The following is a 121896-nucleotide window of genomic DNA, read 5'->3' as shown; positions in this document are numbered from 1 at the left end:
TCCCAAAATCTACTGCTTTAAATAAAAGCAACTGGTGGTTTTTAGATGGCACTGACTCAGAGGGATGAACACTAATGTAGGCCAAGTCATTCAGTTTTATTTGGGGGGGGAAATAATGTGTCATTTCCGCCTCACTTTCACAATTATGCACTGCTTTGTGTTGGTTTGTGACATAAAATCCCTCTTTACGTCATAGAACTTTGAGGTTTGAAATGTAGAATTTTTTTAAAAAGACTTCAGGGTTGTGAAGTTTCACAAGACTCCGTAAATGTTATATGGTGTGACTAACATGTAACAGAAAAAAGTGTGATTGGAATATTTTTTTAATTCCAGGATTAATTATTTGACTTCAGTTCTTCAAATGGTGATTACTCAGCTGTTGCTCCACTAAAAAGTTGGCGTTAATGATGATGAGCTGGAGCATCCCCTGCCTCCTTCTACATGTATGACCCATTTACACCAAATTCAAGTGTGATGTATACTGCACCATGTGTGTTGATAACGGAGCTAACGCAGCCCAGCAAATTTACATATTGGGAGCTGAGTTATCAGCAGGCTCTATACCAAGATCAAAATATGATACCTGGTGTAATTGGGTCATCATTGTAACCCTCACATTCCTGATATTTATCTCTTACTTTTCAACATCTTGTGTTATTAGTTGAGATTTCCAGAAATTACTCACTTTAGCTACTGATAATTTGGCTTCTTTCATTATTTAGTACATAATAGATTCTCTTCCCAAGCATAGTAATCTATTGTTTTGGTTAATAAAGTTACCTTACTTTCACTACAAAAGTCTTAAGACCAATATTAATTGGTCTTAAGACCAATTAATTAAGATTAATTGGTGGTTTTACCTTCAGAAAACCACAAAACAAATTGTTTACTTGAGTAAGTGTCGCAGTACTAGAAGTCAGAGCCCTGCTGTATTTATTGAAAAATTTGTAAAACATGTAACCTTCAAACTTAGCAAAACATGCATTACATCTTTCAGTTTAAAAGTTCCCCTTCTTTATGTAGTCTCTCAGAACTTTATTGAAAATTTTTTGAACTGTTAAACATTTTTGCATTACAATACAACCGCAAACATTTTAGATATTTGCATATTTCACCACGAGTTTGTGGCAGAATATTGCAACATATTACATTGTTGTGAATTAGTTAAATATTATTTATGGATTTAAAAACAATGTTTTGCAGTTGTATTTATCCTGATGATTTATGCTTGTAAACACACATTTGGCTGAAATTGTAGCTGTAGCTGTTTCTGTCAGCTTTGTACATCTGGCAATGGAAAATCATTCACATAATTATTTTTTCACAAAATGTCTTAAGGACAATAAGCTTGATATGTAAAACAGCAATTTTCCTATCATAGGAAAAACAAATATCAGCTGTATTTAGATTTAGGCTACTCTTAACACATTGTTTAGTTTTCTTTTTCAGGTTGAAGGAGAAACTCTGCTCCAGTCCTCACTCTTTTGAAGTCTTTGACAGGTTTCTATTCTGAATTTTATTGGCCATCTACTGCAAATTGTTGCTCTAAAATGTACCTCAACAGTCACACTTCTACCCATTACAGCAATCAAATAAAAAAAATATATCTTAAAATTAACAGTTTAGTAAAGTATGTGATTCCTCAAGATGCTTTACAGAAACATTTGTTGAATATACAGTATTTTAAAACTTACCTACCCATCTGGCACACCTACTACAGTCTTTTGCATAAGTCCATTTAATTTATTTCTGTTTGTATGTCAGCCAAACACAAGATCAATAATCATGGGGTAACTTTCACTCATCAAAAGAAAGCAACAAAAAGTTTTATTACATTATAATCAGTTTGCCTGAGATTGCAATGTCTCTGAGGCAAAATAATAATCAAATGTATAGGACTTGCTTCTAATTACAGTATAAATGTACACAAGTCAACTCTCTCATATATTACATATTTACAAAGGTATATCCAAGAGTGCATCCACAGAATATATTATCTGACAGCACTAGCTGTCAGATAACAACTTTGCAGCAACAAAACATTGACTAAAAGCGTCAAGGAGGAGAGCAACAGAATTGCTGCATTTGTAAAAGCAAAGAAATTCTCTAAAGGAAATATACAAATGTGTCATATCTCGATTTACATTAACTAAGCAAAACGTTCCTCTCCCCCAACCCCAATTCAGTATCTGAATTTGGTATCAGTATTAGGATCTGTTCAGGAAACCCAGCTAAGTATGCATGCTTACTCAAGTAAAAGATCCCTGGGTAAAATTGTGTAAAAAATATCCAGCGTTATGATGACTGCCATCAGCTGCAAAGAAGCTGCAGTTCACTAGAGTTGTAGTTTAAAGCAGGAGCTGCTATCTCTGTCCCTCCAATGGCATCCTGTCCTCTGATCTTTAGGTTGACAAACTTTATCTTCCAGTTTTTTTCATCCAGGGGTGAGTGAATGAGGCCAAATATCTGCTCGAAGATGCCAAGGCAGGACTGGCCTCTGTGGATAGTCCCAGCCACACCCACCAGAACCAGCCCATGGGGCGAGGCCAGTGCCCTGAGGCCATGAGGGTCCAGGTTGGGACTGAAGACAAGGTGCTCTCTACTGGTTAGGGCCGAGAGACGAAGGCTGACCAGTTCAGCCCCTTGGAACTCCTCCATCTGCTCAGTCGTAGCTCTGAAAAACACACAATAATCAATTTCCTTTAAAACTGATATCTTTGTTTTCACCCCATTGATTTAATATTCCTACCTAGAAAGAAGTCGTAGTTTCACATCTGGCCAGAAATGCTGCGGCCCCCAGTCTTGAGGCTGTTGGCCCAGTGACGGATTCTGACTGTTCAAGAGCTGAAAGAACCACTGGCAGAACTGCTGTCCCAGAATCAGTGGATCAAAGCCAACCTTGGTTTTTATGTCATTGGAATCAGATGCTGTGGGCTGTTGCTGCTTGGCTTCATCCACCTTTAATGAGTAACAGATTTTAGTCATGCACCACACTTTATGCAGCAATACATATTTCAACTGTCAACTCTTTCTGTAAAAGAGACATTTAAAATAAAATAACAATAATGATCGATAATAAAATTTGTGACTAAAGAGATTTCTATAGAGACAAAACAGGAATCAAAGTGTCTAATTATAAAATTGTAATTAATATACAATAAAAATGATTAGAATTATATTATTTCGAAGGTCACAATTGCTATAGTATTTAGCAAGAGATCAATGTTCAAAATATAATGTATACACACTTCACACACTTTTCTTCTCATCACAGTTGTACTTTCAGCAGACATGTTACATTGTGGGAAATAAGTTTTCACACCCCTTGAACTTTTCCACACCGACATGTTACAGAACAAATACTTTAGTGTAGTTCAGTTAGATTTTTTAGTACATAGGGTCCAGCTAAAAGTAATTTAAATCCTTAATGGTTTGCTTGAGAACATCTTTTGGAGCACTCTTCAACACACTGTTTAAAAATATAAAGAATATGGTAGACATGAAACATAATGCGAACATCCAACTAAAATGACAGAGCAAGAAAGGAGAGCATGAATCAGAAAAGGAACCAAGAGACCCAGATTACATCTGGAGGAGCTGCTAAGATCCACAGCTCAGGTGGAAGAATCTGTAGACATAACTGTCAGTTCTGCAAACCACAACCTTTATTGATGAATAGCAAGAAGAAAGTCATTAGTAAAAGCAAGACGTTCAATATCTGTTTCAAGGGAAATGGCAACATTTGAGGGAAAGTGCATTGGTCAAATAGATGTGTCATGGTAAGACAACAGCCATGAATACACAACCAGTGCTAGAGCAGAATGTCTATATAAAATCTTAGTGTTGCAGTCAAAGTGGCTATGATATTTTTCTAGAAAACACTCCATTTAATCTGACTTTGTAAAAAAAAAAAAACAAGGCATAAATTTTAATCTTTAGATGTGTAGTTGTAAAAACGTTTCAGTAGGTATTAATACTTCTACAAGAAACAATAGTAAATGAGTCTCAGAAAATGTTAGAATTTTTATTGCTGAATGGAATATATATTTTCCATTCAGCTATGAAGTAGAATTTGCAGAAGTAGAGTTCTGCAAAAATAATTGTTAATAGATAGTAGGGTATAGATGTTTTACTAAAGTGAGTGATGATAGAGGGAAATGTTTTTTACAGGGATTGAACCACTTAATAGAGTCATTTAAAATATTTCAAACAATATTTTAGTTTGACTGTTGACTTTCATTTCAGAATACGTCTCCCTTTTACATAAACTCAAATACATACAGTTTCACGATCTAGTTTCAGATATGAAGCTGTTGTTTCAGCGACTCTCATACTGAGTGCCTGTATGCGATTCTTGGCATATAATTGAATGTGTTATTTTTGTGGTATTTAGACAAACATTTACAGTCAAAAATGTATAACATTTTCCAATTTTTTTTTAATTCACAAGAGCATTTTTTTTGTTACTAATGCTTAAATTACCTAAAGTATGTATGTTGCATAACATACACACATATATATGTATTTAATGCCATATTAGTTTTGATACACACACCAAAGAAAGTTTTAAAAATGAACCCATTAAATGTAAATTTCATGTGCAATTTTGTCATGTTTTGTGTATATGTTTTTCACTGATATAATTTATGTTGTTCATTTTAATTGTGCTTTATTTTACAACTGTTAAGTACACTGTCAATTGTTCTCTCATTGCTCTGAAATGTGTTTTTTTTTTTACTGTATTTTATTTAATGTGCAGAAGCTCTTGGACTGATGTTAACCACCAATTTGAATTTTTCTCTTGTTAGGTATGTTTACATTTTTTGATACAAAGTGTGATGGTCTTTGAATATTAAATTAAAAGAAAGAGGTTAAAACTAAAGTGAGTGAAGAAAGAGGAAGATGTGTTTTACATGTAGCAGATAAACATTTTTTCTTTACTAAACATATAGATGTTAAAGACTAGTTATGTAGATTATTGTGAATTTGTGTGAAATACCACACCACTATACAATCACACTCAATTCATCTCCTTTTTCTTTCATTTCAATTTGTAACTGGAGCACAAGCGGATGGACTGATGTTAACTTCCAATTTCACGTTACCTTTTGTTAAAATAAATACTATAAGCTAAAGTATGTCTGGGGTAAAATCAACGTACTGGATCTGAAATGAATAAAGTAGAGCTTCATAAACAATTAGAACACTTTCCAAATTGAGGATTTTGTATGTAAATTAATTAAAAACTCAAATTGCAACTTATTTGAATCATTTATTAAGTGCAAAACTAGCGCAATGTTTTAAATCAGCCATTAAACTACGAGTGTATAACCATGGAAACAGAATAGCACAACCCTACCCTTACTGACGACCACAGCTCCAGGGTCCTCTGTACCAGCTGGTGTTTGTCGCTGGTTGGCGTCATTATCACCCCTTCTTTGACGAGGTATTTAAATATGAGGTCACGGTGAACCTTTCTCCTTCTGAGAAGCTCCTCTGCACTTTTGGAGAAACTCAGAATTGTTTCCATAGCCTCTGTATGAAAAATTAAAAATGTGCAAGCAAACAGCAAACAAACATGTATGTTTTTTTTTCTGGTGTTTTCGCATGTCAAAATATATTCTGGTGTTTTGTGTAAAGGTACATAATGATTATCCACGTTTATGACATTTTTAAGACTTAGTTAAGACTTTGAAGAGCTTTGGTAATAATCTCGGAAGTGTAGTCCTTTTGGACGAAGGTCTTACCCGTCACGTTTTCCACGACAATCATCTTATTTGTAACCGTGTCACTAAGTGACCTTAAGTCAACATCTGTCATCGAGCTAAATATCTTTTTAAAACCAACACGCTCCGTTTCTGAAAGCCCAGACATCATCACAAAACAAAATTTCGGGCTTTTCGCCCTTATCTGCACTGCTTGGAAATGTGTCCGTATAGAAACATTTACTTATGCATCACTGTTCCTCCCATAACATATATTTTTATAGTAGTAAAAATAATAAAAAACTAGGATAACTATAGTTAAATTATCCTATGTTTAGGTGAAATTATTATTTCAAATTTTGCTTCACGTGTTCATATGATTCCCTTTTGTGAATACATGAGTGCTGTATCCTGTTTTTGGAAAGACTGTTGGAGGAATCCGAGTTCACGTAAATGCGTCATGAAGGATAATTTGCGTTCCTTGTTGGTTGTCGAACTTTTATCATTTCCCATTTTATTATTACGTTCTTTTCAAATTTAACATATGTAATGTTTAAGACAAGAAACATGGAATCCAGTATTAGTTCTAATTAATTTATTTGACCGCAAAGTAAATTATATCATATTGATGTCGTGCACTGCAAATGATGGTCAAACTTAAAAGAAAGAGTAGAAGAGTTCCAAGTTTACAATGAGCCCCTGAAGGTATCATCAGAAGACAGGCGAAATGAGGAAGGACGAATCCGGAGCATCCGGTCCGAACTCGTTCCATATTGTGAGTGTCACTTTTTTTTTTTTTGTTTTTTAAGAATATCGGATAGTAAGCATCTTACAAGATCTTGGTGACATTGTGGATATCTTTTTTTATTTAATTATTATTATGATTATTATTTTTGTTAATATTATTTATTCATACTAGTAGTTGCAGCAGTATAATTAATATTATTATTAAGTTTTAGTAGTGATTGTACTGTCATAGTAGTGATAGTTTTTTTTACCATCATTATTAAACATGATTGTTGCAAATCGGCTCCAATGACCTTGCAAGCGGTAGCTATAAAGTCTATAGCTATCACTTGTGTCATCAAGCATTCTTTCATAGGCAATCCACTCTACATTTGAATGCAGTTGAATCATATGGTGTGTGTTGTATTGCTGTTCTCTATTTTATTTTATTTTTTAATAAAGATATTATCTTTTTCTTCCAAATATGACGCTTTTGTTTCAACGACTTATTTCAGAAAAAAAAATAAGCAAAAACATCTAATTTTTCCATGATTATATTGGTTATTTGTGAGAACATGCCATTCACAATATGGCGGACACGCCGACGTACTGTTTTCACTTGGCAACGAAACCAAAGCGGCGTCTGCTTGGGAACTAGCAAGCATAAACCTGCGGAAAGGGCGATGCGCCGTCAGGGCAGGAAGAAAGTGTCTTAGTTTGAGCCACAAATACTTATTATTTAGCATGGTTTAGCTAACGTTATTTAATACGGATTAATTGTGCAATTTTATGCCATACTTCTGTTTTGACCATAGCAAGGAAACCAAGAAAGGTAACGTACTTATATCGTTTACTGATAAGTCATACGCTTGTTATTCAATAATTTAACTCAGTAATAATAACATATTTATGTACAACAAGGATTGAAAGCTAACATTTTCATTTTATATCTGCTGATGTTGCAGGTAATATACTAACATTGTCGCAATGTAAACAGCAATTAGGGAATTTAATTTAAAGGCGCGTTTTATTTGAATATAAAATATATTTTCATGTGTGATATATTTTTTAGATACACTGTTTATTTTATTTAAAGCTCCTTCATTAGAGGGTTAGTGGTCATGTTGTTGCATAAAAACTTACACTCCAAAAAAAAAAAAAAAGAAAGAAAGAAAGAAAACGTTTTGACAACATGCGTTTGGTGGTTCAGTGCTGCACATCGGACCCCATTTACACAGTCGAATCATTATAAAGAGTCTGCGTTAAACACTTGTTAGTTTAAGTAAAGAGGAACTAATTCACCCAATCATAACTTTGTGACATGTCTTCCACACAAAAATGTCAAAAATAGGGAGCAAAAACCCTGTCAAAGATCTGTAAGAAAGCCTTCTTTGCGAATGAGTCTGTCCTGTTTTGTTCTCCATTAAATTGGTAAATTATTTACCGGCTTGCCTGTGTCTCACAGAGGATATTGCACATTTGCACACGTTGAGCAATTACCTTTGACACATTGGTCTGGTAAAAACCGGCCCCTGTATTACAGAACTAAACACAATGAAGGGAGGCGATATATCTATACCCACAATAAAAAAGTGGTGGCAGCATCATGCTGGTGTCTTTCCTTGAACAAATGCAGTAAGCTGGTGGGAGTTGAGCTATTTTGCAAAGAAATAAAGTTGCATCCTGCAGACATACTACAAAACCCTCACTGCTGTCATAGCAGGAAAAGATGGTTTTACAAAGTATTGATTTGGGAGTTGAATTTATGTGCTCCAAAAACTTGCTGAGAATCTATATTTCAATTTCCGTCCAGATCAGAATGCTGCTTTTTGTGGTCTATTTCACACACCTGCAAAACAAATTAAATACAATGCTTTTAAGTTTTTGCTTGAAAAGTGACAAACACTGACAAAAATATCTTGTAGCGTGCTTTAGCCAGGCACTGTATATAACATGCAGAGAACAAAGCTTCAAGGAGATTATATGGGATTAAGGATTATGAATCCACCTTTCTAAACCAGAGATTGCAATTTATTTAGGACCAGATTAGTAGACAATGTGTGACTACGACACCCTTAATAACTAAGGGATGAATACCTTTTGTGTTGTCCTGTCTTATTCAGTGTTGTTCAACTATAAAATATAAGTAAGATAAAAATACCTTTCCACTGATTTGATAAATTGTAAATCTTATTTGTGTTGCAGATGGAGGGTTTTAAGAGCAGTGCTCTTGGCCGGGTAACGGTATACTCTATCCAGGGATGTCCGCATTGTGTACAGGCTAAAGCTACCCTCAGGTCTTTGGGAGTACCAGTATGTGAAGTGGATGTTGGCCTTCATTCAGAGCTAAGAGTGAAACTGAAGGAGCTTACAGGACACAGCACCGTACCTCAAATCTTCTTTAATGGCATCCATGTTGGTGGTAACGACGATCTCCAAAAACTGGTAAGTAGAACAGGCATCTAATTGTGTGATCCCAAGAATTGCCAATTTAATGAAGGAAGAACATGCAAAAGTCAAACTTGGCTCACTTGATGTGTTTTACAATCATAGGCAACTGAGGAGCTTCAAAGACTGGTGACTCTGGTTAAAGAAGAGCCTCTTTCAGCAAATGCTCCACCGTTACCAGAAAATAATCCATTTGAGGCTCCAGATGATGAGATTGATGGACGTAAGCAATTTACCATCAATTCATTTGGTGTTTTTGGGATTATTGTTTAACCAAAACAGCATTCTGTTGCAATTATGGGTATTTCCCTTAATGCTTGGTGTGTTGAAATATTGATACATAATGCTTTCATATTTTTAAGAAGTATAAGGAATATGTTAAGCACCAAAATCTGTGTCAGGTTTGTAAAAGAAAATGGATAAAGAAAATGGATAACTTTCAGGAGACAGATTTTGCTGAATCACTTCTATTTGAGAACGAGTCTAAATCAGTAAGTATTATGAAATAGCGCGAGCTGATGGGAAGGACATGTTGGTATTTTTACGTAACAGCAGCAGTGTTTGTGTGAGGGATTTTTTGTCAGGCCAGACTTGGCTCTGCTTGTTAGTGGTGACACAGAATATTTGATTCTATAAATGAGGCCTGCAGCACCTGACTGCTGATGGGGAGCCTTTTAAATCTTTGAATTAGGTTATCCAACAGTGTAAATAATCTTTTCATCATGGCACCACCAGCAAAGTTACTCAGATACATGAAGCTTCCTTTGGGATTAAAGTTTGCATTCCTAATTAGTATGAAACTGTGTTTTATGAAATTTCTTTTTTTAATTTTTCTTTGTCATCTAAGTTTTTTTTAAACCAAAAGTAAAATAAATTCAACAAATTCTGATGATGTGTTTTCCACCTGACACTAAGCTGAGATTGTTCATAGGAAACAGGCTTGCACAGAAGCCTTTATTTCTTGCAATATATAGCTTCAGAGATCTATTTCTGTGTGTTTGTAAGTGGCTTTGGGATGTTGCTATTCACAGAACTCAGAGGTGAGAGAGATGAGTTTGCAGAGTTGGTAGAGGACCTGAAGCATTCTGGTGTGATTGGCACTCAGAGGAGGGGACTGACCTTATACAAAAACAGCTTCTCAGGCATTCAGCTGTTTGACTGGCTGCAATCAAAAAAGGGCATGGGTAAGTTGGGCTATAGAGATTTCTGACATGCAACATGAAAACGATGGACTCCAAGTCAAAACACTTGTTTAAATTAAACTGTCAGATCTTTACCGTGGACATGTTTGTGTTAGACAGAAGTGAAGCCTGTAATACAGGCCGGACACTGCTGCAGAAGAAGTTCATGGTCAGTGTGAGAGGCAGTGGAGAGGAGGATGGGTGTTTTGGAGAAGGAAAAGAAACCATGGACACACTGTACAGGCTGCTGGAAGATGACCTTCATTCACCTTTGAATGGAGGACAGACAGCCGCCTATACTCCGAAACAGGGTAGGTCAGGAGAGGACCTGCTTCCTGGCATACACACTTTGCTTTCTGAATTGGTGCAGATTCAGATTACTAACTCTCAACTTTCTCTGAAGCTTGTCCTTTGCTGCTGGCTTTGGTGCGTGATCCTTTTGGCTTCACTTAGGTTTGTGTGCTATGCATCGAATGTTTGGGATGGTGAAAGTTAAAGCAGGGGTTACTGACACTTCTAATTTTGACTTGCCGGAGAAATTAGTCAATTAGTCAGCTGTGAAATGTTTTTCATGAAGCACCTCAAAATATGTGGAGCTGTGGAACACATTCATATTCTATCACTCTATTAATACCCAGCTGTAAGAAGGTTTAACAAAATTAATATATTTTGACAAAATGTAGAAAAAAGTTTTTTTTTGAGACATTTATGAGACAGTAATAACATTATTATAAGTATGATACACTTATCAGGTTTTTCACTTTATATTTTGACTGATTCAGTTATTTTATGCTAAAGTCTTATGATTTAGAATCATAAATCAGCTGCAGGATGTCAGCTGCAGGTACTACCTCCTGCAATACCTGCAGGAGGTAGTAGTTTGAAGTCTAACAAAAAATAAGGAGGATTATCCACATTTCAAACCTCTGTCTCATGTATTTGCTCTGCTTCCTAAATGAGTGAAAAATAATATGTCTTCATTAATCCTCTTTTTTTAATAAATCAGAATTTTGTTGGCGTTTTGATTTCGGTGCTGCTTCGTATTTATTCATGTATTTGACTGTTGCATGTTTAACCAATGAGTGTCTTATAGTGTTCTGTGCAGAAAGGTTTATATTCATGGTGTGGGTCGACTTACTTTCTAATAATCTAATTTGTGCCACAAAGCCTTGCATGACACCAATTGCAAGTTTTTGTTAAACATGAAGTTTAGCTTCTATACAGTAAACTTTTTTGTTGTGCTGTAGTTTAAGTAAAATAAAAAAAAGGTTTTTGCAGTGCAGATTTCTGGATGTTCCCATCAAAACACTTGCTAACTTGATACCTGGTCTACAGTACATTTTAACAATCTTGTTCTTTCTACCTTCTAGCTGCTGAGCTTTCATTGCTTTTACGAGAGTTGATTCTGAAGTTGTTCTCGGAGCATCTCTCTGCTGATGGCAAGGTAATGTTCTCAGTGCTCCAAGGCTTACTGGTTGTAATATATATGCATCTGAGCTTTTGGCTGTTTTCTGAGTTCTGTATATGGACCCGTATCATGCACTGTTACAGCAATGAAAGCACAGATGATAATACTGTTGTATATGTTTCATTTTTTTACATTGTCTGTTCATATTTTTAGGCAAAACATTGCATTTGTCCATTTTGTTGCTCTTGCTTCGACAGTCTGTGGATTATAAAGGGATGTCTGTGGACCCAGCATTTGAACGTTACTGTGAGCTGGTCATTCAGCTCCAGAGGGTGGAGTTGCTCTCACTGAGCCGTGAGGAGAAGCTGGCCTTCTTCATCAACATCTATAACGCCTTAGTCATCCATGGATACCTGCGCCTGGGGGCCCCTACCAACATGTGGCAGAGATACAAAGTAGGATTACAAAGAAGATGTGCCTCAAAACCTCTACGCCGATAAAGATTTTCTTTTTATGCAATATTTATTCACGCTGGGCTTTGCTAGTTCCTTCCCAATACACACAATGCACTGTTTGTTTTGAAGCATCAGCCTCTGAGAGTTTTCTACTCTACATTATATGTAATCTGTACATTTTACATTTTTTTCTTAGATTCATAAATATTGTATTTGGCTATTTTCACCTGGTATCACATTTTCTTATATGTGATGCAAGTGTAAATTAATTAGGTTCTGTTTATTTTTTGTAGTTTTTCAACTATGTTAGCTACCTTATTGGAGGTGAAGTCTTCACTTTACAAGACATTGAAAATGGCGTCCTTCGAGGGAACAGAAAGGGAATTGCACAGCTCCGAAAGCCCTTCTCCAAAACGGATCCTCGACTGCAGGTCTCCACACTCACTCACTATCGAAAGCCAGTTTAATATCTTACTCTTGCTCATCAGTGTAACTAACCAGATAGAACTCCTTTTGTCATCCACTAGGTGGCGCTTCCAGATGCTGAGCCCCTGATTCACTTTGCTTTGAACTGTGGTGCAAAGGGCTGTCCCCCGATTAAAACCTACACACCTCAGGTACGTAGATGTCAGCTCTTGCTGGTGTCCTACAGTGTTCAGTGGTCTGTTTTCATTCTGCGGGTTGATCCTGGCAGTAAAAGGAAACATTTCTGATTCAAACACAGGATATAGACAGCCAGCTCCTCACCGCGGCTGAAGCCTTTCTGGAGAACGATGATGCCTGTATGGTTGATTCTGGCAAAAACGAAGTGCGTCTTAGTCAGATATTTAAGTGGTATAAGACTGACTTTGGAGGCACAGATGAAAAGGTACATTTAAATACTTTATAGACAATTTTTTTTCACATTTGAAACTGAATAACTGAAGGTTATTCAGTTTAACCTTCTCTTACAGCTGCTGAAGTGGGTGCTAGATCATATGGGTGACTCTCCAAAGAAGACTAGCCTTCAGGATGTCCTTTCTGCTGGGAAAACTAAAGTCAGCTTCCTCCCTTATGACTGGAGCTCCAACAGCGCCCACTGAGCATCCCCACTCTGTGGTTTTATGGCTTCTCATTTTGTCTACTCAGCTATGTGTGCTTGAATCCACCGGGATGGAAGTTTGCACCCAAATAAGATGCTATCGAGACTTCCGGTTGGGATGCGAGAGGAGTAGACGCTCGCTTGGACTGCTGCTGCATTTGTACTTTACATACTTCCTTGTAACCCCATCTCCTTTGAAAAGACTGCAGTATTTTATTTTTATTGATTTATTTTTTGTAGTTATTATTTACCGTAAATTTACTTTATCATGTCCAAGGCCAAAGGAAAATCGTCTGAACGAGAAAAAGACGCGCCTCCGACTACTGCTAGCATAACAATGGCGGACATTAGCTCGCTCCTTAGTAGTCATAAAGAGGCTCTGTCCGCGGAGTTCAAGTTGTCTTTTGAGTCTCTGAACTGCAAACTGGACAGCATCAACTCTACTATGACGGATCACGGTCAGCGTATTTGCTCTTTGGAGGATAATGCAACCGCTTCTGATGCGCGCTTGGGGCAGGTGGAGAAGGTGTGTGCTCATCTTCAAAAGGAAAATGAAATGCTGAGAGCGAGGTTGGTGGATCTGGAGGGGCGCAGCAGGCGCCAGAATATTCGCATTGTCGGTTTACCAGAGGATATAGAAGGTCCCCGGCCATCCTCGTTTTTTTCTCAGCTTTTGCCTGAAGTCTTCGGTAAAGACACGCTCCCTTCCCCTCCTGAGATAGATCGAGCGCACCGCACCCTCGCCCCCAAGCCCGCCCCGGGATCCCGTCCTCGCCCTGTCATCCTGCGCTTCCACAGATTCCAAGAGAAAGATCTGATTATCCGCGAAGCCCGCAAGAGAGGTGCACTGTTTTATCAGGGGCATAAGATCCGCTTCTATGATGACTACAGTCCAGAGGTCGTGAAGCAGCGCGGTGAATACAATAGTGTCATGACTGAACTGTACAAGCGGGGATACAAGCCGGCGTTGCTATTCCCTGCGAAATTGCGCATCACTCTCCCGAACGGAGATAAGAAGTGGCTCCCGTCGGCCGCGGATGCGGCTAAATTCGTCCAGGATTTGGGTCAGGTTTAAGGAGGAAAAAAGAAAAAATAAACCCGCCTGGCCTTGGAAATTTAACATTGGTTTCTGGTTTCTTTTTTTTTTTTCTTTTTCAATTGCGTGTTAGTATTTTCTTAATTCAGTGAGGCTTGTTGGGCCTATTGGTTAGTGAACAATTCTTTACTTACGTTACACAGCTTGATCATTTGAAGCTATAAGGAGGTCTAAGGGGTTCAAGTCTACTCTGTTTTTCCATAATGCAGTGGCTAGGAGCTGGGATTTAGGAAAACGGAAGTATTAAAATATGCTGATAGGTTTATCAGAGTTCTGGTGCCTGCATTTTGCAGCACCCCCTTTTTTTCTCTCTCTTCTTTTTTTTTCTTTTCTCTTTTCTGTTTTTTTTCTTTTTCTTTTTTTTTTTCCTCTTCTTGTATGTGTTTTGCGGCCCCCTTATTACATGTATTGGTGCTACTTATTACAGTTCATTGTTCACTGTCATTTTCATATATGTCACACCTAGGGTTTTATGTCAAGTACTAACTCCTCATCGACACCAGGGGATTCTTTAAGATTTGTCAGTTGGAATGTGAAAGGGTTGAACTCTCCTATGAAGCGTAAACAAGTATTTAATCACCTAAAACATTTAAACACAAAAATTGCTTTCTTACAGGAAACACACTTAAAACTTTCAGACCAGTTCAGGTTTCGCTGTGGTTGGGTTGGCCAGATGCATCATTCATCATTCAATAGTAAGGCACGTGGAGTTGCTATCTTAATACATAAATCTGTTCCCCTCGCTGTGACCAAAATCATATCAGACCCTAATGGCCGTTATGTTATTGTCCTGGGAAGAATTAGTAGTAGCAATTTGGCATTAGTAAACTTATATGGTCCGAACTGGGACGATGAGAACTTTTTCAAAAAAATTTTCTTCTCACTTCCTGACCTAAATAATAGTCAGCTCATTCTTGGGGGTGACTTTAACTGCTGCCTTGATCCTTTACATGACCGTTCCTCAAGCAAGTTATATTCAGTCTCTAAGTCTTCCAAAGTCCTACATACATTTATGCAGCAATATGCAGTCTCAGACGTTTGGCGTTATTTTAACCCGAACACCAGAAAATTTTCCTTCTTCTCCCCAGTGCATTCTACTTTCTCTAGAATTGACTTCTTTCTTCTTGATAACAAATTGCTCTCCTCAGTTAGGTCATGTTGCTATAATCCCATCGTAATCTCAGACCATTCTCCTGTCATCTTGGATCTCTCTCTCCCGGGCAGACCTACTTCACGGCGTCCGTGGCGCTTTAATTCAGTCTTACTCAATGACCCTGTTTTTGTCAAAACTATGAATGACTGTTTAGATCTGTTTGTCTCCTCTAATGTTACTCCAGATGTATCTGCTGCAACAGTTTGGGAGACATGTAAGGCATATTTACGGGGGGAGATAATAGCTTACTCAGCATATTTTAGAAAAACAACCACACAAAAAAGTCTTTCCCTATCTGACCTTCAAACAAAATGTGCAGAGTAAAAAGCTTGTTGATAAAAAAGGCTGAATTTGACTCTCTAGCCTCTGACGCAGCTGCAGCACTATTATTAAAAACCCGTTATGGTTATTATGAGTTTGGTGACAAGCCCAGCAAAATTCTTGCTCATCAGATCCGGCAGAGAGCTTCAAACCAACACATCGCTGAAATAAACATCTCCAATGGGACTTCTATTGATCCACAAATTGTCAACAATCAGTTTAGAGACTTCTATTCTGCTTTATACACTTCAGAGTGTTCACCTGATCAAGCTCATTATGAAAGTTTCTTTGATAGTTTTACTATCCCTACAATTGATACAGAAACAGCCTCTGATTTAGACAAGCCCTTTACACTCACTGAGGTCAAGAGTGCTGTATTATCAATGCAGAGTGGAAAATGCCCTGGACCTGATGGCTTTCCATCAGAATTTTATAAGGTCTTTTCAGACAAATTGTCTCCCCTTCTGCTTAACATGCTTAAAGAAGCATATGAATCTGGTGTTCTCCCTCTCACAATGCGACAAGCTACTATCTCGCTTATCCTAAAGAAAGATAAAGATCCACGAGTCTGTAACAACTACCGGCCAATTTCACTGCTCTGTACAGATGTCAAGATTCTGGCAAAAATGTTGGCAAAACGCCTGGAAGTAATCATGCCCAAAATCATAAACTCTGACCAGACAGGGTTCATTAAAAACAGGCACTCCTTTCACAATATTAGGCGGTTGCTAAATATAATATTTTCACCTACATCAGCCGAGACCCCAGAAGTGGTTATCTCAATGGATGCTAAAAAGGCTTTTGACAGAGTAGAATGGTCCTATTTGTTCTACACCTTACGACGTTTTGGGTTTGGCTGTTCCTTTATTTCTTGGATCAAGCTGTTATACACTTCACCATTAGCCAGTGTTCGCACAAACAATGACCACTCAGAATATTTTCACCTAGGTCGTGGAACCCGCCAGGGCTGCCCACTCTCCCCTCTTTTGTTTGCAATTGCTATAGAGCCTTTAGCTGCAGCCCTGAGATCCAGTCCCATGTGCGGCATCACAAGAGGTGGTCTAGATCATAAAGTCTCTTTATATGCAGATGACCTCTTACTCTTTCTCTCAGACCCAGAGACTTCCATGCCTCTGGTATTAGACCTACTTGAAAAATTTGGACAAATATCTGGATATAAACTGAACTTTAATAAAAGTGAATTATTTCCAATTAATGATGCGGCTACAGCCTACCCACTAACTAGTTTACCATTCAAGATCTCTCTGCAAGCATTTAAGTACTTGGGAATCCACGTAACTAAGAATTATTCACAACTTTTTAAAGTCAATTCAAGTCCTTTACTTGACCAGCTGAACCAGGACTTGCAGCGCTGGTCCATGCTGCCACTTTCTTTAGCAGGCAGGATCAGCTGTATCAAGATGAATGTTTTGCCAAAATTCTTGTACCTTTTTCAGTGTTTGCCAGTATTTATCCCAAAAAAATTCTTCAGGACACTCGATACTTCAGTTTTTCACTTCATATGGAACAAAAAACCTCCTAGAATACGAAAGAGTATCCTGCAGAAAAGTAAGGAAACGGGAGGATTTTCCACACCAAATTTCTTATGCTATTATTGGTCTGTTAATATTCGTACTATGTTATTCTGGTGCAATGCGAGCTGTGAGACCCCCAAATGGTTACCAATAGAGGAGGCCTCATGTAGCTCTGGTTCCTTGTACTCCCTTCTATGCCTCCCTCCTGTAATGTTGCCACTTACACTAACAATATAATTGTTAAGAACTGCCTCAGGATATGGGCTCAGATTATGCAACATTTTGGGATCCAGAGAATATCTCTTTTATCACCGCTAAATTCTAATCCTCTATTTCCACCTTCACTCATTGATAAAACCTTTTCAGTGTGGAAAAGCCATGGGCTTTTTTCTGTGAAAGACCTATATGTAGATGGTACTTTTGCTTCATTTGCTCAATTATCTTCAAATTTTAACCGTCCTGCTGCCCACTTTTTTAGATTTCTACAAGTTAGACACTTTATTAGTCATCGTTTCCCAGGTTTTCCAATAATTCCTGCTCCCAATATGGTTGATCAACTGCTAGAAATTAGTCCCACTCCAAAGGGTACAATATCAAAACTATACAACCTCTTAATGTCCAATCTGACTCCTGGGATTGGCCATCTCCAGGCTACTTGGTCTGATGAGCTTAACATAGAGATTGATAATGAAATGTGGCAATCTATTCTAGAACGCATTCACACCTCATCAATTTGTGCCAGACACAGAATTGTTCAGTGTAAAGTCGTTCATAGAGTACACTGGTCCAAAAGCAAACTGGCTCGAATCTTTCCGGACGTGGATTCAAGCTGTGTGAAGTGTGGTTTGGGCCCAGCGACTCTCAGTCATATGTTTTGGACCTGTTCTTCCTTATCTCAATTTTGGAAATCTGTTTTTGACTCACTTTCTGTAATTACCTGTGCTCTCCACTCACTGCTTTATTCGGGGTCCTCCCCAAAAACCAGGTACTGTCACCCCATCATGCTGATCTCGTGGCCTTCCTTACACTACTGGCTAGACGTATCATACTGATGCATTGGAAGAATCCTCTCCCACCCACACATTCTCATTGGTTTAAAGATGCACTCTCGTTCATGAAACTGGAAAAAATTAGGCATACTCTCAAAGGCTCTGTAATCACATTTTCAAGAAGCTGGTCACCATTTTTGGACCATATTATGTCTTTGTCACTTGATGTGACCCCATGAGTGACGCTCCCCCTTACTTTCAAGTTGTATTGACATATACCCTTTAACTAAGTCTTATAACAATTTTAGTAGCACAGACTACATTAAGCCATTTAGGTGTCCCGTTTTAGTTGTTTTCTGTCTAATTTATAGTTTATTTACTTTCTGTTACCTCTGTTTGTTTATTTTTTTAGTCATCTACTTTCTATTCAAGTACTTATGGAAATGATTGGTGGGTTCTGTCTATGTGCTTTGTTTTATTCTTGGTTCTTGTCTCGTCATGTATTAGTTTATGCTTACTCTCCAAAGTACTGTCTCAAGTGTGACCTGAATGTCTATGCATGTTGCACATTGTTATGTGAAAAATCTAATAAAAAAAAAAAAAAAAAAAAAAAAAAGATGCTATCACTTTTGCTGTAAGGACACATTTGCACTGTACATCTGATGCATACTTACATAGTAAGTTCTTACTTGAGGGTTTCATCAATAGTTCCCACCCTTGATTATAGATGTCATATAATTTTATGCAGCATGTTAGAATGTGTGGGCTAACTAAAAATTCCTTTTGTATTCCAGCAGGTTCATTATTAGCTTAAATAGGAGAGTACACATTTTATTTTACTAACTTACTTGAAGAACAAGTATTATCTGTCTGCATCAACAAATCAGGAGTAAAATATTACAACTATGATGAATCCAGTTTAATACCTTCCACATTCATCATGTGGTTCATTTAATTCAAATTGACAAGCCATATCCAACAATGGTCTTTATATTTGCAGAAGTTATGTTTTAAATGTAGCAGATTTAAATTTATCACACCTTGCTCTGCATTTTAATGCTTCAGATATCTCAAGAATAAAAGAAGTAAATACTTTAAAATACATTATAGATTTTAATGTTGTATACTGTATCAAATGAAGAATACCTTGATATTTTCAGGCTTGCTTTAAACAACTTGATTTCCAAACTATGTCAGACGCTGCTGTCAGTTTTTTAATCGGTTGACTGGCTAAAGATTTGCAGCAAAATGTTGTTTTTTATACTTGTTTCCAGAAGTAACAGTTCGTTCAATCATTTATCAAAAGTTAGAATTTCAAAATTCAATGTTTGGAAAACCAAGTTGAAACTAGAAAATGGCTGCCACCATACATCGTAGCAGCAATCTCCTTTCATTGTGAATACTTGGAATTGATGTTATTAACTTGTGGTGCTGATTAAGATTGAACAAATCCCTCTTCTTCAGTTGACTCTCCGGCTTGCAGCCAGAGCACACTCAGCTCTAGTGTAACATTATTCTCAGATCCGACTTAAGCAGCGAGTTAAACACAACATAAGTTAAGTTTTCTTATCCTCATACATGCCTTGATGACCTTCTCCTTGATCCAGGTCTTCCGTTGAAAATTGTAAAATAGCTACTTTTTTTTTTTTAAATAAAGTGAGTAAAAAAAAAGAAGGAATGCACTCTGACACTTTGCATGCGGATTGCTAACTTTCTATGCGGTTGAGACATGTTTACTATTTTTCCACAGATGATTAAGTGTTGTCCTACACGATGACATTTAGCTATTTTTTCTGTAAATTGTTTTCTGAAACGAAGGCAAAGTCAGTATAACCTCACCAAGAAATGTTCATTAATTAATGAGATGTGTTTGCCCTTCGATTTAATGTGAACATTTTAGATTTATTTTCAGTGATTTAACGTAGATATTTATTCTACAAACTGCAATCCCAGCATTTAATGTAATTTTTACATACCGTATAATTATTATTATTCTTTTTTCCTCTTTTGGTTATTTATTTAATTTTTTTTACTTTGTTATAATTCTTTTGCAATTGGATGCATATACAGTTGTGTTCAAAATAATAGCATCTTCAAGAAGGTCAAGTTTAAAATTCTGAGAATATTTGTATTCATTTCACATAAATGCATTGATGATACTCCACATTGTATTAAAAGACAAAACATAACCAAAAACACAAATGTAGCAATCATCAGAAAAGACAAAATTATATTTTTAGGTCTTAGGTCTGATTATGTTTACAAACTGTAATATTTTCTGAATTAATTAAAAGCCCAGTTGTTTGCATTCTTTTATTGATTAAACTTTACAATCTTTTCATTTAATGATTCACTTAAAATGAATCAGCAGGATGCTTGTCAGGACTGCAGAATCTGTTTATTTTTATTACTCCACTTCGGCAACTGGTAAATAATTTGCCATGGAGTAAACTACTTTCTTAAAAAACAGTGATCAATTTGGTTGGTGATGTTGGGCTATTTATTTTGAACACAACTCTACATATGTTGTTAAGTTTTCTGATATCATTTATTCCTTCATTTTATTTCCTTAGGTTAGATCAAAGTTCAAACTGTATCTGGGCTCTTTATTTTCAGTGCAAAGAATGCTGCTTGTGTTGAAGATTTTAAACCGGCTTGGTTTATCTGCAATACAGAGAATAATAGATTTTTTTTTTTTTTTTTAATAACAGTAAGCACAGCCAAAGAAAATGGTTATTTTTGCATGTTATAAATCTGGAATGCCTGTATTGCATGTGATAAGGGAAACCGCTCTAACCTTGAATGTTAGCCTACAGCAGAACTGCATGTCTCTGCTTTGTTCAATGCCTGTCAACTCACCCTAAAGGGTCTGAAACTGAATTGTGCTGATCTGATATCGGATAAGCATTGAACCAGTCATTACCCATCAGCATGAGTCATTATCATGCTGATGGATAAATAATGTTTGAGAATTCAGTTCAATAAATTAAACTGGGCAGGAAGCCTTGAAGTACAAAGAGGGTCTCTGGCTTGTTCTGTGATCAGGTGACTGAGGTTACAGGCTACTTAACAAAGCAGAAGAAAATTTTTGCGAAGAAAATAAGACAATGCGTGTTTTTCCTTGTATTGATGTTGTTTTGTATATCTTTAAATTACCTCATTTACTAGAACAATGTGATGCAAAAAATCTTTTTAATAGATGATCCCAATGTAAAAAATATTCTTTCTTTGATACCCTTTTTCGAGGGATTAACAGACAAGCAATATGTTAAACAGTAAATATGCAATGCTGAATTAAAAATATATTTGTTATCTGACTTTTTCATTTGATATAATTGACTCAGAGGTAAATGTTGCAATAATCAAAGAAAACAAACATGTTTTGTGATTTGATATTTGTACATCCAATGGTTGGTTAAAGGTAAGTTTCTCAGATCTTCTGCTGATGCACCACTATTTTTTTCTTGCTCTCTTGAAATTTCACATTTTCTAGGCTTTTAAATTTTAACCTCGATTCTTTTGTCATTTGAACGAGATTCCAGAGAATGTGTGCATGTTCTCCAGCTGGTATTTAGGATACATTATTGACACGATGCACCTCCTGCATAATGTGCAGCTGCACACTGCCAGTCAGACTCCTGGAGAAAGGCTTCCCCATGCTGGTTTTGCTAGTTGTGGAGTGAAAAGGAGTGCCATACTTCACCCACTTTAACGTAATGTTTTTTTTTAAACAACTATCAGCACGATGCCCGTCAAGCAGCTAATAGCCTCTAACAAAATTAGTCCGCCAGCTATCTAATATTAGCTTATAGCACAATAAAAAGTATATTATGTATTTTTTTATTCTTTTGGAAATAGTATATTTTTTACTGAAGGTCATACAAATCTCATACTAGCGTGAGCATCACTCACTTTATTGAAGTGAATCAAAGAAAGCACAATTACTGTTTGCATAGACTAACCATTCAGAATATTTCACAATTTGTTTATTTAAAGAAATTGAACCACGTCTTAAGAAAAATATATGGATCAATATTACATTTACAAAACAGCTATTAACATTTTTACATATAAATAAGATTTGAATGCAGTCCTATTGAATCACACCATAAAAAGTCTTTAAGCTCAAAGTGAAATTTAAGCTCAAAGTCCACAAGTTAGAATCTGAGCCTTGACTTTGAAATAACATCAATTTCTACACTGATTCTGTCTTGGCACAAAGACAACTGGTTTTATTAATAAAAAAAAAAAAAACTTCAATTTTTTCCTATTATCAGTAAACTACTCAACAAAAGTTAGGACCTTCATGTACAATCATGGAAACACATTGTAGGTCTTTAACATTTGCTGTATTTGGCAACAGTTTGAAGGATTTATCCATGGTCTACCCGCCTATCCATGCAGCATGGCGGGGGCGGTTGGTGCCCATCTCCTGTCGTACTCAGGCAAGAGGCGGGACAGTTCACCAGTCCATCACAGGGCGACAGTAACACACAAGACAAACAAACATGCATGCACACACTCATACCTAAGGACAGTTTTAGAAAAAAACAAGACAAAAAAAAACATACATGTTTTTTGAGATTGGTAGGGAGGAAGCTGGAGTTCTGGAGAAAACCCACACTGAGGGAAAACATGCAAGCTGTGTGCAGAAAAAACCCTCTCTGGGATTCAAACCTGGGTCCTATTAAATATAAAAGTTCAAAACTATTACATTTTAAACTATAATAGCTAAAAATGTCAGATCAAGACATCGATGAGTTTCCAGTTTAAAATGGTAATGTTAAGAATGGGGCACAAATTTATGGAAGACATTTTCTTATCTACATAGTGCCATTGAGTTAAAAGATTATCAAACTCATAGGTCAACTTTCCAATAAATCTGAATATTAATGAAAATGATTCTTGCTGATTTATGCTACACTGACAGAGAAATTAATACAAACAGAGCTCTCTCTGACCAAATATTGACTGCATGTACAGCACTTTAAAATCCACCTACATTCTCAGTAGGTGGCTATCATAATATTAGAAATCTTTTTATTTCATAGTTGTAATATTCAAATTCTCTGAGACACTTGTGTTTTGATTAGCTGGAAGCCATAAGTGAGAAGATTAACAGAAATGCTTGAAATACATCATTGCATTTTCTGTAATGAATCTATATGAGCACCTAAATTAAGCTATTTAAATTTGTATTTCCATAATATTTGAAATTAGTGAGCTGTACCCATCATTTTGAGCAACTCCAAAGATGTGGACATTACCTTTGAAAAACTCCCCAATGACACTTGAAATGATTTGCTTTTTTTCTAAATTAATGTAGACTTTACAGTTATTATGCAAGTAATTATTTTGACAGTTTCACTTTTATATACTTTTTCCAACTCCAAACTGAATCAACTTTAATTCTTATTGAATGTAAGTATGTCAGGTGATTCGTATGTCTGTAATTAAGGAGGGTGTCTGCATTTTACTCAGGTGTAAAAATGTTCAATGCTGAGACATAGCCGAGGTAAGAAAGTCTAGAAGTCGACGGCAACACACTACGTCAATATGTCGTTAAGTAATGTCAGAAGACAGCGTTTATTTATTCATTTTTATGGAATGACAAGAGTGGGAGCTCCACTTCAACTGACTGCAGCATGGTGGAGGTGGAGTGCTGAGATGATTAAAGATGAGCTTGTTACATCATTTTAGATTGAGAACTTAATCAAAATAAACTCTTAAAATAATTAGAAGTTTCTTCAAGAAAAGGTACAAATAAGAGCAGCCAGCAAATTTTAAGAAAACAACTTTTTTTATCCAGGGTGATGCTCCACTGCTAAGTGGCTAAACGACAAACATCTTAAAGACAAAAATAATAATATGGCTTCCTTCCTCACCTAAACTAAACACTTACAATCTCATTATTGACAATTAAAAATAGATTTCTGTTCATTTAATAAAATGAACAGAAAATATTTTAATTTAGATATTTTTAGAGACTAACAATTGTCCATTACTTTTGCCCTTTTAGTCTCTGAAGTACTCAGGTTTTTAATTGCTCAAGATTCATATTAAGACTCAAAATTATAACTTGCATAATAATTGTAACTGGTATAAATTAATTTAAATAAAATTTAAATCACTTTGTTGCTTAATTAAACATAATAAAAGTACAGTAGCTGTGTCCGTTACATTATTGCTCGATTTAGAATTAACTACACATTTTGTTGCTGATTTCCTGCTGTAAATATCAAAATGAGAAATGAAAACAATAATTCACAGCTCGTCATCAACCACAAACAATATGTTTATGAATGGAGTTAAAGAGGTTTTGTGCCATAATGTTCTGATCAGTGAACCAATGAGGCTAACTTTCATCATCTGAATCAAAACCAAAAAGAGATGAGCATGTGTTGCGACTTTCATGCGTTTGTAATTCCTCCAAAGTGCTGAAGGAGGACAGACATTTTCCGCAGCGATGTCGGACCTTCTGGTCTGGGACGACCACATTCTCCTTTGCCTTTTCTGCAGCCAGTTCTCTCATCTTCTTCTTGTTGACGTATTTTTTTACGGTCTCCTGTTCAGCGGAACTCCTCTTCCGCATTGAAAGCACCGATTCGTCCAAGTAGGTGGAGGGTGGCGGACGGACAAAGGGTGTTTTTACAAATTGGGCATAGGCAGGATCTTCGGGTTTAAAGGTCTTGTGCTCCGTGATGTGCGGTTCTGCTATGTTCTTCTGGATTCCCTCAGCCAAAGTGGAAATATCTTGGTACTCTCTGATATTTATGACATCCCAGTCGATCAGTTTTTTTTCAGGTTTCTTTTTAGGGGTTTTCGCGGCACCCGTTGCAGCCTTGGATTTCTCTGGGTTAAGTTTTGTCACTTCCTCAAATCCATTGATTGTGGGTCTAACTTCCATGATTTCAGGGCTAAGTGCTGCTGTTGTTGGACAAATCCATGTAGCCAAATCCTGGCTGTTGTCTAGACTAGTTGTTTCCCAATCTTCAGCTTTGATTTTATCAGAAGGACTCATTTGGCTTTGGGACTTTTTATTCTGAAGCCAAATTTCTTCAATTTTTACCCTTTGCTTCCATGGAGCTTCTTTGCTCTCCTTGTCTTTCAGGTTGGCTCCAAGGTCAAGCTCTTTCCTCTGTGGCACTGGGATGTAGTGTCTCCATTCGTGGTCAGAAAGACCCTGAAAACATGAGAAGAGCTTCTCACAGTCTGGGTATGAACACTGAGGTCTGAAGGGCTGGTGGGTGTTGATGTGGTCCTTTATCTCTGGCTGTGTTGCAAAGCGCTGTTTACACTCTATGTGGTAGCAGAAGAACGGCAGAGGATCATCATGGAGCTTCATGTGGTGCTTATACTGATCCAGGAACTGCATATGCCTGTCAGAGGAAACAAATGTTTAAAAAAACAGAACATTTTCAGTCCTTAAACATAACAATCAGATCTGGAAATACTTCATATTTGACGCCTAAAGATCTGAAAGTGAAGAATAAAGATTGTGCGCAATGGAGTTGACATCAAATAAATAACATTTTTCATGAACACAACAGTGTGAAAAACAGCTTTTATAGTTCATATGTCATCCTCTTTGTAGAATTTATTAATCGTTTCCACATGAATTTTAATATTAAAGATAAAAATGCTTTTCTTTATTAAGAAAAAAAAGCTATCCAAATCAATCTGGTAATATGGCTGCATGATGCGTTCATCCAAAAAATTAAAAAAAATGGGGTCATAGTAATTATTTTTTTTGTTTTTTTAATTTGCATGATAACAAATTTAGATCTTTTGTTTTCATCAAAATAGAATTTTTTTTAAATTTTGGTTCTTACCTGAGACAGAAACAGCACTTGTGTTTGGACCAAATGTAAGTCTTCTCCAGAACCTTCTCTTCACCAAGATGACATTTGATGGCATGCCTCGTCAGCGAATTGTTCAGTTTCAAGAAAACTCGATCGCAGACATCTGACGGGCACAAGGGATATGTGTAATCCACACTGCACCCATTCTTCCCCACTGGAGCCTCCCTGCCCTCTTCCCCTACTTCCTCCTTTATCGAAGCCACATTCTTTATCATCACCAGACCATCTGTAATGACAACTTGCTCATCTGTGAATTCAATCGGGTTAATCTCTGCATTTGGGTTTTTGTTTCTTTTATGAAACAAAGCCGTCTTTCTAAGCAGGACGCGGACATTTCTGATGATCCGTTCTTCCCTGTTCAGGATCAACACCTGCTTTTTGGATTTGGATTTAGGTTTCTGTTCAGAAGTTTCGTTTTCGGCAACAGGCATCTCAATTTCTTTATCGGGCGGGTGCTCTTTTTCCATGATTCCATTAGTAGGCGGATTTTCCTGCATTTGCTCCACATTTGGTTTATGATTTGACATTTCATGAATGTGTTCGAGAATATGCTTTCTGGCCAAGGGGAGAAGCTTGAAGCGTTTTCCACAGAGAATGCATTTTAGTTTCCTACTCTTTAAATGTGAGAATGCGTGCCTCATCACATTCAAACCCTTGAATGTTTTATGGCAGATCTTGCAGGCATAACTTAAGTGACCATACTGTTGAGTCCGCAGCAATTTCTCCCTCCATGTTTTTATGGGTTTGATCTGGACAAAGACACAAAAAAGCAAAACGTAGAAGTCAATTATAATCTTATACAAAACAATATGAGAAGCTGCTACGACATCAAAACATTTTTATCTGATTTTCCTCAATTTTCTCCCAACAGTACATAAAACAAACTATATAATACACTCCAATGGACAAATTGATACAATTGCTGTTTTCTATATCAGTCTGCTTCTCCACCAATGGATACCACCTGTTCATACTCACTCATTGAAATTTAATTCTTATATTTCATACCTCAAAACAAACCACTAAGATTCCAGGTATTTAAACAATTGGACATCATGTTTTCTACATAGAGAAAATTTTATTAATTAACTTAATTTTATATTAATTTCTAAAAATGTTTCATTATATCCTATGTTCGCTCATAAAATATGACAAATTATGCCCTCTGACCAAATCTGAACAATTCAGAGCGACCACCACATCATAAAACAACGTTACCTGATGGTAGACAATACGTAGAAAAAAAAAAAAATACTTCATCAGCACTCAAAGTGGGTATCCAGACTTAATGTAGCAGAAAGCTTGATTTTGCCCTTACGGGTGGTCGAGTACCTCATGCAGTAAACTCTTTCCAGCGGGAGTCAGATGCGCTTCCTCCTCGCTCAGATTGTAAATGAGTCTCACAAGCAAAAAGCTTGAATTGGCTACAGCCAGAGCAGAAATTAAAGAACCATCTTTTCAGAAAATAAACTGTTTCACTAAAACTTAGATTAGAAATGTAGGTTTCTAAGCTATTAAGACCAAAGGCTTGAAAACTAAATTTGAATATTTATGAAAATAATGTGATTTTATAATCAAATGACTATGTCAAACTCATGGGAAAAATATGAAATGAAAAAAGATAGATTTAAAAAATATATAAAAATCAACAAATCAATGGTAAGCTAGTCAAAATTAATTGCTGTTTAAACAAAAACTAATCTTATCCTGGCCGATGTTGATTTCTGATTTTCTCATCTGGCCTGTAGATAGAATACATTGAAAAGAAAAAGTACTACTAGATCATCCCTATAAACACAAAGCATCTGATGCCAACCATCTAATTTTTATTACATTCAAAGTGAAAGCTGTTAATCGATGAATTACAGTGAAAAATTAGATCTCATCAGAATCGAGCTTGGCTGTCACTATTCAGAGCTGATGAAGGGCAAAATGGGGCCAAGTGACTTTTTGAATCTCTATTACAAAGTTATTATTTTGATTTCCAAAACTGGCAGCAATGTGAAGTTATGCAATTACAGTAACAATACCCTATTATTAGGATGAGTAAATAAAAAAAACTGACCTCAGTTTCTGGTTCTTCTATTTCCACATCTGACTCCTGCTTTGTGTTGCCATTAACCTCATCAGATGGCTTCAATTCTGGAGGTTTTGGTTCTTCACTTTCAGTATCTCTAGAAAGAAGGGAGTAATTGTGCAGCAACTCAACCGGATTATCCAATAACTCAAAGACAGGACCATCGAGCTCGGGGTCAGCTTCGACAGCAACAGCAGCAGCTTGGGGCTCACTCGGTAGATCTTCACAAAGTTTCGATTCCAAAGATGTCTGAGGTTGTTCATTGAGACTGGAACCAATAACCACACTTGAGTCTTTGTTGTTTTCCTTGTTAAGTTCATTCAGATGCTGAACTACCTCTTCTGTGTGTTCAGCAAAGCTTGAAGGGATATCATCCAAATCAGGTATAACTTCCTGTTTGTCTTCTGTTTCCACCTCAATACCACATGATTCCTCTGTGAGGTGAAGTTCATTATCGGGGAAAGATAACTCCAGCTTCGGTAAAGGCTTTCTTCCTCGCTTTTTGCCACCAACTCTGATGACTGTAAACGTCTGGACTTGCTCCGTCTTTGGAAGACCCTGCATCCATCTCTTCTTCCGACCCCTTCTTTTAAAAATCTGGTTCTTAACACTTCGGGACAAGTATTCTCTGTTGTGGTTTGAAGGGAGAATCACAGGGGCAGAATTCCCCACTTTTATTTGGGTGCATCTCAGAGAGTACATGGGTTTACTACTCAAAGAAGTGGGTTTGAGATTGTATTTAAATTCTGGATCATCAACAAAGTCAACCTCATCGTCTGACAAAGGTTGCTTCAGTCTCTTCCATTTCCTCCTCCTTTGATGAATATGACCTCGTGGAACACACTTTGTTTCTGATTTAACCACAACCGGAATTTCAGGAAGGTCTTCGCTCTCAGTGGGACCTGGCGTGCTGAGGCATGACTCAAGACATAGGGTGCACGACTCATTCACACAGTTATTCGGTAAGAGATATTCACTAGATTCCTTTTCCTCTTCCGCCTTCATCTCGTCCAGAACAGCGTCTTTCATGACCGTATCGCTCATCAACTCTAAGCAGTGAGTCCTGAGAGTGAGCAGGTTCCAAAACTCAGGGTCAAAGCACAGGCGCTCTTTCAGCATCTGGAAAGGAAAAGATGTTGTTAAAATGTCTTAATTAGAAATATTTTGTAATTTGTTCTTTTAATTAATTTCTATAATTTAAAAAAAAAATATTCCAATCTTACAGTTCTTCTCAGTTTTCAAATTATGAATTTATGAACTGGGGAGAAAAAATCTTGATGGCAGAAAGAGCATAAATGAGTCAAACCATTTGTGGCACCTTGCAATAAGACAAACATCGACGCAGAGGGACTTTCACCAATTGTTCTTTGCAGAAATAATTTCAAATCAGTCACATTTCAAGGGTTTTTGAAAACAAACCTGATACTTCAAACTTTAAGAATATTTTTGAACCTTTGAGCGGTAGATGTGACGTCTAGCTTCGGATCACTGTTCTGCAACGTAAGTCAAGTGTCCTTGAGCTAACGCCGAGTCTGAATCGAGCAATGAAATGGGAATGGCATCACATCTGAGTTGACACACTCACATGTTATTGCTAGAAGTCAGAAAATAGTAGGATTTTACATTTGTTCTAGAGCAAACTATTGTTAGTAATACAACTTAATAATATATATTCTCTCCATTTTATGCATTCAAACCACAAACATCAGCATAACCATAAAGTTTATAATAAACAGGAAACATGAAGTGCGCTCAAATTTCCTACTGGACAGCTACATTGACCACAGATTCACAACATCCAGTGGACCAACACAACATGGCACCACAAACCATCAATGCCTGCAACGTGGATTATGTGCCTATCCACTCTTCCTCCAAATGAAATGTAAGCTTAAATTTTGACCAAGAAGAACCACTATGCAAAAGTCCAGTTCTTTCTCTCCTTGACCCAGATAGGATGAGGAACCTGGCTCCTAACTCCAGCCTCAGTGAAGCGCGTTTGAAGCTCCCCAAAATTCTTCAAAATATTTTCTTTACATTCCTTTTAAGGATGCATCTATTGATGCACCTTTTCCTAACACATTTTTTTAGTTGATAAGCTGATTAGAGGGTGATTATAGTTTTACATTGAACTTTTTCACAAGATTAAAACGTTCTAGAACAAAATTTTATTTTTGTCATTTTTAAACAATAATTATCAAAATTACAAGAAACAAAGGCCTAATATATTTCAGACTGTGTGTAATGAACTAATTTATGAAGTGAGTAAAAAAAAATACTTTACTTTCTGAAAATGTAATTTCTTTAGATGCATGTCTTGTCATTAATATTTTAGAAACCTACCTGCAGAATATGGAAGCGAACATTGGTTCGGAGAGGGTTGTTGTGAGGATGTTGCTCCTGATCTGGATGCCTGTAAAGAAGACACACAGTCCGGTACGCCTCCAGGCTTCGCTCCTGGCAAAAGACCAGCAGGGAACACGCGCGACAGATCTCCAGGTCATGAGGCAGCAGGAACGCGATGGTCTTGCAGACAAGTGAGCGGGTTACAGTGTCACTCTGCATATCACAGAGCTGCAAAGCCCTTGAACAGAGCTCAACAGCAACCTCAACTCCCTCACCGCCGAGCTTTAGAAATGAGAAGAAACACCGGTGGCAAAAAGATGAGCCAAAAGTTGAATAAGAAAATCAAATGAGTCAGGTCAAGATGGAACAGTGTAAAAACTTTGTGTGGAAATGTCATAAGAATTAAAAAGACATTTCATTAAAAAATTTAATGTTCCTTATGGATCTAAGCTGATGATGAATTGACATTTTTACCTCAGTAAGCAGCTTGATGAAGGGGAAGATGGCTCTGACGTTGGTCGCAGATGAAGCAAGTTCTGAACACTCAGACAGGAAGCCTTGTCGGGAGGGATGGGCCCTCAGATGCAATCTACTCCAGATAAAGACGAGGTCCCTGCAGGAAGGCGAACATGGTCAACTGCATCTCCTTCTGGTATGCAGGTATGAGGCTAATTTACAGATTAGCCTCATCAGACAGCTTATAGCACTTTGAGATTTCATACTCAAATCATGGCAGTCAAAGAGAACATTCTAAAATGTGTAAGCCCAGTTCCTACCAATAGACTAGAGCAAGTTCAACAACATACTGGCACTAAATATTTTAGAAGGATCGTGGTTTGTCTATTAATGTGTTACAAATGAACAACTACAGTAAAACCTCACAGTTATATATATGTAAAAAAAAAAAAAAAACAAGATCTGCTAATTAAAAAGTAATCCTACATGCAAGTATTAATACTTCTTTCTGCTGGTGTCAGATTGAAGAAAGGACATGCTAATTTGACAGAACATCAAAGTAGCAACAACTGTAGAAGATCAGAAGCTTCTACAAATTCTGACATCTGAAGATGTGTGAATATTAAAAAGATTTTAAATACATTTATCAACAGAGTTTATTGCTAATTTTCAAGGGACAAAATGTCTTGTTGATGCTCTACATTACATGTCTAAAAATGTCACACTTACCAGATGTAATACATGTCCCCTTTGTGCAACTGCCGAATGAGGAAAGCTTTACACAGCGACAACAAAAGCTCGTCTTTTTCCACGCTCTCAGTGTTGCAGATTATCTCGACTGCATCACGGCCGTCTATTTCTGCCATCTGAGGAACAACAAAAGCATCACATTCATAACTGTACAGTCATAGCCGATAACACAAAAATGTGTCATTCGTATTGTAATGCACAGAAACAAACTTCTCTGCTGAAGAAACTGCTTAAATATACTGAAAATATTTTGAGCAATATTTTAAAGCAAATAAAATAAAAAAACAAGTGTCTTTGCCATTATTCAACTGCTTCAAAGTGCAACAACAACCTTACCTCTTTCTGAAGGTTTTCATACAGAGAGGCCTTGTAGAGGCATGTCAGGTAGGCCTGATGAAAGTAAAGATGCTTTCCAGTCTCCTGGTTTTCCAGACAGCTTTTAGAAAGAGCCATGGCTTCCTGCATCCGTTCACAGGCCTGCAGATATCGAACGCGCAGCTCCAAAAAGATAGGCAATTCTGTACTGAAGTAGTCATCAACTGCACAGACAGTGAGCACATCAGTTAGATGGACTGTTTCTGTAATGCTCCAAGCTAATAAACTTTAACCAAAATGACACCTGATCTTGCTAAAATTTAACTAGAGGTCAATAATTTTATAGATCCAACTTTTTTAGTAAAAAATACAGTCCATTAGATAACATTCAGGTCAACATACGTCTTTAATATAGTCAAAATTAATATACTTCGAATAGTACAAAATACCTCTTGATATCAAAAGAAACTGCAGAATCATGATTGCTGTTAATGAGCGAGTTGAGCAGGACATATCAATCCCAGTATAATAATAATAAAATACAGCATTTTATTATGCTGCACTTCAAAGCCAAAGAGTCTGAAAATATGAAGTTCATTGACTTTAAAGCTGGCTGGAGCAAATGCTTCATCTTGGGCATAAAAAGTTTTAGATGGGGATATCACTAATTAAAGCAGTATCTTTCCTCATTAAATGCCCCACTAATTTATGTAAACTGAGAAAATCTATCAAGGTCAGTCAGTTTTAACAACAGTTTAATTAGAGTCATTTTTTAAAATATTATTTCACTTTCTAATGCAGTGCACATATACCTTCACTCTGTGGCACTTCTTCCTCTTTCAGAATTCTCTGCAACACTGAATTCTCCCATGGACCTCCACCTTTGATAACCTGCTTCACATGATGAAGATAGATGTTCCTGTGCCTCAAAAGTTTCAAGTGGCATTCCTACAACAACAAAAAAATCACTACAAGTCAGAGCACTACTCAATTTCATTTAAAAAGTTTGATCAGCTTTTGGGAAGTTCACATCTGATAAGTTTTTCATAGTTTAAGTTGGTTGAGTCGTTTTATGCTTGAAAAGAAGTGGCTGAAGCTGGATGCTCTGGCTATTTACAGTGTGCAATACTCAGAGCAATTGATCAAATAAAGTAATCAGAAGTTGTTTTCATACCTGAAAACAATCTAGGATGTTTTTCAAAGGCTCCTCCACAAATTCCTCCCTGCTAAAGAACAGCATCAGTTCAAAGAAGCTCCTGCAAGAGAAAAGGACTGACATAAGGCCAACAATGCAAATAACAACCCACCTCAGTTTGGTTCAGTTTGCACATTTATTTCTTATGCAGTAAAATTCCCCTCACAGTACAGTCTTTTATCTAGCTTTTTATATATTTTAACTTGCTGTGAATCTGTAGGCCTCAACTTGTCACTTAAACCAGAACCTTTCAATTATGTCCATGGATTTCTTGTAGTGACAGTATCGAAAACAGATTCCAAAGGTACTCACAAGGCCAGACTGCTGAGGACATAATGGACGTGCTGACAGTCATCAGGAAAGGCAGATGTGGCTTTGGTAAAATTGCAGAGAGCAGTCCGCAGCACCTTGAGTTGAGGCAGAGGGACATGCCACTGGGCTGTGTACTCCTCCACCAACTGTGCAGGAAGAATGAAGGTAATTAATCCCCGCCAAAAACACAGAAATGCCCAATAAGTTAACTTCAGCTACCACCTCTTTGGCATTCTTTCCTAGGTCTAACATTTCTCCATGAATATCTTGTAAACATTGACACACAGTGCAGGATTATGTTTGTGCATAAGCATGCAAAACACATAAGATGTACCGTAGGCACATGGTGTACCACCGATCAAAATATCATCTAATAAAATACAATGATGTGAAGTACAGTTAAGTGTGTAACTTCAAAGCCGTTTCTTTTTTCCAAACATGAGGCGTGTCTCTATTGTAACACTGTACTAAATCACAAAGAACATCACATTTTTATCGATAGTGACTGAAGGAAAGCTGGCGCTTTCGGCTTGGGTAAAGATACTGAATATCTCGTTCCCGGTGATATTTGAAATATAAAGCTTTTATTTTTAATCTTCTTGACTGTATTAGCCATGACAGGTAATGTCATCTCATAACGTTCTCCACGCAGTGTACACACAAACCTTGTTTCGCCTCACTATCCTGTTAGCTTAGCTTAACTGAAAAGCTACACAGTTAAGCATTTTCAAATGTCAAATAATTAACACTGTTTTATACAGTTTCAAAGGCACAGCTCTGTTTGTATCTTTAGAGACGGGCTATTCGCGTGAGTTCCTGATTACCTATGGCGATACAACTGCATAAATAAAGCTAGTCTGGAGGCTATCGAGAGCTACAAAAGCTAGGAGTGTTAGCACAAAACAAACTCTAATTTTGTCGAAACTGTTTTTTCCAACACACCTCACAAAACTCAGAGCAGTAGTCCTTGCTGTTTAGAGACGATTCGTCCCTGCAGTGTCTAAGACACAGTGAATCCAGAGCTAATTCAAGCCCGTCAGTTTCCAAATCACTTTCGTTGTCCGCCATACTGTATGCTTTATCCAGCGCATAGACAAGGTTGCCAGGTTCATCCCGCATAATCCACCGCATGAGCTTACCTCCTTGCAGAGGCACTACGAATCTGGCAACCGACTTTATGTTGTGAAAGTGCTGATTAAACAATTAAGTGATAAAATATTTTGAACATTTGTTAGAACTGTTCATTACATCCTGAGAAACAGCATAAATTATAAATGAATAAACTAAAATGTTGATAACACTCATTCATACTACATTTTTCAAAACTGAGGTTTGACTGGTTTTGTGATCTACAGGTGAACGTTCATACTTTCCACATGAATCAAATAGGAGTCGGGCCAAAGGTTGCAGCAGTGGTACTGAAGATGGCAGCACCCAAGGAGGATGCAGATATGAGGGAGGACAAAAAGTACCAAAAAAGAGAGAGGAAGTACCTTTCTTTTTCTTCACAAAAAGATCCCCTGGGATGACATGTAAAACTTCACTTAGGTTGCAGATGTAAATTAAAGCAGAAAGAGGTAATCTGTAATGTTCTTTTATATTAAAATACAAATGTTTCTGAACAAATGAGGCAGGTTTTGTCCTTAATTGTTTACTTAACTGTGCACTTCAATACAGGTTGTTGTATGTAAAGATCTGAAAAAAAGTCTTCATCACCACAATGGGATGTATTGCTACAGAAGATGTAAAAGCTAAAATTCAAAAGTAATAATAAAACTTTGAAACATTTTTAAAATATATAAAAAAAAAAATCAATAAAATAAATAGGGCCATTATTGATTCAATTACTATGGTTGCAGGTTGGTTTATTTATCTTTTAAAAAACACACCTAAAAAATATAAGCAAATTGTATATATGTAGTATATAAATATATATAAAGTTTGTATATTATGTAACAACTTGTAAAATTTAGATTCTTGTGGAGACGCAGGTAAATCAAAGGAAGTACCTTGTTACTTTTTCCTGGTTATTGATTTGAAATAAAGCAATTCCAAATAGGCAAAAGTTTTTGTAGGTCAAAATTACAGAATGGAATCAACAAAAAAATCATCAAACATTGGTCTAATGTAGTTGCTGTAATGTGTAGGTGGGAGAAAAAAAAGAATTGACTTATTTTCCTTGGAAATGTCCCTAAAGTTCAGGGGACCATGTTCAGCATGACTATTCAAAAACAGAAAGGAAACAACATTTCAACTGCCTTTATTTATTTTGATGAAGGAAGATAAATGAACCATATCACATAAATGTATTCATACATCTTTCTTTAGCAGCAAAGTTGCAAAGTCTAAATTCTCTCTCTTAGCCACAAGAGGGCACCTTTGCACAATAATTTGAAACATGTCAAATCACAATCTGTCAGTAGACTGAATACAGTTCACCGGTGAAAAATCATTATTATTCCTATACAGCTCTCTCCATCCAAACATTGATACATTTATATTATCTCTTAACAACATATTTCCTGTTGTGCAATCTATGTTTTTGTCTTTTTTTTTTGTAATTCAGACATGGACACTGCGAAAGAAATTAATGGTCACACTGGAAAAGATGTAAGCAACCATATTCCACACCTATTCTTATCTTATTTCAGTAGCATACAGTACACCCTCATACTTGACTCATCCACAATCATTCCTAACATATCACGTACTGTCTTCAAGATGGTAAAAAATAGGAGTCCTATGCCAAGTATTTGAGTGGGAGTAATATAATGAGGAATTTTACACCAGTAACTCTTGAGGCTTGATTAACCCTGTGCTGGCTACAGCGTGAAAGTTAAGCAGACTGGGTTGTTTACCGTCTTCAGGAAAACAAATTAAATAAATACAATTAAAAATATCTGGGAAAATAGAATATGAAACATTGTTACAGCCTAAAGAAAAGGCAGTTTCTTACATAAATGGCAAGCTTACATCATAAAGTTTCTAAACAAGTATCTGATAATTACACACAGATTTTATATATCTGATGTTTGACTCAAAGGCTCCTTAAAGGAAAGGTATGGAAATCGGACTCATCCGGGGAATGCTTTCTGTTTGACACTCCTAACAAGATGTTATGTCAGTTTTCTAGTTTTACTCACATTGACAGGTGAGGTATAAAACAGTTTTAGCTGTTTGGGCAGAGTTCAGATAAACATTTACTTTAAATATTTGAAAAATATTATAAAAGGAGCAAATAAGTAGCATAGAAAATAATTTTGTAATGAACAGATATTACCTTGAGCCAAGGTTGCCTGGTTTCCAACAAGTAGCGATCCACTATTGTCTACTGTCCCTGTAGACTTAGATTTTATTTAAGCATACTTTTTATTCTTCACATGAAGTCAATTTACAGCCAAAAGGTCTGCAAAGCTCATAGATATATTTGTTCTTACTTTTCTTTCTGCATTGTTTAAGTTTTTCTTCCCTAAAATTGACATTGCATGATATAGAGTTTTGGTGAAAGCAGTTTTTACTTGAGTTTAAGGACATAGTGATGATCTCATTCTTGTAATCTACATTTCTTTGTCTGAAGACTGAAATCATTTCTTTTGGCACAGTGATATCATATTCAGCCTTCATCTTTGCACTCAAAGATCAAGACTCTATATAAATAACGTAACCTCACTATGTCATATTTAGACTGATATTTATGCTTGAGTTTACAGTTCACAGATGGTGTGATTTCAGATATAACACTGATGATATTAGGTACATGCATTAATAATTCACTGAAATATGCTACCACACCTGCTGCATTGTTGCCTTGCAGCAAGAGGGTTCTGGGATACAGTCCCATTGTGGCCTTTTGGAATGGAGTTTGTGTTCTCCCTGTGCTTGCGTTCTTTCCTCCCACAGTCCGGACTCATCTTTCTACATTGCCATCAGTCATGAATATGGGAATTCAGGGTTTGTTGTCCTTTTTTGTCTTTGTTCTGCTTTGTGATGAATTTGCCACCAGTCCAGGCTACGCACGGTTACTTGCACATTGATTGCAGGAGCTGTGAACCACCCCTCCTTCATGATCTATTAAGCTGGTATTTAAAAAAAGTGAGAGGGCACTGATGCTTGCATTTAAAAAAGTACCCATTGCCATGAAAACAACTGACCAAGTCATAAAATCAATGAGTCATGGTTCTCTTACTAGAGCTGTTGATAAGGTGCAAATCTTTAACCCCTGTCTTAAGAATGGACATTTTGCTGGCATGACTCAAAGTATAAGATGCCCTTAATGAACAACAGTACCTATTGACTGTACTACATCTTGCATCAATCATCTACTCAATCTAAAACATGTGCCATCATACCAGTTTAATATGTAGCCGTAGATGTGTCAATGCTAACAATAAAAAAGAGAATATAGTGTAAATATCGTCAATGTGTTTAGAATGGTTAATCATAAATAGCTGTGTGAAAAAGGGTTTTGCTGTAAGCTTTCTTATTTTGAAAAAAGATTTGTGTGGATAAAGTTTCAGAGGGAGAGATACACGGAAAACTTTAGTTTCATTTCAGATAAGTAAGATTTGGCAAACCTGATTTAAGTTGTGTGACTTAAGGATGATAATAATAGAAGTGGCATACTGCAATATTTATGCAGAAAAAGATAAGGGGTTGTTTTCAACCACAATTCAACTTATTCACAAAAATTATTTTTTATACTTATTACAGCTCGGTTCATTATTTAAAAAAAAAAAGCAAACCAAAAGAAACACAACAATTAAATGCCTCTGTGTAATGAAAACAGCTGGTACCCCTGTGGATTGACAGTCTTGCAGCCCTTATGGAGCAGATGTGCTGAAATCCACATTCGCTCTCCCTGGTATGACTCAAAAATAGTCTGACAGTTCGTTCTGATCAATTTATCTGATGCTGCTTTCAGGTGTTTTAAGATGCCAGATCTCAAAGGTCTTATCGCCTTTAAATTCTTAGAGCACTCTTCTAAACTTTCTTCAACTGTAAGTCACTGATAAGGAGCTCCAAATTTGACCTGAAAATTAGGAAACATGAAATTTAGTTTTCAGATAGAGAGAGAGAGAAATTGAAGCAAAGATTGTTATCCATTTATCCATTTATTGATAAATTAGTGTGACAAGGGTTAATTTGCTCATGTATAAGGACCGTATTTATCATAAATAGCTTCGTTGGGGCATCCATAGTACTGAAAGCAGATAATTACCCTTTAAATACTTTATGAACATTTCTGAATGTTAACGTTTTCTGTTTTAAAACTCAAGATGTTAAGATGCAGCATAGTGAAGTTTATAAAACCAATAGAATATTTCCATAATTTTAAGACATTTGAAATGATTAAGGTCAGAACAACATGTTCAAATTTGTTCAAAGGTTTTACAAAACAAATATAACACAAAAAGATATTCCTGTTTATGATGAGAGTGAAAGTAAGAAAAAAAGTTTTCTTTAATACCATGACCATATAAAACAATGACTTGGTAGGTTGTGGTATTTTACACATGACACATTTTAGGCAGCAGTGTCCAGCTGACCAAAGTGAATTTATTAGATGGATCAGACATGATGGTCAGCTATTTATAGACCTTCAAATAGGGCTAATCTCTAATGCTCAGAACCCAGACCTCAGAAATGTCAGCACTTGCCTTATATATCAAATCCAACATGTCAGCATCCTTTCACACACACCAATTAACATTAGGGAAATATTGGGCTGCTCTATAAATAGCAGAGGCTGGACTTCAGTGTTGAACTTTAAACCAATACCCATCAGTGAGATGGGGTGCCACTTGGTTTGTTGAAGTTGTTAACATCAAGTCTTTTTTTTTCTTGTTTATGTCCTTTTTGTTGTTGTAAGGTTTTACAACAGGAAAACCTTTAGTGTTCCATTAGTATTCTCTGACTGAAGCCACTACTTTTGTTCTCTTTTTGTTACATATGTTTGTTGAATGGTGTGTGAGTTTGATCATGCATGACTAAGCATCAGAGGTAATGACTGCATCTAATAAGTTTTTGGAAAGCTTTCTTAAAGTCCTCATTAAAGATAGTGTAGATGAGGGGGTTGATCAGAGAGTTAAGGTAGCCCAACCACGTAAGAAAATCTGCCATTTCAACAGAAGTGTTGCATGAACCACATGTGTTGACGATCACCTCCTTGACAAAAAATGGCAGCCAACAGATAACAAAGGCCCCTATTATCAACCCCAGTGTGGATGCTGCCTTTCGTTCCCGTGAACCTGAAATTCGGGGCGCTTGGTAAATTTGGCTTCGACGCGACTCGCTCCTCGAGTCATGCCTGCGTGACTTGCTTTGAAAAACTTTTTTGGAGGCTCGCACCCGTTCACGTGGCGTTTCCTCAGTAGAAGGCTCAGAGAAGGACTTTTCTGGTGGGCTTACAGGCTCTGGACTCTGAGGAGCACCATCGCCATCGCCATCGCTGTCTCCAGCAGGATAGGATGAAGGAATCATGCTCCCATTGGTCATGCATGAGTGGCGGCTAGCCCTGCTAGCTTCTCTGCGCATGTAAAGTGTCTGAGCAGCTTTGTAGATTTTGTAGTAGAGGATTAGAATGAGTATCAGAGGAATATAAAATGCTCCAAGTGTGGAATAAAGAGTAAAAGCCATGTGGTGGTGGATGATGATGCATTGATCCTTATGCTCTTCGTCATCGCTGTAGTGTCGCCAGAGTAGCGGAGGAAGTGAAATGAGAATGGACAATAGCCACACTACTGCCACCATGGCACCAGCCCGGGCTCCTGTGCGCTTGCGAGAATACTCCACAGCATCTGTAATGGCCCTATAGCGGTCAATGGCAATTGTCGCAAGATGAAGAATTGAGCAGGTACAACACGCAATGTCTATGCTCAACCAAATGGTGCACACCACCTCACCCATGATCCATTTTTCATTCTGGATGTAGATTATGCTGAAGGGCATGACTAGCACAGCCACCAACAGGTCAGTCACAGCTAACGAGCAGATGAGGTAGTTGGCTGGGTGATGTAGCTTGCGGGTAACAGCAATAGCTGTGATCACCAGACAGTTAAAGAATGTAGTTAGTACGGCAACAATAGAAAGGGTTATTGTCAGTAGGATTTTACTGGGCGGGAGTGTTGCAGTCTCAAAGGAGTCATAACTGCTGCTGTTTGTAGCAAAGGCTCCTTCGGTCCAATTAAAGAAATCCATCCTGTAAAATTAAATGGAAAAAAGAGTCCAACATTAGGCATATAATGAGGAATGGTAAAAAAAAAAACGCCAAGGTACAACATTGAAATGTTTGTGACTTGTGCAATCACACCAAAATCTGGTAAGGAAATTAAAATGTCAAGGTAAAGTTCTTCAAACTTCACCTCTCTTTTTCAACATTCAAGGGCGGTTATTTGGGCTTTGACATTACATACAAAATAAATATCAAAATGTCTGAAAAGAATCCTTTCATTCAAGAACATGCCATTAAACTCAAAATACAGATTCTGCCCAAGGCCATGAAGCAACTCAAGCTATGAAAAAGCTTATCTTGCTCACAAAAGTTTGCCCTTGAAGCAGTTGAAGTAATCCAGTCCTACCTGTCTATCCTTTGATGTTTTGCTGATTTTGGTCGCTTCAGTGTGCAGCAGACCATCTGCTGAGATCTGTGCTGCCTGCCAAACCTGCCATCACCCCACCAATATTGTTCAGTGCCTAGGAGAAAGTAAGAATGAGAGGAAAAATGTGAGAAAATAGTCTGAATTATGCCAATTATAATTTACATTTGCTTTTTGGTTACATATAGCTTAGGTATACACACACATACACACAAAAAGCAAGTGAAGATATAAATATCAAAGATAAATTGATACACTTTACAAACTTTTATTTCCTTCTAATTGAATTCTCCAAAACAAAATCCAGCCCAACCAACTGCTTTCAGAAATCAGTTAATTTTCAAAATGTGTGTAATATTGTGTAATTTATTTTCAGTATAAATATAGAAGTGCTGTAAAGGCCTCAGAGATTTCATAGAGATTATTAATCTACAAAACAACAGTTAACACACCAGACTGATCTGAGGAAGAGTTATGAAGAACTCAAAAGCATGGCAAAGGTACAAAATAATATATTTTTTTCACAGAACACCATTTGATCCGTCATCAAAAAATGGAAATAATATGACAACACTCCAAACCTAACAAAGGCATTGCATTCACCTAAACTGACTATGCAAGGAGAGCATTAATCAGACATGCAGCAAAGAGGCGCAGGGCAACAATGATATCCTGATCGTGTGGGAGAATCTGTTAACAAGACAATATTTAGTTATGCACTCCTCAGAACTAACTTTTATTTTTTTTTAAAGTGAAAAAAAATATATTTTAAAGAAAAAACCAAGAGAGCTCTTTTGCAGTTTAACATAAGCCATTCAGGAAGAGCAGAGTCTGGTACAATAAGAAAGGCCTGAGACTATTTGCATATGCTATGTGTTGGTGGAACAGTGATATACCCCAAAAGATGTGCAGCTGTATCAGTGGTGAAATATGGTTATAAAATATTGACCATGACTCAAGGGCTAAGTACAAATACAATACATGTTATTTTTATAGCTTTTTTTTTCTTCAAATACAATCCCCGTAAAATATATTGAGATTTGCGCCTGACTAATACAACTAATATTTTGCAATGTCACTAATGTACCTCTTCTTCTTGTTATTGTGGTAAAGTGGTTTGTTCTTCAAGCAGATGTTTTGGTATAATCCCCCAGATGGATAAATTCTGCCGTTGCTATACCTAATTTCTAATGAGCATCAGGAGACTAAACCTAAAAATGTCACCATCTGCAGCTGTGTATGTCAAGCACAGCTAGTGGTTGTACAATAATGGATTCAGTCACTATCATTTAATCAGAGTGCTAAGAAATGAATGTCATTGCAGCTTCTTCACATCTTCTTCTCTGCATTGTTTAATATCCTGAAGACATGAGTGGAAACTGTTGCTGTAGAAACCTAAGTAGTACAGTAATTTTAATAAATGTGATGATCTTGCAGATGCAGCCAAAAGTCTGAGTCAAGGTCTCCCACAAGACTGTCCAATATTAAGGTGATGGGTTAAGATTTGGGTGGGTGGAGGAGAGGGGCAACTTTGGATTTCATTTTACTTAAGCCTAATATATGCACTTTAATTATTAGCTGCAAAACACTCATTACAGACAGAAGACAGGAAAATAGTTTTTGGACAAAAGTCAGATTCTAAACAAATAGCCACCATGAAGAGAGCTGGTTGTTTTTTCCCCAACCCAATGATTATAGAATTTAAAGACAATAAATTGTCTTACTTTGCATTACATGCAATTCAACATTCTCTGCTCTGGAAACAGCTTGACAGAAAACCCAACAGTATGCAGATTACTTTGTGCAGAAAGATAAATGATAATTACTGCTGCGCTGATGCATTGTCAGCAGTGCACAAATGTGTTTCCGACTAAAATAAAGGGAAGAGCTGAGAGGGTCTTTAAGCAAGTTATATGGTGTGTGTAACTGCATTGACTGATATATGCAATACTGTCAAATGTTGTATAAACTATAAAAACATTCTTTCTGAAATGTTCTAAAGTGCAGCTTTTCTCCTCAAGGCCGTCTGAAGATAAGCTCTCCTGAACCAGCATAAATCCAGTCAGTTCTGCTTTATTCCCTCCAAAAAGCGCCTGAACACGGATTCAACAAATTTGAAAAGCGGAGTTATGGCCATATTGTTTTTAGAATTATCCAGTGAGTTGTTTGTGTGAATGTATGTGTGTTGCTACGTTTTCCACAGCCCATTCATTACAACATCTGCCCATTGTGAATGAGTAGATTCACAATCTGGGGGTAACCAGATTTCCCAAATCATTTCTAATTATCTACATTCTCTAATAACAGAAGATATACTCAAAAACAACAGTACTGTACAAAAACTACTCAGCATTCCAGAACAAGACTCATTCAGCATTTAATAAAAGCAGAGACATTTTAAAATGCATTCTTTGAATTTAAAAAAAAAATCTACCCTAAGTCGATAATCTTCAGTTACACATTAATATGAAATCACAAACCAAAGGCAGTATAGTCCAAACAGTTGCAGCAATATTACAACTGACATCTATAATTAATTCAGCATTTGTCAAACTGATTCACTCAATATTTAGGGTAAAGCTAAAAATTTAATCTTAATTTGTGAAGATTTCTAATTAAGGTTAATGCAACTATAATTACATCTGAATTTAATATTTAATTTTAGGTCTGAACTAGTTTTAGGGGCAAGATTTTTTTCAAAAGATTAAAAGCTTTTATGAATCTCAAACTGCACTTTGAAGAATCTAGTTCAGGTGTAAATTGTCTGAATACAATTTAAACAAAACATCAAACATCTGGACACAAATCGATAGTAGCTGAATGATTTTAATCATACAGCACATTGCTACTGGGAGGTGGGCTTTCAGAGTGGTCAGCAAGCATCTGGCTACCAGAACAAAAAGGTTTCCTGAAGAATTTGGCATTGTAAGATGAAAAGTGTCGCTGCCTTCTTCTGTCTAAACAGGCAATACATGAAATACAGTATACACGCAAATATAAGCCATCAGAGAAATATTGTCAAACGGGGATTATTGTCAAACGAAATACCCAGCTTCTGACACTTTGCTACTTTGCCCCCTCTATCCATTTTTGCTCTTACAAGAACAGGGATGTCGCATCTGCCATGTTGAGTAGAAGCTTTGAAACACAGCTTGGCCCAGGCAAGCTGTTGAGCTGCCAAGTCCTGTTGTTTAAGAGCAGAGCTGTGAAATAGCTGAAGACTGTGACTGACAGCTCAGGAGCTTTGCAAAGTAAATGACATGTGAAAATAGCAAATCTCATTTATTTACTAGTCTGTGTTTTTGTTTATATATTTCATCCACTGTCATATTTCTTTTTATTTATATTTATGACAAAGTCTGCTGTTAAGAAAATGAGCTGCATAGAGTATTTTCTAAGATGCTAAAATGCTGCTTTATCTTCCGTAATGAGTGGAAGTAAATATACTTTCTGGGTGATGTACCCTTATTATTCACACATTTCAGAGAATCTTTTGTTTGTTTGTTTTATTTAGTGGCTGTGATTATTGTTTTATTTGATTTACACAGAAGTAAATAATCCAGTGCACATATTCACTTTGAAAAGCTACTATCAGAAAGCTGCTATCGCTTTCTGTCCAGAGTTGTATATAGACAATCAAACAGCCAAATGCTGTGTGCTAATGCTTTAGCAGTGGTTTTCCAACAGTGTTATTTAGTCTTATGATTTGCAGCTGTTCTGTACAAATAAAGATCGACCCACCCACGATGCCGGAAAACTGGGGAAACTGAAACGACAAATTATTTAACTATTAAATATCTGACAACTTGTGTTTAAACCGCTGATATACATTAAAGAACTTGGTGTTTCTGATGTGCCCCTTTTTACAGCGGAGCCCATGTCACAAAAAGTTTCTAGATACAACTCCAGAAGTGAAGACTGTCAAAATTTTATTTTCTAAAATGTTTGTTCAGCTTTGTCCTTTTCAATTTCACAACATTTATTGTGGTCATGAAATGGTCTGTGCTGCTTGATGTTTTTATGACATGTAAAATGTATATTTTCACATTTTCAAAAAATGTTTTTGTTCAAAAATGTAATCTATAAATCAGTATGTCTTCATGTAATCCACTTTTACCTCTATTTTCACTTCTTAATAAAGTGAATATTTGCTTTAAGCAACAAAGTATTAAAATCAAAAGTTGTCTACATTTAGGCTGACATTAAAAAGCTGAAGCTAGATAGCCTTGCACTCTATACATTTTGGGGAAATTCATCACAGCTGTACATTTGGTGATTGTCGGACTGCCTGTTTTATTAATCACAAAGTCAGACGGAGTGACCCCTGCAGTCAACAGCAGCTGTTGTCTGGCATAAAAACCAAAAACTAAGAGTAAGTCATTAGTTGCTGGGAAGTAGAAAGCCAAGCTTCTGAAAAAATAATTCATCAAAATGGGAAAATCATACAGGGGGCTTTGGCTACAATTTATTCAACTATTAACTTCCAGCCACTGCAGAAATGAAGTGCATCAACCAAGTAGGGCTGCTGCATACCAGGTGAAAGTTGAACCTGAACTCACCAGAAGCATAACAGGATATATTTATATAGTTTTTAATTGACCCTTATCTTAAAACATTTAATTAGCTTCTATTAACTGATGATAAAAACTATTATAGTTGTACAAACAGACATGCTGAAATGCTAAAAAGTGACATTGTTTTGTAGTAAATTGATTTATGTTGGTTGACAGAAGCTTGAATAAAACTAAAACAAAAACCAAAAAAAAAAACCCCACAAAAAATAAAGAAAAGTAATGCATCAACTGCCACTACTTTAAACACTCTAAAATATTTAATCAGCAAGTTTTCTATTTGTTTTTTTTTTCTTCCATGTCTTCTCTTTCATATTTCATTGGTGAGTAATTGTGGAAGTAACACCAAACATATAAATCTGGAAATTGTTAGAAGCTTCAATTCTAGGAGGAAATAGTTAATTTACCACAATTAACTCATTTCTGGTTGTTTTATCAGCTTTTAGAAAAAGATGTAGTGAAAAATTATCAAGCCATGTTATCTGTCCTTTACCCTGTAATAAAAATATATTTTTAACATAGGCACAGTCTACAGCTCATTCTTTTATCTTTTTATTTACTCAAGTAAAAACAGTTGTAGCCATGATGAAATTCATAAAAAATAAAATCTGGACAAGCCATGAAATATTGTTTTGTTTTTTCTTACTGGTAAATTTAAACAAGTTTTCATATTTTTTAAAGAGCAATATGAGCATGAAGTTTCCTTCATGCACATGTATTAAAAAAGTACAACTTGTGTTGTCTCTTTCTCACAGAAGAGACATAAAATTTCCTGTCAGGACTCAGGCAGCTCTTTTGATCTTGTCATGGTTTAAATTGTTTCTTCAGCTGGACAAGCCACCTTCAAAATGTAGTCTAGATGTTTGAATCTCCCGCGTCCAATCATCTGATGTGATTTATTTTTCTATTTGTACTGAAGACAAGCAATGAATGCAACGTTCATTTTTCCTCACCACCAAAACATTTTTAAAATGTTATTTCACAGAATACTTCAGGAATATATTGTTTGTCAGTTTTTATGGTTTTTAATATTTGAATTTTTTAGCATAGTTACATTTAATATTAAATATTTGTGTCCAAATATGTTGGAAATTTGTCCAATTTTTTTCCCCGTGTATCTACGAGATACTGGGTGATAAGTTGCACTGTATGCGTGACTCAGAGTAATAATCTGCGTAGTGCTGACAGGGTGATGCCATTTGTATTTTGCAGAGAGAGGCAAATGAAATGTTATGTCAACTTAACAGAAGTCTCTGTTCTCACTCACTGGCCTGTGTCCTTATTTTAAGCTCTACTGTTTCACTTTATCAATCTACGTTGTCTTTGTGACTGCCTGCACACTGCACCTGCTTCATACTGACAAAAGCACTAGCTGAAAAAAATATTTTAGGGAATTGGTTGAAGTATATTTTGATGGTTGTTACATTGATTACATCAAACAGTTCTTCTACAGAGTGATTGCTGTTATTAAAAGAAAGCAATGAAATAATTACTTGTTTAAATGTTTGTCTTTGCACAACCCTCCCCAAATGTACATGAGAGATAGTGAATCAGATTTATATTGCTAGATACATTAATGTGTGTGGTTTAGAGCCTTAAATGCTTGAAATGTGTTTCACTGGACAATGAACCCAGTAATATGTCAAATATATATTTCTTATTATAGCATTTATTAGTATGCAGCCATCGTACAGCTGATTTATTCAAGTCTCCACACTCAATGCCTCAGACATGAAAGATTTTTTATAGTCAAAGCACCCTGGAACTTAAGAACATTACTTCCCTTTATTGGTGAGCACTTTTCCACCCCCAAGAGTGATTTTGTGCAGGGCTGAAAAAAGTGCATCTGATACACCATTTTTTTTTTATCTGTTTATGTATCTAATTTTCCCAGAATGTCTCATCTGTTAAAGAAAGTTGGAGTAAAATCAAAATAAATCAGTATATAAAGCAAAAAAGGGAAAAATAACTCTGCAAAATGGCCTGAGGTGAAGAAATATTTACTCCCTGTAATGTTACTTTAGGATGTGGAAGTGGATCTGTTATGTGACCCCCCACAAAAAAAAAAAAAAAAAAATAGGAACAAGTGGTCAGAGGAGCAATAGAGAAAAACAAAAGATAAAACCCATCATTTATTTTGTTTTGCATAATATACTAGTTGAAGTCATGAAGAATCCACTCGACTCTTTAAAAAGTAGTTTAGGAAGTTTTAAAACGGCAAACTTTGTGTTTGAATTCAGCCCGTTTACAGAGTAACCTGTATGGCAGCACAAATAACTTTTGCTGTGTGGGTAAATACTACAAGAGACGGAAAGTGAATTCTTTTCACATAGCTGCAAAACACATAGCTGGATTCTTAAGTAGCAGAATAAGAGCAACATAACATGCACATCTTGAAGCAAACTGGTGTACAACCTTACTTTGGTGATAACATCCACAAGAAAGATAACAAAAAATTATCAATTTGTACCAGTCCAGAGGGGTCACACAGTTAAGACTTTGGATTTATTTGTGGGTCATCACCGTGAGAGCTCTCATTCACAAATAGAGGAAATAGCTGTAAACATCCCAAGGACTGAGGAGCCTACCAAATTACTCTAAAAGTACATTAACAAGTCATCCAGGAGGTATCTGAAGAACTACATACGTCACTTCTTTCAGTTAATGATTCAACAAGAAGGCCAAAATTGCTTCCATGGCAACAGAAGGAATATTCAAATAAATAAATAAACAAACAAACAAACAAACAAACAAACAAACAAACAAATAAATAAATAAATAAATAAATAAATAAATAAATAAATAAATAAATAAAAAATATATATATGGTGAAGGGACATGATGAAAGTGTATCTATGTGTATTTTGACTACCAGTCTAAATACATATTTAAATCTATATTTAGACTACCTGTCTAAATACACATAGATTGTGTATTTAGACATCTAGTCTAAATACACAGCTATTTAGACTAGCTGTGTATGCAGATAGATTCAAATGATTCAGTGTTTGTAAATTATGGATATGAGAGGCTGGCAATATACTGGTGTCAAAGTTTAAGTATTTTGCAATGACCTCTTTGATAGGCTTAGCATTTGTAAAATAAATAAATAAAATAAAGCTCAATTTAAGATAAATATAAAATTTTTAAGATAAGCACTTGACAGCCTTCAGAAATGTGCTTTCTTCACAAGACTTGCATTCTTCAGATGAAATGACAAGATGAAAGGTCTCATCTTTATCAAAATTTATTAATACAACATTGAGCAACACAAACAGATCTGTGGAAATACAAAGACAAATTAAACAAACAAATAAATAAACTTTTAATATTGATCCTATTTAAACCTGAGACAGGGTGTGAGGGCATTTAGGTTATTTAGTATTTCAAATTACATTTAAATCGAAAGATGAAATTAGTTAAGAAGACCATAATGGGTGAGGATTTTGTCACTATTACTGCACAAAGGAATGTAGGAACACTGAATAAGTCAACATTTTATAAACTGTATGCAAAAAAACAATAAAAAACCTCCCACAAAATAACAAAAATATGTACAAAGGCAGACAAAATTATCCAAAAATTCAGGACTTTACATGTACTGTTGGAAATACCTCATTCAGTGTACATACAAATATAACATGCACGTTTGGAGAGTTATCCTAGGGGCCAAATGCTAATGCTCATCAAATATGACACTGTGCCAGAAACACTTTTCACTGCTGGAAACTGATTAATATCTAGAAGAAAGCAAGACTTAAGTTCAACAACTTAAAAAATGTAACATTGTAAAAACTAAAATGTCAAAAACTAAGTATTCTACAGCATTGCATCAGAGGTCAAACACAGTCAAAAATAACTTTTTTAAAATCATTATTCTTCCTCCCTGAAAAGGTGAATTTCTGGCTTACTATCAAATGGGTGAGTGAGTCTCAAGCTTTAACTGTGCTGAATCTCCCAATTTCAGAAGGATATCAAAGTAAAGCCTCCAGACAAATGAATGACTTTTTTTTTTTTAAACAAATTAACATACTTTCTTTTTCCTTCATGGTGCACATTTTTACTTAGGAGATTAGGAAATATAGGAGTGTCAGCAATGGTTACATTCTACTTCTATAACTGAACTTCACTCACCGTAACAACACTGTTAGTCATAAGTTAAAATTTATATCATAAAAAGGACTGAATTGAGTGATTATAAATAAATTTGTAAAAAAAGAAATCTAAGGTGAAGGATAAAATTAGCTACATAGATTGTGTATTTAGTAGTGCTGATCAAATCAACACAATATAATTTATTTACTTTGATTTTGTATAAGTGCATATTAATAAGTAAAATAAATAAATTTAAAAAATATCACAATTTAACCAGTTCAGCCAGTTTATAATATATTTTGATTACGCACAGACAGATATTTTCAGGTGTTTGTTTTTTTTTCAGTTTGCTGGTTATGGCACACAGCTGAATAGAATCCAAAACAGAAATGTTACGTTACATACATCTCGCAGTAATGGAGAAGAGTTATGACTTGACAGCTCTCTTTTCACAGTAGACAGTCTCTGACACCGTCCACAAGAAAGATGGCCTGCAAAAGTTTATTGCTAAAGAAGCCGGATGTTCAGAGAATGCTGTATCCAAGTATATTTATGGAAACATGAGTGGCAGAAATAAGTGGCAGAGAAAGATGCACAAATAACTGGGATAACCAGAGTCTTGAATGTAAAGCATTCTGAAAAGTATGACGGAGATTGACAGGATGTCGACTGCAGCTGGAGTCAGTATTTCAAGAGTCAGAAGAAACAAACTACGTGATGAAGGGGGTATAATGTATTGTACAAATCCAGCAAATATATGTTAGATGCAGTAGTCATAAAAATGTTGTATATGTCTATATAACCTGAAACAAATGAGACCTTGAATTTGGCCTTTTTCTTCTTAAGAGTCTCATATGCTTTCAGCATGTCACCACAACAATGCTCCATCATGCCGTCCATTCATGTCATTCACAACTGTTCTTTGGAAAGTTGTAGGTTGGCAGATAAGTGCCACATTGTACAATTTTTATTTTATTTTTTTTTTTTTTTAATATAACTTTGTAATTTTGTGATTTTGTTATGGAAAGCACCTTGAACTGCCTTGCTGCTGAAATGTTCTATACAAGCCTTAAAGCGCCTCCAAATGGCTGCTATGGGAGATTCCAAAATTTTGTAAACGTGAACGAAATCAACACTCAAGGTTTGTTTTTGATGAGAAAATGACGTTAGCAAATTAGAAATTATAAAACATCTACCTGGTAGTTCTGTGAGTCTGCTGAGCTTGTCATGTCTTATGAATGACTTCTCAGTTCAACACTTATTTAGAAAAATAATAATGCAGACATAACAGACACAAACTGTTATGATCTGAGAAAGCAGCTCCATCAAATGAAGCATTTCTTCTCCTCCTCCTATATTTTATACATGGTTTTAGCTTTATATTTGTGAGAATACTAATGCAGCATAGCAAACCTAGGGTCAACTATACGCTCACTTAATGCTAATGTGTTTTGCAAAACTCAAAATATTTAAATGTCTAACTTGTCAGGGTGTGGCAATACTTTTACGTTACATTTATTGGAAATGGTCTCTTCAGGCCACAGCAATATCCAAATGGATAGGCTATTTTCTAAAGTGGATAGGAGGATCTTCTGTCCCAATGGAGATTGGACGACATATAAGGCATTGATTGATTGCTGCAGTTTTTTCTGTAACACTTAGTATTATCAAAGCAGCACACGTAAATTCAAATGATTTAAATAAAAAGAAATTGAACACAAGAAGGGCAGCCCCTTTATTCAGCTTTCTATCGGAGCTCAACAATTCTTTGCAGTGATCATGTTTATGTTTATTTATACAATATTTAGAGCACAGAAAGTTATTCTGATGTAATACAATCTGACAATAAATAATGTCTACATGCAGTACTAAGTCATGAGGAAAAATCAATGATGTTCTCATCAAAAATGTTTGGGGCAAAATGATTAGATTAGCCTGGCCAGACATACACCGGAAAGGCTGGCTTAATACTTGCTTCCTGGAAATATATTCAATCAAACTTTGTATGGTTAAAAAAGTAATTTTTTAAAAATATCTAACTTCTTTTGTTGGTAAACAATTTTCTGAAATGTTGCAATATGAAGGGGCTTATTAGAGCACAGGGTTGTTCACAGCCAAATTGTATCTGATGATGATTTTTTAAAATTATTTTTAAACCTAGATCAAACTCAAATTGACTCTTCAAATTCCTTACAATTTTTATTGGACCAAATAAATTAGGCTCACTTTACTCGAGCAAATTCTACCAGTGACCGTTTTCACATGCACATCAGGTTTTTTTTTTTTATTGAAAACAATATTTAACATAATTGAAGTTAAATATTTAATTATGTTAAATATTAAAGATTTAAACTCATTTGCAGTTTGAATCAGTAGTCAGTTGCTCCCACAATATGTCCACCAGTCATGCTTATGCATATACAAGTACTTTTTTCTCTATCATAATGTGAATCACTACTCAGTTTTCTTCTTTATCCCAAAAGTCAGTTTCCTTTTTGAGTGCAAATGTCCAGTTTTGTATAAGATCAGTGACATGAGCCACCTACTTTCATAGAATGAGAGCATCTCTAAACTGAAGGCAAAAGTTTAACACTATGCAAAACTTTAATAGAAATATAGAGTTGATAGACTCAAACTTAATTGTCAATAAATTAAACAGAGGGTGATATTTTTGCTTATTTTAGTGTTTGCTTATTTTATTGATTAGCCCATGGCTTCAGGGTAATAAAAACCCTAAACTCAGTTTCTCATAAAATTATGTCAGACAAATATAAAAATAGTGTAACTTTGGACTTGAGAGCCCAATTAGTCAACAATACAAGATGTCCTCAAATCATCACTTAATGTGGAAACTTCTGATTGGTCCTCAAACAATATGGATTTTACGGTTCACTGCTCGTCCTCTAGAAACTGAAACCTTGATTTCCAAAGGAAATGTGACATTTACTTTGAGTACTCAATAAATGCTCTGATTTCTCTTTAGCCCAAGTAGCATACTTTTCACATCGTTGACTCAACAGTCACTGATACACCAATACATTTTTGCATGGTAATTTTTGAGGCATTTACTCTTCCCTCGTGAATTTCCCCCCAAACTTTAGAATGGGTTTTGTTTCACGTTCCTCTCAAGTCTGTGGTTTTTCCTGTTGTTTGCACACCTTTCCCCCTATTATTTTCCTTCCATTCAATTTTCCATTTATGTACTTGCATAATGCACTGTGTGATAGTGTTTTCAGCAATGACCTTTTGTGGTTCACTCTCAATTTGGAGAGTGTCAACGACTGTTGGCTGTATAGCAATCTTCCCTGTAGGCCTTAACATGATTGAAGTACTGGAATATGTAACTATAAGATTTAAAGGGCGACCTTTGCACAAATACCACAATTACACTCTTAAAATATGCCTTCAGGTTGCTTTAGTCCAAGAAGTTGGCTAATATAAACATCTGAGTGTTTATGAGCCTCTCTTCAATTCTAACACCTGAGGGAGAAAATTTTCACCCAGTCTTTTTCTAACATGACTTATAAACATATCACTAATATGCTTATTGTTATTTTTGCAGTTCGTTAAGCAGTGTTTTCTCACTGTCGGAACCGCATAACTTAAATGTACACAATATACTAATTCTGATGCAACGTTATTATGCCTACATCCACAACCCTCCCACACACACAAAGGCAAAAGCTTTGAAAAGCAGCTGGAATAGGTCAGGGTGATTTCTCAAAGGATTAAATTATTTTTCTATTTTAAATATAAAATGGTGAGCCATATCATTTTGACTTCTCACAAGTAAAAAATATGATTATGTTAATTTAGTAAAATCTTACTGGGATCTTGCAGGGAGGATAGAAGGCAATGCATTTGGTGTTAAATCACACATTTTATGTGTTCACAGCAAGTAAAAGAGTATTTCACCAGCTGCTGTCATGATGACATCCCCGCCCATCTTCCACAAAAAAACAAACAATGCATGATTTTATTTCTCATTTTTAAACATTCATAGTTTGTTGAGCAGACTTGTCCTTTGTAAACTATGAAGAACAGAGAATTTACTGACATTCTCCGCTAAAACGAACACTTAATGGAATTACTGGGAGAGAAAATCAATACACCTTTTAACTGGAAGTGGTTTTGACCTAAACCTAAAAATAAAAATAAAAAAACATTGGGAAATTTGTATTCAGGCCTTGTGCCTTTCTAACTGAACATGGATAATCATTTTATAGTATGTAGGACTTACAGTACCTGAAATTCATGACTGGACTAAATGTCTTTCCATTTCTTTCCATTCTGAAATGCACTGATTAGATTAGATAAGATTTTTCTCCTCCTGTCAAAATTTAAGCACGCAGGTTTTTGTATTTGCAGACAAAAGAACAGTTTACTCAGCAACCAATTCAAGTGTGATAAAACTAAAAAGAAAAACAACTATATTTTATATTGTCTTTAAAACCCAAGATGAATATTTAAGTAGGATAATGCAAAAAGTCTGTGTTTACTAGTCAAAGCTATACAGGATAAAGAACTACAGCTGTCAAACTACAGGCTGATTAGTAAGTTGTTTTCAACAGAAAAATAAAACATTTGACTCAAAATTAATATTGTGCTAATTCCACAAGTAGCCCATGCCGAGTGATAGAGTGGTTGAAGGGTTGCGTCATCTCAGATCACCACCAATGCAGACACTAATACTAATTAATTGCTTCTTTGAAACCATACAGTATTTCAAATTCAAGGATGTGCATATGCATGCAGATTTCTTGAACTCCTATTTTGCTGCTATAAAAATTTTCTTATTTATATATATATATATATATATATATATATATATATATATATATATATATATATATATATATATATATATATATATATATACATACACAAAGAATTTGTAAAGTATTTAGGTCCAGCAACAACTTCTCTCCATGACTTATGTCTGCAAAAGCAGGCATTGTAATGTAAAAATAGAAACTTGGCTAATCCTGCTATTTTGCAAACAGTGTTGACAGTTGATTAAAATATTACATGATAAATTTGTCTAGGCTGCTAACAAGAGCAGTTCTGTATTCACATGGCATCATTCCTTTGCCATTTGTAAAACTCTGATGTATTTCTCAAAAATAGATCAACAGCAGAGCCAAACTGAGAACACACAGTAGTCCACACAGTAAGTCCATGGAGGCCAAAAGCAACTAAAAATTTCACATAAATGTTAGAATAAAATTATTACATTTTACTGCACCTTTTGAATGACAGGCAAACAGATTTAATTGGTTTGAATCTATGTTGTAATGATGGCATAGGGAAGAAAAGGGAGAAAACAATCTCTAAAAAATTAGATGCAAGGTAGTGAACATCATTTAATTCATTTAATAGAATTCAGAATTGTACATCTCTGAAACTGAACCTACAAAAAAATACATCTCATAAGAAAGATGTTATTGCCAAAAATATAATTTACATAAAGGCTCAAGTTTAAATTCCTGCTTTGCTTTAAATGTTTACTGAGACTCGTAAGTTCCACGCCAGGAATGCCTGTTTTTCACATCTCGGAATATTTCCATTCATCAAGTTTGTTATTTTCAATCAGTATGAGAAAAATGTAACAACTTTATTTCAATTAACTGCTGGACATTGGCTAGGAATGTCCAGCAGTATAGTTATATCATATATAACTATATATGATATAGTTATATATGATATAACTATATCATTCTCTATATAAATAGTGAAAGTCAGTCACATTCTCAGGGATCTTATTAAAGGAGCTTTAAACAGCTGGAATAGTATGATGTAAAACAGTTTAAACTGTTACTTTGTGTACATTTAAAGTGTAACTAAACAGTAAATTACCCATTTTAAGCTAAACTGCAATGCAAAGTTAATAATCTTAGACAGCCAAAAAAATATGTCGACTGTATAAGCAGACATAGGATAGCCGTGTAGGCATACACAGTCACTGCTTTACTCTGTTCTCCACTCTCAAAACATGAAGTGGTACATATGACTTTATGACCATTAAATAACAAAGCACTGGACATTCCATCTACACTCATTGTAATGGGCATTAAAAGCTGCAGGTGCTACTAGAGGGGCTTTAAGCTTATGTTCCATTAGGAATCAATTTCACAAAAGATGCCATGGGGGAAGACCATCTCTCAAGGCTTTGGTCAAGGTCCACTTTACAGTATTATATGATTTATGACCTCTTCAAACCTCAGCACCTAAAGGTTATTCACAGAAAGAAGTTCACCTCTTTACCGAGACAGTTATTGTGTACTCTTCTGAATTGATTTCTGCTACTCATGCAAGCTGACAAATTACACGCACCTCCAACCTGCCTCTTCTTCTTCTGCTGGTGTAATTCCCTCGTCAGCACACAGACACAGAAACTCAATGAATGGCTGATGTGGTTGTGCTGCTGTTTTTAGTCTGGTGTTAAAGAGCCTTCAAAGGTCTTCAAATCCCAATGATAAAACAAGAACAACTGTCTAGCACGTGCTTTCATTTGGCAGCTAGCCTTAATTTGAATTTTCATCTCCCATGGAATGGTGACAATTAATTAAATGCTAATTCCTCAAAGTTCTAGACTTTTTTTCATTAAAAAAAAAAAAAATCTCAAAATATATATTTTCAGTGTCTGCCATCAGGAGATAAATATGGTGCAATTATAGCATAATTGTAAATGTGAGTTTTCAGAAAAGGACATTTAAAACTAAGCAAGTTGGACCAATGACAATATACTCACTAAAACAATAAAATAAGATAAATAGCTGAAAGTAAAGCAATCTAAAAATAACTTTAAAAATTAAAGGAAAAATTCTTATTTAAAACAGAACAAACATGACTACAGGGTAGTTCTATAAAAAGGAAACAGCCACTGGAAATGTCAGCTGTGTATTAATGTTTGGTTTATGGGACATCTGTTTAGTAGACCCGAGTGCTGTTGTTGTAGCACAGTAATGTAAAAGTTCCTAATAAGCAAGGACAACCCATGTGGCATTGTAAACATTCAACAAGATAATTAAATTAATCTAGTAATGAACATGGAGGCCAGAACTGGTGTTACACGTTCATGGTCTCCTGCTCATTAGTCAGGGTAGTGGCGTTTCACTGCATCAAAAGAAATAAACTGAGATATTCCTGACATCAGATCAGGATGCCTCCAGGGCATCTAGCTTTGGAGGTCTTCCATGCATATCTCATTGGAGAGACCCCACAGGGTAAGCCTAGAAATCACTGAATGGACTGTAACTCCCTTGGATTGGGAACCATTAGACGCTCTCTGAACATAAATTTTAATATTAGAAGCTGAAAGGTTTAGAACCACAGGGACAAATGACTTGATAGGGTCATCACAGGATACATCATAATGAATAAGGTGAACGCAGTCCTGAAATCAGAAAACACACATTTATGCAAAGTTTAGTTTTGCCGGAGTACAACCTTTCACTACAGAATAAACAAAAAAACGTGATGAATGTGTGTAATAAAAGATTTTTCTTTTATATTTAAAAAATATTGAATAGCGTCTCTCCTACACCCTCACTTTGACTCATCTGGTGTATTTTCTTTGCCAGCTTTCTTTCAATGATTCATCTCTTAAAGTCAGTAAAATATTCTACAACAATTTGACCAATTAATTTTTTGCCATCTAAAATTCTTAACTTTTAGTTCTTTTTTTTAAGCATTTAAATCTAAGTTACAAATTCAGATTTTGTAGTAAAGATGTTTTCATCATGTCTTTTATAATTTATATGGATGAATTACTCAAGCTGAGAGCTATTGTGGATGTTTGACATGTGTTTCTTTCTGTTTTGTTGTAATGCTTTTAGTTTCTGTCTCACAAGACATTTACTGTACAAAAGAGACATGAATCATTCCTCATTACAACCAAAGTATATTTTGCCTCACTTCCATAATACTTTGAAGTCCTTCAATAAGCTTTTCATCTTGGTTTGGAATTTGTAGCCTAATATTTCACCTCAATTTGTGATAATTACATTATTTCAATATAATAGCTTTAGACAAAGTGACCAGTGAAAAGAAGGAATAAAGAAACAAATAAACAAAGAAAAGAAGAAAGTAAAAAAAGAAAGAACAAGTAGTAACAAAGTAAAGAAAGCCTACACAGTACCTAAAAGTGTTTCATGCTTCACTTTGCCAATCAATTTTATGACTCAGCTAATAGCTCATTGGAAGCTCCATGTTTGTGCAGAATGTGATGAATCTGATGCTTCTTAATCTTTAAAATATTTTTGTAGACAACCAATTAATTTTATGCACTACAAAGGTTACAAAGCCATGAAATGCAAATATTTACTTTTAAGTAAGTTGTCTGTTATGTGGTTACGCAGCACAGGTTCAGTCTTTGTGTTGAGTTCTCTTTTATGCCTGCATTAGTAACAGGTCAGAGTTAAGCTGCTTAACAAATATTATGACTTTAAAAAAAAAAGTTGGGTAAGAGCTATTAAAGCGAGAAAGAAATCTTTTCATTCTCAAAGGAAGAAAGTTTTTCAGGAGGTAGTTATTGCTCATTAACCACATGCAACTCTATAAACAAGTCTTAGTCTTATGATGGAAGTTAAAAACCCTTCTATGTGAGGAAGAGTGGGTAAGAGTACAAATCCCATCCTCTCCTGCTTATCAGAGTTCAGGTCCCAAAGGTAACAGTTCCAGGCCAAAAACCAAGACATGCAGCGTCAATCTCCAACACCTTCAGAGAAATCCCAAGGCATTGAGAGATTCAGGGATTTATAGTTGTTCCAGTAATTTCTAGAGCTGCCCTGTGGTCTCCTTCCAGTGGGATGTGCATGGAAGATTTCCAAACATAGGTGCCCAGGAGGGATCCTGATGTGATGCCAGAAACACCTCTTATTTTTATGGATGTGGAGGAATTAAAAATGTTTTCTACTCCAAGGGTGACTTTGGCCACCTTACAGCAATAATATTACATATGATTGCCTTAAAATGTGTGTAAGCCAGTTTGTTTTTCACCAATGAGTGCATCTTCAAGCCATCTATATGCTTAAAATAAACTTAGCATCTGTTGCCCTCTGTTGCCCTCTGCCTTAAAATTAATTTTAAGTTTTAATTACAAAATGGTTTGGTAATTCATCAATACTTACATTTTGAAAGTATGGTACAGTCTTGTGTAGAAAAATCAAAAGAAACATTCAACAATAATATTTGTGCTTGATGTAGTCTGCAAATGTTTTAAGAAAAAGAAGAGAGAAACTCCAGTTATTCCATTGCCAAATGGTTTCATGCTAGTCTAAATGAATTACACTGAATCAACTGCACTGATTGTTTGCTGCAGTGAGGCCTCAGATAGGACTTTGTCCTTGGTTTAATTCTTCTTCTCACCATTGTTGTCCATTATTTTTGTTTCCAACATAACTACTTCAGTGTAATTAACAATCTGTGGTGAATGTCTTTTTATTGCCACATAGACTTTGTCAACCTTCAATATTTAAAATGATCAAGCAAGAGGGTCCTTAAAGTACTATGGTAACATAGCTTTCTACAATCAAGTGTAGCATGGAAATATGTTCAACACCTTTTGAAAACTCCTCATTAAAACCCAGTGTCACCATTTGCCTTCAGAGGTGAGCTGTTTTTAATTGAATTCCGGGATAAATATAACTTTTCTGTGAAGGCCTTATAGATTTGTAAGAAAATGTTAGAGAAGAAACAGTTTCATAAAGGCAAAATGACACACCTGTTTGGTGTTTCAAGTAGGGTTTAGAACCTCTCACACAGAACTGTTGAATCCAAAAGTATGGTATAACTACAAATCGGGGTGCACCGATTGTAGTTCTCTTACCTGTCTTTAAAAAAGCCTAACTTACCGATTCTGATTTTGACCAATACCATTTTTTTTGTCTGAAATGTTGCTGAATTGGCAGCAACAGGGTGACTATTGTTAACTGTAAATGTGCATTTATGACCTGGTCGGTCGGTTTGTGAGCCAAACCTCTCTCACGGGAGAAAGAAAAGCACAGTGGTTGATTTTCAGTCCTTTGCATCAGTGGATAAGATCGGCTTCACATGTAAAAATTGGCCGATCACCGATCTCACAAAATTAAGAAAATTGGCACTGATAAATCGGCTGGCCAATAAATCGGTGCTCCCCTTCTACAGAGCCACCAAATTACTGTCCAACTAAACAGAAAAGCCAGGAAAGAAGCACATTACTCAGACAAGCAGCTAAAAGGCTAACATTAGCACTGATGCTAACATTAGCTAATGTTAGCTAAACCTCCATGAAAGAGTGGTAAGAAGAAAGCCATTTGTTAATAAAGGTCAATTCAAAGTTTGCCAAGTACATGTGATAGGAGAAATAAATTCAAAAAGGACTTTGGTCAGATGAAAGAAAAAGTGGACATGTTGTTCTTCATACAAAGTACTATGTGGGATGATAAAATATGAAAGCATATGACTTTGAGCACAGCAACTTTGAACATGGTGGCGCTTAATTATGCGTGATTTTTTTCTTCTATTTTCCAGGGACAGAAGCGCTGAGCAGAGTTGATGGGAAAGAGTTAAACATAAGGAAAATCTAGAGAAATAACTTCAAAAGCCTTGAAGCTGTGGCAGAAGTTGTCATACAGCCAAATCAGCATTGAAAGAGTTCAAATACAGCTGTGAAAATGTGTCAGAACAGTCCCATAAAGATTCAGACCTAAATACAGTTAAAAATTTGCACTAGTGTTCAGAGACGCTCTCCATCAAATCAGATTGAGCTTTAACCATTTTGCAAGAACAAATTTCTGTCTCTTGATGTGAAAAGCTGGTAGTGACATACCACTAAAGATTTGCAGGTGAAATTGACAGAATGGCTGCTAAGTGTTGACATAGGAGGGATGAACAGAAATTAATGCCACACTTTTCAGAATTTGTCTTCAACTTGGTCAACCAACTACATTTGCTGTCCAAATTGTACTCTACTTTGTGCTGGTGTTCTACATAACACTGACATTTTTTGTTATAATGCAAGACGTTATAATTATAAAGGTTTGGCACTGTATGGCACTGAACACCCCTGTCTATGCAGTCTTAAAATAACATTTTATAGCTTTTATTATTATTATTATTCTATGTACAACCTGTTCTATCACAGTAATTTTCTTACTACAAAGTTCAGTAGCTCCAAGATGCAATTGTTTTACATTTACATCAGAAACATTTGAAAGAAACCAAAATTGAGGGCTTTTTTTCTGTTTCTTTAATTATCAAAAAAAATCTCCAACATCAAATTTCTGTTTTGGTGACTGGGTGGGATGCACACAATTACGTAACAAAGCTTTCAAGTCTCTCAGCCCTTTTTCTGCTACCATCCAATTCCGGCAGTAAATGAATCCTTCACAAACACTGCAGTACATACAATTCTTTCACATGCAAACCTTTACCTATTCTATCACATGCACTCTCCTACATGCCAAAGTTAATGCAGCGTGTGGAGCTGATCTCTTAGGGGTTGCTCCTGGAAAGAAAGTGATTCTTCTTTTTCTCAAAGAACCCAAACACTGCAGCTAAATGGATTCCCTCATGAATTCCAGAAAGTATTTGAAGGATGTGGTGCTGTAAAAGTCTCCATCAGATGGGAGTCTTATTATGAGCAGAAACTGGGTACATACAGCAACACATTCGTTACAACCTTTCCCTTCCAATCAAACCCTCAGAACAAGAAAGATCTTTTCCATCTTAATTAAATCTGAGGGAGTCAATCAGTAAACTCCATACCTGCAAAAGCTATGTTTATTTATTTGGCCTCTTGTATAATTAAATCCAATATAATTATAATAAATATAATAAATGAATATAATTAAATTATGTTGTGTGCTACAGCCAATATTTTTGATCTGGGAGGGGAAAAAAATGGGAAAAACTTAAATTATGTTGGCACAAATGTAAGGGTATGTGAGCCAGAGGTCTTCAAAATTCTCCAAGATGATACTTTATTAAACTGCATGGGAGACAATACTTATGATTTATAATAAAAAAATGGTTAGAAAATATAAATTTAGTGCATGAATGTGAGTAGAAAAGCATCTATATCAGTTGAGCCAAATGCACACCTATATTATTAAAGCTGTCTATGTCCAGAAAGTACTTCTTAAATTCGCTTCCTTAATTAATCAGCATACGCACCAGCCTGTGTCCCATTGTGCGCAGAACTTGCCAGAAATTAACTTACCCGGCTTCCGAAGCAGAAATGAAATGGCCGAGGAAAACCATCCGGCGCGAAAAGCACATTAGATTCCACATTAATGTTCATTCACAGCTTCCCGACGTTCACGCCGACACCCAGTTAGTGAGCCGACAGAGGAGCGCGCTCAGGCGAGAGCGCGCCTCTTGGCCACAGACAGCGGAGAGAGGTGCGTCAGTGGAGAGGAGGTGTGAAGCCAATATATTAGCAACAGCAACAAAGTATAATAATAATAATAATAATAATAATAATAATAATAATAATAATAATAATAATAATAATAATAATAATGAGTATCATAACTTAATTTATAAATTTCAAAAATGACACATTTAATGTCAGATATATAAATATCCGTACCTAATTTTGTTCTGTGTCTGCAGTGTATAGACTATGTAATGCATGGCCGGCCCAGGGCAAAAACGCACTAAGTAGAGGATTAAAAAGACTCCAATCCAACAGGTGGCCTCCAAGTGCCCACAGGTGGCACATGCTAGTGCTATTGCTAATGTAGCTCTAGCATTCTCACACAATCAGGTTTACCAGTTGATTATTTTTGTTATTATTTTCAAATGACATAAATCAGCCGTAACTGTGGTAAATAAAATGTGTAGTCCTTCATGTTTATAATTTTAATGTTGACCACAGAAGTCAGGCTTTTCCTGAGTGAAACCAAGACCTAACCTTTCAGCAGCCTGTTTTTTGTAAAAGTAGCAAATCACTGTTCAATACATTCACCACAAGTAAGAACAAGCTTTTTAAAGCTATGTCAACATTGGAAAAACTGCCTTTCCCTTAAAATACTTATATTATGTACAATTTGTTGAAGTAAAATCTTAATCATTGCAGTTTTCCACATTTTTCAAGGCTACGACAAAACTTTAAGAAATTTAAATACAATGCTTTCAGTGTTTACAAATTAAAGTGCAGGAAGTGTTAAATGCACCTGGATTCAGTTCCTTTGAGTCAGTTCTATGTAAAACAAATGTTTGTTGCAGCTACAATTGGAAGTCCTTTGAATGTAGACCTCCATTAGCTTTGGACATCTACAAATTTTGTTATTTTCAAACATAGTCTATAAAATTTTGCAAAGAACAAATTAATCAATACTAACATATTAATTTTACAGAACTATGAGTAAATTCACCACCTTTGCTCTTCTTCGGTATTGCCCATCGCCTCATGCACTGGAATCCATTTGTTCAGACTCAGTGTCTCCATTCTTTGCACAGAATGTCTTCCTCGCACACCCAAATATCTTCTTGCGTTGTCAAACATTACAACTGAAACATTTCTTATTAAACCAAATTGTGACTGGTTAGTCACAGACTAGTCTAAACTATGTGAAGATTCACACTACCATTTGAGCTGCGAACATAAGAAATCTATTGATGAAAGTAAGATGATGTGTGAATTTATGGCAGCGGTGTGTCCACTTTGGTTACTTTTATAAGTTCACAGCATCTCACAGAAAAAGAAAACATTTCCTTATTTTACAAAGAAAGCATAATATCTATTTTAGTGTTGTATTGGCAACAGAAAAGCCTTTAAGAAAAAGCAATGAGGGCTTGAATTCAAGTCCTAATTAGGAAACTGGAAAACACTGATTAGACAATGAGCTGGTGTGTGATTCGGAGGTGTTGTGCTACATTTTCTATCATTTTCTCAACTCACCTCCCTCTGAGCGTCGTAACATTGCTATTTATTAAGCTGGATGTTATGTAAATTTGTTCTCCCTGTGTTTCCTACATAAAGTCACTGATTGATGTCAAAATTCCCCCTATTGACTGCTGGATGTAAATGAGTTATAGTTATGCTATAAAGATATACAGTAATTCAGACAGCTTGCTGTGATGTGTGGGCAGATGTGGGCTGAAACTTTATTTCGCCTGTTTTGATGAGAATAACATGAGTCTGAAAATTGAATTAAAGTGCATAACAAGCTGGCCTGTTTTATCTGTAGTGTGGTCATTTGTTTGTGTGGGGCTCAGTTAGGGTCACAGTGTTTAGCAGAGTTAAAGCCAAGGCCATTCCAGAGGCTGAATTTAATGTCATGATTTCCATTCTAATATTACTTCTGATCCATGTCTGGTATCATTAACTTATAAATCCCTTTTATGTCAAATTTTGTTGGTTTAAACTATCATCTTTACCAAACATTTGTGGGGTATTTGAGCATTAATGTGAAGCTTTCACCATATGAATTAGCAAAAATGTACAAAAATTAAAACTTTACACCCAGCTTGCCTATACATGTTCCACCTATGAATTACTTGTGACTTTGAAATGAACTTGCATCTTGAGACGCTGCATTTAATAATCAAAAATATTTGTTTAACACAAATTAAAATGTGTTATATGATATTGTAAATATCCGGGTCTTATCAAAAAACCTTGAAGGTGGTGGTATTTTGAAAACTTGTTATTTCTGGTACTTCCAAAAAATGACAGAAACACAGTGAAGCATTTTGCAAAGACTGCATGTCTTGGATCCCCATAATATAATTTAATAAACCATGTTTATGCAATGCTGCAGGAGCCTAAATACAGAGGGCAAGAATAAATGGCAAAAAGAAAAAAAAATACTATATGGAGCACTGCGATTTTTGGATTCATGACAAGACTGCAGTCTGTATGTGGAGTGATTAAACCAAGTTGCCAGACTGCAAGATTATAGGCTTTAAGTAAAAGTTTTAAGACCAGTAAACACATCAAGTTGCATGTGGTAGTAGCTGAACAAAATTAGGCTGGCAACTATTGACTCTCATACTGAGTTCAAGCCAATCTAGACTCTAGGGTATTAATGAAATTGCCTATACCTCATAAACTGAAAGAAAACATTTTGATTTGGGGCCTCAGGAGTCCATTTTTAGTTTCTTCAGGATTTTGCCTTTTACGTTCTGACTCATAGTGCTTTCAAGAAAAAAGGTTGTGTCTTGTGGACGACAAAAACACACTTTGTAAACAGCTGTCTCTCAGTTGATACTTATTTTTTGGCTCCTGCTTTTGGTTCTGAATTGGTTTAAGTCTCTTGTTTAACATCTATGGCAAGGATTTGTCGTGTTAAACTACAGCATGGAGAAAGCAGCAGGAAGTGACTCATGCAGAAAAACAGTAAAAAATACATACATGTGTAACAAACTTTATATTAATTGGTCATCTGCAGGAGAAAAAAAAAGAAAAAGCCTCGGCTCAAGGACTTCCAAAGTTTTTTTTTTTTTTTTTCCAGACATACGAGATTGTTAGCTGATGGAGGTTTCTGAAGACCTCCATCAGCTCTTTAGTTTTTGGTATTGTTTGGCTGCAAAGCACTCACACTGGTCCACAAAATTCTCCTCTATCCTCTGATACTCTGACACATCCACCCACCCGCAAAGCCATTGGATAACCTTTGTAGGTGGCAGCTGTATCTTTTCATACGCAATGCTTAAAGTGTAGTCAACTATCAGAACCTCTTCAGGTCCAACAGAGAAGCTGTATTCATATGCAAAGTGAGATTGAAGATATACCATAGTATGAAAACCTGCTACTGGGGTGATAGAAGCACCATTCATATGAAACCACTGGGATTAGCATCCATGCTGGGTGGAGTGTACTCTTCTGTTTTCCTTATACTTGTTTCTAAGAGGTTGTTATTGCTGAGTGTTTAGAGATCAGTTTGAATGTGTATGCTAATGTGAAAAAAATATATAAGGAGAAACGGTTCTGCTCTGTCAGTCGAACCACCATGAGACAGTTTGTTACCAGTGAACATGCCCCTGCAGACATCACTGACTCTCCTGCAGCTGCCTTGGCTCTCTCTCAGTCGTGCAGATCTCTTTATTCCATTTTAAACTCACCAATATGAATTTCTTGTCTATTTGTCACCTCGCTTGATCATCCTGTTCCTCTCAGTTAGAAGAGAAAAGGACAATGTCATTAAAAACCCATTAAACTTGACTGAAAAGCCTCCTTGCTATTCTATTTATCTAAAAGGGACTTGAAAAGAGAAACGACAACTCTCTCTAAAACTTTAGAAATATAGGGGAGTTTAAAAAAAAATTGCTGAAACAGTTGAGTGAAGACCACGTTTCTTAAAGTAGTGGCAAACTGCTGTTTACAACAGCGAAAATAAATTGCCCTATGTTTTGGAAAACCTCCTTTAAGAGGTGAGCAGGAGCAGGACCATAAGGAAAACTTGATGACTTTATATGTTCAGTATATCCTTTAACTGTTCGATTCACTTGTTTGAATTGATCAAACACAGCTGGACAGGGGATCAAACACATGCTGAGATGAGGGCTCTTGCAGTAACAACCATATCTATGGAAAAGTTAATGTAGTCTTGACATGTTTCAGAACATGCTTTCAGGCTGAATATATTCATGTGTTTCAAATACCAGAGTTAGGAATGGGCAATGATTTCAGTCTTCAAATGTGCAAAGCTGGTTTATCCCTCCCAAAAACTTGGAGATGTAATCGTAGTGAAAAATGGGTCTAAAAAGTATTGACTTAGAGGAGAGCAGTTCAAGTTTTGGCCACAGATATCAGATTTTTATTTCTAACAATCTTAAAAATACTGTTTACCCTATGCTGCATTGTACATTGTGCTAGTCTATCACATTAAATCTCTTTGGAAATATGGTGAAGTTGCTGGTTTGAACATAACAAACTGGGGGAAAAAAAATCCAGGATATGAATACTAAAAATGCATCAAAACACTAATGATTAGATACATGTAAAATTACTATAATTAAAATTGAGCCAGAAAGCTTTTCACCGGAATAGCTGTTTTATGTTTAAATGTTTTTCTACCAAAAAGTGAAAAAGTGGAAAACCACTAATTGGAATGTTAGATAAGACACAAAAATACAAGTCCAGAGCTGAGACCAGACTAAAAATGTTCCTTCCATTGATGCTGCAATTACCAAGAATTAATGTTATGTTTCAGACTTACACATTTCACACCCGTGAGAAAGCCTGAGAGAACAGAGTGAGAGCTCTCTGTAAATATCTGTGAGCAGAAGTCAAAAGGAGGGTAGATATAATATCACATCAGTAAAAATTATGTGTAAGTTGTGATAAACCTCCTGCAGAGATTGCTGTCTCCCATGTGCCACAGCACAGCTCTAGTGGTGATTAGGGCTTGTTTGAATCATCAGAGTGTGTCTGTGCCTGTGCACCTCACGTCATGTTCCACCTATCTGTTGATTAAAAGGAGCCTGCGAAACAAATATCCCCTTGGCACATAATCATTTCCCTGTCCTCCACATTTTTTAACACCCACTGTGGGCTTTTGATGACTTTTAATGCTCGCCTCCTTCAAGAATTGTAAATTAGAGGTCCAAGGCTAAAGGAGTACTTGATAAATGGCTTTTTTTGAATAATTTCTTTTGTTTTGTTTTACTGAACTGTAATCTATTATTTCCCAAACAAGCCAGCTTTTCCACCACCTACACAATTGCATATCAAGAGCAACACAAATGAAAGGAACCAAATGTTCAGTCCACAGCGTGGGAACGAAATGGAAGGTAGATGGTGTGAAATAACCTTGGATCAACCTTGTATAAGATGAGAGTAATTTTCTCCACCATCAGTTATTAGTCACTTAAGGGAGACAGATGGATGGAACGGCTCCTTTAATGTCATTACCACATAATTGTTGCCTATCGATTTCCATCCTTGTTTGGTGTGAATGGCAAGTAGAAGCTGTGTTAGGGAGTAAATAACATGCAACATAATATATTTATTTTTTTTATCAGGAAAACAATGAATAGCATGTGAAGTTTAATAAGAAAGGTTGGTGTGATGCTTTGAGAAAGATTCCACTGGGAATTCATATCCGTGTGTCACCTTCCTGAAATGAGCCGTCGATCCAGTTTCATTAGCTGAACAAATTTCATCCAAATTAGTAACAATAGAAGTCTGAATACCAGCAGGGGAGCGATACAACAGCTAGTTTAAAAAGCTGCTACTCAGACACACACACACACACACACACACACACACCCACACACACACACACACACACACACACACACACACACACAAAAACAAATAGGTAACTTATATTTGGGTGCATTATAAGTGTGCACCCAAATATAAGTTTGAGTGTGCTTTATAAAGGACAAGGTGTACTTTGTAATAAGGCAGATCCATAACTGCATTGCACCATTCATTCATAGAGCAATACAACGTTCTCTACGGGAAATCAAAGGAAAAAAGAGAATATCATAAGTGAAATACTCTATGACAAGAGTCCAAAGATATAATCAAATCAATCATTAGTATTCAGTCAAATGCCTAATTTCAGCAGAAAATACATGTTTGAGTCAGAGAATTGGCAGCATCATGTTTTGGGGCTGTTTTTCTTCACAGAGAATGCTGAACAGTTCAAGCTACCAGTCGATCTTGGAGAATACTTCTGCTTCTGCTTGAAAAATTAAGATGAAGAAGAATTTTGTCTTTCTCCGGAACTACAAGAAAATCATACACCCAGGTAAAAGTACAAATACAAAAAAAAAAAAAAAAGAACAAAAAACATTTTTACCAGACAAGATTAAAGTTTTGGAGTGGCTCAGCCACTAGAGCTGAAAATATGTAGCAAGCTGCCTGTCCAACTGCTGTGAGGAGAGCAGTTGGCTAATAAGTTTGGGCAAATCGTGCAAATTCAAGATGTGCCGGGCTGATAGACTCCTATAAGAATGAGTGCTGTAATTAAATGCAAATGTGCCTCGGCAGATGATTAGTGGACACTTACACAATCACATTGTTCTCGTTGCATATTTTCTATATTTGCCTCTAAAATATTTTTGCTTCTTTGCAGCAGAGTTTTTTCAAATTGTAGTTCACATTAAATGTGGAAGAAATGCACCTTTAATGTGGTCCTTTGTCTTGGTCTTGTTTTTTATGAAGCAGAAACCAGGGATGTGTTGCCTTTACTCATTACTATGAATGTACCCTCCAGGATGCAGGGTCATTTACTTTTACTATGTACCTTCGCACAATGAAAATCATTTACAAAGTCAATGAAGGAAACATTATAAATCAAACAGATTATGAGATTGCTACATTTAATGTAACCATATTTTTTTTCGGTTCAGCACAGTTCTGCTGAATATGTTTCTGAGAAATGATTTTGAAGGAAATATATCTTTCTATTGCGATGTAAATGTCAGTCTTTAGCAAAGCTGCGTCACCCTATGTATGTATATTCATCCTGTGTAAGACGATGCTATGTGCACAAAACAAATAATGCCGTGATACGTGTCAGCTTTGTAAGTCTGCTTGTTGGAATTTCTTTTTCCTGAGACTGCAGAAGATGAACCCAAGATCTGTTATGTAATCAGTGGAAAACACTTAAATACTAGAATGTAATCTTCTCTGGAAAATTGCTTTTTGCTGAACAAAAACCAGAGAGAGAATAAAATAGCCCTTAAGGCTGACAATTAAAATACCTCCACGGTTCTACTGAAAAACCTGCAAAGAAAATTGAGAGCAACAATGCTTACTTCCGTGATTTTTGCAATGCAGACCAGTAGTAATAGAATTTTGATTGTTTTCATTCCTAAAATTTGTTCAAAACTTGTTTCCTTGGATGCCTTTGTAAGCATGTTTTGCGCACAGTATTAAAAATGAAAAAATCTGAAAATAATTTCTCACTCAATTCAATTACAAGAGCAGATGCACTTTAGAATATTTTGATGTTGTAATTATTCCCCCCAAAGATTGATGAACAAGTAAGTTATTATAACAGTGAAGCAAAAACGTGTTAAAACAATTTCACAATTTCTGTTCAATAAACCTTTGTGGCTATTTCTGTGACCTGACAAAATAACATAAAACAACTGAAATTCATGAGTAAAAAGGGCTCTGATCTTTCTTCTCCAGACTCGGAGGCTTTATATCTACACAATAAGTGAAATCATCTTTTATTATTACTACTTCATTCACGTATTTACTCTGAGAAAGTACACATTAGCTGAAACCCCCTTGTTGGGACTCCAGCATTGAATGACAGACTTGCTCACCAGGAACAAAGAGGCTGATATAAAAACTCTTAAGAAAGAAAATGCATTAACTCACTTTTGGTTACAGGAGGAAGACAAGGAAGAGTTTCAGAATAGGAAACTTTTTGATGTCATGTGGATTATACAACTCCCTCTCTATATATAGCTTTCTCTCTCTCTGAAAATGACCTACCAGGTAGGTATTTATAAGCAGTAATAGAGTTAATAATATTTGACTACTATTTCTTGATGATTAGGTGGTGCCCAGATATGGTAATTTTTACTTATTTTTTTTTTTTAAACATTTGCCTTTGGATTTTAATGTTTATTTATACTCAATGCATATTGAGACAATGTTTTGAGAACAATAGTATCATGACTCATGATTGTTTCAGACTGAAATGTTAAGCTGACCTTAACAGAATAATAGAACAGTAGCTTGATAAATGTGGGGATCTGAGAGGACAGCACAAAGGCAATTATGCACAAGATTTTCCACTAATTTTTTCCTCTTTGTTGCAATGTATGAGTTAGACATGTTACGCATTTGAGTGTGTAATTTTTCATGAGCTCTGGGACCTTCAGAGAACAGGCTAATACTAGAGGTAAATTCTGTGTACAAAACATAGATGTCTGTGAGGAGAGATGGTTGCCACACAGCGAGTTATTGCAATTAGCAATTTTATTTCAGTATAACAAAAAATAAATTCAAATGAACAAATGCTTGTAGCAGTTTTACTTTGAACATACAGACAAAATATCCCTGAAGACGCAGAATTCAACAGCAAAACAAATCAGGTCGACATTGAAAAAACTTAATCTAACTTGGGACCAGGCAGTAAATAATAACTATTCTTCTAACTAATTTATCTGTTATCTGGTATTTCAAAAGTTTGAAATGATGAATTATGTCAGTCATAAATTGTTGGAAGCATTTGTAAAGTGGGGAGAAAGTAGGGTGAGGCATTGTCTTGGACTCGAGTGGCTAGTCGAGAGCAACATGCTGCTTGTCTCTCCTATGAAATTTGCGATGACTTGACTGATTTGTCAAGACTCTTATTTGACTGTAAGTGTTGAATTAAGAAAAGACAAGCTTAAGCAAAGAAGCCTCAAGGAGTTAATTGGTTGCCAGATAGATCCTGACTCACTACGAGTTGTGAAAAGAGCATTAATAAATTTAAATTGTTCATTCTGTAAACAAAACAAGTTTATTGGAAACTGAGAGCCTCCTCCAGTGAAACAACAAACACTCAAAACATCCACACAACTCTGTTAAACTGTCTTTTTCTGAGATTTGAAACTCACAAATATAAATAAATAATTGAAATAAATAATGTATTCCATTTAACTTGTGAAATATTGCTCAAAGCTGTGGCTATTTGTGTATTTAAAGTAAGCTAATTGCATGTGAGCCTCTTAATTTAAAGGAAGTAGCAAAAAAGTCTAAAGAAACGACTCTCATTTTTATGGCATTTAAGCAAATGTAAATATGTGATTACCGATGTTGAGGAAAAAAAGGAATACTATAAGACTTCAAAACACTTTTACAACATGAGCTGAGATGCAATTTTTCACTTTAATGCTTAAGAACTCTTCAACATACGACCTAAATGTCATTTATAAACCACAAACTTTCTGCTTGACTTACAAAAAAACTATTATGTCAGCCACAGTTGACAAATAAAGGTCCTAAAAAAATTGATTATAAATGAAAAAGTTTAAATTGCCCTGAATTCATCAAGGAAACTGAAAAGCATACAAAATATGCAGTTGAAACATACAGTTTCTTCAAAGCCACACCATCAAAAACATGTTCTTTTTTTTTTTTTAAATAACTGCTGGCATTTTCTGCTAACTACTAGTGACTGTGTGGGAGGTTTTATCAAAACGCGTGTCACTCTGCCTTATGTGGCTGCAGAAACCCATGCAAGCGTCTGCCCTCATTAGTCTGCTTTTCGCTTACATGTCGAAGTCCTTTGATGAAAACCAGTTTTAGAGCTTTACTGTTCATCTTTGCAGTCACAGAGAAGTTATTTTTTATTTTTTTATAAAGTCAAGAGTAAGAACATCATGTGATAAAAGAAAAAAAAATGGCTTTGCAGTCTAAAAATTGACCTAAGTATCAGGCAAATGAAAGCTCTTATCAGTTAGACCTTTTGTAGGTCCAAACCAGTTGACACATTAAAGCACAGACTTCAGCAGCATTATTAGTACTGTTGGGTTCACCTGAATGATCCAAAGTCAGGAAAAGAAAGTACCACCAGAGGGTGGGTTCACCACTATGTAACAGAGGTTGTTTGTCAACATTATACACTGAAAAATCCTCAGAAATGGACACATATGTGCACAAGCCTACTCACACAAAAATAGGTGACTTGTTCAGTTGAGAGGAGATGAATCACTCTTTGAATAGCAGCCACTCACATCTCAGCAGTGACCGAAGTTGCAGCAGAAACTGTGTGGCAGATATTAGCAGCTCTTCCTGATGAACAGCAATGAGGGGTGCCATTAGAGTCCCATCCGTATATGCAGAGTCACAGAGAGAGGAAATAAGAGCACATAATGAGTAAAATTGTAGATTTTCTCTGCGAGAGACGTGGATTCCACAAAACACCTCCATGTCCTTTGGGTCAAGGTCCTTGCCAAAAATTGTAGTTGTCCCTGGAATGCACTCAACCACCAGCAAAATGATGAAACTATTCACTGGAGCTTGACATTGAATTAGGGAAAGTGAATCTTCATGTTTTCCTTTTACTAAATTTGCTCTGCCATCACAATTTAGAGGCAAAGCTTTGATTTGGTCTGGCTCAATGTGTGCTTGGTATATTCTTTCTTTCTTTACTCTTTATTCCTTCCTCTCTTTTACACAACTTGGAGCAACTCTGCAAATTTAATCTATTAAATGTTTACTTGGATCAAATCTCTATTCCTAAGCAGCAAAATAGACCACAAGGCTTGATTTGAAAGTCAGAGTAATTTGCTTCCTGAAACATATTCTAAGGTTTTTACCAGCAACCATTGCTGGGAAGAATTTACTCTACTATATCGAAACAATAAATTATCTAAAGCTGTATCCTGAATGAGTGGAATAATATTTTGCATAATATTATTAAGTAAACTAATATTTTACATAAAGTATGGAAAACCAGAACCTTTACTGGAAAAGTAAAGGTTCTTGTTTTGATGACTAGCTAAAGGTGCATTCATCCCAGACTGAAAAAATGAGTGGTTCAATTAATCAAAAAGGTCAAACATGGTAGTATTCATGCCCACAATGAGTGAGTGTAACTATTTGACTGGGACTATATGTCCTAAAAGATAAACCAAAGATGTTTTTTTTTTTACTGTTGTAATGTGATGGCTGAGCACCATGAAGCAAAACTGATTGCTGCTGTTAGAAAAATCAAAGGATTTATTACATTATTTCTGGCCCGACAGGTGATTTTTCTATTTCACCAATTTAGTTTCTAAAGAGAGCGGATAAGACAAACAAATCTTTGAAGAAACTCCACAGTAGATTTGATCTCCCTACATTCGACAGTCCCATTTTACACATGATCTACTTTGTTTACAAATTGCATGGAATGGTATCATCCCATACGGGTTTTGAGGGCCTCAGATTATTGAGTTCTCATGCTTGTTGTGTCCATACTTATTTTTAAACGGTGGCTGATCACAGAAAAACATCCAAAATTATTTCTAATGTCCACTTTTATTTAACTCATATGCTTTCAAATATTGAAGCTGAATATAAATCCCCAGTGAGCAGATAATTAGTTTGCTTTGCTAGTTTGAAAATGTCATTTTTTCACCTGATGCATGATAAATAAGCATTTTCCAAGCAAGCAGAAACCATGTTTAAAGCATAAACAACATTTATGAGACATAAACAAAGCATGTCTTATCACTAACTCATGGCTGGATTTTTTGTTAATACTTATTTATAACATGGTAGGAACCTCTTGTCACTTGCTCTTCTAATAAGTGCATTTTCACTTGTTTTGCCTCAATTTATTTGATCAGGCAAGATGAGGTGCAGAAGCTGCACTTCATTGCCAGCACAGCTTAAGAGAGATCTTTTCTAACCTAGTAAAATAATTATGTTTTGCTCAACATAAGTACAAGCTGAGGGTAGAAGAAGAACGACTCAGGTTCTGAATAGCATGCGAAAACCTCGATGAACCAGTTGGAAAGTATCAAGCAAAACTGTAAAGCTGTTAACACATACGTTTGCTGTGGTTATTTTGAAAAATTATGAAAGTTTCATTTTACAAAAATTCATGCAGGTAGGGCAAGGTTATGTCATGATTAGATTTTTTTAAATATACGTTTACGGAAAGTAAAAGTGTAGGAAAGTGCAAGTAAAAATTGAAACAATAAAATGAGCCAATGATGTTACTGTTTTGTATGGACTGTGAAAGTTAAGAAACCAGGTTTCTTGAAAGGAGAATTTGGAAACGAGGCTAAAGAAGTTTTAAATTATTTTAGAATACTTTGTGAATTACTCATACAGCAACACAAGACATTAAATAACTCATACACTGAAAGTAAAATTCATACTGCACTGTGATATTGTAAAGATCACAGTGCAATATGAATATATATACTTAAAGGGTGGAGTATTATGTAATTTCCAGGGACATGGTACCATTTTATAGCACAATCAAGTAACTTCAGGTATTACTATTTATTCACTACCAGGAACGTCACTTTGATTCTTTCATGCATGCTGGAGAAATCCTCTCCCTGGTTGTCATTCTGTTTGGGCTGCCTTTAGCATGAACCTCCTTCAAGATGAGTCTCCATGTCGAGCTTCTGCATTACAGAGCACCCCTCCCTCAATCAAGCGGCAGCAACGATTAGCAAACACCTTTTGGAACTACAGGTCTACTGAGCTCATTATACAAGCTGCTTCTGCTGGTGCAAATGCTGGTATAAACAGTAAAGAGGAACATTGTCATGATGTGCTCAAGGTGGAGTCCTGGAAGAAGCAGGAGTTTCTTAAATAGACTGAGGCCCAATTTCAAAGTGTTAAATTGCAATGTCAAATTTCTTTTCAGTCATGTTTGATATATATAGCATTTTTTATAACAACTGAAGGTAAGACAGTTTAATTGTTAATTGCTATAAAATGTTATGTGCCTGAAATTTTCACAAGTCTGCCTCTTTAAGAAGCTCCTTCTCTCTTTGATACTTCACCTTAGACATGTCATTACACCAATGTTTGTCTTTTATGCCATTTGCAACCGCTGTGGAGTGAGAGGTCATTGTATGATAAATTCAGCAGATGCACAGTTGTGTTTGGTAATTGCTGCTGCCACTAGTCTGAAAACTGCAGCTCTAACAAGAAGCAGCGCTGGTTTGGCATTCTCCTTCATGGCTTTTGCAAATGGCATTTCTTTCATTACAGGTTTTAATTTAAAGTCTTCTCATGATTATGTTGCTCAGAGTTTTTCAAGGCACTGTAATTCATTGTGGGCAGCCTCTGAGAAGCCTTGAATTTGTCATTGGACTGTCACCACCTCAAACATTTAAAGGTGTAAATCAGAAAATTAATAGGACCGAGATCCCAAGGACACTGTACATGAAGTGCACTGTCATGATTAAAGCACTTTGCCTAAAGCTCAGCGTTTAAATAATTGAGGAGGTTTAGATTTTTCAGAATGTAACCCGCCAGCCATTTAAATTAGGACAAAGACCCACCGGAGCACAGCACTTCCTTTAAAGTTGTCTGTACACTGTGAGCACATGAAACCAAAGTCCTTGTTTACCCATACAATCTGATGAAAACACACAAAACAACTATTCCCTTCATCATCTCTGACATGTTAACACTTCAGTTTGAACGCTTGGTAAACAGAATATTAGCCAATTATCAAACTGAAGCTTTTAGGATTTCCCCTTCGTCAAGTCACAAATTATGCCAGTGCACCTTACATGTTGCTCTTAGCAACAAACACGACAAAGGTTTTTCCCTTGCTGAACAGCACAGATATGGAGCCAAATGAAACCAGCCCTTCTCCAAATGCCAGTGCTTTCTGATGAATATAGAGTCCCTATTTTCAAATCTACAACGACAATTCTATCAGAAAAATACATGAGAAGACACCGCACTGATGAATCACTGTGGCATTGAATTCCTGAATGTTTTTCCTGCAAGGACGGCCGGTCATTTTGCAGCTGGTGAGTGGGTGGCCTAGTATTCTTTTATTGTTCATTACAAAGTAATTGGAGCTCAAAATATAGTAATTTAGTAGTCCCGCAAGAGTGACTGTGGGAGAGTGAACCCCACGAATGCCCACTTAACATTCATATCCTCTAGAGTTTTAAATGTGTGCTTTTTATATTGTACCACTGAATTCAGAAGAAAAGTTAAACATCTGAGGGAATTGTAGGATTTATCCTGCGGTTAACATTAAGACGTTTGTATGAGCTGATGAAATTCCTTTGTCTGAAAGCAGAATAAGATTTTCAAATTTGTAAGTTGGATTTGGGATGGGAAGCATTGCATGCAACTCACACCTACTTATACAAATAACTGTACAGATGTGACATCTTTGAAAAGATAAAATATTTTTTAAATAATTTACATTAGATACTAAAACATTTATCTAAAGATAGATATGACAGATGCAAAGGGAAATTATTCCCTCTTAATATTATGAGTAAAAGGCAAGGGGAAGGCTCACCATCCCAACACCTGTAAGCATAGAGGTTAAAAGGAATGATTTAAACCCAATTTTAATTATAAACTGGAATGACTCAGTAAAAGTCCAGACCCAAATCCAATTGAGGATTTGTAAAAACCTAAAAGTTATGTTCATCAGCTCGAGCTAAATTGTAAAGTAAAGCTCAATTTACCGAGTTGCTGGAGGCCTTCCATTGAATACACAGCTAAAACTGGCTGTATGCCGGCAGTAGCATGGTGACTGATCTTGGAAATGTTGTAATATTGCAGTTCATTGGTGAGTTCAGAGGAGAAATGGGGTGACAGAGAGCAGACAGACAAGCAGATGATGTATGGAGAATGGAGCAATGGTTGGCTTGGGTTGTGCTTGGAGCAGTTCTTTCTCATGGAGGGAGTCCAGCACTGAAGCAGTTTCTTTAGCCTAGGAGCATGAAAGGACATCAGGTCAATAAAAATAAACTTCAGAATAATCAGAGATTCTAGTACTTGCAATGCACAATACCTGAAACTATGATGAGTAAATGTTAATGATCAGACACTGAATGGTTGTCCTTCAGCTCCTCATATCTCCAACAGCTTGATTAGGGAAATTGCCAACAAGTGTGTAGTCTGCAGCCAGCTCACCAACAAAGATCCTCTGAATGACAGGATGATCACAGAACACACCAGGATCACAACAGAATTACAACAAAGTTTGTGTTTTCAGTATAACAAAACATAAAAAATAAGGGATGTGAATCCTTTTGAAAAAATACTGAATACATTTTGTTTGTCATATATATTTTATCACAGCCAACAGTCATTGGCTGCTTACAGAATTTCAACCCTGACTCTAAATCCTTTAACTTCCCTGGTTAGTGGTGCATTCATGCATCAAATCCATAGCAACAAACTTACACAAGCTCAACGCAAACAGCACAGCACAAGTAATCCACCACACCACATGCACTCATGCTAAAGTTAAAAATAGTAATCAGTCCACCAGAACTGGCCAGCCCATTAGGTCAGCTTGCTGATGACACTTCTTGGTATGTCTGTGACTGTTTCTTTCGCACAGCACCTCTGAAGTTCTGAAGATTTCTACAATTAAAAAAAACAGACAAACAAATAAACAAACAAAAAAAAAGAGTCTCAGTGAGGAGCCAGTATGTTGACACATCATGTCAGTTGATGCGAGAATAATCAGACAAAAATAAAAATAGGCGTGTGGTTCTTCTTGAAAACGTGGGGTCACACCTGCCCAGGGATCAATATATGTCTGTTGAGTCAGTTACAGTGAAACTGAAGAACCAGTTGAATTGTTAAATGTTTTCTAAGGTTTCATTATTTTTATTAAAATTACAATAGTGCATAGTAGAAGATTTTGTAGTCTAAAAATGTTAAGGGTTTGTGGTTTTAAGACCTTTAACACATTTTTAAAATATCTAGATTTTTCAGTTTTTGACCTATTGATATCCAATCAGAGAGTAATTCTGAAATTTGACCAATTACTCATTCCATCCACAGTCTACTGTTTAGTACGTTAGTTTTAAAATACCAGCCAAAAGCTAGTCAGTGAAGTATTTTATTTAAACAGATGTTGGAAAATTGAATATATCAAAATAGTGTGTTTTAACTAGAGAATCAAGTTCAGGATGAATGAATCTGGCCAAGTGGCAGAGTCATTCATTCAGCTGCAAGACGAGTGTTGGTATGTTGTTTAGCTTCACTGGAAAAGCTGGCACTGTGGTTTTCTAATGAGCACAGCAGAGTGGAGCTAACAACAAGTCATACCATGGTTCATGCTGTCTTCGACAGTACGCATGGTTTTGGGCCAATTAGAGTGTTTTCTGTGAAGAAATGAAATTCATTCCGATCTTTTTCTTTTTTGTCTTTTAGTTCCTAACAGCACAACAAAGCACACACTCTAGCTCCCCCCTACAATCATGCATGCATGTTTAAATAGAGTTTTGCTGGTGTGTATGTGGAGAAAGTTAGTCTACATAATCCAAACAAATATGAAAGTTCATCCAACCATGCAAATTTGCATGTGCTGCTCATTTTCCCCTGTCTGTCTCCCTCTAGATATTTAGGCAAACTGAAAATTGAAAAATACATGTGTATAAAGTTGTTTTTGTGATTAAAAGTGTCAGAGATAAAACATATTTTATCATGATCATGTTTCCTGCCTCATACAAACAGATTCAAACATTTTTTTTATTGTTCTCAGAGCAAGGAACAGGAACAAATGTCTCTTATCTCCTATCAAAAACTGTTATGCAACGTGCAGCAGTGTTGCAACTAGGCAACAATCGAAGGAAGGGAATTGCTTTCTGAAAACCAAGAATATCTTACCGTCACTCTACCTTCAACCAGACGAATGCAGTTTACCACCTGGTTTTTACTGCTGATCCATGTTTTTCTTAGCCAAGGTCAGAGAGTTGTGCAGAGAATAATTTGCAGATTGTAAACCCCCTAATGTGAATTCTGAACCTGCTACACAGACATGGGTATGAAAGGGGTTGTTCTTTTTGTTCCACTGTGTGTGTTTACTGGTCTCTGAGGGACACACAAAAGCAGTAAAAAAGTCCTCTACTCATATGTAAAGCTAATACATTTATTTTGCTATGAACACAGTGTGGGCATTAAGACAGAGCGCTCCAGCAGCAATGAGGATTTACACAGTCTGAATTTAGTTGCCCCAGACTAGACTCATAATTAAGTACAGAACTAAATCTGCAATACCATCACATTTTCTGCTTCTGCATAACAGGATTTAAAATGGGCCTGGAAAACAATATTACAACACCTGAATGACATTTTACATGAAACATGTTCTTATCAGAGCTGCACATTTTGTTTAAATTGCAATCAGAAATTGCTTCCTGGATGCAATATTGAGAAAGGCTTTATATTTTAAGTACCACGTATTTACACTCTGGTTATGAATAATATCTTTTGCCAACTGGATGTGCGCTCATTACCCATGATGCCCACACTTCATACTCGTCGGCCCACTTTATTAGGTACACTAGTTCAATCCCTTTTTAACACAAACAATAAATCAGCCAGTCACTTGGCAGCAGCTCAATATATTCAGTGGTCTAGCTGTGGTGAATATAAATTGCGGAAATTCAAACTCAACATCAGAAAGGAGTTGTTCTGAGATGCATTACATGCAGTGACTCTACTTGGTAAAGTAGTGACTACTCTACTTGGTAAAGTAAGGTAAATCTACTCTACCAATTAGAGCAGATTTTAATGACCTAAATGCTGAAGCTCTTGGAAGGTGGCATGAACAGGTGAGAATGGAAAAGAGAGAGAAGTGTGGATAAAATGTGGGTTGAATTGCAACTGATAATCAACATTTGTTCAAATCTTTCCTAATGTTGATCAGGTCCAAATCTCTTACTTTATCAATTCACGCTCGCTATCAGAAATTTCTGTCAAAATGTTTAAACTACAGTTAGAAAAGCTAAAGAGCTCCCATAAAGTTTCCTGATATTTTATGTATGCTAATGTTAGACAGTTAGACAATGGACTGAAAAGAGGAACAGATGGAAAGCCCAATATATTCTGCCTCTGACCAAAGCTGTTGCTGGGAGGGATGCATAAAAAAGCACACCTCACAGACAGCTTATCTTCTTTGCTTTGAAGCCTTTTCCCATAATAGTTAACTTTGTCATTGGTTTTCATGGTAAGTAGTCCTGTAACAATTATTACAGGGCCTTCAGGTGTTAAACTAGAACAGTTAATCACTCTTGAATGATCCCCGTGAATTAATTTGAATGTAGAAATAGACTTTGTGCGTCTTTTCACGTTCATATAACCAGGGTTCATCATTTTCGCAAATGATCTTCAGGCGCTGTAAGAGGATCTTCAGGATCTTCAGAGCTCATATCTCTGCACTCACAAACATTTTCCCAGCTGTGGCTGAATGAAAAGGCTATTTTTTTCTGTTTTTTTTTTTTTTTGGAATGTTAATTTGGCAACAGCAGTTTGGCTCACAGTCCATTTAAGAAGCGCAGCAGCCATCCTCCAACATGGTCATAAATCATGACAAATCCAAACTCCACTGCATATTACAATCAGCAACTTGTTGTCGCATACAGAAGAAGGAAACATGCAACAAGATAAACTGACTGGTTGATTTTTACAGTGCCAATGTCAGTGTTTTAATGTTCTTAAAAAACCCCAAAAACGTTCCTTTTATTCCAGTAAACAGTCGCTTCAGTTTAGATTTTCATGGTGAGCCTCACATTTTTGAGCTATTACCACCAATGGAGCCCAGTCAACAGTGGTGATAGAAAAATATATATAAAACAATAGTTACCATAGACCCAAGCTGTTTTGTCCAGCTTAGGTTCTAATATTTTTTAGTTGATGACAAGTTTCACACACTTGAACATTTGAACAAAAATTTAATCAACGTTTCAACCAAATGACACACATCTTAATTGAATGAATGAATTTTATCAGTACGAATTTCAGGGATGCACTTTTGGAGCTCCAATTTTTTATTTTTTTTTACTTTCTACCCTTTAGATTGCTGTGGGGAGACTATAAAAATCATTCCTTATGAAACATAATTCACACTGTATCCTATTGACATGCTTTGACAACTGTGTTCTCACAATTGCTTGTCTCACCCGGAGGCTGCTTCAAACAAGTGTGACACAAACACAATTTATCAAGAGACGGCTGACTTCAAGACTTCCTATTTACCAGCCTTCTCTGCTCCATGACCCAAATAGTGTCCCCAAATTCTTCCTGCCCCAGCAGCTAGAGCGTTTGCAAGCTGCCATGTTAATAATGAATACAACCAAGTTTGTTAATAGTTAATTTTACAAAAGCATTTTATGCCTGGTTTAATTTTCATCATTCACTCTTATTGTTTCTAACAAACATAACATAGTCGGTAGGACACTGACACAGAATTGATGACATTGAAGTTTTAACCTTGTAAAACATTGTTAAAAAATATAGTCTAAACTTAAATGGCAATGTGATTTTGATATTTTTGCAGTTTAGAAATATATTTAGACTTCTTTCAAAGTCACCAAATATAGGAACAGCTCATTATCTTGACCTGAAACACAACATCCAGAAATAAAACAGTTCTAAGGAGAATTTCTATGTAGATCAATATAATTGAGCATGGTTCATTTTATTTTCTGAAATATAGCAAGTTATTCCTGAAAATATTTTTGAACAGCCACAAACTGTCTAAATGTTTAACGTACTAAACATAAATTAATATCCATTGGTCAATTACTTGCTTTTTTCTTGATTACAGGCAGATAATCTTAAAAAAATACTTTTTCTAAAACAAAATAATGTTTTGAGTCACAACCACTAAAGCCTAAAGGCATCATTCTATACGCATGATAACAAAGCACTGATAGCATCTAAAAGTGTCTCACATTAACCATATATGTGTTTATTTCTAAAAATGGAAAAAAAATATCAAATGGATATGTGGCTGTTTGTTGGTAACAGAAAAAGAATGGAATGAATGCTATGAAGATAATTTATTAAAGGAATGCTTCAGTCCTCTGTTGAAGTAAACACAGATAGGAAAGAATTCATTTCTCCTCACCAACTACAAACAGTCTCTTTGTTGGAAACATTTGTTTTGTCCCAGGATTGTGAAATAACAAGATTTAAGGGATGGACCAACCTGAGAGAAGAGAATCCAACAGTGCTGGTCAAAGTGACAATAGACTGCTTGAGCACGGACACAAGCAGCTGTGGGTGTTGTTTTTGAGCATAAATCTTACACAGACCAGAAGTATCGTGATAGAAAGTGTCCTGGGAATAATGTGTTGGCAGCTCTATTGATGAATTCGGATATATCATCACAAGTTTGGAAAAAGTTGAGCTTGCACAATCATTGCCTCACTAGTAGACAGCAGGCTATCAATGTTGGCTAGAACAGGAATAAAAATTACAGTGTTTGTTTAAATTATTTCAGATGACAGTTTCTTTCACAATAGCTATTATAATCTGGTGACAAGACTTTGGTTGATGCATTAATGCATAAGACAAAGTTCAACATTCCAAGAGCAACATCAGTACTTTCTTGCTGCTAGTACCTCTCTGTATTTGGTTGCCTTTATCTTGCTTTATTTCTTTTACACTTTTTTTAAAATGTTTCATTTTTTGTCATTGAAAATAATGTGAGCTACAAACTTTAAAAAATATTTCTAAAACTCAAAAGAATTATTATAAATGATCATTTCACAAAACTTAATGTTTATTAAACTAGTGTTACATATATTTTCATCCCCAAATTGCTATATTTGCGGGCTATTTTCCAGATGGACCCAAGCAGATGGCTGAAGCTTCCGGCCATGTGATATAAAGAGAGAAGGTTACAGAGAGAGATCCCAGAAGGAGGAGATGGTGATGCATTTAAATGTCCCATCATGGTGGGAGAGACCATAGACTTACTGATGTGTTTCTTTTCCTCATTCTCATTTTATGTCACAGCTGAAACGACACTTCATCTGTGTTTTAAGTGTGTTTGCCGGGGTGCGTGTGTGTGTCTGTGTACACCAGTGCATCCTCCCGCTGGGCCGAGAACATAGGAGCATTTCTGCGCACTATATCTGCACCATTGGAGCCAAACACCAACTGACTCTTTTCCAAAACTGTCTGCAATCACTTTGCTTTGTGTGAGACTGAGGTCAAACAATCAGGCCAACAGATGTTTTTTTTAATTTTTTTTTATTCACTTTTTTGATCTTTCCTTGATAATTTAAGAAATCGGGAGCACCCTGTTAAGGTTTTCAGCGACTGACTGTGCTCAGATTCTAATTTTGTATCGAGGACAGCTATAAAGATTCTTGGTCATGCAGATTGACAGTTGGAGGTCGATACAACAAACATGTGAGAGAAAGATGGCAGACAAAAAATAAATAGAAGAAGATGTTAAATAATAGAAGTTGGCATGTTCTCTTCAAGTCCAAATTTAAGAAACGCAAAATATTTGATTAAAATACAAAAATTTTCCAGTACATAACATTTGTCCTAAATTTAAAGCCTCCAGTTTACAGACAGACTACTTTCTGACACTCACCTATGATCATAAGATATTAGTCATTATCATAAAAAATAGATACAAATGTTAGCAGAGCTCAGTTTTGTAGGAGTCAGAGATAAGATTGTCAGTTCCTTCATCTGGGTGGAGCTTAGATTAGCTTTACTCTAATGCTTTCCTGCATTAGAGTAAAATCTGTTGGAGAGACAATATATAATTTCTTCTATGTTCTTTTGTGGAGCATTGTAAGGAATAACATTTATTTAGGACAAGTTATTATTACATGATTCAACAGACTAAGCTCATAGTAGCTCTCAGCAAATTGATAAAGAAGTGACAAGCATATTTACTTAAAAAAAAACACTCACATTAAAACTTTTTACAGTTACGGCAGTAAATGTCTTGCCTGATTTTAGTTTAATCTCGTCTGAAGTCATTACTGGAACCAATCCATGAAATTAAATGGCGTGAACAAGTTGTGTTGGCATTCAGCTGCTGATGGACAGCTCACACTCCCATCAAAAAGATGTTGTCAAATATCAACACAATAAGCCGCTACTGTAATTGTTTTTTGTTTTGCCATATTTCTTTGGAGCACTGATCCTTTTGATTCAATAACTTCAAAGACTGAAAGGCTTCCTCTCAAGTACATCAACCTCTTTTTTTTTTGTTCTTTTCTTTTATATCTGCTTCAATGTGTACCATTTGGGCTCCTAATATAAAATAAACATTTTAGATTGTGCACTATCCTCTTCATAGTGCTCTGGATATTAAAGTGCTCTGGAGATTTTAGCAACAGCTGATGACAAAGAATCCAGCCTAGACATTTCTAACAATTGGATAAAAAATACTGAAGTACAAAACCAAGTAAATGAATGATAAACAGTGAGAGCTTTGAATGGTGTGATTTCAACACAGTTACTGCTTGTGTTCATAACATTTAATGACAGCACTAGACAAAGGAATGTGTTAATTAATTTTGATCCCTGTCACTCCACCTGCATACATTTCTTTTTCCTTTTATATTACTTTAGCAAATACAATGTTCTCACGCATTACCATGGAAGCTACAGCGTAAATCCCAGTGGCTTGTTTAACTTCAGAACAATATGTAATTAACAAGATTGTTTTGCTGGTAGCTGCCAGCCAAATCTCTGTCCACAGCATCATACAATGTTCCATCGGGATTCCCTCCAACCACAAATCAATGCAGAACGAAGCTTTTAACATTGACTGTGAAGGTGTTAGGTGTACATAATGAGGCTTTATCCCAAGCAATATTCTTTTTTCTAAGCTAATATTTTAAAAGGATGTGTTTGACAGTAAACATTAAATATTGCCACAGGTCTGAAAATTATCAGCTTTGTCTTTTAGGGACTGGTAATTATTTTGTTGCGTCTTTTTAACATTCCTGCACAGCTGGAGATCCCAAACTGGTTTGTTGCTGCAGCAAATTTTAATCAAAAGAGTGATTACAGTGTTAACACCTTTATTCTTAGTTTGGTTCGCACACTGAACCTTGTGGTACTCCATAAGTAATTATATCATAAATGTGATCATAATTAACACAATGGGTTCAAACTTTTGTAAGATAATAACGTGGTTGACTGTATGAAATGCAGAGCTGAGACACAAGACAAGTATGGACACAGCCCATTATTTGAAGTTATGAGAGTATGATGAGTGACTTTCAGCTGACCTACTTATGTGATGTGATAAGTAACTATTTTATCCAATAATTCAGGTAAAAGTTGAGGAGTACATAGAGATGTTCACATGAATATTCATGAACATAAGTTCATTTCCCCCCAAATTCTTACATAACCCAAAACAAACTCAGATTTCTAAATATTTGGCCTCCACAAATGTACCACAGTTTGAAGGTACATTGCAAAGTGAAAAGAAATGTGTCTGTGGACAATGGCAACACGTTGCTGGGTTTGAGCTATTCATATGTTGAGTGTAATATTCTAATATTCTCTTTCACTGAAACACAAGTTGCCCTTGGATCATATACTTTGGAAAATTTAAAAACAAAAACTTTGCCAGTTCAACAAAAAAAAAAAAAAAAAAAAGTTTACTTCAGCACAAACACAAAGATTTTTGTTTCACAGTTGATTTCTGCCTGGGGAAAGGACAATCACAGCCAAAAAGGAAGAGTGTGACAAATAAAGCTACAAAGTTCTGAATTTGAAGTAAACACTGAGTTCATAATGTTCCTCATAAGGTTTCTTCCTGGTGCATTGCAGGTGTGAAAGTTAAGGCACATGGTAATAGGCCTTCAGCTGTTGAGACTCATTTCCAATAAAGGAACCTTGAATTGCCACATTGAAACTGACTCATGTTCTGCCAGGTAAAATATAAGAGAAATCTTTGAAGTATTTATGCCTCTGCAGTTCATCCTTTTCATAAGTCTTTAAAGTGAAACAAACTGCTTTCTAGATTAATTAAAATTGGTAAATTGGCAGAAAATAATAAATAGCCCAATACTGTATGCCTATATCCTCACCTACCCTCAGGTTTAGCCAGACTTTTTCTATTTCATACAAAAAAGTAAATGTAACTATCCATTTTGCTTTACATTTACAGTTACTTTTTACTTTGATTTACAGTTTTAATTTTACAAAGAAAGGACAAACTGATAGTTACAGCAATCAATATCCTCATTATACTAATATGTTCATGAATAAAATTCAGATTTGCGTACATGTAAGACAAGGGAATTTTATTTGTATAGCATATGTCAGCAACAGGACATGGGGCATAAAAATGCATCTACTTCTAAAAAACACTATTACAATGTAATTCATGTTGCATTCCCTGATGTTCATGACAAATAAAAACCTTTAAAAAATAGGAATATTACAAAAAGTTAAGACATTATTATCAACACAATCTGAACTGTAAATGTGTCACAAATGATGAAAGTATGCTCTATATACTTTGACTTAAGTAAATGTAAAAATAAAATATGGCAGATCATAAACTGGGGAATAAGATAAAGATATCTGGATGAAGACATTCAGTCTCTGAGAACTATTTAATAGGTAAGTGTCTTTGATGGCTTAATAACACAAAAGTAAAAGCTGATTTATAGAAATGTCCATCTTTTAATGGCCATGTTATATCAGTCTGTGGTTGTCTACCTCATGAAGTTCAAATCAGTACAAGCCCAGTACTTCGCATGGTGGATACAGTGGTCAGCGTTCATCTCTTGTGGACAGGAGGTCCCCGGCTTGGACTCTTTCTGCCTCTGAATGTGAATTTCTCCTGATCCACTGGGTTCTTCCCAGAGTCCAAAACATGACAGTTAGGTTAGCTGTCTGAATTATCCCTAAGTATTATATGGTCACCAATGGATATTAGCACCAGCTCTTCCATGACCAGCACAGATAAGCAGATATAGATAACGGTTGAACTGATAAGATGCAGGAACATTATGTCTCCTTTATTTCAGAATGTATCGTTTTAGGGTTCAAACATCCTCTGATGTTTTCTATTATTCTTTTTTCAGCTCATTGCTACAATTATCTGTTCCTCTACTCATTTTCTGGCTCACTTCCTCTTCGTATTGCACCAGAGTCACTTTCCTTATTGCTTCCCTTTTGCAATTTTGTCCAACTTCAAATACCACCCTTCCTCTTCCTCCAAATCTCCTTTACACTTCAAATAATGATGTAATCTTGCCACACATATTCTCTCCTTTTAGAAATCAAGTATGGTTAAATACTTGAGCATCAAATGTGCTGGAAATAATAATAACCACACTTATTTCAGCCCAAATAACTGTGTCAGGAAGCAAATCTGATGGGACTTGTGTTTTCATCATTAATATTTTTAGCTGTATTGCTAAACATGTATATTTTTGAACTGTACACATTGGAATTCATGGAGGAAGTTGACTCTAAATGGGGGAAAGCAGAATATTTCACATATAGAGCAATGAGTTTGTCCAGGATTTAAAATTTAGACATTTTGTCTGTGAGACAGAATTGCACCGGCATGCCATATCCTTTTTATCAGACATTAAAATACAACAACAAAAAGTGGAATCACAAAAGGCATTGGTTCCTTCTTTCTAAAATAGAATATTTTTTGAGGATATTTGATATTGTTTCTCTTTTTAATGTTTTTTAAGAATTATTAAAGGGTTTTTCATAGTTAATTCAATGTTACTCCCTAAGTTTCTGTTTTTTTTTTTTTGCACCTGTTCTTTAGTCCCCAAACAAAATGAAACAACCTGTGAAATCCTGTGAAATGCCTAAATACCCGGTATTACCATCTCGGAATTTGTTCAAAGCAGAACAGGACTAATGAGCTTCGGAAGACAAACTGTGTCTCCATGTGGGTGTGAAGTAAATGATTCTAGGGAAATGCAGCATGATAGAAGACAACAGAGCCATAGAAATACAACCGTGATCAGCTTCAAAATTTTAACACCACATATAACATTATGTTAAAAGTGCAAGTAAAGACGTTTAAACTTTCTAAGAAAATCTTTCATTATGTGCCTGGCTACGCTTGACAGAGATAGTCTCTTTTTAAGATATGAAACAAGTTGCACTTTACAGTGAATTATTACCTGCAGAAATTGTTTACAGGAAAATGTATTCATGTACACATTTCAAATTCTGGGAAATTTGAAATGAGTGTATTTTGAGAGGGTAGGTGACTTGATCCCATTCTCACGTGGGAGGTTGGATATAATAGCTGTACTGCACCCTGTACAGTTCTCAAGTCCATCACAGCGTTACCAATGAAAAACTGACAGTAGACATTGTTGACTGCTCTACCTCATTACTTTTTATCTTAGCTCCTCACAGTGAGGCTGTGTGATGAGAATGTACAGAAGAAACATAATTGTGAAAGGTGCTCAGCCAGCTTTGGTGTGAATGAGCTTTAAGTAAAGTCAAACTATGTTTTATGAGTGAGTGCAAAGTTTTGTTTCACACTTCTTGCTTTTCAGCTTAAACACTGGATGTTTCTGCATTCCTCTCTTCTGAAAGAGATGTCTGGAGGACACTGCAATTTGCTTTTGCTAAACTAATTTTGAGGTAAATTTTAGTCAGTGATTAATATTCCCACTCTTAAGAGCATATAAACTTCTTCTTGTCACAGTAACACATTTCATTCTTAATGGTTCTTGGCTGTGCTTACCAGCAATCAGTTGCACACATTATCTTTGAAAAAAGAATTGCTCCACACAACACCCCAAAAACACAATGCAAAAAGGGAAGTTGGCTGGTGGGAACATTGTGGGACTGCTGTCTTAAAGCATAAAGGATTGGTAGACTTCATGTAATTGAAGTAAGGATAAACGGACCACCACTGATTTAGCACTGGGTAAAAGTTGTAAGTCCATCACAAGGAAGCATAAAAGCAGCTTTAAATCTTACTATTAATGTAAGCAGCATGTGTTTTGCACGTCTCTTTGATTAGCTGAAAGGGTCATCACAGACTGGGGGCTGAATTTAATCTGCCGCTGTGATCCACCTCAGCAGGTAGCCTCAGAGCCGTTATCAGCAATGAGATAAAAGGGTAAGCTGTAATCACTGAGTTAGATTTGATGCAAACGTTTGGCACTAGAATCCGATGCAGATGATAACATGTTGAGGATGACGAGCAACACCATGTGCAGCCACAAGGTGCCAACTCCCGATTTTGCCGAAAGAATTTTGTCAATGTGAAAATCAGAGAAAATGGAGGTGAATGGAAGTTTTTGCCTGATTTTAAAGATTTTTATAAGACAAAATCTTTTACCATTTTAATATCATCTTTTGAAATTACAGTCTGGTTTGTGTTACCTATGTGACTGCACATAATTACTTGACTCTGGTCAAGTAAATAAACTGAAAATAGAGAATAGATAATAAATATCATCCAATCCGGTTGGCATGGTAAATTATCATCTCAGTATAAAAATAGCTACATATAGGTCAATGACAATTAAGTAAAAAAATAAAATAAAAAAATGACTTACTGAGCTTATTTTAACCAGCTAAAAATTATAGCAATTTTCCACTTGGTCTGGAACACAAGCAGCTCAACCGGTTAAAGCCAAGAAAAACTTGGATCATCAGACTTCCCATTCAACGCTGCCAACACACCAACTCTGCATGGCCCTTTGCCACTGTAAGAGACTGTAATAATTTAATCAAAGAACTGAATAATGAAGCTTTGGCCTCACATTTTTCTAGTAGGTAAAACAGCATTTTGAATATAATTAGGATGCTCAAAACAATGTCAGAAAACAAAAAATTGTGTTATGCACAGAGAGCAACAGCTTGGAATTAAACAATAATATGGTTTAACAATGTCCACACAATTTGTTTTAAAGCTACATGGTCTATAATTGTCAAAAATAAATACAAAATCCAGTTCAGGCCTTAATGAGCCCCAGATCTACTTGTTTTCGCTGCTGAAAGCACTGGCTATAACTGTAAAAGTAGCTCTACCTTGGCAGCAACTCTTTCCTGGACTAGCCTGTGGTGATGAAAGTGTTCAGAGCCACTTTCATCTGGTGCTGAGTGGAAACTGTGAGTAAAAATCCCAATTAATGTCCATATTTGGGTCATCTTTTTGGAGCGTAAGTGTGATCAAGACTAAGTTGCCCATTTTTAGCAAAAAAGGTTATAATTTAACATCAGCAATAACTTTTAGGAGTGTAATTGTTGAACTGTTTTTCCTTTGCTGCAAATATTACTTGTAAGACAGATAAAAAAGAATTAACATCAGAAGACTCAAGCAACAAAATATTTACATTTTGTTGCCTGGAAAATCCCTCAATAATTTGCTTTTTCAACTATATCCTATTGGACTTTCTACAACAGTTATAAGAAAACTTGTACATGCATGATAACTTCTAATTCATCTCCAGAACAAAACTGAAAAAACTTGTGAAAATGCTGGTTGAAGCTGGCATGGCCAAAAGGTCACTCACTCAGGAAGAAGTCATTACTCCAAAATCAGATTACAGTTAACATATGAAGTCAGTGCTGAAGACATCAATGTTTTGTAACATGTGCCATGACTTAATACATCTCAAAGTCTTTGGTTATGATGACCACCTGTGAAGTGTGCGAGTAGCAGTGTCATATTTTGTGGGGTTTTCTTTTTTTGCTGAATCATGAGGAAAGAACAATATATAGCAATATTGAATCAACATATTAAGACATAAGTCAGGAAGTTAAAGGCTGTCTAGTTCTCCAAATGGACGATGACTCAAAGTGTAGACTAAATTGGTTAAAAAATGACAAAGTCTAGAATTTAGTTTGGGCATCATAAAGCCCTGATGTCAAACAGTGTGAATAAAAGTCTCAGAGTTTGGGGATGTTTGTGTTTGTGTCGAGCTTTCTGTCAGTGCTGGAGCACCCATGCGCCTGCTAATCACCAAACTCATCAAGCTATTTTATAAGAGGAGCTGGCTGCCTTCAAATGGCTGAGTGCTTTTCTTTGCAATATATCTAGCTTTTCATATTTTCTACTAGTGCCTCTGTGTTCTTAGCTTTCATACTGACTGTCTCCTGGTGCTTTCCTCTCCACAGTTACTAACTCGTGCTCTTTAGCTTCTTTCCGTCTCCCACCACCAACAACTCCTCCATAAATATCTGGGTCCTATCACAAAAACTGGCATCTTTCAGACTCCTTTTTTGATCAATCATCCTATCCAACCTGTCAGTCCTCCATTGCCTCCATGTTTCATCAACTTCTCCAACCTGCAACAACCTCAGCTCCAGCTCAATACGACCATCACCAGCACTCCAGGCTCTCCTCATTCCTCCCCGACATTTTACATCACTAACAACATTAAACTCACTTTCTTCATCAGAAAACATTAATCTCCACTATGCCAATACTCGGGTCTCACCACAGTCTGTTTGCCCACTGCTGTCATTTCCCGAACCATAATAAACCTATTAAACAATTCTGTGGACCCCTGTGACTGCCTTGCATGTGGATCAGAAGCCTGAAAACTGTGACAAAAGGTTTTATGTCTTTTCATGCAGAATTTGTGAATATGTAGCATAATTTATTTTTGAAGGGGTTTTCAATTTTGCAGTCTTTGGTTTTATTGTTGCGAGCTAATTAAATCAGAGCAAAACAGAGGCAGATAAAGTAAAAAATAAATGAGTTACTAAGAACCCAGATGGATTTGAGGATAGAATTTGTTTTGAATTATTCGAAGAAATTATCCTAATTCGGGTTTGTTGAATGGTGAATACCATAACTTCTCATTTTCATAGACTTTGTGAAATTATTCTAAATATAATGAAAAGTTAATGGTTTAATGACTTGCTCAAGACTTATAAGCTTAAGTTGTCTAATTGACCACTGAAAATGAAGTGGTATGTGATTTATCCACAACCCAGTTAGTCCAAGCAAATCAAAATCCTCGAAAGGATGACTTCAACAAATGTTACGAATGGCAACAATCAACAATTAAATCTCCCAGTTCCAGAGTGGACAAATGTTGTTTGTATAATAAATACCCATCAGAACAGATTTAATGTTGGAATTAAATTGTAATCTAAAACTTTCTAGCCCTAGTCTTCATAAATTACTGATCCCAAACTTCTCTCAACCAAATGAAGGATTAGGTTAATATGGAGAATAAGTCAATCCCACTCAATTCTGCAGACAAGAAGACTAGTATTCGCCTTTTAAAATTTAAATAATAGCTTACTTTAATCTGGCATGGATTTATTTGATGCACCATCTGACCTTCACAGATATTTACATGACCCCAAAAGTCAGCATTGTTTTTTAACATTAATTATTTATGTAGCCTTGGTTGTTGTAGGTTGCTTTTGTGTACACATTCTTACAGCTTTCGCCTTATCATCTGTTATTCATTATATCAGATCTGTTTGATTGGCAAGTAATCTGCTTCTGTGCTATCTCTTGTTGCCATGGAGACTCTCTAACTTCAGGCCTCATTTGTAAAAGTCTCTTTTTTTTCTGTTTTCCACACAGACATTTATTTGACCCTGAAAAGATATTTTATTATGTGATGTGTCGAGTGCAATGAGACATGGGGGAAGTGCTGGCACAGAGGTGCGATATCACAATAGGAGCGTCAATTTCAAGGCAAGTTGCTATTCAAACATTTTTATTCTAGTTGCACGTCGGAGCGGCACAAACCAACAGCACAGCACTAAACATTTAGTTTATTGCATATTTTGACATTTAGTCAAATCTGCGACACTGCATTTTCTTCAAAGGCTAATAAATGATATTTCTCTGCGTTTTCTTGACAAATGACCTTTTAGTGCAAAACCCTGGTCATGATGCATAAATGTTGAGTTTCTGATTACCATGGATGACACAGGGCCGTTGCTTTTGTTCTGCAACACACATTTTTGAAGTTGCTTTCAAATACAGTCTTGCACAAGGTGATTTGATGCATGCACTGAAATGATGCACATGAAAACTGCAGACTTTTCACAGACATCTAAAAAAGATTTTCCCTTTCAGAACAAAGCCTAAATAGGAAGGAGAACCTGCTCAGCAGCACAAAGTCTGTCCACAGCAATTGATCACTTTATGCTGAAACTACTAGTTTTAATTTTTCCATTCCCTCTATTCCTTTTTTTCACTTACAGATCTTATAGTATTTGTGGTTTTGGAACTACATGTTTGGATGTGATAACCTCTTGCCATCTTTGAAGGTTTCTTGGAAGAAAAGAAACAATAATGGCAAAGTTTATCTCCAGCTGGTACCTTAGCATTCAAAGGTGTCAGGCAAGACAGTAACAGCTTAGGGTTCACCAGCTTACATGTATGGTGTGATGAAAACGTGGAGGCAATGGCCTCTAATCAATAAGAATCCACCCCAACTCATTTATTATGGAGTTAGATTGTGTCTTTAAGTTTTGTGTTTTTGGCTATCATGATGTCACTAAGGATGTTTTGTATTTTTTTTACTTTCTTTGTTACTTAATGTGTTTATGTCTCTGCTTACAACCATGACAGGTGGTTATTAATATGAATCCACTGCCAGCATAAATATAATATTATGAACCATTCATAACCTCCAGTTCCTGGATTTTATAGAAAAATAAATCTGTATGCTGAGCTGGTCCAAGTGATGGAAAAGGCAGGATTTATTCATGTGAAGTAATGCACACAAGATATCAAACTTCGTTATTTTGCTACGACGCTCTTTTTCTGCTGCTGTCCTTCCGCACTGTGTAACACACCCGGCAGATGATGCATGCTCGGCTACCATAATAGAGAAAAACAGGATTCGGTTCTCAACAAAGTACAAACGTTCAGAGGCATACGAACAGAATCAGTTCTCGAATGAACCTTCTTTCTGTGAAGACAAGCTATGTGTGTAAGGGCAAATACTGAACAGCGCAACATATGTTTTTCCCATTAATACTCATTAAACATGGTGCACTTACGTGATGTGAGTTACTAAAAATAATTGTAGCAGAGGCATACTTTTTATAATAATGTTTTACTATAATTGTATATCTTAGAACAGGAGATGGCAGATTTTACACCTGGAGCTCTGTGAGGACAGAACCGAATATTTTCCAGCTCTCAACTGATAATGTATCAACTGATAATGTATCAACAGCCAGCAAACAGTTTAAAAAGGGCACAGTCTTTGTTTTGCTCTTATTTTCAAAGTTTGTTTGTTTATGTAATAAAAACAATGACTGGACAGCCGTGTCCACAAAGCCACAGGCATCTTTGTGGTGCACAAATGTTCAGAGTATATAATCTCCGTCTCTTGTCAGCTATTGTTCCTAGAATGGGTTACATCATTCATGTAGCATATTATATGGTACATCTGAATCAATATAAAGTACTCAAATGTCAAAACATTTATTGTAGATAGATTTTATTTACATTATTCAACACTCAAATAGTTGCAGCAGAAGCAAAAAACGGGGGAAAGAAATATCCAAAGAACTGATTGTACATGCATGAACAAATTTAGCTGCTGTTACATTGCAGTGGTTCAGCAGTTTGATGCAGAGAGTAATCCAAAATGTCATTTGTCTTTGATTTCCAAGTAAACTCAGAGCACTTCTCCTAAGGACAACCCATGCAAATCATGACTGTAATGTACAACCCAACCCCTTCAGATCAAATTGACAACTGAATTTGTATCTGCTGTTTTAGGGGGGGCGGGGTTTGCCACCGAATGCCTTGCAGAAACATTCAACTTTTGCATGTTTTATCATTTTGCAAGCATTGTTTGTGAAAATTTTCTGGGATCCAAAAATAAATAAATAAATACATAAACAAGTGTTGCAAAATCATAAAGTGGAACGAAAAGGACACATTGATTTTAGTTGTAACTTTTTAAGTCTGAAAGGTTTGCCCATTTGAACTTTTTATTCTGACTCATATAGGCAAATAAATTATTAAAGAGCTTAGAGCAAAAAAAAAATGTACTTCAGTATTTTGGTAAAATATAAAAGTTATTTTCTTTTTTGTGAGAAACTTGGTGATGACAGCACCATGACCTTGGGGTGTCAGGGTCTCTTCAGAGGTGATGCTCAGGCTGGAGTTAATGGATGGAGCTAATCAAAGGGATTTACGAAAACCCACAAGAAGATGATAAGTCTTGAGACTGATGTGGAGGTCAATTTTCCAGTGGAAAAACAACTATAATACATAACATTATAACAAGTATATCACAGTTTAAAACCAGCTACAGTTTAGATCAAAGCACAATCCTGAGTTAGAATGCTCCAGACAAAGTCCGAATTAAAAATGAACAATCAAAAATTTGATTTTCACAGTAGAAGAGAGACAAACCTGAAAACAATAGCAGCTAAAATGTGGATACAAAAGCTCATTGTTGATATTTAATATAAAATCCCACCGCAAAAGATATTTAAGTCATTTTCTGTACATTACAAAAAGTAAAAAAGTTCAAGGAGTTTAGATACTTTGTGGAGTATTTGCAATTCCTGTTGCAATTGCTTAACAATGTTAAATGCATGTATTCATGGTCATTTATTCCTTGTAAGTAAGATGGTGAAACTGAGAAATCTGGCATGAAACTCACATGGAAGCTTATAGGTGGATGATATCTATATGGAGGCAAATAAACAATATATGATAATTTACATCGGCAAACTTTGCACAGATTCATACATCATGCTATAAATAGTTTCATGAAATCAGCCTGAGAACATGCAGTAACAGGATTTTAGCTCATTTCCACAGAGCCAAGATTCAAGGTGACGTAACAAAAGAAATTCAGTCAAAGTGAAGAATGTAAGTCTGTCCTTAATAGAAAAAGATCTTCAAAGAGAAGCTGATTCAGATTAAGTTGCATTTTGTTCCACAGTCCCCTAGGTGTTGCATTGAGTTGATCTGAGTACGACCACAAAACATGATCAATGATCCAGAGTTCATGCTGCCAATCTTTGAAGCTTTTTCATTACACTCTGTATCATCAGGGCAAATTATCCTTCATTTGTTGCTTCTCTCTGATCTCTGTGTCTCGTACCCTCCTCTCTCTATCAACCCTCGGAGACCTGCTCTTTTCATCACCACGACCGTTTGATCTTAGCCTCTGAGCTACGGTCTTTACCTCTTACACAGACACTGAGAAAAAAAAAGAGCGAGAAGATTTATTGTTTTAAAATTCTGTTGTGTGGCCCATTTTCCCACTCATATTCATGTTATCTTTTGAGAAATTCTTTTGTGTTCTCACCTGGGTAGTTATCGGTCTATTTAATTCACTTACATTGTTTCTTGAATCATATCATATCATATCAGGTCTTTGAATTGAGAAGAAAAAACGCCAAAGGCACACAGAGAAGAAATGCTGTCTCCTTCTTCTCGTCTTCCTGTCACTACAGACAAGACTTGGCCTGAATATTAAGACCAGAGCTGTCCGATACACTGGCTTTCCGGGTTCTTATCAGTGTACCAGTGGCAGACTCTTTGCCTGTCAGTGTCAGCCTTTTTTATATTTAATCTGCCCTTATGGCACCATCAAAGGAAGCCTGGACACAAATTTATGGACTCAGTGGCTCAGTTTTTCTTGTATGTCTGACACTCCTTTGTTGGCACTTTTACTGATACTGTCAGTTAAACAGGGGTGAACGGAAATAAAATTTTAGTTTCCTAGTTAAGGAGAATTTACTTTAACATGGATTATTCTCTGGGCAGTTGAAGGATTTAGAGGAGATGAGCTGGCTTAATGGGTTAATTGGGGTGTTTTGAAGTGAGATTAATAATACTTCCTTTACTTCAAATAGAAGAAAGTTATCAATTTTAGCTTGTTTAACATGTCCACACATTTTTCAAGCAATGACACGCACAGCTAGACGCAGTATATGCATGTTGTCTGTTTTAGTTGACTTTAGCTGTTTAAAACGTCTTCTTCTGAAAATGTTTATATCACTGAAATAGAGCTTATGTTTGTAGATATGTTTGCTTTAAGAAGTTTTCCCACCCCTTGAACTTTTTCACATTTTGCCACATTACCCTGCTTTATAGTATAGGACTTGGTTTTATTGCCTTGAATAAGACAAAATAACCCACAAGTGGAATTTACTTCCTAATTAAGTAAAGCAAGGGAGTTGACTAGACCAACAGTTTTTAAGGGTATTATAGTAAAGTGGGTTGAATATGAATGAAACTTTTCAGGTTTCTCTAAAGTAGTGAATATTTAATCACATCTTTTACATTCCCAATGTCAAAATGATGTTAATCAGTTGCACTTAGTTTTATGTGCAAGCTGACATTTAAGAAAACAAGAGAAAATCTAACCAATTAAGGGAGCTCTACCGCAAGTAGAGTTAATATTCTTCCATTTAAACATCAAGTTCAGGTGAAATTAGTGTGTTTTTTAGAACTGTGTTTATTTATCTTTTGAGTTAATACATTCACTGTAATGATGTTTTTTCTAGCTTTCACTCATTTTCCTTCTCCCTTTTTCCTCCCTTTTGCTCTAAAAACATAGTGCCACAAGATCAGCTTGCAATCTGCAGTGTAAAATATGTGATGATCTTGAGAGTACTTATTCTCTCACATCTTCCTCAATGTCATTTGTGCCTGCACCTGGCAGCTGTTCGCAGTTCAAACATTATAAAACCTAATTCACAAGAAAGTAGAGTAAGCTACAGACCATGCGGAGAGCATATTAGGAAACTGAGCAGCTTCCAAGCCAAATTCCTTTGAGAGTTGTAGTTAATAAACTGGGTCATGCCCTGATGTGACATATACTGTAATATTTCTTATGTTTCTTATATTTTTGTGTTTTTGTTTGCATTTTACAAGAAATCGTGTTGTCCATTTGAAAGACATCTAATTTTTCCCGGCTACATCAGAATCAGTTGTGTAAACTGTTTGCCCGATCACACTGGGAAAGTTGTCGAGATTGTACCTGTAGCTGTCTTTTATTGTATGTGAACAGCTGCCAGTGTTACACACATGGATGAGTCCAGATAAATAAACACCCAATGTGACTTTGACGACCTTATCTGTTAGACCTGCAGGAGCCTTTTGTGATTCAAAATAGATTCTGTGCGAACCTTCCTAGAATATTGAATGTATTGATCCAGCATTAGGAGTTTCCAAATAACATCAGCTCTAATTTCTCTGCTAAACTTCTTACATAAGAGCTCTGCAGCAGTCGGGAACCCCTGCTGAATTTGCAGCTGTTGGTTAAGGGGGTAAAAAAAAAAAAGCTTGATTATTTCTGTGCTTGCGGTGTCCTCCTGGTGGTCAGGTAAGGGAACAGCTCACATATGCAAATTTACAGCTGCAGCCTTTAATCGATTGATTTAAATACTTATTATACACAGAAGTATACTATATTTGTTCCATAAACTTTATATTCCAAACTGCAATTGATCCCAATTGTTCTGTGATGTTACTTAAATACATTTTGAATTCATTAATTTTACTTGCATGCAGATAGTATGCATTGCAAAACAAGGTTTTATGACGAAACATTTGGACTCTGAAAACATTTTTGTTCAATTAGAGTGTAGATTTCAGATTAAATTAAAATCTCATATTTTTATTCTGCATACAGCATCATGACTATACGTTCAGTTTATCAGTTTTGTTTGATTTTTTGACTGCAAGGGTCTTCGTTTGTAGCTCCTCTGTTAGAATATTTTTCCCAGCACCATATTTCAGTGTCTGTTTCCCTTTTTATGTGTTTGAAACAAACCTGGTTGTTCACTGATTTTAAATTTAAAAAACTGCAATCGTTTAAAAGTATTTTCAAGATGGGAGTCTGACTTAGCAACCTACTATTAGTTTAGTTTTTGTTTAAATTGCTTGCAGAATATAAACTTCAGATCATGATAATTGAGAAAAGGGGAAGCACACTGATGAGATTATGAATGTGTAGCTTGCATTAGCATTCATTCTCACCTTATTTGCAGATGAAGGCTTGACCATTGCTTTGTGAGATGTTCATAACTTGGGATATTCTTCCAAACCAAACCCTGCATTTAAAAACATCTATCTCTGATATCTCTGTTCTTTGATCTTAATTGCACTATTTGCTTCCTACTATTCTCTATCAAACTTCTGAGGGCATGAATGAACAGCTGGATTTATATTATGATTAAATTACACACAAGTGTAATTTTTTTTTGTGATTCGGCGACTTCTTAAGGCAATTTATTGCTTCTGATTTTGCAAGAGATGAAAACCTTGTTCATTTTTTCTTCCACTTCACAATTATCAACTGCTTAGTGTTGGTCCAACGTAAAAACCTTGACGTTTGATGATGAAAGAAGAAAAATGTGGAAAACAGACAAGCTTTTTAAAATCTCTAAGGAGAGATTCACAACATGTTTAACGGGAATGCTTAACCTCATATTTCATGTGTAAAAGCAACATGAAATAAATAACATTATCAGTGTTTTCCTATCAGCTTTTATTTCTGACGTGCTTTTTTTCTTCAATAACTAGAAATAATAAACGGGAACTCACAGGACTTGGCGCCTTATGGAGCAGACGAGCAAGCTACACTGTCTTCTTGTTGCTTGGTTACTGCCTGTTTGATTTGTCTTCTTTTATTTTTTTTTTCATTGTTCTGTGGCAATGCAACAGTCACAATTTTAAACAACCTAGTTGAATTCAATGCAAATCATCACATGCATGTGCTCATTCATGTATAGTAATTTTTCATGTCTCATTCTTTTCATTTGCTTTTATGTATTTTCTTTTCTCCCCGTTTCCTGAGCTGTCAGACTCTTAAAAAGCCCAACCAAGTCCCTAAGAAAAGATGCTGAACATTAGGTGTTAAGTGGAATTTCACATTTGATTTGATTTACTTTGAAGTCCCTGTCACCTCGATGAAGTGTTAATTCACAAGAGCATTTCTACTCAACTTATCTGGATGCGTCTCATCCCTATACATGCTAAATACACATAGCACAACAGTGCTAAATAACAAATTTTATTTATTTGATTTTTACAGTTCATTCAGCAATATTTATGAAATATTCTATGTCCTGTTTTACATTTGTTCAGCAGACGTCCTTTGGACACTGCCAGAGAAATGAACTTTGATTCGACGTCTCACTGCACTTTTAACAAAGTTATCTCTCCATGTAGTTTTTCTTGTCTCTTTGCAACATTTTCTTATTCAAGCTGATTGTCCTTCATACTGTCACCACTAAAGAAAGCAGAGGAGGAGACAGAAAGAGAAAAAAAAAGCAGACTCACAAAGAGCAGTGAGCATCGTCTATAGAGTTGACTATGTAAAGGGCCGTGGGCGAAACTCAACGAGCGCCACAACTGTATATGGATTGTAAAATAAAAGTCTCTTTAAACATGCAATACGCAGTGTAATAAATATATTTAGCAAGTCTAATAGCGTTAGTGTGTTTTTCAGAAGCAATACTGACAGAGCTCGCGGAAGAGACTCTGGTTGGATGTTTGGTTCAAGGGAAATGCAATGATCAGAGACCTCAGATGGAGTTTCACAGTAGGTCTATAACATTATTATCATTTTTGACATTGTTTTTGTGGCTTATTGCTTTTGACTGCTTTCATTGCTCAGCCTTTTCAGTGCAGTTTTGCAGAGATAGTTCCACCTGTCTCATTGTTTGCGAGGAAATGCTAACAACTAGACAGTTAGAAACACTAACACTGACAAGGTTAGTCCTTCTAACCTTGTCAGCAGTTCAGACAAAGACAGATGAGACAAAGTTCTTTCCAACTGAAAGTACTTTCCAGTTTTTATCATCCAAGGATTGTAGGGTTAGTTTGCCAATATTTGTAGAAGTGTGAAAGTCCTCTTTTGCACCATCTTTTTTTTTAGACAATTTTAAGTCAGATTAGATTCTGACGAAAACAAATATTTTAGTTGTTAAAATCTCAATATATAGTGGAAAGTTCTTGGAAGCAAATCGGTACTCTCCCTCAATGTTGAGCCAGAATTTGTAAATAACAACTGGTAAACAAACTGTCATTTAGTTCGCAAATATCTGAAGTTGACATTTGCCTAATGAAGAGTGATGGTAATCTGCGAGAGCCAAGGAGAGCACATCCAGAACCCGCTCCAGTTTCCCGCTTTGCACGGTTAACCTTTGTGGTTCGAATGGGGTTTGTTGAATATGTTGATGAAATTAGCCCTCTGTGATATGTTCAAGGCGGCATTTGTGAGTCAGGCTCACCTCCAGGCAGATGGCAGCAGGAGTGCTGCAGAAGGTTTGCTTGATATTCATCAGGAGAGCTGACCTCTGCCATGATGTATTCTAGCGTCCAACATACTTCCCTCTCTGTTCCCTTCTGCATAATGAATGGATGCAGAAAGTGAAAAACAGGCATCTCAGTTTCATCTCTGCAGTCACCGGTTGCTTGGGTAAAATGGAAAGTGTAGAAAGTGTTGCAGTGTAAATCAATAAAGTTCATGTTGTAAGATGAAAAGAAAATATCCTCGGTCTCACACTATAAAAGTGTCAGTAAATAAGTTTGTTTTCTTTTATCTTTTTAGAAATTTGGAGTTGTTAACAGAAAATGTTTGACTTTACGTTGTGGCAAAGGCTTAGAATTCAGCTTTTATCAGTATTTTGTACATACATCTATTAATTAATAAGATCTAGTGATCATGTCAGATCAAGTGAATGTTTATTTGCTGTTAAAATCAGGCTTAATCATTCAAACACTGTTACTCAAGTCAAGATTTTGTCTCTTATGACAATACATCCTAATACTATCAGCTTATATCTAAAAGCCACCAAGATAATATATTTGTGTTTTTAAAAACACATCCTTTGCAAAGCAATGCACATAAAACATATACTAAATTACAATAAATAATGATTCATAAAAACTAAAATTTGTCATAATGACATACTTGATGCATAAAAGCCAAACACTCATTTGTCATAAATTATGTCCACAATGCCGGATTGATCTTCATTTTACTACATGTACCTGATGCTTCACTGGCTCTGATTTTCTGTCAATCAGCATCAAAAAACCTGCTTCATTATTATTTTAAGTTTTTGAAGAGCTAGGTTGTTACAGACAGAGAAACAATGAGTGCTGTATAAAACTATGTGACAATCCTGACTATGTTAGTCTTAGTCTCTTGTTTCTTAGTGACATTAACTTTGGCATTTTGAACTATGAACTCTACATAAACTGTTCTGAATGTCAAATATTAGAAAAAAGTGATTTACATAAATGCTGATATCTAGAATCAAATATATATATATATATATTTTTCTCTAGTCCTCGATTTATTCATTTCATGAATGGCCTCACTATAGATCTGCTGAAATTGATTGTAATTGAGGTGTGTATTTGTATATGGTCTCACAGAGCACTATTTAGTCTATTTCCTTACAACTTGTACAACTCAACAATAAACCTACCAAAATTTACTTGTCCAACAATGCTGACAACCCAGACAAGGAGAGCATCAACGAGTACAACTTCCAAGAATCCCATGCTGATACAGCTATTATCGGTGCACATTTGGACCTTTAGGCTTGCCACAAGCTATAAATGGGAAACAGCAAACATTGAAATATGGACTCTGTTCAGATGAGAGTTACAGTGATTTTTTTTTTTTCTAAAATGCTAATAACCACGAACACTACAATTTCCATCAAGAATATTTTGCTTACATTTCTTGTTTCTAAATGAACAACTATTTGATTTTATATTTTTCATTGCATCATTGATCCAAGAAATAATATAACTCATTATAATGTGCCTATTTTCAGGTATATTGTTAGAGCCATTCTTTATTCAATGAATTTCCTCTTTGCCATACATGCACTGTCTGATGAATATGATCTGAGGCTGGCCATCAACATATGCATCTGGTCTTTTTCTGACATTGTTCTGGTACCATGCAAAGGTGAATTAAAACTAACCCTGTGATAACAGAAGGAGTTTAAGGCTGTTTTCTCCAAGCAGACAGCAGGCACACACAATCACGATGTCCTGCACACGCACACCAGAATGAACCCCGCTGGGCTGTGCCATCACATTTTGCAGGGAGCTCTGTTGTTGTCGCTCACATAGACACGGGCAAACACACCTGGCACACTGTAAGCATGGATGTGATACCTGTGAGAATGTGTCACCCAGCACTGTTCCCACTGCAGCAGTGGGAGCAGTGAAAGGATATGTGCTTTCTTTTTTTGTCACTTTGTATGTTTGAATAAATTTGTGTGCACCTCAGTTGAGGCAGGATGGATAATATATATTTTTTATTTGTATTAAACGTTAGAGAAATTGCTAATTTGTGAATGCTGACAAATTCTATTTGTGTGTGTGAGTGCATGCTTAAAAGTGTGCGCATGTGCACGTCTATGTGAGTGTTTCTGTGTGTAAGTGAAGAAGGGGGTGATATAGGACAGGTGCTTTAAGAGAACCCCTTTGACTCTTTGTCTCGTCACTAATTGGGTTTAGGGTCTGTATATGCACATGAGTGTGTGTTGGTTTGTGCAGAAGTGTATTCTTGTGTGCTCATGGGAAAGCTCTGCCTTTTTTGCAATCCTATTCTTTGATTACCTGCATTTTCACCGTACTTCAGAATAGTCAGAATATTGTCTAAAAGGGCTAAAGAAAAATACTTCCTTGAGGTGTACACGCATTTGAGACTTTTACAATGTTCACAGTATTTTATTTAGAAAGATTTCAATCTTTCTAGATAAAAAAAAAAAAATTGGCCAATTGTTTTTTTTTTTTCTAAAATATTTGATTATGCCCTTTAATATTCCACAATCCACCTTGGACAAATCTAAAATAAAAAGTATAAAAAAAGAAAAAAAAAAGATCCCTTTTATAAGTTGGAGCTGATACACATTTTTTATAAACCTTTGTTTATAAATCTTCCTGAATATAAAATTACTATTCATTCACACAGAGAAATGACAAGTATGTTATGCTCACCAAACAGTTCACTTTCAACATTTTGTGCCTAATTTCAAATTTTCCACACTTTTAACCTGCCAATACCAATTTTTGGCTTATTTAGATTTTTTATTGAGTACTATAATGCAGAAAAATAAAAGAAAAATATTGTATTTATTTATTAGCGAATAGACAAAATCACATCAATTTCTGATAAATCAGTCATGGCAAAGCAGAATTTTACAAATATTTGAACATAAATTATTTTAGATGGAATATTTCAAAAAAACTTTAGATTCATATTTTACTAATTAGCACTATTAGAGTGCCTAGCATTATGCAAATATAATCCTACTCTCATCTTAATTATATTTATAAAACCCAGCTAACCTCTTTAAATTAAGTGTGCTACATGAGTTCCAAATTGTAGACCTATAGAACTTTTGTCACAGCCTTCCTGTTATTTGCCGAAACCTGGATCTCTCTCACCCTCAAGTTTCAAATTGTTCACGAGAAATCAATGTCCCTTTAAAATAACTTCTTCCACTGTGGTGTTTCCCCTGATTTCATTTTAATCATATCACTGATACTAAAAAGTGTAAAGTTTGTATCTTTTGTAACAGCTTCTACAAAGAAGAGTTGTCTGCACCAGCTGGCAGGAGCTCAAAATAGTTAAAAAAGAAAAGAGTCACAGTTTTGAACTTCTGACTGGTAGGTGACCAGTCAGGACTGATGAAGCTGAAAATTGTGAGAGTTGGTGACCAAATCCACCAATCTGCCATCCAAAATTTACGTATCACAAATTCTGAATGGTAATTTTTTTCGGTGAAAACTCATATAAGAATTAGAATGTTCTGCATAAAACTTATTTAAAACAATGAAAGTTTTCTCTCACAGTGTACAAATAGTCATGCATTCACCAGCTGGGACCTTAGTCTACAGTCTGAGTGGGAGTTCTTGGCTTCGACAAAGAAGACAGAGAAAAATTATTTTAAGGATGATTCTGGTATGGGTGAGATATTTTTTTGTATCACCATCACAGTGAGTTGTTTTTGTAACGCTTTAGATTCAGCTTTGCTTTATTCAAAGATAATATTACTTAGTTTTCATTTTTTGAGTGTTCCGTTTAGTTTAATCCTGAAAATATTGGAGTTAAATATTGTTTTTTGGTTGATACTTTCACTTATGACTTATAAATGGAAATTTGAAACAACACAAGTTAAGATTTTCTCCCATCATTAATTTTGCTCATTTTGAGGGGGATTAAAAGGACAAGTAAACTCATTCAGGATAATGTGTGTCAGGTCCTCCTCCAAGGCAGAACATTGTTGGTGCATTCTCTCTAAATATGCATGCACTTAAGCAAGCTGAATCGTGCCTACCACCCACCAGCTATTTTCCACCTGGTGCCCACCTACACCTACAATAGTGAAGCAGAGCTAAGGATAAACAAAAATACAGACACAACAGAATACACATGGTGGTCACACTCTTCAGATTAACCTCTATTCACACTGATGAGACCCATTGTCTTTACCTAGAGCTCTCTGCATCCAGAGTACAACACGAACACTGCTCAGAAACAATGGTAATTGTGACCTATATTCTCAAACAGTAACTCTGTTTTGGTTTGGTCTCTTTGAGGTCAGAACTCCAGGTCAGTCTGCATCAACCTGAAACAAAAACAGAGGTAATTAATGTGCCAAAGCTCCTGCAAGACATGTCAAGGTGTGTGGTTAAAGGAACATGTTTGTCAAAGTTGTTCAAAAGTTGAACAAAAGTATTTCAATACTTGGATTGTAATTTCTTCATAACACGTCTTAAATAATAATAAAAGGATGGTCACCTGTATTTCAGGAACAGGTTAGCCTTTACTTTAACTTTCAAATCCTTCTGCATTGCATGAAGTGCTTTTTCAAGGTTTATCCACAGATCTTACTCTAAATTAATCTCACAAAAGGAAGGGGATATGACAAACACCTTGCTTTAACTTGCAGAGATAAATCATTAGGAATTTTGACGTGTTTGAGATCATTATCCCCAGATGAAAGCCACACAAGAGTCTTTTACACAAGTGCAATGCTTGCTTCCATAGTTTTGCAGCACACATTTCGCTTCTTAAAAATATAATATAAAAACCTGGCTACATATGTGAAAACATGAGAGCAGGGTAGAACTGCAGCTTTGCAGAGTGGAGAGATTCTTTCTTCATATCTTGTGCAATCAAATGGGATTCTTAAGTTCAATCAGTCCTACAAGCTCAAGCTTGACCTTCATCATTTAAGTTAACTCTCACTTTGTAATTTTATTATTCATTCAACCATAAACTCAACAGATTACCTGAGTGCGAAGCACCTACTTTGATGTTCCCATTGATGAAATTTAATGGAACGGGGTTGGAGAGTTAAACTACATCTAAAGGTTAAAGACATTAATCACACTGCTTTAAACAAGTCAAAACATCAAGAGGCTACAGTGAAATTTTCAACATTTTGTCACATTGAGGGGACAAACCTTTGTGTACAACGTAATAGTGCATATCTGTAAAGTGGTGCAAAAGTAAGTAATTCTCTTAACCCTCTGATGCATGACATATTTACATATTAACATAAAAGACCTACTTCCATGAGTAGGTCTTTTTGTTTAAATCAATGTGTTTCTACGCTACTTTTGTCATTTTGATTAAAAAATAATGTAGGGTATGATACTTTCTAGTGTGTTTTATTTCACACAAGTATTATTTCATGTTTGAAATATTTAAAATGTTCACCATTTTTTTAGCATTTTTAGAATAAATTACAGAACATTTATGATGATTTATAGAATATTTTTAAAACGAAATGACAACAGCAATTTCACAACAGAAATGTTGGAACAATGAGCACATCCATCCATCCATCCATCCATCCATCCATCCATCCATCCATCCATCCATCCATCCATCCATCCATCCATCCATCCATCCATCCATCCATCCATCCATCCATCCATCCATCCATCCATCCATCCATCCATCCATCCATCCATCCATCCATCCATCCATCAGGTTGCAGAGTAGCAGCCTAAGAAGGGAGGCCCACAGTTTGCTCTCCCCAGCCACTTGTTCCAGCTCCTCTGGGAAAATCCCAAGGCTTTCCTAGGATAGCTGAGAAACATAGTCCTTCCAATGTCTTCCTCTGGACCTCCTCTCGATGGGTAGTGCCCGGAACACCTCACCCTCACCAGAGAGGCAACCAGGAGGCAGCCTAATCAAATGCCTCAGCCACCTCAACTGGCTCCTCTTGACATGAAGGAGAAGCAGCTCTACTCTGATTCCCTCCCAGACTGAGCTTCTCTCTCTAAGGGAAACACCCCAAAAACCTAACATTAATTTGTATTCGTGACCTCGTTCTTTCGGACATAACCCAAAGCTCGTGATCATAGATGAGGGTAAGAACTTTGACCGGTAAAACAAGAGCTTCGCTTTTTGGCTCAGCTCTCTCTCCACCTAGACAGACTGGTTCCTGCAGATGCTGTGCCAATCCATCATTGAGCTCCCACTTCACTTGGGGCAGGACATCCTCCCCGACCCGGAGAAGGCACTCTATTCTTTTCTTGTTCATTTACATTTATTAATTTATTTATGTAGCTATGAATTTTAATTTTATTTATTGAGAAAATAAAGAAAGAAAGAAAGAAAGAACATTGAACACATTGATCAACAAGTTGTGCATGTCATCCAACACATTTCCTCTTTTGGTTTTCTCATCCAGGGTGTCAGACGCACAGAGACACACACACACACACAAGTAATACACATGGACAATAAAATATAGGCAGTATTTTTAGCTAGCTTGGTTAGATAACTAGTGTTAGCTAACTTCAAAAAAGACTTAGGACTCGGTATGTATGGTTCACAAAAAAATGTGTTCCTGACAGTCACAGCTGGTAAGAAACAAAGATTCCCATTAAATTCCATAGGAAATGAATGCAGGTCATTTTGGACCCTCTTATGGAAGAATGGGGTAGTAATATAAAACATACTATTTCTTAAAATGTGTAAAAGTTAAATTAAAAATTTGAATTGCATAATATCAATAACATGTTTTTTGAGGAATACCTGGAATATGAAGTGATGAAAACTTTTCATTACAAAGATATTGCAAAAAAAGACCTCACCAGGTCCAAAAGGACCCACTTATACATCAGAGGGATAAAAAAATATATAAAATAAAAATCTCACACTTGAGGTGTGCTTTGGTCCCAACCCTTTCATTCTCATACTCCTAAATTATCTGGATTGTTATGAATTGTCTTCAGAAATTACATAATTAGTAAAAGAAAGTCTGCCTTTATGTAATATAATTTCATAGAAAATACAGTTGTTCTGTGATGTTCTCAGAAATTTGTTTCTGGAAATTATGGAGAAAATTGTTATTTCCCAGTAGCAATTTAGGAGATATATTAACATGCAAAACATCTGTTGTGATGACATGTGCTATGTGTGGCAAAGCACTTTCCGCATCATCTAGATCAGAAGACACCATCTTCATAAACGTGGTGGCAACATCATGACATCATGTTCATTAGAAACTGATGGAGACGAACACAGAATGTTGCTTTTCATCTAAACTGACAGAATTGAGTCGTTTTTCAAAGAACAAGAGAAAATGCTGCACTTTCCTTCAGTCTGCACACATGAGATAGTAAATGAATCACATTGATGTTTGTGACTATAACAAAAACAATCTGTAAATGCTCAGTGTGTTTAAACTATTATGAGGAGATACAAATAAGGTCTGGAACTTTTTTTTTTAAAGAACTGAAACCTCAGATCTTCCATTCTGAACAAGCTTTAGGTGGTTATGCTCTTCCTTTACTGATATGTGAAGATTATTACTTCACAAACAAAAGTTATAAATGACACTTTGATTTGGTTTATATGTTCTGGGAACTGAATTAATCTCAAACTCTACTACTTTGGGTAGCGGAAATTTCAACCAATGTCATTTGCTAACTTGTATTTCCAAATAAACATTAAGAAACTATAGAATTTTTGTGTTTGCTTTACTTTGCTATTGTTTCTTCACAATCTTGTAATCATGGAGACAGAAAGAGATGGAGGTAAAGAGGCAGAGGGGAAGAGGAGATCAGGTTTCTCGGCAGCTCTGTACCCTAATCCTGGATTTGGAAATGGGATGAGAAGAACAGAGGTAAGTACAAACAACAAGCAATTACAGCACTGACATAGAATTGAAAGGTGGGGGGAGAGCAGCTTGACAGGAAACGGGGAATCTCATAGGTTGTGAGCGGGGTTGGTTAGATGTAGGTGGGATATAAATACCTGTAGTAGACTAGGGCAGAAAAATGCTGAGGGCATGACAGATTCTGACTTCCATTGATCGACGAAGGTTGTAACAGACAATGCAGGGCTGCATTGTTTAGCTCTCAGTAGAGGAGACTCACATTTCATCAGGTGTGATAGTGATTTTAAATCGAACATGAATCATTTTGGTATTCACCTCGTTTGAAGGTAGGGTTCTGCTTAAACTTTAAAGAGTTTCGGCGGAGTTGCTGAAAGGGAAAAGAAAGTAACCTCTCAGTTTTCTACCCTCATATTCCCAAGTGCCTCGAGGGAGATGCATGCTTGACTGAGCCAGAGAAAAAGGACAAGGAAAGAAGACGATACTTGAGGTGTAAGACAACTAAAGCAGCCAGAAAAAGACAGCAGAACAAGAGAGGCCAAAGAAGACAAGACGGTATCCCAAGAAAGAAGGCAAGATGACAGATTTTAGGAATGCAATTTAGAGAAGAAAACATCAATGGAAGACAGGACCAAATAAAGTGAGTCATTGTGCTTTAAAGGAAAGAAAGATTTTTAAGAGACAAACATCAGTGAACACTAAGACTGCTAAAAAAAAAAAAAGCCAAAGAAACATGGCGTGTCAGGGATTTGGTGCTGATTCCTTCAGCCCGCTGGCAGGCGATTCACCCTTACCAATCCTTATGCACCATGGCTCCACCGGTGACTGTTTACCGGCTACATCCCACGCTCACAGTATGGTTTCTGCAGGTAAATCAAGTCTATAATGTTCTTACTACTTGTTATGCACTTTCTTTGAGATGATGCTTCTATTGTTAGGGTTATCTCTAAATTCTTTTTGCTCAATTGATGTCTTTGTCTTTTAAGTTCCTAGAGTTTTTTAGACAAAAATGAGCTTACAAAAACGCTTCGCAGCAAAGCTCTTGAAAGCGTAATTAACATGAACCTTAATCCACATTGTGTTGTTGAGATGCTAAATCCCAGCTGTAGCAGTGAAGGCCAAGAACAATCACTCTAATCCTTCTCTTCCAGGAAAGATATGAACATTTGATTTCCTGAGCATTGACATCCCTTCAGGCATATCTAACTCATCATAACAGTTATTACAGGTACATGATAGGATAAAGATAATTCCTATAGACCTGAGGTTACGTGGCACTTTGTCCGTTAAAGCCTATTAAGAAATAATAACATTTTGGTTTTTTTTATCGTAGTAGAAGTTTATTGAATTTATTTGTAAATATTACTTGATATAATTCTTAAATTATCTATTGGCATATTTAAGACACATATAAATATTAAAGTCTAATCAAGACTTATTTCTTTCAGTAAATTAAATGAAACTTTTGGATCTTTGAAAAATGAGAAAAGCTAGGAATGATGCTATTTTTTTTTTTCCTTTTTTCAAAATCTGAATTTAATCATGAAATATTTATATAATATGTTACTTTGGCACAGCAGTCTGGGGATAATTGTTTAAATCCCCCCACACTCTCTCATGTCGGACATTGTGGAAAAACATTTAAAGACTCACAAGAGATGGGATGAGATCATACAGAACATGTTTGTGTAACAGATGCAGAAACGGAACATGCAAAATCATATGCAGTCAGAAAGTCATAAAATGGTACTATATTAAATCTTTGTTTTCACTGAAACACATTGCCATTAGTACTTTGTGTTGATCTTAACAATGGCAGTGAGCATTCATTAGAGCCTGGAGTGAGCTAAAAAAACAAACTGCCTGAAGATGAACCATGAATAATTATGTGGTTAACAAGATAATTTACAGTGACATGCAAATCGAAGCTTTTCATAAAAGCCATCATCAAAGCATGTGTCTTGTTTTGTCACCAAATCTGTATTCTCAGTGACGTGGCAACATTTAATGAATGAGCTGAATGTTTCTGTAGTTAAACCATTGTTTTCTGCGTGGGAAATAAAAAAGGGTTTTGTTTTTTCTTGGTTTTCTGCATCAGTATCATCAGGATTGTCCCTGGGTCAGACTACTAAAAGGTCCCATATGCACCTGTCCACTTCCTCTCTTGGGAACGCCCTCAGTAACGCTCCTCCGAGTTTGCATTACCCAGTCACCCCTTGCCATTACAGCAACCAGCAAGCAACCTACGGCATGATGACAGGTGAGCAAATGAGGTCAAAGAGTTTCAAATTAGGGCTCTTGGTTAGTAAATCAGCAAAAACAGGAAAACATGTATGCTGTCATTTTACACCAGTTTTAATCAAATGCAAAATGGCCAATATGCAGTTAGAGTAGTCATACTGTAAAGAATGCTATGTACTGATCCAGTAGACAGTTAATTTAAATAAGTGTTTTTGTCAGAAGTAATAAATTGTATGACATTAGAAAGTAATTTATAGCATAATGACACCCTCCTCACTTCATGGCAAAGATGTTTGAGAAGTCTCAGTCTTGACTCACAAGAAAATGTTTAATTTAACTGCATTTGTTCAGTGCAGAAAAAAAAAAAACATTAGTGGCTCAATTAGTGGCAGCCCTAATCATTTATTTAACAAAGACAGTTATAAACATGCACCTTACTCTGTTTGAGTTAATCAGAGTGTCTATGGGTATATATAATGTGTAAAAAATTAGATATGATCATAATACAGCACAACTTCTGCTTAAACATTTTTAAACTTGGAAAAAAAAATAAAGTCATTAAAAATGGAAGGATGGACAAATCATCGAGGGCAACAGGCTAATTCACCCCTTTGGCAGTTTCTACCCCCAATTTCATACCCAAATCTTGGGATTGCATTTTCTTCTCTTGTACATCTACGAGGAAAACAATAACTTGCTAAACATTTGTTGTATACTACAATGTTGAAATAGATTTTGATTAACACAGATTACAGTGAATTTATCCTCTTTTCCTTGTAGCCCAGGAGATGCTTTCTGCTAGTATATCTCAGACTCGTATCCTGCAGACCTGTGGCGTCCCTCACCCCAACATGGTGAGTGCTGCAAATCCATTACAAGGTAAAGAACAGATCCACACTCTGCACACACTCACACATTCACGCATTCCCTCGCTTGCAAGCTAATTCCATTAAATTAGGCAGGAAATGTGTTTACTTTGCGATTAGTTTCAAGTTTGCTGTCAGATAAAATTAATTCAGGACTTTATTACCTTTTTTTGAACAATCTGGTGCTGCAGCTCACCAGAACTGACAAATGTCTTTTTAATTCCTTTTAATCCTCTCGGGAGCTGAGGTATTTAGCTGTCAGCAGGAGAAAAAAGTTTCAATGCAAGTTTGAACTCTTTCTATTCCTAGAAACAATGTTTCATTCAAATGTCTAAAGAATTTGATCAGTTGTTTTAATCTATATTTATGTATGTTTACATTATAACATTTCATAATTTGTTAAATGATAATTCCATACCCAAAGAAGACTGTTCGCTGAAAATAATTTACATTTGTTGACAATCTTTTCTATTGCTTCTAACATTACTTCCTAAACTAATGGTTTTAATTATTTGAGGTCTATCTTAGCAACATCTACTGTCTATCTGGAACAATTTGACAGTATTGATCCATTTATCCTGTCAAAGACTAAAAGGCTAAAAGGACATTAAGATGAAATTAAAGAGGCACACCTTTCATACCACTGGCAGGAAGGAAGACTAATTTGTCACTTCAATGATCTTAGACTTTTTTCTGGCATGTGAATAAATGGCAAAATAAGGCCACTAAAGATAGGCCTGTGTGCAGATTTTCTTGTCCTTAAGGAAAAGCTTTAAAGAAAGGAAGAAAATGAAGGTATTTGGATTAATACATGTCAGCACAAAAAGATATTGATTCACATGAGAAGAAATACGTATTATCATTAGGTGGACTGACAGGCCACATCATAAAGAAATATCAGTAAGGAATGTAATGAGATGTGAATGAAGCGTTAAAGAGTGATCTTGGTGTGGATAGTCACCTCTCATGAATCACAAAAATGAGGCTTTATTCAATTTTCTCATAGATTTATGGCTCAAAAAGGAAATAGAGTTGGTATTGTTGTAACGTGTGGAAAATGTCAGATAAAAAAATTACATTTTTGAGCCTCAGATATGCTTCTTTTCTGCATTAACAATAGAAAAATATAAATATGTGTAGCTAGAGTTATCATAGAATACTAAGCAGGGTCATTTTTGCCCCTTTTGCTGTTCTTAAGCTGTGCAGTTTTCTTCTGCCTGCGCTGATGAAGATTCAGGCATGCTGAATCTCTGCTGACTCCGACTGGCAGCATTCTGAGCTTTGTGCTGCTTGTTCGGCTGAAAAAAACTGCCAGGAGCATTCTTAGCAGTATGTAGAACATTGGTTTTTAATTCCAAGATGGTCAGGCATTAGTTAAAAAACATGACAGTGATGTAACAAAAACGTAAGTATGTTTGCAGCTATGCTACCATAAAGTCAAAAGCAATGGCAGCAGCTTCAATGTTACTTTATTTTGATCAGAGGTGATAGATTTTTTATTTTGATAGTGCTAAATTGACTCAATAGTAAATTGAATAAACAATCAAGGAGAAAATGTTGTAATATAAAATCTTAAAAACAATCATAATCCCATTAAATTAATTTATTCATGAGACTTTTTCTAATTATTCATTAAAGTGAATTAAAGTGAAAGACAGATAAAAGTTTACATTATGGTGAAATATATGGGTTTAAATTGTTTCATTAGTAGTAATTAAATCAGTTGGCAAAACATAACACTGATAGGTGTTAAATGCAAGAATAATGGAAAATAATGTTGGCTCTTTCAGATTTTGCTCATGTCAGTATACATTTAGAAAATATTTGCAACTATTTGGGAACTGAGAGCAGACCAACTGGCAAAACCTGGAGAGCAAATCATTTCCAATTTTTTTCTGGAGAAGAGATTTTAGCTCTTTTTGTCTTTTCAGGTATTTTGTATTAAAATTTTGGATTTAGAAAGAAGTTTCGGCACCCTTATTTCAATCTTTAAGCCCTTATAGCCCAGAAAAAATGTTCACACGGTGCATCCAGTTTATATAATTTCCTTTTTATTTGCAGGGTAGAAATGTAATGTATATTCTGCACTTTTAAGTGAACACACACATGGATCTATGCAGCAATTCTGACTTAAGAGCAAGACTTCAGCCTTGAATTATTCATACACTTGGCAGATATACATTTGAAATAATATACATTAACCAAAAGGTTTTTACTGGTTGGAAGTATATATGAAAGGTTTCTACAGCTACCCCTGCTGTGCACCGTCCTGTCAAGTCAAAGACCTCATTACATCTTTACTGTAGCTGATTGGCAAAACAGAGCTAAAGAAAGATCGAAAGTTAAACCTGACAGAGTAAAACCAGCTTTTAGAAGGATAACAAGTATATACTGTTTGATAAGTCAATGACAGTAACAAAACCAAACCTTATTAAAAAAGAACTGCTGTGAATATGCATTCAAGTGTTGCTGTTGCAATACCTATTTTGTGCACTTTTAAATTTTTGGCTTTGCTTAAGAAAAGAGCAAATCTCTGGCAAAAAGGCTATCAACAAGCCTTCAGACAGCCAGTGAGTCCACTTGTGTAATGCTGGGAGGGTGGTGGGGAGTGACTGCATAGCACACAAACAACTACCGTGCTCGCTGTAGCATAGCTGTTTCCCCAGGGAACATCAGTGGATGCATTAGGTTGAGCCAAGGAAAGGTCCACTTTCTCTTACCAGCTCAGTGTGGGGGGAAAATACCTTAAGGTGTGTTAACTAGAAAAAGTTTTTTTTTTTTCATTCTCTGGGATGAAAAAGAAAACTTTCTCCCAAGAAAGGAAAAGAACTACATCCTTTGTGATGTAGTTCTTTTCTCTACATCTTTTCTCTACATCTTTCTCTACTCTGACTTGAATTTAGTTTCTGCTAACCGATGCAAAGAGCCAGTGAAAGCAACACATTCTCTTTTGTTGAGCTCGTTGCACAGAGCCATTCAGTAGGAGCAGTTTCTAAATTTAGTGTTTCAATCATAATCACCAGCAAATGAGAACTTCTTTAACCTTTTCATATTTTACAAAGCACAAATATGTCAAATATTTTCTTTCAAATTTTATATTGCAGATGTGAACAGGGGATCAAATGGGAGTGGGAAGAAAAAAAAATATTGTCTTTTAAATTGATACAAGTAGAAATGCCAAATTTCCTTCCACCTTTATTTTGATTCCTCAGAATAAAATGTATTGTCACTAATTGCCCTCAGAGGTCATGTAACTGGTAAATAATTTAATGACTAGTTGGCACAAATAAGTGGAGAATTCAAATTCCCTTGATCAGATGAGTGGGAAATAGAAAACCTATCTGTCTTAGAAACCATCCATAAACAAGTGTTGAAGTTACAGGGTCGTAGTGACATTGGATTAATGTTGATTTATTAAAGCCGTCTAATATTCAGTTTGCATGTAATATAAACTGTGTGAATAACAGCACAAACAGTACATTTTGAAAATGTCAGTGATATAAACACATTTCCCGCAGTACAAAAGCACACCTTTGTGAATAGATTATCTATTGCATACATTAGATAACACTTTTTAACAATAATTTTACAGGCAGGCATTGTAATGTGATGGCAGCATGCTGTCCAGGCAATATCCTGTCTCTCTCTGAATAGCTGCAGGGTTATGCTCTTGTGTCTGAACGGAAAGAATTGATAAAGACTTGCTAGGTGACTGGTTTTTTACAAGGTGTGTCTGCAGTGCCAGCCAGATGTTTAGCAAAATCAGTCTGATTTGTTTTTAACTTTGCATTTGAACTCTTATTTTTGTTCTTTAGAGTTGATTGCATATGAAACAATCTGCATTCATTTTTTATTAAATTATATCAGGATTGCTGTATGGTATAATAGGCTACATATACATTATCAAAACTTTCCTGTCGTGGCAAATATATATATGTGTGTGTGTGTGTGTATTTTTTTCAAATAACTATACTGATCGGTGAAGTGCGGTCAGGGGAGGCATCGTGGAAAAAAAATATCATGATTAAATAATTTACAGTGCTATTTTTCCTTTAACTTAAACAATTCTGATTCTAAAATTTGTGAAGTTTCGCATTTTCTCATTCAAACGCTTGGAAGTGAAGCCCGTGAAGTAGCAGCGAGCTGAGCCTCACCTGGTATTGATCAACCTCTAGCTAACTGCACTGGCTGCCATTTTATGGGAGCATGTTCCTCCTGTTTGTACGTCGCCAATAAAATGGCTAAAAAATATTTAATGTATTAACTGATTTTCCATGTTTTAGCCTATGTACATAATGTACAGTGTTTTCGGCATTGAACAAATTCGAGGTGAGGCAGACAGTTATCTTGTCTCATGGCAGGGGGCGCTCATGATCCCAGACATTGCGACTCCACACCTGCAGAGTAAGAGACAGTAACGGCAAGCAGTGGGCGAAGCATGACATGTAGAAGAATTGTCTTTTTCCTTATGTAAACAACAACATGCAGATAATCTATATTTGTAAATCTGATTATGATTAACCATTGAAATCAGTGGCCATTTTCAAATATCAGTAAAGATATTTGCTATCTTATCAAACCAACAGGAAAAAATGGGAACAGCGCTGCACTAAAATTTGGCTATCCATAAACAACACAACAACTGACTTGATGCCATGAGCCAACTATGACAAAGAAAGGATGACATTTTCATTTCCCTTTGCTGTTGTGTAACAATTTGCACTGTGTCCAAATTTACACAAGGGGGAAGTATTGCATTGCTCACTGTGGGTTTTATAGCTTTCAAATGGTCCTGAATATTAGATTGATCAATCAGTGATTTTATAATTGTTTTCATACAAATAGAATTATGCATTTCATAGAGGATTGGAGGATTGGCCATCATGTTTCTCTCTGAAACCAAAACAAATCTTGCTGCATAACTACCAGTAAGAGCCACTGTTAAGTACTTTATTTTAACAGCTATGGTAAAAATATTTAATAGAAGTAGTTGGTTTTCTTTTTTGTATTTCATCAGAATGCAGAGTTCTAAAAGATAAGTGCAAGCAGAGAACTCATTTGTGCGTGGTAATCCTGAAGTCAAAGGTGAGTTTTGTTAAATTACCAGTAAACATTAGCATATTGTGCTAAGTGACAGGAAAAAGAATAGCTTTTCAGCAAGTCCCCTAAAAAATACATTGAGATTAATTTAGCACTCATGTCACAGACTACCTTGTTCAGACTCCGCACTCTGTTTTTATCAGTAAATTGAACTGGCTCAGCTGTCACCCAAGTGTGCAGCTTCAAAAAGAGAGCCAATTTCGCACAACAAATATCTCCACAAGCACAGTGGTGGGCGCTGATTGTGTGTGTGCCTGTCTGTAGATGCAATAATGATAGCTTAAGTCTACATGCTGTTTCACAAAAAGAAGATGAAGAGGGAGGCGCTGATTAGGTTTAAACCTCCTATTCACTAAAGGGTGGAAATTGTCATTATGAGGTGTTTATCTAAGAAACACATTCAATCAAGCTCATAAAACTGCAATCATTCTTCTCAGAAGTTTTGCAAAAGAAACTCAAGTCCTGGTTCCCAAAAAAAAGACTCTAAAAATCCATAAACATTTAGACACTGATTAAAAAAACGCTGTTCTGTGCAGACCTCAGAATAGTGTAAAATCAGCATCATGGAGACCAAAGAACACACTAAATAAAACTTAAACCTTTAGGTTGCATACAAAATTTTGTGGTCGGGGGGGATGTAATTGAAAATCAGTCTAACAACACTGTCAGTATGGTGAAACATAGTGGTGGCAGTATCATACTTAGTGTATGTGCTTGTCCAGCAGAGACAGGGAAGTTTACCAGAGTCGATAAAACAAAGTAGATAAATGCAAGGTGCTGCTGTTCAAAGAAACATTTTAAACAGACTGAGAATGAGATAGTTTTTGCCAAAAAGAATGAACAAGGACTCAAAGGTGGATTGTGGCTTGACAACTTTCAGAAGCTTTCTGCCAGTCTTTGTGTTAGGTATTTTCCTCGAACCTACAATAAAATAACCACAGACAACGTATATGAATTAAATATGGTCAGGCTTCTGCAGAAGGAGAAATCCCGATCAACAGCTCCTCCGAGCTGGTCAAAAGAGAGTTCTGATCTGCTTTCACGTGAGCTCCCTCTTTATTGTCAAAGCATCAAACAACAGAGGTCGTAAAACATTTAACACAAACAGACCAACAACTCAGTTCCAGGTGTGATATCTAATTTACAATCTGAGCCCAGTTCAGCTCTGGGTCAAACTGTCACCTAAGACCGGGTAGATAAACACCAGAGAAAACTTTAGGGTCTGAGAACCATAAAGTTTTACTATCTTGCATGAAGACAGTTGTAACCTCCAGGTCAGTTTATACTAAATCACAATAATACTTTAGACTGAATATAAACTAAAGTAACAACAAAATGATAATATTAAAAAATATCTAACACTTTGGGCCTCTCTAAGTATCACACCTTCACTACATCATCTCTTTCTGTCACATTTTCCTCTCTGCAGGCTCTCTGACTCCGTGCATATATAAGTTTCCAGATCATGGACTCAGTAGCAGCTCTTGTGCTTTAAGCCACGGTTTTTCCTCGCTGTCGTCAACACTCCTTTCAGCCGATGAGGTCTCTGGTGGCCCCGGCGGAGAAGCGAAAGGTGATGCACAGCGGAAAGGGATGCGGGAGCAGGAAGAAGCTCCCCCTATGGACTCCCCACAGATACGAGAACTGGAAATGTTTGCTAATGACTTCAAAATACGCCGGATCAAACTGGGTGAGTATGACCTACAACAACCTGCTATGTCTTCATCTACATTTTACTTTGTTTTGTTCTGCCGTTTTTTTTTTCTGGATGTTTTTTTTTTTTTTGTTGGCAATCATCTTGCTTCCCCACTGCTGACTGCATTCTGTGAGGCATTGCTGTTTCTATTTTATTTTGACCCCAGGCTACACTCAGACTAATGTAGGCGAGGCTCTTGCCGCAGTGCATGGCTCAGAGTTCAGCCAGACCACGATCTGCCGCTTTGAAAATTTGCAGCTGAGCTTTAAGAACGCCTGCAAACTCAAGGCCATTCTGGCAAAATGGCTTGACGAGGCTGAGCTGGCTGGTGGTGAGTCACACAAATCCACTCCATCATCCCCCATACAGTGTTTATTTACAGTAGGTGTCATCTTTATTGAGAAACATTAAACCTGTACCTTTGATTTGTTGCCATAGTATTTATATAAGTGGTATTACTAGGATGAGTTGCTAAAAAAAGTATGTTCTTGTTCCATTTTTACCAGTGTATTTTTCTGGAGATGAACAAGAAGAGAACATATGAAATAGAAGCTTAGTTTCCATTTGAAAAAAGGGATTATGCAACATCTCAAAAGTATATCTAAAAATATATACAAAGTACCTGGCAAAAGTCTTCACACCCCTCACACTTTTGTTTATATTGTCATGTTTTGGCAAATATGTTTGGTGTGTTTTTGAGACCTTATGTGATAGAGCAACACAAAGTAATTAATATGTATGAAGTGGAAGGCAATAATACACTGTTTTCACTTTTTAATGAATAAAAATAAGCAAAGTATGGATTTAAAAAGTCTTTAATATGAAAAGCAGCAAAGCAATTTAAAACATTGTATTGAAAACTTTCTATGGCAAGAATATTACTAGAATTTTTAAAAAATCATCAGAATGTAAATGCTAAGAGATAAAGTGAGGTAATCTGTTTTGAAACTGCATGTAAATGCCTAAAGATGCTCATAGATAAATCCGATTTGAAAAATGGAAGCATAATTTTCAAATTACGTGACTACAAAAATAACTGAGTTGAAGCGGTAAAAGAAATCTTACTTATAAAAGTTTATCTGTGGCTTAATGTAATTACAGACATAAATGTAAGTTATTTATTTAATTTCTGGTGTTGATTGATTTCACATGAATCACTTATTTATTTTGCTGAATTTAAAAAAGAACTAATATATGCTGCTATTCGAGAGAGCTAAGTCAATTGATGTTTAATCAATTAAGAATAATTCAGTCAAAGTGAGAAATGACATAATTGAGAAATTTACTTGAGCAGGGCTATGCTTGAATTTTGTAGCATTTGAATGTTTTTTTTTTTCCCAATCATTCATAAGCTTCAATGACAAATACTTTTTGACTTCCTTGTAGCGTTATACAGTGATAAAACTGGAATGAATGAGCGGAAGAGGAAAAGGAGAACAACCATCAGGTATACTTTGTGAGGATGAAAAATCTAAAACCATCCAATTCACTCAGTGCTTCAGGATTTTGCTTTCTGCTTTTTGTTTGATTCTGCAGCCTGGGAGCGAAGGAGGCCCTGGAGCGAAGCTTTGTGGAGAAAACTAAGCCATCCTCTCAGGAAATAGCCCGGATAGCCAAAGGCCTCCATCTGGAGAAGGAGGTGGTCAGAGTCTGGTTTTGCAACAGACGCCAAAGAGAGAAACGTGTCAAAACAAGCCTGAGCCTGAGCTCCTGTTTGACCAAAATCAGTCCAAACTGTCTCACACAAATAAGTAAAAGACCACTTACGTAAACTGAAGTGCTAAAGTAGCTTCTGAGCTAATGCGACAGAGGCTCTTTATGACCACAACTTTTCAGATAGCTCCAAAAGTAATTAATTCAGTAACATGCAGGAGTGGAGAAGCATTTACGAAAACCTTTGTAAAAAAACATTCCTTGTGTTTCTTGTATCACGCAATGTGATTTTCTCCGAAGGCATTGTGTCTTTGAAGATCAGCTGAGTGCCTTTTTGAAAGCTTTAATCTACAACACTGTCCTTCAGCTAATTTGTTCCAAGAAAAAGTGAAAAAAAATTGATGAAATTGCCATCTTTCTCTTTTTTAAAGATATTTATGTTCTTCATTTGGATGTTTTGTCTTTGCTCTATCTTAATCAAACTACTTGAAAAAGGATTTAATTTCCTGTAGCTGAAGTTAAAACCAGCGCTGTAATATATATTCAATTTTGACAACCTATTTATTTGAAAACTAATATATTGCTTCAACATGTTTTACTGCAATGTGTTTATTTGATTGACAATTTAGAGTTAAATATCAAACTTTTAGACAGTATAGAGCTTTTTGGTCTGTCGTTTCTGCGATGTTTTGATTTTGGTGTTGCTTTGTGTTGCTTTGACGTGTCATACAATGGGAAACATCAGTCGGTGCTGACCCTGACCCTGTTGGACTGACTGATGTGAAATGTCTAAACAGAAAGCGAGAGGACTCTGACAGTTTGGACCTTGTGTTACTGTAACAACAACTTACATCAAGTGCCAGTAACTGAAATTTATTTATGAGATCAATATATATATGTTACATAAAATGTCTGCAAGACTGATGGACAGTTTCTTTATTCTTGCCAAAAATGTCCAGTACTCATTTGGTAAAATGAACCGGCAGTACGGGAATGTACTCTGGGTTCAAATGGTGAATTGAGTTTTATGATGAAATATTTCACCTGTGCCAAGACTTGTTTTTACAGCTCTATTATCAAATCAATGCACACATTAAGGAGACAGAGTGGGGATTTATAAATAAAACCAGCCAACGCTTTAATTCAGGAACAAACTGTTTCCGTTGTGACTTATGTTGGGTTATATAACTTGAGTGCTGCCAGGGGAATTAAATGCGGCGGGGTTATGGACTTCTAGTGCAATTCTTAGGGT

General features: G+C 36.0%; 5 protein-coding genes across 5 annotated transcripts; 2 read left to right on the top strand and 3 right to left on the bottom strand.

The window, feature by feature from the left end:
* Window positions 1-1806: 1806 nt before the first annotated feature.
* Window positions 1807-5906, bottom strand: cunh3orf38 (chromosome unknown C3orf38 homolog). The gene is made up of 4 exons (XM_055031279.1): window positions 5748-5906; window positions 5360-5535; window positions 2750-2958; window positions 1807-2674 (listed from the first exon to the last, which is right to left on the bottom strand). The coding sequence occupies exons 1-4, from the start codon at window positions 5875-5877 to the stop codon at window positions 2311-2313; spliced, it is 879 nt and encodes a 292-aa protein (XP_054887254.1). The 5' UTR covers window positions 5878-5906; the 3' UTR covers window positions 1807-2310.
* A 1157-nt stretch (window positions 5907-7063) lies between these two features.
* On the top strand, window positions 7064-14119 carry zgc:152951 (uncharacterized protein LOC569013 homolog). The gene is made up of 11 exons (XM_055032223.1): window positions 7064-7263; window positions 8637-8876; window positions 8985-9102; window positions 9911-10063; window positions 10177-10371; window positions 11431-11504; window positions 11726-11923; window positions 12217-12354; window positions 12451-12540; window positions 12648-12791; window positions 12877-14119. The coding sequence occupies exons 2-11, from the start codon at window positions 8637-8639 to the stop codon at window positions 13003-13005; spliced, it is 1479 nt and encodes a 492-aa protein (XP_054888198.1). The 5' UTR covers window positions 7064-7263; the 3' UTR covers window positions 13006-14119.
* Window positions 14120-22062: 7943 nt separating this feature from the next.
* znf654 (zinc finger protein 654) lies at window positions 22063-34530 on the bottom strand. Its single transcript, XM_055031967.1, has 11 exons — window positions 34354-34530; window positions 33412-33557; window positions 33079-33160; window positions 32717-32852; window positions 31926-32128; window positions 31569-31705; window positions 30858-30996; window positions 30381-30665; window positions 28026-29156; window positions 25931-26709; window positions 22063-25477 (listed from the first exon to the last, which is right to left on the bottom strand). Exons 1-11 carry the CDS (start codon window positions 34528-34530, stop codon window positions 24454-24456), a joined length of 4239 nt encoding a protein of 1412 aa, XP_054887942.1. The 3' UTR covers window positions 22063-24453.
* A 4322-nt stretch (window positions 34531-38852) lies between these two features.
* On the bottom strand, window positions 38853-61970 carry htr1fa (5-hydroxytryptamine (serotonin) receptor 1Fa). Its single transcript, XM_055032069.1, has 3 exons — window positions 61875-61970; window positions 40989-41103; window positions 38853-40609 (listed from the first exon to the last, which is right to left on the bottom strand). The coding sequence occupies exons 2-3, from the start codon at window positions 41042-41044 to the stop codon at window positions 39406-39408; spliced, it is 1260 nt and encodes a 419-aa protein (XP_054888044.1). The 5' UTR covers window positions 41045-41103; window positions 61875-61970; the 3' UTR covers window positions 38853-39405.
* Window positions 61971-109821: 47851 nt separating this feature from the next.
* Window positions 109822-121046, top strand: pou1f1 (POU class 1 homeobox 1). Its single transcript, XM_055032132.1, has 7 exons — window positions 109822-109957; window positions 111187-111348; window positions 112110-112208; window positions 118725-118985; window positions 119158-119322; window positions 120378-120438; window positions 120528-121046. Exons 1-7 carry the CDS (start codon window positions 109822-109824, stop codon window positions 120760-120762), a joined length of 1119 nt encoding a protein of 372 aa, XP_054888107.1. The 3' UTR covers window positions 120763-121046.
* The last annotated feature ends 850 nt before the right edge of the window (window positions 121047-121896 follow it).

The sequence above is a fragment of the Poeciliopsis prolifica genome, unplaced genomic scaffold, assembly GCF_027474105.1.
Source record: "Poeciliopsis prolifica strain line A6 unplaced genomic scaffold, Auburn_PproV2 SCAFFOLD007, whole genome shotgun sequence".
NCBI lineage: Eukaryota > Metazoa > Chordata > Actinopteri > Cyprinodontiformes > Poeciliidae > Poeciliopsis > Poeciliopsis prolifica.
The sequence above is the reverse complement of the archived record's forward strand: the minus strand, read 5'-3'. Positions and strand labels throughout refer to the sequence as shown.

Bases quoted from the DNA above. Each gene is read 5' to 3' on its own strand.
- pou1f1 (XM_055032132.1), top strand. From the start codon at position 109,822: ATGGCGTGTCAGGGATTTGGTGCTGATTCCTTCAGCCCGCTGGCAGGC. The intron at 119,323-120,377 runs GTGAGTCACACA...ACTTCCTTGTAG, and splicing joins CGAGGCTGAGCTGGCTGGTG to CGTTATACAGTGATAAAACT. The intron at 120,439-120,527 runs GTATACTTTGTG...TTGATTCTGCAG, and splicing joins AAAAGGAGAACAACCATCAG to CCTGGGAGCGAAGGAGGCCC.
- cunh3orf38 (XM_055031279.1), bottom strand. From the start codon at position 5,877: ATGATGTCTGGGCTTTCAGAAACGGAGCGTGTTGGTTTTAAAAAGATA. The intron at 5,536-5,747 runs GTAAGACCTTCG...TTTTTCATACAG, and splicing joins TGTCGTGGAAAACGTGACGG to AGGCTATGGAAACAATTCTG. The intron at 2,959-5,359 runs GTAGGGTTGTGC...TACTCATTAAAG, and splicing joins AGCTGTGGTCGTCAGTAAGG to GTGGATGAAGCCAAGCAGCA.
- htr1fa (XM_055032069.1), bottom strand. From the start codon at position 41,044: ATGGTCTGCTGCACACTGAAGCGACCAAAATCAGCAAAACATCAAAGG. The intron at 40,610-40,988 runs GTAGGACTGGAT...TTAATTTTACAG, and splicing joins AAACATCAAAGGATAGACAG to GATGGATTTCTTTAATTGGA.
- zgc:152951 (XM_055032223.1), top strand. From the start codon at position 8,637: ATGGAGGGTTTTAAGAGCAGTGCTCTTGGCCGGGTAACGGTATACTCT. The intron at 9,103-9,910 runs GTAAGCAATTTA...TGCTATTCACAG, and splicing joins AGATGATGAGATTGATGGAC to AACTCAGAGGTGAGAGAGAT. The intron at 10,064-10,176 runs GTAAGTTGGGCT...TGTTTGTGTTAG, and splicing joins GCAATCAAAAAAGGGCATGG to ACAGAAGTGAAGCCTGTAAT.
- znf654 (XM_055031967.1), bottom strand. From the start codon at position 34,530: ATGCGGGATGAACCTGGCAACCTTGTCTATGCGCTGGATAAAGCATAC. The intron at 33,161-33,411 runs GTGAGTACCTTT...TTTCTCTTGCAG, and splicing joins GTCCTCAGCAGTCTGGCCTT to GAGCTTCTTTGAACTGATGC. The intron at 25,478-25,930 runs GTAAGAACCAAA...TTCCTCTGACAG, and splicing joins AAGTGCTGTTTCTGTCTCAG to GCATATGCAGTTCCTGGATC.